Below are 144179 nucleotides of genomic sequence, written 5' to 3'. Positions count from 1 at the left end.
TTCAGAGAGCAAACCATTGCCAATGGTAGAGAGATGACGTTAGTAGGTTATTTTGGCGTTACTCCCAAATTTCTACCTTTGAACAACAAAATCTGCTCCATGCAGATTTGAAGGTGTCTGCCTGCAGTCTCCCTTTTCTCGGCTCTCTAGAAGGTCATTGTTTATTATTTAATATCCCCTCCCCCACCCAATTCCAGGGGACTTGTTTTCTTTCCAACCTTTACTAGCCTAAGGGGGCTGATAAAGACGGTATCTCAACCAGCAAAAAACTCAAAAACGAAAATCTTTTAAAGGAAGAGCACCTGCAATGGTGTAGCTATTAGAAAATCAAGGTTAAGCGACTTGTCCAGGATCACACAGCTAATACATTCTTGGATTTGCACTCAGATTTTTCTGACTCCATATTTAGTGCTCTATTCACTTAGACATCAGCTGCCTCTCTATTTGCCTTACTACAGCTTCAAACCCCACTAAAGAAGAAGGGAAAAATCCTACACCATTAGCATGTATATGTTGGGGGTTGGAGCTAAATGATGGAATAAAACTTGACCTGGTAAGATCAGTACTCTGCCTCTTTGCTGTAATCAAACCACATGCTTTTCTTTTCTTATCTACCTATATTTCTGTTTTAGTCTCAGTGTGTCTTGGACTTCATGTAACTCTCCATCTCTGTCTCCTTTTTCTTTTTGTTTCTCTCTTTTTGTCTCTCTGTTCATCTGTTTTCGTCTTTCTGTCTGTTACTCTTTCTCTATATCTGCAGTTCTGAATTGGAGTCTCCCCCACTTCCAAAGTCTTTTTGTTGTTGTTAGTGACCATTTGCAACTGCTTTAACTCTGGGGACCAGGATTCACTGACATTGCAAATGGAAAAGAACTACTGGACTGGAATGGAAGCTGGAAGGAAGACTTGTTCCCCTAACCTTGCACATTCTCCAAGAGAGAGTGGGTTATTCTTGTCCATAAGTGGAGCTCCTCAGCCCCACCATAGTTTTCTGAAGAATGAAATTCAGGTAGATAGATTCGCAGGCAGAGCATCCTATCCACTTTCTGCCTTATTGCTCATCTCTTACTTTCATTCTTGTAGATCAAGTCCATGGAAGCCATGTCCCTAGCCACAGAGAAGTGGGACAACAACCAGATGCCATTTGGGGTGTTAACATCCATCAGTGAAACTTGGAGTGAGATTTAGAAGGATTAAAGAAGTAAGGGAGGTTGGGGGAACCTTAAACTACCTACCCCAACCTGGGAATTGCTTAATCTGAGTTTTGGATATGCCCTATGGGCATTTGGTGAATGGGTGGACATTGGAATTGAATAGAATAAAATAGGATAGAATAGATTCTTACTATACTATATTGTGTGGTGGCCAGTCCTGTCCTATCATTTGAATAATGTTCTATCACATCACATAATATCATGTCCTATGACGTTAAATCATGTCACATTATGTCATGTCATAACAGTTTAGCATAACACATATTCCCCTGCACAAACAAACAAAATTCTTTGCACTCACGACCTCAATTCTATGCATCTTCAGAAGTATGTTCACACAGAAATTCACAATATCATAAAGAAGGGATCAAGAAGGGATCTTGGAAAAAAAGAGTGCTGTCACTGGAAGGTGATTTACAAACAATCCAGCTCAATCCCTAAATTTTATAGGGGGGGAAAGAGAGGCTCGGGTCACATATCGGGAAAAGCCAATGTTCTATTGGGACTAGAGCTCAGGTTTCCCAACTCTCAATTCTGGTTTATTTTCTCTGCATTTTGCAACCTTTTCATAATAAAAGGCAATGAATATGTGAGTTCTGTTGCAGTGGAATCTCACACCTCACCTCCCTCCCTCCATCCCAGATAGATGGAAATTTCTTTGTGACTTTAAGAGTGGTGATGGTTCAGAGAGACAGTGATTTGCCATGGGTCACACAGTCAATCCATGGGCCACACATCAATAAATGACAAAGGTCAGATTTGAACTCGAAGTTTTCAAAGTTCTGAGTTCAGCCCTGATATCCAATATACTAACCAAAGTTCTTTTGCCCAATACTCTGTAGACCAAATATAATTATTTTAAAGTGTGCCTCTTAGAGAATTTTGGATTTAATTACTGTAAAGATTTGTAGGTCTTCCCCTGGCGTACCCTCACATTTGCAATAACCCCATTTAAGTCACTGGCTCACTAGTCACAAGCATGCATCCATCGTTCTTGCAGTGAAACTCTAATCTCAGTCCTTTTTGAGTACTGTTTGGGAATCTGACCTGGGGATCAGTGAAGGGAAGATTTTGGGGATTTGGAGCTCCAAATGAGATGATCACTTCCTCTATCCATGACTACTGCTGCTGGAGTGGAGAGGTTTAGATGGCTGAAAACATTGGGTAAGAGTGTGAACATTCCCAGGTTCTGTCTAAGATTTTACATCTTGACTATTTGCAGAAAAAGATTGGTTTAGCATTTCAGATGGCAGTGAAAAAATTAATTTACTTTGAGGCACTATTTTTTAAAAAAAGCATAGCTTCCAAGAACATGGAGGTGAACATCTTGATGTTCTGTCTTATTTTAACCACAAATGGAGTCTTGTACTAAATTCTGTGTACCCCAAGTTCAGGGAGCACAATGAAGTTGGAATATAGTGAATACTTGGAAATTGCTTATTGTTAAGTTTTGTTTGATTCTTGATGACTCCCCTGTGGGGTTTTCTTGGCAAATACTAAAGTGACTTGCCATTTGCTTCTCCAGCTCATTTTACAGATGACAAAACTGTGGCAAGGTGCAATGACTTGCTTCATATAGCTAGTAAATGCTTGAGTTCAAATTTGAATTCAGATCTTCTTGACCCAAAGTGGCAAGTGCTGCCTCAAAGCTAGAGAGCTCTCTCTCTTATGAGGTCTTTTGGAAGAGTTTGGATGGCCACTGACCTATTTTCTAACTGAATTTCTGTGATGTTGTAAGTTTCTAGTCTGCCCAGCAGTAAAAGAGCAGATTTGATTCCCCTTTTCCCAGGGGAGATCCAGGGAGGAGGTCAATCTTGTATGTACTGAAGTTTGGAGGGATGGGCAGAGAAACCGGCACTGCTTCTCCACACCCACCCTTAAACACAAACACTCGCAAACACTCCAGAAAAGCAAAATTTCCTGCCCTCCTCCAGATTCGAAGGAATGTTTGTCCACACGGGAACTCCCCTGCACAAACAAACAGAATTCTTTGCACTCACGACTTGAATTCTGTGCATCTGGAGAAGTACGTTCACACAGAAATCTCTTGCTCATGCACATAACCCTAATTATTTATACGCATGCATAGAAAGACTTCCATGCATACATTTGTCCACACGGGATCATTCACACACAGAAGCACGATAATTTGCCCCCATGCAGATTCATTTGCACAAATATACCAAAGGAATTGTATCGGGCAGAGGGGTCACTTCTACACTCAGAGAAACAAAATGATTTACACCCCTTTGCATCTCTGAATAAAATCCTTTGAGAAATATACATGAGTATTTGTACACATAAGCAGAATTTATTGCACATATACACAAAATCACTTGCCCATACACATACGCGGAAGCATATGCTCACTTACAGATCTCTCTCTCTCTCTCTCTCTCTCTCTCTCTCTCTCTCTCTCTCTCTCTCTCTCTCTCTCTTTCTCTCTCTCTCTCACACACACACACAATTTATTTACGTGCCTATTTTCTCATCTGCACAGAAAAAATTGTACACAGAATTATTTACAACAATATACAGGAACACTTTGAAGAGCATTTGTTCATATACGGGCTCACTCGCACTCAGGCAAAGAACTACGCTGAGATCCAGAATCCCTTGCATACAGAAATATTTGCGGGCACACGGAATTCTCCAAGTAACCTCACATCCTCTCCCCGTGTCCACCCCCTTCCCAGGGAAGCACTCTCCATTCTCCAGGGAAAAGGGGGTAGGGAGGCAATGTTCTGATGGTTTGGTTTGTGGTTTTTTTTCCTACCCCAACGCTAAAACCCCCAACTGTTAGCAATTAAGGAAATGGACTCCGCAGCGCGAGCTGTGGCGCTCACGTGTTATTGGACGCAAGTCCCTCAGCCGCCGAGAGGTCCGGAATGCTGGAAATCGAACCCGCTCCAGCTTCGGCCTCCCCGGTCTGCTGTTTCAATGCCCTGGCATCTCTGCCCCCAAAGCCAAAGGCCCAAGGAAAATAAACGTGAGCCTGACGGAGAACCCCAGTAAATAAAGCTGGGCAGCCGACAGGGTGAGGAAAAAAGGGGGTTCTCTTTGAATCAATCACCCGCCGTGCCGTTCCACCATGGAATTGAGCCCACTAAGTCTCCAAAATGAAGACAACCGGGAGACCCCGGATAGAGGAAGCTCTCAAGTTTCTCGAATCAAGTTGGCCAAAGAAATGGGTAAAGTATTGCCGTGTCTATAAAGGGCAGTACTTCCCGATGGTCCAGGGCCTTTCCTGGAGTCAATCGGGAAAGTCCCAGATTCGAGTTTTACCTCTAAAATTCACTAGTAGTCTATCCACGATGCCCTGCACTTGCCCAATCATTCACTCAATGTTTCGGGGTGCCAGGCAAGTCAATAATACTTTAAGTTACGGGCGAGTTCCGAGATAGAATCCGTAAATCCTACATGGAGTGAGGTCCCTTTAGATAAACTATAAAGATTCACACGTCTATGGGGTTCTGATGTTTACACTGCGTTTTCTTTCCTCACAAAAAGCCTTCGAGGGAGGTGAAGGGGTATTAATAGGCCCATTTCTCACACGAGCCACCTGAGGCTGAGAAAGGTTTAGGTGAGCCGGTTGGTGACTCACGGGGAGCCGGAGCCAGAATTCGAATTTCTGACTCAAACTTTGCTTTGTCCGCTGGGACCCAGAGCGCTATTGACTGGAAGGTTTGCTCCGGCTACTTGGCGATCAGGTGATTCCCGAACTGTCCCAAGAGCTGAAGGCAGGAGCGGGCGGTCCTCAGGGGTTGGGGACCCGGAATGCAAACTGGCGGCTGCTTACGTAGGCTAACCCAGCCGCTGGCTCCGACTCTGGACACTTTAGGCCTTAATGAGGTCCGGCTCCGCCGCCCTCCCCACCCCTTCTTCCCCCAGCTTGGGCCCCAGCTCCGGAGGCCCCCAGGTCCGGGAGGTGTCAGCTGTGATCGATGCCCGGCGCCGAGAAAACTGCAAACCCGCGGAAGAGGGGGAAAGCAGCCAGGCCTTGGCCCCCGGGGTCCCTCCCTGGGTCCTTGATTCCTCCTAATCGAAAACCCGGCACTCGGCTTTCCAGTCTCTCCCCTTCTTTCCCCCTCACCCACTCCATAAACCAGAAACCCTATCAATGCTCATTCTCCTGCTCTCCTCTCCGGTCCTTCCAGACCCAGGCTAGCAGCATCCGGAGTACCCATCCCCCTTTACCCCTTCAGGAAGGTCGGCAGAGATGGAGGAAGGGGAGAGAAAGAGAGAGAGACAGAGAGACAGAGACAGAGAGAGACAGAGACAGAGAGACAGAGACAGAAACAGACACACAGAGACAGACAGAGAGAGACAAGTAGGAAGAAAAGGAGGAGGAGGAGAGCAGAGACAGAGAGAGATGGGGAAAGAGAGACAGAGAGACAGAGACAGAGAGAGGGAGGGAAGGAAGGAGGGAAGGAGAGAGGGAGGGGAAGAGAAAGACAGAGAGAGACAGAGACAGAGGCAGAAATTGGCCTTTTCAGTGCTGGCTCCTGCCCCTCACCCCCTTCCTGAGGCTGCCTACTTGGCCTCAGGTCCAGAGCCAGCTCTGGCTTCCCCTTTTGCCTCTTGCTCTAATTGGCTTTTAATTGAAAATGCCTTTATACAGAAAGTAAGAAATACAAGGCTTGCTAAGAGGTTAACACAGACATACTACAATAGAAAACACAGGGGAGAGATTCATATTAATTTGTTTTAAGAGGGGGGGCAGAGAAAGGGAGTTTAAAAGTCCAGTTTCCCTTCACTTCTCTCCTCTCTTCCCTTTGCCTCTCCTTCCCTCTGTCCTTTCTTCCAATGTTTATTTAAAAAAAATTTTCTTTCACCTCTCCTTTCTCTTATATTTTTTTCTTTCCCTCTCAAGAATTTCTCCATTTCCTAATCTAGATGAATCCATATTTATTTATATAATGTCAAACAAAAAGCAAACCCATTATATTTAGAATTTATAACAAACAAATGTAGCCTTTCAGTCGACCCAACCTTTAACAGTAACATAAAGGATTACTGTGTTGATCAAAGAAGAACAAAGACTTCTCTAAGTCAGTAGAATGTAGGCTTCTTGAGGACAGGATTATTCCCCCTCCCCCTATTTATCTTTGTATCACCAAATTTCTGGCATGGTTTATGTTTTGACTGGAATGATAGGCTGTTGTTTAGTCATGTCGGATTCTTCCTGAATCTATTGGGATTTTCTTGGCAGAGATACTGGAGTGCTTTGCCATTTCCTTCAGATCATTTTACAGATGAGGAATTGAAGCAAATGGGGTTAAGTGATTAGTCTAGAGTTACACAGTAAGAAATGTCTGAGGCTAGATTTGAACTCAGGAAGAGACTTCAGACTTGGCATTCTACATTGGTGACAATGGTAGGCAGGTACTTGAAAATGCTTTTGAAATTGAGTGAATTCTGGGAAACGAATGTGAACTATTTACATTTTTGTTTTTCTTCCCGAGTTATTTTTACCTTCTGAACCCAATTTTCCCTGTGCAACAAGAGAACTGTTCGGTTCTGCAAACATATATTGTATCTAGGATATACTGCAACATATCTAACATATATAGGACTGCTTGCCATCTGGGGAGGTGGTGGAGGGAGGGAGGGGAAAAATTGGAACAGAAACGAGTGCAAGGGATAATGTTGTAAAAAAAAATCACCCTGGCATGGATTCTGTCAATATAAAGTTATTATAAAATAAAATATTAAAAAAAAAAAGAAATTGAGTGAATTCTGTGGATGTGGATGTGTGGGGACAAAAAGCCTCCCACATTGATATCATTTTCATCACATTACAGGGTGTGTGTATGTACAAGGGTGAGAAGGACAGTATTCAGCCTAGATTAGGCAGGCAAGTGATTATATGAATAGAGATAACTGGAGAAAATATGGAAGATGAACTAGAAACCAAGAGGAAAAACCTCCAACAAAACCTTGAGTTCAACGCCTGCTCAAGATGCTAATTGTGTGACTGTAGAAAAACACTTTATATTTCCGTGCCTCAAATTACTCACCTGTAAAATGTGTGTAGCTCATACTAGAATTGATAAATGATATGTAAACATTAATTCCTTTCTCTATGTGAATTTGCCTACCATTAGTAAGAGTCTGAAATTCATCAGCTCTCCTCCCCCACCCAAACTCTTTTCCTAAAAGACAGATCTCTCTTTTGACTACTGCTTCCTTCTTGGAACAGGTGTCATGTCTTTGTTCTATTTATTAGGTAAAAATAAAACCCATAAATATACTCAAGTGAAAAGATCTATGCATTGTAATGTGCCATGTCATATCCTCCAACATTTATCTTCCAATAACTGGGCTTCTCTTAATCTTTGGTGATTTCCGCAGGCTTGCTCGATTTCCAATGTGATGAGAACATTAAGATCAAGCCACCTCACATTAGGAGAACAGAGCCAAATGAATGGGCACAAGCCTCTTGCCAAAGCTTTCTTATTAATGAGTGAGCTTGCTCATAAACTTTAACTTCAGCCTGGACTACTTGATCAAAGATCTGAATGAGAATGGAGCCAGCATCAGTACTACAGTTTGTTTGAGGATTCTCACTGCAAATTTTAGGATGGACTACTCTAATCAGTACTGTTTTGCTTGATCTTGTAAATTGCCTTGAATTGTCTAAGTGAGAAGCAATGGCATATTAGTTTATGTTAGACCTTGACAGCAGAACTAGACCTAGATCTTAGTCCTGATGATTGTAGGAGAGAATCCTATGGTCTCATTAGCAGAATGGCCTTTTAAGAAATTCAGATAAGTTCCCTCAGGCAGAGTTCTATCCATTGAACAGAACTCTAGAAATGCAAAAATGCTCAAGGAATGATTGGTTCTTCTTCCCTCTCTCTGTTTTCTCATTTTCTCTCCCCTTCTTCTTTTTTTTTTTTTTATCTTTTTCTTTCTTATCTTTATCCTTTTGTTATCTTTCCTTTTCAATCTGTTCATTCTTCTTATCATCTCATCACTATAATAATTATCAGATTTATCTAGTGTATTGTTTTGAAAAACAATTTCTGCACAATTTCATGAGTTAAATGTTCAAACTGTCAATATTATTGTCACCATAACCATTATCCTCTCATTACCATTATCTTTGTCACAGCTGGAACCACTCTCACCATCGGACTTACCATTACCTATCAACATGTCTCATGTGATCTTGTCACCACTGGTATCATCCAAAACATCACTATAACGAGAGTCACTAATATCAATCACAAACAGCATCACTACCATTACCCACCAATAACATCTCACCATCACTGATAACAGCATCATAAACCTAAAGCACCACCATTGCCAATATCAAAATTGTCTACTATCATCTACCCATTGACACCAATATCACCACAATTATTATCTACCTACCAATAGTACCTTCATCACTACCACCCATCGACGTCACCAATATCATTTCCACTACCATCATCCATTAACAGCTTTCACATCCTTATCCCTCTCATTAATATCATCATTGCCATCAATATGGTCACCAGCATCTCACATTCATCATTATTTTAATCACTCTCATTATTATCATTGCCATTGATAGTTAATGAGCCCTTTTTTATCCTGATTCTCTACTTGCCTCTTCACCAACATCACCTCAACACCTTTACTATCATCACGCCTCTACTATCATCATGAATATGATTCAGGAGAAGAAAGCATGAATGAAAAGAGACCAAAGAGTTCAGCCAAATTACAGAGAACATTCATATGAAAACAATTTGGGAAAGATTATTAACATAAACATGTCACTGAAAGGTGGACTTGAAGGAATAGACTTTTAAAAGTGAAGAAACATTAGATATCACACTAGATTTTTCAGAAGAAGCTGCCAATTGTTTCCAGATTAATTTTAAATAGCATCAAAGACAAGCACCACTAAGCATGACTTGAGATCTGTTATGACCATCAAAGTGAGTCGAAGCTGATCTTTATGATCACTGAAAGATGAAAGCTTGTGATTATTGAATTTTCTGAAAAATTCACACTTGGGCCCTTATCTTGATTTCTGTGCCAAGATTCATCCCTTAGCTTTTCATATTATGTGTGCCTATGTATATGTCATATCAGATGAAGACCCAATAAAATGATGTATATGACATTCTTGGTAAATCTTAAAGTGTTTTATTAGAGTCTACTTTGATCTCCTTAATTACATAGAAAACCACATATAATATTTATTTTAAAATAACATATATGTGACATAAATTCAATATTAAATTGAAATTATATTGTATTCCTTTACCTCTCCTTCTGGAAGATTTCACTTCATTTATCATCTCATCATCATTACATAATTATTATACCTCAAATTTGGCTGGCTTGTTAAGGTTTGCAATCTGATTTTCTCACAATCCCAAGAGTTATGTAATCATTCACTATCAATATCATTGTCATTGGAATCATCATCTCATGATATTAACATTCATCTGGAATTTAAACAATATTGAGAGACTTGAGTCAAGAATCATTTTACTTTTGTCTTGGATCCCCAATTGCTAGCACAGTGCTCAGCTGCTAATAACTACTCAACCAATTGAGTTAAACGCATCTTTGAATACCAGAGAGAACCATCCCATCACCATTTTTAGCTACATCCAACTTTTTTAAAAAGGGGGGGAAATGGAACCCAATTTTTCTAGTCTTGGCTTCTTCCCAAAGAAGAAAATTCTGGGGGAAATTTGATGAAAATAGACTGGTCTCTTCTTGTGTTAGTACTGTGGCGAAATATACTTTACATGTTGATTTAGTTGGGGTTTCTACTTCAATAACTGAGGCAAACGCCTGACCCCAGAAATTGGCAACTTGGAGTGTGGGTAGACCTCAATGAGGAAGGAAGTTTGCACTAAGATTGGAAATGTTTGTGGTTATGTTAGGAAGCCTGGTAGCAGTAACAAATTAGGGAGGCTGTGCAAACTATAAAATTGCAACTGGCTTTGAAAATACATTCTTCAGGACACAAATTTGCTATTTATTCTATATGTGTTTGAGAAATATTGACTTAATTGCCTGCAAATTTAATATAAGTGTGGAATTTGGAATGCTCTCTCTTCTCTTTTTTTATTTAGAGGAAAATGTGGTTGAATGGTTGGGTAATGAAGTGGCCTAGGATTCTTAGATTCAAATTCTGATTCTACCATGCTGTGTGAGTTTGAATCAAGTAGCCCAACCATCTCTGTGGCTCAATGATTACTATTATTTTTATTATTTGTTGTTCATATGAATGAATATCTCTATCTCTTCTTATCTCATACCTTGATTTCCATCACATTTTACTATTTACAAAGAGAGTTGGCTTCAGAGACAATAATAATTGGGGTTAAGACCCACATCTGATCCCTATTGGATGTGTACCCCTAAGAAAATCAAGTAACTTCTTGGTTCTCAAGGCAGCTCTTTCACTTCCTACACTGATAGAAATTTCCTTAGGTAGGAGTTCCCTATGCTAATGAAGTCTTATGTTGGTTCCTTATCCTTTGCACACCTTTGGTAGGTAGTGCCAGCTTTATTATCTCTTTGAAAATGAATAAAATTATGCTCACCAAGTTAAGTGATTTACCCAATATCACCGAGCTAGTATGGCTTTCTGACTCTAAAGATCTCTTTCTGCTATGTGGGGTAGTTCTCATAAAAACAGAATAAAAATGTCTTCTTCTTGAAAAAGAAAAGCATCAATATGATCATGTTTGTATCAATGGCAAAATTTGAACCTAAATCTTCCTGCATCCAAATCTGGCATAGCTAGCATTATCCATCAGGGAAAAATTGTTGTTTTCTGCCCTTCGTCAACTGTTTAAAGATTCCTAAGAAATCAAATGTATTAAAGCAAAATAGGAGAAAGTCAAGGCAACAAAATAGTCAAGGGTAAAATTCTCCCAGCAAAATGAAGTTCTCCATTTAATGTATTCAAAGTTTGAAGACTTTCAAGCAATGCAATGGTAGGTATGTCTACTTGTCTTATGACTTCATATGCATAGCCTCAAAGGACTGCCTTTACAGCACAGGTGTTGAAACAAATGCTCCTTTAATACCTCAGGATGTCATGCATGGTTTGAACAAAGATTGGAGACCATCAAGAAATTCATTGATCTGCTCCCATATTGCAGCCGATATCGTAGACCACATTAAAATTCAAGAATTCTAAAAAATCAGACTTCCAACATATCTTCCTCATTCTACATCTGAGAAAACTAATCTCACTAACCAGCTAAATGATTTATACTCAACATTAACCAATTCTAGAAGAGAAAAATGAAGTGGAGAATTAAATAGTCTATGTTTAGACTACAAATGCAAAGCTTTCTTTTGGAATTGTTCAGATAAATAAGAAAAAGTGATGTAGAAGAGATGGTATGAAGGATAACTTGAATTGTTTGGATAAATGGATAACTGGATAATGGTAAAGTGGTTGTTCATTCTCATCATTTCACTGAGACAGCATGGTATAGTGTACAGAGCACTCATTCTCTGGTCAGAGCCTTGATTTAAATCCTGAGATTGAAAGATAGTCCATCGATTTGTTGCTCATGCATTGTAGATGATGGTAAATACTATTACCATGGAAGAAGTTCCTGTGGTAAATATCATAGGTAAATATTTACCATTTATGTGACCATGAATAGGTCCCTGAGAATAAGTCTCAGTTTCTTTTTTTCATTTCATAGTATTTTACTTTTTAAAATTATGTGTAAAGTTAGTTTTCAGTATTCAATTTTATAAGATTTTGAGTTCCAATTTTTTCTCCCTCTTTCCTTCACTTCCCCTCCTCCCCAAGACAGCAAGCAATCCAATATAGGTTATACACATGTAATCATTTTAAACATATTTCTATATTGGTCATGTTGTGAAAGAAAAATCAAAACAAAAGGGAAAAGCCACAAGAAAGAATTTTTTATGAGTCAAGATAGTATGTTTCAATCTGCATTCAGTCTTCATAGTTCTTTCTCTGAATGAAGATGGCGTTTTCCATTCAAAATCTATTGAATTGTCTTGGATCACTGTCTTGCTGAGAGGACATAAATCTGTCATAGTTGATCATCATGCAATCTTGCTGTTCTGTGTACAATGTTCTCTTGGTTCTGCTCTCTTAAGTCATCATCAGTTCATGTAAGTCTTTTTCAGATTTTCTGAAATCAGCCTCCTCATAATTTCTCATAGAACCTAATATTTCATTACATTCAAATACCCCAACTTGTAAAACCATTTCCCAATTGATGGGCATCCATTTAATTTCCAATTCTTTGGCATGATAAAAAGAGCTGCTACAAATATTTTTGCACATGTAGGTCCTTTTCTCCGTATTATGATATTTTTTGTGATACAGATCTAGTAGAGACACTGCTGGATCAAAAAGCATATCCCTTTGGGCATAGTTCTAAATCGCTCTACATAATGGCTGGATCAGCTCACAACTTTACCTACAGTGCATTAATGTTCCAGTTTTCCAACATACCCTCCAACATTTGTCATCTTTTCCTATCAGCTTAGCCAATCTGATAGATGGGAAATACCTCTGAGGTACTTCCGAATTATCTGAATTTGCATTTATCTAATCAATAATGATTTACAGTACTTTTTAATGTGACCATGAAGAAGCCTCGGTTTATATGCAAATTGAGCAGCCTTAGAGATCCCTTCCAATTCTAAGATTTGTGATTCCATGACTGTTCCTCTCACTCTTTATATTGTGGGTGATGATGTAGACTGGTCATATTTTTTATTCTTCTCCCTGATTTGCTTCAAACTCTAAATTTCTTCACCAACCCTTTTACCCTTCCCCATCCTGCTCACATTACTGCTTTGTCTTCCTCATTTGAATGTAAACTGAGGGCCAGGATTGTTTCTTGTTTGTACAATTATCCCTTCCACATTGTGAAGTTGGGTGTGGGGAATTAGGGACATGCTCCCCCTTCATATGGAAAATCTATGTAAAATTTTTTGTACTATAGAAGAAGTCTGATTTGTTTTTCTTTTATGAGAGCTATCCCATTAGAATACAAGCTCCTTGAGGACAGGGTCTATCAGTTCTTTTTCTTTGTATCCCTAGAACCTGATATAGTGATTGGCACATAGTAAACACTTAATTAAGTATTAATTGGTCATAGTTGTGTAGATTTAGAATTGAAAGGAATCTTATAAGGAAGGTTAATGACTTCCATCTTGTCTTCACCTTACAAGTAAAAAATTGAGGCCCAGAGCAACTATGTGATTTGTGCAAATATACACAAGTATTTAGGGTGGAAGTAGAATTCAAACTCAGGTTCTCTGACTCTTGATCCAAACATCTCTCCTCTGTTCCAGGCTGGATCTTCTCCAATAATGTTGAGCTAAGTGGGAGCTCCTGGTGCTCTTGGGAAGAAAGGCATTCTGCAAACTTATGATGTTTTGATTTATTAGACCTTACTGGCTAATGCAAAATAACACTTTGAGGCCATGCTAATTGGTGAGAAGTACAAGGAATCCATGGTGTACCTGGCATACTCTGACATATTAGAAAAAAAATCTTGGGTTTGGAGCCAAAAGACCCAGATTTGAATCCTGGCTCTCTATGATATTAAGCAAATTACTTCTCTTTTCTGAGTACCAATTTAGGCTGAAGAAGAGAACTTACTGTTTTCAAGTATTTGAAAAATAATCAATTGAAAGTGGGATTAGACATATATTAGTTTACAACCTTTGCTATTGGAAAAAGTATGTTAATTAACTGCCCAATGGTTCTCTTTACAATCTCTGTGATTTACCAGACCAAAATTCCTTTTTCTAACCCCCACTTCCCCTACATCTGTTGTTTCCTCTCATTAGAATGCAAGCTCTCTGAGGACAGGTACTACATTACTTTTATATTTGTATCCCCAGTGCTAATCATATTAGGCTTCAGCAGGTTTTCATTCATTCACAGGCAAAAGAGGACAGACCAAGGGCAGCTAAATGGTGCAGTGAATAGAGCACCCATCCCAGAATCAGGAGGACCTAAATCCAAATCCACCCTCAGACACTTAACACTTACTAGCTGTATGATCCTGAGCAAGTCATTTAACCCCAATTCCCTTTTAAAAATATCAACAAACAAATGAAAGCGGACAGACTGAAGATCATTGGATTAAAAAATCTGGAAAAGCAAATGTAGGCTAGATATTAGAGAAAGCTTGTTAATAATTAGAGGGATTATTGATACATGAAGATCATAAATCAATAAATGGGTGGTATTTCAGAGGTTCTTTTTCACAGATAAAGGAACTGAGACCCAGAGAGCTTAAGTGACTCACCAACTGTCATATATGTAGTGAATTTCATAGGTGAGAGACAGGCATCTCACAAAAATGACATGTTTCAGGAGACAGTGAGTGTCTTTTATTTAGAGTCTTCAAATAATGGTTGGATGACTACATATTTAGTACCTTGTAGAGTAATTATTTATTCAGGCATAGACTTGGAACTTTGAAGTCCCTTGTAATTTTCAAAGTCTATGATTCGTGATCTAACAAAACATTTTCCTCACAACCACTCTTTGAGAAAGATAAGCTACATATTATCATGTCCTTTTCACAGATGAGAAAACTGAGATTTGGAAAAGTCACATGATTTGCCCATCGTCCCAAATTTAGTAAATGGAAGAATTGAAATTCAAACCAAAGTTGTTGTTATTATTGAGTTGTATCAGTCATGTCTGCCTCTCCATGGCCCCATTTGTTGTTGTTTTTTGACAAAGATACTGAAGTGCCATTTGCCATTTCCTTCTTTCCTCATTTTACAGATGAGGGAACTGAAGCAAAGAGAGTTAAGTGACTTGCCCAAAATCACACAGCCAGTAAGTCTGAAAACAGATTTGAACTTGAGAAAGTGAGTCTTCTTGACTCCAGGTCCAATCCTCTATCTACTGTGCCATCTAGCATAGGAAAGGGATTTCTTTAAACAGTTTCCAACTAAATTCAACCTTTTTAGTGCCCAAAGCAGCTGGCTGTTAACAAGCCTTCATTTGGCTTCATCACAAGATGGAAGCTGGAATAGGGACTGTTTTTTTGCCTCCTGAGTACAGATCCCTCTGATGTCATTTGGAGTTTGGCCACAGAGTAAATGGCAGTATGTGGCCATTTTAATTTGTAATAAAGTCCAGAAACTCAGGGCGAAAAACTGCTGAAAGAAGTTGGCTGAAGCTAATGACAATAAAACAATCTGATAAATTCCTTGGAGGAGGGGGAAAGAAAGCATATTTAACTAGGAGCCCCAAAATCTCTCTTTGAGCCAAGCCTTAATGATGTAATTACGTTTACATTTCCAAACTGTGGAAATGAGGGGAGGAAACCAAGGAAGGTATATACAATTAAGCAATGATCTAATTATCATATAAAGAGAACAATAATTGCCAGTTAGATGACATCAGACCCTAATTGAATCTGGCTTCCTGGTAATGGTGTAAATCACATACATACCAAAAAAAAAAAAAAAAAAAAGGAATTCAGGACTGAGAAGACCAATAAGTACAGAATTAGAAAGTTTTTCAGTGGCCTTTGCTGAAACCTGAGATCAAATAACAAGGATTTTTTTAAATCCCTACTATGTGCTTTAGGGAAAATTGAAAAATAGAAAGTACTGGGAAAACAAAGAGAAAAATAAAATAGTTCTTTTCCTCAAGGATCTTATATTCTAAAGAGGATAATACCATGTATATCTCTAAGTTTGTATATAATACATACCCATAAACACACACACACATATGGATTATAAGATAAGTTTTGGGAGAGGGTTCATTAAAAACTGGGAAAATGGGTTGCTATAGAAGGTACTACTTAAGTTAAGTTTTCAAGGGAACCAGGTATTCCAAGAGATCAAGGCAATGAAAAGATTCAAAGGATAGAAGACAGCCAGTGTAAAAGACAGAAAAAAGACATTCATTCATTCCATATATATATGTTTATATATACACACATATATGTTTATGTACACATATGTATATATGTATATGTGTGAGGAGCAACACCAATCCAGTATGGCTGTTCTGTAGAAGGCAAGAATAATGTGTAAGAAAACTGTAAAAGTAGGAAGAATAAAGCTTTAAAAACCAAACAGATGCCTGTATATTTAATCCTAAAAGTAATAGGGAGCCACTGGAATTTGAGTGAGGGAAGGGTTGACATTAACTTTTTGTGATTCTGTAACCAAAAGAGCAGCACACAACTTGCTTTCTTTTTTGGAATCCTACAATCTTATAAGAACCAGACATGAGGAAAGATCTGTTCTTCAGTTGTTTCAATTACATTCAACTCTTTGTGACCCCATTTAATATTTTCTTGAGAAAGATACTGGAGAGGTTTTCCATTTCCTTGTCCAGCTCATTTTACAGATGAGGAAACTGAGGGAAACAGCTTTAAGTGACTTGTCCAGCTAGTAAATGTCTGCGGTCATATTTGAACTGGGTTCCCAGCTTAGTACTCTCTATTCACTTTATCATCTAATTTACCCTATGTGGTGATGCCAGCTTGAAGTCAGGAAAACTCATCTTCCTTAGTTCAAATCCAGCCTCAGACACTTACTGTGTGACTCTGGGTAAAACACTTGATTCTCTTTGTCTCAGTTTCCTAATATGTAAAGTGGATAAGGAAATGCAAACCATTCCAGTCTCTACGGCCAAGATAACCTCAAATGGGATCAAGAAAAGTCAGACATGATTGAAAAATGACTAAACAAAAAGGCTTGATTGACTTCTTAACAATTTTGGATAAATTCTAGTTCTCCAAAAATCATAGTTTCATGAATTTTGAGCAGAAGAGGACCCTGGAGTAATCTAATGTAACTCATCATGCTCATTTTGTATATAAATAAAGACCAGAAAATTGAATTTACTTACCTAATTTACTACTACAGGTGGTAGAGCAGGGATAATTTGCCCTCTGGCTCCACATCCTTCTCTCTTTCCTATTATATCATGCAAATGTGTTCTCTTCATCTAATTAGAAGAAGAAATCACAAATACCTTATTAGAAGCATAGTTATGGAATCAGGAAATAGAAAAGATGAAAGAGTTATGTATGAGATGGAAGGAACCTCAGGAGTCATATTTTATTTTACAGATGCGGAAATTGAGACCCAGAGAAGTTAAATGATTTGCCTATGGTCTCTAAATAGATATTAAATAGTAGAACAATTGGTACTCAGACAAGAATTTTGTCTTCAACATCCCTTGGTGATTCAGCTCCTTATTTTTTTCCAAATCTTCACCACCTCTCTGGTAGCTCATTTCATTTTTTGACTGATCTAATTGTTACCAAGTCTTTTTCTTACAATTACAGCTAAATTCTTCTTAAAGAAGATCCTAGGATCTGAGGGACTTTATCATGTATATGGAAATGCTTTTTACCCAATAAGATACTCTATGGTTATAATGCTGCATTATCAGGGAGGGAAAGAACCAGCAGTAAGCACCTGCTATTTGCCAGGTACTCTGCTTAACAAATATTGTCTAATTTGATCCTCACAATGACCTTGTGGTGATTGTTCTTTTAGCCATATAAATAGTAATTAAGGAGAATGAATTATTTCTTTCATTCAATTTAATTCAATAAATATTTCATTAAGCATCTACTAAGTCTAAGGCTCTGTATTTAGTGCTGGAGATACAGAAACAAAAGGGATATAGCTCCTAACTTCAAGTTTACATTCTATAGGATGGCTACTACATGTAAAGAAGTACACATAATTAATTTTAAGAGGAAACCAACACAAATCATAGGGAGGATCTGAAAACACTTCAAGGAAGTTCATAAATTGACAGCTAGAAGGTATGTTAGGCAGCAACTGGATCTAACTCAATTTTACAGATTAGTGAACTGAGGCTAAGAAAGGTTAGGTGATTTGTTCAAGACCATGCAAGTAGTAAGAGACAGAGTCAGAACTTGACCCCCAGACCTTTGAATCCAAATCTAGTCTTCTTTCTCCACTATGATACAATGAGTTGAGCTTTGGAGAAAGGCAGAAATTGCTATCATCAAAATATCAGTTCACAAAGCCCACTTACTCAAGCGTTAGGTCTATTTGCACCCAGATCCCTTGGGATTGTTTCCATTATTGAAATAACTAGCCCTCCTGTTTTCTTTCTATTTTTTTTAATATTGCTGTATAGTTGTGTTACTATGGTGACTACTTTGTTGCTTTCCTCCAGAAGAGTGTATTTAGAGAATGAAAGGCACAGGGAAGTAAAAGTCCTAAGCTCTCCTCATTTACTTCCATATCTCTGTTACCTTATGATGGCAGTACTCTCTGCAAATATGCAAATCACAAGCCATTTTTGTTATTCATCCTTTGGAACCATTGCCCGTGTCCTCCCATAAATTTGCCACAAATGCACTAAGAAATTTTCCTTGATATCTCTTGACATTTTGATAACATCAATAAGAGAATCCATCTGGCTCTCACTGGGACCAGTCCATCTTGATTTTTGTTCCTACACATCTTTGATGACATTATTTTTAAAAATTTAATTAAATTTAATTTTTTATTAAAGCTTTTTATTTACAAAACATATGCAAGAGTAATTTTTCAACATTGACCCTTGCAAAGCTTTCTGTTCCAAATTATCCCCTCCTTCCACCGACCCTCTCCTCTAGATGTTAGGTAGTCCAATACATGTTAAATATGTTACAATATATGTTAAATCCAATATACGTATATATATTTATACAGTTATCTTGCTGCACAAGAAAAATCAGATCAAGAAGGAAAAAAAAAACTGGGAAAGAAAACAAAATGCCAGCAAACAACAACAGAAAGAGTGAGAATGCTTTTGTGGTCTACACTCAGCTCCCATGGTCCTCTCTCTGGGTATAGATAACGCTCTTCATCACTGAACAATTATAATTGGTTTGAATCATCTCATTGTTGAAGAGAAACACAATAACATTCTTTACTCTCTGTCTTCTCCCCTATAATCACCATTCTCCTCTTATTGTCCTCTGGATAATCTTCAATTTCAATTCTTCTGAGCCTCACGGTCAAATAATCAGTCCATTGACTTCCCTGTTCCTGTTGCCTTATGTGAGGGAATTGGTTCAGATAGCTTCCGAGAGCCTTTTGATATCGATCTTTATGAGATCCCCTCTGGTAATCTCTGAGTGCCTGAGCTAGTCCTGAAAGTTGCTGAGCATTTTCTAGGCCTGTTGTTCATGAACACCCACCTAATAAGGGTGATTGAGGCTGTGAAACATATGAAATTGGGAACAGTAATGTTAAAGCTGATTAGTTATCCATACTAAATTCAGTATGAATGTGCTGAATTCTGTGGGCAGGGGCTGGGATTTGAACCCAGGACTCTCCAAGGCTCTTTCCATTATACCATGTTGCCTAATAGAAAGGATTACTTAGTCCTGCCCATAGGCATAGATTGTCAATACTGAAAAAGCTTCAGGGATATGGAAGCAGCCCAATTATGATCTAGAAACACAGGAATAGTTTTTAGTATACATAGCAAGATATTGCAATCTTTGGGGTTTTGCCTTCCAATAATCAAAGATCCAATCCATTCATATATTCCTGGGGAAAAGAAAAGAGACTCATAAGATCCTGTTGGCATGGAGGTACTGCTATGTGGTCATCATGGCATTCCCTATTTTCCAAGTGGACTTCAAAGTCCTTGGTTATGGGATCTCACAAAGTTGTCCTATACCAAGAACAGGAAATTGTGATGCTTGGCTCCAGAAGTCGATTCCAAAGGATAAATAGGAGCCAGAATGTTGGCCCAAACCCCTGTTCAGCTGATATTAAAAGGCTCCTCTAATAAAGGATTTCCATTTGGATAGAATTTCAGATCCCACCCATTGTACCTTCTCTACTGATTTCTCTTAAATTATATCTGGTAAAGGAGAGCATAAATGACATGTTTTGAAAAGTCCAGAGCACTATAAAACACAAAATTTTCATATTATGAATAATAAGCAAAGAAAAGGAAGAGAAGAAAGAGGATGGAAAGGAGATAAAGAAGAGGAAAAGGAGAAGGGGATTAAAAGGAGAAGGAAAGAAGGAGAAAGAAGAGAAAGAAGAGGGGGGGAGAGATGAGAGGAAGAGGAGATGATAAAGAAGAAAAAGAAGAAAAGAAGGAGGAAGAAAAAGAGTAGAAGGAAATAATATAGGAAAACATTATTGAGAAAAGTAAAAGTATTTTAACCTAATAAAATATTAGACCATGGGGTCATACTATAAAAGATGATTGCTATTTCACTTAGCCACTCCACCCCAATTAATGTAGTTACAGGTCTAGACATTTCTGTTAAAACAATCAAAAAATTAAAAGTATAAACAAACCCTAGGTGCCTCTATCTAATCAATCTATCAAAAGTGTGAGTGAAGTATGAATAAGTGCATGAATAACAGAAGAGCTTTGGGATGTGGAAGGAATCTAGTTGGGATTCAGAGACACTTCTTAAATCAGCTACTGCCACATGGGAAACATGAGGATTGGTTGAAAGAATCAGATATACTTCTGGATCTATGCATATTACAGCGAGCCAGTTTGTAATTGAAATTCCAGCAGGAACATTCCAACCACAGTGGTTGTTCAGGGACTACCCCAGGTGGGAAGGATGCAGTTCTCTCTCTCTTCTCCCCCTACCATTGACCAAAGGATAACCTTATAAACTTCAGAAGATTCGAAGATTTGGATTTTGAATATGTGTCAGCAGCTGTATCCCTAGAGCATCAGTGGCTAATGTATCTACTTCAGGATGTGAGAAACAATGAGAACAAAGACACAGGCAGCTTCAGGATTCTACAAGAGCGCTGACCCTTGGAGTCGAGCAGAAACCCACATAAAAGGGAAACTTCTTGAGGACTTTACTAAAGGAGAAAGGAACTTCCAATAACTAGGAATTGTGATTTAAGATTTTGCCCCCTTTGTAAGATCAAGTCAGGTTTCCTTCTAGATCTGCAATTATGAGAGTCTGTCGAGACTTTGGGGAAAGTAGTTTTGCATCACCTGTCCCTGGTATCCCTGATTAGTAAATCTCTTTCTAATTGCCCTGATTAATAAGTAATATAAAGGACTACATGTACATAGAAAATATATGAAATTTCTAATAGGAAATTCCCTAAACTGATGAATAAAATGTATGATAGGAAAAGACATATGATATATTACATGGTGTGGTATGGTATAATAATTAACAGTTAGAATAGTACCTTCACATAAAAGGTCACTTAAATGTTTGCTCAATTCAATTCAGGGAACTTGCTTAGGAATCCTGTACCAGCTGAGAAAAAAAAAATGCTTTTTCCCGCCTCTCCTTTCCCCATCTTATCCACTTGAGTGGGGAAGGACTCTGGAAGAATTAGGTATTTTATTGGATTCAAAGCTCAATGTGAGTCAACAGACTGATTCGAAAAGCTTAAGTTGATCTGAGGCTGCAGTTTTAAGGAATGAGGAGGTGAGCCATCCTTTCATTCCAGACTATGGGGATGACATTTGCATATGTGATCAACTGAAGATAACCTATTGGTTGGTTGTTAGCTTTATTGAAATGTATTTGTCCCCTTTTCCTTTTTCTTTGTTTCAAGATGTGACTCTGGGGAGAGGAGAGAATAGATCACATTTAGAAATGAAGATAAAATTGAAAAATCAGCAAGGTATGAGAAATTGATAGTCAAGTGAAGTCTGTCCAATTCAGAACACATCTCGGTCACTGTAGTTAATTCTAAGCACCTCAATTTAGGAAATGAGCGGGAAGGGAGCAAGCATTTATTAATTGTTGGTCACTATGTTACGCTCTTTACAAATATCCTGTCTTTTGATAAATAAAAAACACTGAGAAACTGGAAGGCATAGAGAGAAGGATATCCAATGTGGTAAAGGACTTTTAGTATAGGCTACAAGAAAATAAATGGAAGGGCATGAGAATGTTTAGCCTGGTGAAGAGAAGCATTGTCCTGGGGAAGGGAAAAGAAGGGAAGGAAAAAGGAGGGAAAGGAAGAGGAGAAAGAAAGAAATATACATTTATTAAATGCCTACTATGTGCCAGACACTTGCTAAGAGCTTTGTAAATATCAGGGAAGAGTGGCTAGACTCTTTCTCCTTGACCCCAGGATCAGGAGCAATGAATACAAAATTCAAATGTCAGTTTAGTCTTCATAAACAAAGTGTCTAGTATTAGATCTAAATTCCAAACCCATTCTACCTTGGTAGAGCCTTCCAGAACTTGTATGGTATTGAGAAGGCTTTTGAGAGTCAAGGATTAGCTCTACACCAAATTGATGCTGGAGTAGGATGTTCATAAAAGGATTAAGAGACAACATGTGGAAAGATTTCTGGCATTGGAATCAGAAAAACAGTAAATCAAATCCCATCTCTGACATTTATTAACTCTGTGCCCTGAGAGAAGTCATATAATCTCTGCTTGTCTAAATTTCTTCATCTGTAAAATGGGTGAAATAATATCCCTCTTAGAATTGTTATAAGGATGAAATGGCATTATATATGCAAAATACTTTCGGAAAATAATAAATGTAAAGTCGGAGGAACTTGGTCAGAATTTATGCTTGCCATGTGACCTTAAAGGAAATAATTTGAACTCTCTAGGTCTCAGTTTATTTATGAAGTGAAAGAAGTGATACTCAGTCTGGCCAGTGGAATATAAGCTGGTATTGGTATGGGAAGGGTGAAAGAACAGAATCCTGAATTTGTTTCATTCTAAGATCACCATCATTATCAGCACAAATGACTATTCTTTAAGCTAATTGGTCTCGGGAGGAGATGGTCTCTGAAGTCCTTTACAGCACCAAACAATTTTTTTTTTTCCCTTTATCAACACATACATTAAGAGCTTACCATGTGCCAGACACTCAGCTAGACTAAAGGAACAAAATGAAACAATGGATGAAACAAATGTCTACTTACAAAGGGTTTATGCTCTAATACATTCTAGGATTCATATGAAATGTTTGTTGAATGGACAGATGAAGATTTTAAACCTGAAAAGGAACAATGAGAATTTCTGGTCCATTTTACATATAAGGAAACTGAGGCTCAGAGTGCTGATGCGATTTGCCCAACAACAATGCATAGAGAGCCAGGTTTCAAATCTTTATTCTCTGACTTCAAATCAAGCATCCTTTCCATTTTATCACCGGGCTTGTGGAGACTATCCTTCTATCAGTTTTGCGAAGGATTTCACTCCATTGCAGAAACAAAGTGTTTGGGACCACCAGCCCATTGTTCTGAGCAGATGGCAGGACTTCCCTAATGGACTCAGGTGAGATATATAGGCAGAGATGAATGGTTTCATTTCAGATTCTCCAGCCCTTAAGCCAACATTCTTTGAATTTACTCCAGATAATTCAGTGGGAGAGGAACTAGGATTTGGCTCTGGGCAAGACCATCCCTCATTAAACACTCAATAAATTCCCAAGGGTCTCCTACTATATTGACACTCTTGATAATTAGTTTCCTTCATAGATTTGGGGAAGGGGAAATGATGCTTCTAACCCACAAATAAATAGAGCTTTTTAATCCTGATGATTGGGAAATGGTTGAATGAAATCAGAAAACTGCTTAGAATTATTTAAGACTTTCCATTAGGGAGAAAGAAATACCATCAGTTGGTCAAACCAGAGAAGTGACAACAGACTAAATTGGGAGATAGGAAATGAGGCTTGATCATACCAGAGATGCATTAAATACTTTCCATTTGACATAAATCATCTGTATCATTGGCCAATATGTATCAGACTCTTTAAATCAGGGATTTGGAGTGGAAGGAGTGTAATTAATAATCCAGATCTTATATGCTCTCTAGAGTCCCTTAAAATTTCATTTTATAACTATTTTAACATTGTTCTCACTTGCCAACGACCTCCCCCACCTAAGAAAAAATAGTAATAGAAATACACTTTCTTATACATTACATTAAGTGTTATTATATCACATAATACATTTCATTATGTTTTACACAATGCATATTTTATACTGTACTATATAAATATATGGCACTATATAATATATACATTATATATATACTTGCACAGTACAATTTAATACCTGCATTATATATCTTGTATAAGACTATAAATATATATGAATTCTTGCATTCTTGATAATTATTACACTAAATATGCATTCTTGATATTATTACACTATTATAAGTCATGTGGGGGCAGCAGGTGATATTGTGGTCAATACACTGGTTGTATCTGAAAATAAAGTATGCTTCATTCTGTACCTAAGGCTTCCATATATGGAATATTTGTGTCTGACTTGTGATAGAGCCTTCTGAGGTCCGATTTTCTGATCAACCACAGTTGAACATACTGTATCTTGGTCCCAACATAGTATTCCCAACATAGTGGTACCATAGTGGTATCAACATAGAAGGTACCAACCACCTGACTGTCTGCTCAGATGTGGAAGAAGTGTCCAATGGGCAATCCTCTGAAGTCAATAGAAATCACTGCATTAATCTAATTTCTGGTATTATAAGATGGTGTTTTCTTTTGTGTTATAGCAATCATTGTTTTTGTTGATTTTACTTACTTCATTTTGCATCAGTGTGTACAAGTTTTCCTAGTTTCTCTGAATTCTTCTAGTTTGCAAATTACTAAAAGTCTTATAAACTCATGCCCATAGATATTTGTGGGGCTTATGAATATATTCAAGTGCCTATATACTGCCCAAAATTTCATATGACACATGTATTAAATAGAGGCAATCTGACAGAGTAGAAAAAGCATTTAATTAGGTCTGAATCCTGATTCTCCAACCTAGCTGATTAATCTACTCCTCCGGTAAAAGGATGGAAGGACGGATAGTTTTAGCATCAAGTCAAAAGACTTCAGGAACTAAGGCTTACCCAACCCAAGTACTTTACTGGCTCCCTCTGCTTATTCCTAAATCTTGTCATACACAGATTCATTTATCAGGAAAGGTAGACTCTGGCCTGAAACATTCAAGATATTGCTTCTCTTGATCCTGATCCGACTGGGATTTTACCCTATCTTAATAGGATTCTATGATTTCAAGACATGGACATCTAACTTCTCTAATCTATTAGTCTCTGAAATAAAGTACAAAAACTTCATCCCTTTAGCAGAAGAATCTTGTGAGGTGTGGGGGATTTATGAAATATTGTAAAGAGTATATTATGGAAAGAACCCTAGCTTTGGAGCAAGATGACCAGAATTCAAATCCTTCATCTGAAGAACACTGGGTGTTTGACTTTGAGCCAGTCATCATACTCAAACCTCAGTCTCCTCATCTGAAAAATCATGGGGTTGAACTAGATGTTGGTCTGAAGTCTGTTTTGTTTCTAGATCTACAATCCAATTACTTTGCTAATCTGCTTTTTTTTTCTCTTTTGTTTAAAATCTTCATTATAAGGAATAGCTTGCTGGGTAGGGGAGAGGCATAATATACAGAAATGAATGAGGTGTTAAAACAAAAAAACCCATCAGTTTTATAAGTGTTTTAAATAAAATGCTGAGGTGACATTTTCCCCTGCTGGAATTGTCAAACTTTTCCTTAAACCAATGAGGAAACTGGGAAATGGTCAAGAATCTTCTTTGTCTACCAGCAAGTTCTGAGTCAGGACTTGGACAAAATACAATATCCAAGGTATTTCCAGTCACTGAGGACTTGTAGACAAAAAGCCAGGGTCAAGTTTAATCAACAAACTGTATGTGGTAACTCTAGTAACCACTGGGAATACTAAGACAGGCAAAGTCCTTGCCCTCAAAGAGCTCATAATCTAAGAAGGAGACAATGCAAACAGCTTTGTATTAATCAACAGACAAAAGAATAAAGGAAAGGTCTTTTGTAGAAGCAAGGTTCTTATCTGATACTTCAAGGAAGCTTAGAATTAGGGATGACATGATGGAAAGAAGATTGAACTGAATTGAACTGAACTGAATTGGACTGAATGGAAACTGTTGGTACCCCTATCACCACATCCAGACAAGAGATTCTGTAGCTATATATATCAAAGAAGTTAGACTGAAATTAGCCTGAAAAAACACATTTTTATTTTAATATAATTTATTTCCTTTGTAAACCTATAGGTTAGCTAAGGATTCAGGGTCACTAAAAGGAGAGGATTCTGGTCACAGCTTTCTTAGAAAGGGAAGATCTAAACAAGAACAATGACAAATAATTATTCACTAGTCATGCTAGAGCTGCTTATGTCTTTATTCCTTATCTGTTCTAAACAAAAGTGACTTTGTTGCTATTCAATCATTTTCAATACTTCATTAATCCGTTTGGACTTTTCTTGGCAGAAATATTGGAATGATTTATCATTTCTTTCTCTAGTTCATTTTACAGGTGAGGAAATTGAGGAAGTAAACTGGGTTAAGTGATTTGCCCAGGATCACACAGGTAGTAAGTATCTGAGTCCAGATCAAAAGTGGAATTCAGTGCTTTTGACTCCAAGTCCAGCACTCTATCCACCAAGCTATCTAACTGCCTCAAACAAAAGTGATAGCTATCTTTAACCCTCTAAATAAAAAACATTGTGACCCACTAGATAGAGTGCTGGCTTTCAGTGAGAAAGACCTATTTTTGATACATTTTGACATTGTGACTCCATGATCCTGTTCAAATCACTTAATCTTTATGAATCCCACTTTCCTGATATAAAATGGGGTTTATAATATCTGTAATACTTATTTCAGTGAACAGTGTGGCATAAAGATACCTATGGAGGCAGATTCAGATAGAGAGCCTGTCTTCGATTAAAAAAAAAAAAAGATTTTGGCCAAACCCTGCATCTATGATCCTGGATAAGTCATCTAACCTTTCAGTTAATCAGACAATTCCTTAAAGGCCACAAATGGTAGAGCAGGTTCTGATCTGCATTGGTAAAGAGAATTTCTTCACTGGGAATTCTTCATACCCTTAAAATTGCCAGTCTGGTTCCTTTCTCTCCCCAGCAAAACAAACAAATAAAAACTCAAAGAAAAATTCTCTTATTTCACTGGACTATAAGAATCAAATAAGAGAATGCCTGGGAAAATCCCTTTGTCAACCTTAAAATTACTATGTAAATGTTAGTTGCTAATATTATGTTCTAAAATATTTTTAGTCTCTGGCATTTTGTTATATGAAAAAAAGTAAGACAGTCACTAGCCTTAATAACTCAAAGACCCTCCTCTCCAAATCCCAATTTGTGAGCTACAAGGCTAGAAACTTTGAGAAGTCTCTAAATTAAATATAAGTCATGGGTTTTTAACCTAGGATAGAGTTTCTAGGAGGTCTGGAAATTAGACTGAAAAAACCACATTTTTATTTTAATATAATTTATTTCCTTTGTAAGCCTATACAGTTTATTTTACAATTTTTTAAATTGATTTTTGCATTTAAAATTTATGAAAAACAAGAATCTGAGAAACAGTCCAACTATTTAATTAAATTGCCAAAGGAGTCTAGGACACACATACACACACACACACAATTAAGAATATTGGTTCTAGAGGCAAGTTTCTTTTTTTCTTCTTTTTCATTTTTCGTCTTTCCAAATAGTCTTGAAAGAACATTCAAATCAATGTGCACCCTCCTTAGTGGGCTATCGAGGGTGCTCTTCTGATTTTGGATTTGAATCTTATATATTGGGGAAATAAGATTGCCATTCTCTTACAGAAGAAGGTAGAAAGGAGAGGATATAGCATGGATATAGAAGAAATTGCCTTGACAAAGATTAGCTCTGATTCAAATGAATCCACTTCTGGAGAAGAATTCCTTTTGGAGGAGCCCCATTTGGAATGTATGCTACAAATCTCATTTCTCAGTTCTTCAACTCTCCATTGCTGAGAAAGTATCCTTTCTTTCCCTCAAGTTGATCTGGGAGTTGTTAGAAATGTATAGGATCCCAGCTGCCAAGATCAGATTAGAAGTCAGGTCTGAGGCTTGGCAAAATCTTGGTTAGATCTCTTGCTTCTTCTACCAGAGTCTGGGGCCATTCCTTGCATGCATAAATTCTATATTTTAATTAGTATTATTAGAGCCTAGGGCCTGAGATCATAAATGGATTTAAGAGGCTTACAGAGTATAAGGTTTACTGTGGTTGACATCATTAAATATCACAGGAGAGCAACATTTCTCATTACCTTCCCCCCTCCAGCCCCCAGTACAACATTTCTCCAATACTCCTGTTTCATTCTTCCAATAGGATCCTTTCTAGCCTAGGATTCTTTTCTTCATACTCATGGGAAAGGAAAGGAAAAGAATAGGGATGGGGATGGGAATGACACTTAGTAGTTCTTTGTGGGGTTTTCTTTCAAGAAAGACCACCCCTTCTAAGGAAAGAGAAGGGGACATGGATATTATGACCAGTTATGGACTCTTCAGGGATGAAAGTAAACCTCTAGATAAGTGAATTTTATCAGTCTATAAAAAATACCACCTTCCCTTATTTGCAAACTTCTTCCCTGCCAAACTACCCTCTTTCAAGTCCTTGGGAAGAGAAGGGAAGAGTTGATAGGAGAGAGAGCTAAAAAGGGAAGGAAATTGAAGTCTCAGGGAAGGAAGGGGAAAGGAAGGGGAACTATAAGATCCTGAGCTCTTCAAAGCTAGAAGACCTCTGCAAAGGGGATAGGAGGCAATCTTGATTAACTATTACTTTGTGTGTGTGTGTGTGTGTGTGTGTGTGTGTGTGTGATATTAGTGACTCTTTATGAAGGTCTACTTTATAATTTACTGTGTGTACTAGGGGAGACAGAAATATGCATATACACCACTGCTACCACCAGTAAATATGAGAATATGAACCTGTTAGTGAATAGCAGAGTATTAGGAGATAAGAGATGTTGCTTCTTGTCCCTTCTCTGTTGCCAAATCTATGCATAATTTTGGGCAAGTCACTTATCTTACACTTCTCAGTTCCCCATCTGTAAAATATACTAGAGGGTCTCTAAAGTCCCACCCAGTTCTGATATTTCATGTTCTGTAGTCCCCCTCCCCAGTCCTGATATTCTATATCCTAATGTCTTTCCCAGTTCTGACATCTAGTTTCTAAAGTCCCTCTTAACTTCCCCATTCTTCCCATTCCCATTTTCCATTCCGCATAAGATGGTTGGATCAAATCTACTACTTTGGAAGATATTGGAGAACTTTATAAAACTATTCTTCTAAGAATCCTCAGGCTTATCCCTGTTGTGAAAAGACATCAGCCAAAGGCCCCAATTACTACAGTGCAATGGACCATCATTTCTATCTGCCATAAGTCCAAGGGGACAGAAGCCTGACAAATATCGTCTTTAAAGCCCAGCCACACAGGCAGGGCCCTTCTGCTACCTATCACCGTCCAACTGGCTGAGACTATTGAAAAATCCTTCTCATCATGCTTACAGTGGGTTTCCAAGTCCATTATATGAATTTCAGGGTATCAAAGTGATCTCCATTCATGACTCAATTGTATTTACTCCCACCTCAGCAGGGAATTTGGTTAAAAGGAGGTGTTCCTTCTGGGCCATTATTTTTTTCTTTAAAATTGTGCTGGTGTATTTTTGTTTTACGATACCATACTTTGAATATTCTGAATACCTTACTCTGAATATATTTGTCCCCTTTCTCATCAAAAGAATATCCACTGTAACAAAGAAGAAAGAAAGAAAGGGGTAAGGAGGGAGCCATTTAACAAAAGTAATCAGTACATGAGCTGAATCTTTAATAAAATGTAATATTCCATACCCACAACTTGCCACCTCTGCAAGGATGGAAAGGCATTGCATTCCTTTGGCCTTTCTAAGGATCAAAATTAAGTAATTATAATTTTGCAGTGTTTAAATTTGGGTTTTTGTCTTTTCCACTTCTACTTTTTAATCAAATTGTATATTGATTAGATCATTCTGCTTGCTTTCATTTAAAAACACTTCATCTGAGTTAACCAATAAGTATTTATTCAGCAACTATTAAGTGTCAGGCAGTTTGCTAGGTGATGGGGATGAGTACCAAAATAAAAGCCAAACAGTCCTTGTATTCAAGAACCTTACTATTATGGAGGAGGCACATGCGTAAATAATGAATTACAATGTAGGTACAAAGTAATCATGGTAGGGGAGTAGTATTGGTATCCAGAAGTACCACCAACCTTTGAATTCTTCTTACTCATCATTGCATAAGGCTTACTAATTAATTAGATTCTTGTTTACAATTCATAACAATTTATGTAATGTTCATATTCCCCAACTGATAGACTTTTAAAATTTGTTTTTTTCTCCCATAAAAATTGCTTTCTCTTCTCTCTCTCTCTCTCTCTCTCTCTCTCTCTCTCTCTCTCTCTCTATATATATATATATATATATATGTGTGTGTGTGTGTGTGTATACATATATATACACACACACACACTCACACACACATATGTGTATGTGTATGCATGTATATATGTTTACCAAGTAAAAGGGACATGGATAGATGGATGAGAGGTAGATAAATATAGGATATTTATTTTTCTGACCTCTTTGGGGTACATGTCCAGCAATGGGATCTCTGGTTCAAAAGGCTTGAACATGTTTAGTCACTTTTTGATAAGGCCTATGAGGAGAGTGGAGGGAGAAAGGAGAGAAGAGGAAAAGGGATGGGAAGGGAGAGGGAGGGAGAGAGGGAGAGAAAAAGGGAAGGAGGGGAAGAGGGGGAGGGGAGGATAGAGGAGAGCAGAGGAGAGGATTAGAAGTGAGGGGGGAGAGAGAGAGAGAGAGAGAGAGAAGAGAGAGAGAGAGAGAGAGAGAGAGAGAGAGAGAGAGAGAGATCCTGCTACTCTTGGGTCTGGCTCGGGAATCTGAGAGCCTGATACCTATCAGGGCTCCGGGACCGTGAGCGGGATTACAAACCCACCCCTTCTTTCTGCGGCGGTAGCGGTGGCGGCTTCTGCATTGTTTCTTCCACTGCCAGAACCCTCTGCCCAGCTCAGGGCCCTTGGTGGATGCAAACTATTTTCAGGTAGGAGACCCCCAGCGTCTGTTCGCTTGGTTCTCTGTTCTTTGCCGCCTGAAGTTTGCCGGGAAAATCCGTGTCCCGGTCCGTTTGGGGACGAACCGTCTTGGGCTATGGCCGCTGGATCTGTCCCCCGAGAAAGCCGGCAGGGAGCGCTCCCTTCTCTCGGACAGCGCCGGCCTTCTCATGCGAAGTATGGGGGGATGAGGATGGGAGGGGGGTGTACCAGACAAGACTCCTAAATGGTTCGGGAGCAGAGGCAGAAGTCGGCGCGTGCTGTGAAAGTGAAGGGAGAGTTACCGCCCTCTAGCCCCGAGCAGCAGCCTTCCCTTCTCGGCCTGGAAACCCTGGGCTTTTTCTGAGTTTCCCGAAACACTTCCCCTGTGAGGGAGGCCTGAGGGAGTCAGCTAGCAGCCCCTCTTACGCTCACTGCGCTTTATACGCGCAGAAGGGAAACAGGCAGACGGGAAAGGAGAGGAGTTCGAAATCTACTTTCTGGTTCGGATCTAGGGTCTGCAAAGCACAATTTAACATTTTTTTTTTCCCGAAGAGAAAATAAGGACAAATTTTGTGGGGATTTCTCTTCTTAAGTGTGTAAGTGTGATTTGTGTACAGGATGTTTCCTGACGGGAGAGATACACGTGGTGTTTTATGTGTGCATGTGTGGGCTGCGTACTGTGGGATAGTAGAGCATTCGCTGTGTGTTTCTCTGGTCGTGCGTGACTGTGTTTCTGGACATTCCCGCGCCTCTTATGTCAATTTCTGGATGGATGGATGTGTTCCCGAGGCTGGGAAGTGAATATGTGCTTTGAGCGTATGGTGTGTCTAAACTGTGTGTTCTCCGGCTAGAGGGGATGGAGTAGTGGAGTCTTTCCGAGAAACTTGAGTGAATGTGGAGATTGTGTGTCCGTTTTTCGTGTTTGTGAGTGTGTGTTTAGTGTGTCTACATTTCTGTATCGGGGTCTCTTCATGGGATGTGTTTGGGGTTTTTTGCATATGTACATATAACGCCTGTGTTTCTGTCCGGTTGTATGGAGTGGATGTATTTCATTTATGTGTTGGGAGGGATGTCTATTTCTTTCATTCGACTATAGTTTGTGCCTATATTTTCACGTGGGAAGATAATCTGTTTCTCTTTGCGTATGAATAGTGTGTATGGAGTATGTTCATATTTCTTAGTGCATGTTCCTGAAGTGCATTTGTTTTCCCTGTGGGCTGGATGCACATAGTGTGTGAATGTGTATTTGTGTTTGTGATGTAGCTTTCCCATGTGTGTGTCCAAGATCACGAGTTGCAGATAAATTTAATACATATGAATAAATGTGAATCTTTCTGTGTATATATATTAATTCTCTCTGTGTGTGCATCTGTCTCTGTGTTTCTGTCTCTGTTTCTCTTTGTCTCTCTCTGTCTCTGTCTCTGTCTCTATGTGTATCTCTCTCTCTCTTTTATTCTCTCTCCCTCTCCCCCCTTTCACAGAGGGATCAGAGAATTGGATTTTCCCCCTTGAGACCAACTGTAGGTCTGGGTGCCCTCAGGGAATATGGCACTGGCCAAGGAGTTTCCAGATCTGGGTACCTAAGGTGGTGCTGCCCAGGGCTGAGTCTCCAAATATGGGCTTTCGGCCTCCCTTCGGGTTCCCAGGCCGCTAGGCTTCCTTTCCCCACCGGGAGCCCCAGCTCCCGGGTAGGCCGGGCCCCAGAACTGTTTGTAAAAATAATAATAATAAAAGTAGCTAATAAAGAAATGCGAGAGCCCAGTTGGGTTATGAGCCGGCCACGTTTTTATGATCCCAGAGAGACTTTTGGGTGGTGGAAGGGAAGAATCCCCACCCTCCCCCCTCTATACAGGGCACTCACCTCCAAGTTTGCATTCCCTGGCAGCCTGAACCTGAGTCAAGGATTTTGGAGGCACAGCCTAGAAAGGGGAGGCTCCCTCCTTCCACCTCCCTTCCCAATTATAAGTCTGGGTGCTGAAAGAATTGGGTTCAAATCTCTTCTCAGACATTTATTTGCTGTGTGACCTTGCAAACTGAATCAACTATCTGCGCTTTCTTTTGGATTGAATTGAATGTTGATTTTCCCCAAAACTCCTTTATCTTTCCATCTCTCATCCCAACTCAAATAATTTCCCATGGACAGTATCTTGGTGGGCACTAGAGAAAATCACAAGACAATTGTGCTTCCTGGCATCAAAGCATCCCAGCATCCCAGCACCTGAATAAAAGGTATCTCTGCATCAGAGAATCTGTATCAGGAAATGGTGCATTTATTTGACAAATCCTTGTTGTTTTTCAGTTCCTGTTATTTATTTTTTCCTTTCCTTTTTAAGGAGTGACCTTCTGAAAACTACTATAATGGACATATGTTGTGTCATCTGACCATAGATAGGAACCTAATCCTAAAAACATTAGTAGGAGGTATTTCATATTTGTTAATGTGCTAAGCTGAAAGCCAAGAAGCCAAGAAAATAAAATTATATCTCTTTAGTCAATGATACCCTCTGACTTCCAGATTCCATGTAGAACAACAACAACAAAGTTTACATTTACATATCACACCGTGTTTCAAATAAAAAAAAAGTACACTATTGTATACATATCGCTATCTTCTCCACTTTGTGGGCCTGCAATTCTGTGGTCAGAGCATCAGCCTAAGTTGGGAAGGCCCCCTCCCAAGTCAGTCCTAAGGAAAATGAAATTTTTGATCACTGCACTTCTGCTTTCTAACATAGTTTTAGGTCTGACACAACTAGGCCACTTGATCACTGCACTTCTGGAAAGACTGCCTGAGTTGAATTTTGAGTTGTATAAACCTTGCAAATAATGGACTTTCCTTACAGCCACCTCCTGATATGGGGAAAGCAAAAATCACAATTTCAAAACTGAAGATGAAAATCATCTAGTCCAATTCCTTCATAATAAAAGGGAGAAAAATGTGTCCCAGGGAGAGGAAATTACTTGCTCAAGATCAAGGTAGCAAATGGTAGAGCTAGGTTGTGAGTACTGCTTTTCTGACTCCAAATCCAGGACTCTTCCCAGGATATTATGTCTTTTCTTCATCTCCCCTTCCTCCCAATTACACAGGAGGAAACAAAACCAGAGAGGTTTGACTAGTTGCTGTGTGTCACCCAGTGTGTCTCCCCTCATTCAAACATTCTTCCTCTCCTGTAACAATTACAGTCAATCTTTCTTTTTCCAGATTTTCACCTCAAATTCAACTCGATTTATATCTTGGAGGTCAAGAAAATTCCTTCCAAACTTAAAAAAAAAAAAAAATAGAAAGCCCTGAAAATTAGGAACTAAAAAGAGAGGAAGTGTAATACCGGTTAGTGTGGGTCCCTTTTTCTTGTTATCTGAAAGAGATGGTTGGGTCCAGACCTTCTTTGGAGCTTGTGTAACTGGCCTTGGAACCCTGGCAGCTCATGGAGAATTTCCTTAGGTGCGAAGAAAGAGTTCTAGAAAGGCTTCTCTCCGAAATGTTGACGCTGCTCCGGTTCTGAAGGAATACCCTTCCTCCATTCCCACACGGAAGCTGGGAAGCTGGAAACTCATAGCATATTCCCCGAGGAGAGAAGTTTGGGAGGCAACCAGAAGGGCAACGGGACACAGACTGGCAAAGGGGAAGTGTCGGAAGAGGACGAAGTAAAGAAAGCTCGGGCCAAGAGGAGACAGACCGGCGAAAAGACACAGGCTGAGGCAGACAGAAATAGATAGAGACAGAAGGAGATAGACATAAGAGACAGAAAGAAAGATAGATTAAGAGACAGAGAGAGAGGAGAGAGAGAAAAAAGGCGAGAGGAGGGATCGAAGCGAAAAGAAGAGAAAGTAGAATAAGGAGACAGAAGGAGAGGGGAAATAACGGGGAGTACAAAGGAAAAGAGAATGAAGAAAGAAAAGACAAAGAAGAGTAGAGAAGTAAGGAAGAGAAGAGACAGGGAGCGAAAAGGAGAGGAGATCATAAGAAAGGGAAAAAGAAGGGAATGAGAAAAAGAAAGGAGAGGGAAGGGAGAAGGAAATAAGAATACAAATCGGGAATGGAGAAAGGGGAGAGAAAAGACTGGAAAGAGGCAAACGGAAAGTGGAAAAGAGAGAGGAAAGTTGAAAGAGAGAGGACGTGGAGGAGAAACTGCAGGGAACTCCGAGAAAGGAGTTCAGAGAAGAGAAAACAGGGGAAGGTCAAGGAGAAGAGAGACCACGGGTTGCCTTTAGCTTCCGCGGCTACCTCGGTGTCTGGGCCAGAGTTAAGGGCGATTTTCTCACCCCTCGGGACTGTGGAAAAGCGAAATGAATGGTTTCCAATTCTTTCGTACACACAGCGGGTTCTTCTGAGACAGGGGGACTGGAGAGTTCCGAGACCAATTTCTAGGAAGGCAAGCAGGCAGACAAGATCCATGCTCCTCTTGGCCTAAAAAATGGGCCTGAAAGGAGGAAGGAGCTGGGTAAAAGGCAGACTTCCCCACCCCCACCCTTATCTCCTTACTTCCCAGGACTCTGATTTCCTCAAAGGAGAAAATCTGAAGGGCAAAATGAGCTTAGAGACTCAAGTATCAGGAGGATGAGGGTGGAGTGAAGCAAAAGTTGGAGCTCCAGGAGAGAATGGCAAAGCCCTGCAAATCCAGAGAACACGTTTCTATAGACTCCCCTCCCCAAATCTCTGCATGGTTTACCTTGCTTTCTAGTGAGAAAGCCTGGAGTTTGAACCTGGATTTGGACTCTAGTGTACAGGTTATGGGATCACAGTCAATCCGATGACCATCTCTGTGTTTGTTACCCACCCTATCCCTTTCTAAGAAAGATATAGAAAGAGAACCTAAAAATTAGCTTGTCCATTTATTTCATTGTGCATAGGGGGAAACTGAAGTCATGTCATATAGACACTAAATTGCATAGTCTGGGATTGGAATTCAGTTCCTTAGACTTAATTTTGACTTTTTCCACCAAATCAAACCTCCCAAGAAGAATGACCTTGAGATTGGGAATCCTTGCTAGAGAGGTTGAGGTGCCCCCTTTTCTTTGATTTCTGTTTCTCTCTTTTTTCAGAATCAGTCTCAGATGTTTCCAGTAGGTCTCTTTATTTTTCTTTATTCCTCTGTCCCTTTGTTTCTGCCCACATATCCTCAGCAGTTTGATATTTGAGAGAAATAGGGAGTGGGAATCAAAATGGGAAATACTGGAAATGGAATAAGAAAAGATATCACCATTCTAACTACTTCCTTGTTCTTAAAAAAGAAAAAGGAAAAGTAGGGACTTCGATACACTCACACACACCTTTGTCTTTTGCCTTCCCCTATGATTATTTCTTATTTTCTTTGGAGAGACAGAGAAAGAGAGAAGAGAGAAGATAGAGAGACAGAGACACAGAGAAAGAAAGAAAGAAAGAAGAGAGACAGAAAGAAGAAAATCAGAAAGAGAGGGAGGAAGAGGGAGCTGTCCCATTTGGATTTTATCTTTTATTTTGAATAGCAATTATTGTAAATAATTATGAACAAATTTATTTGAATTGGGACAGGTGAGGAATTAAATAGCTAAGCATTTGGATCAATGATGTAAAGTAGATTATTTAGCTCCCTTCCCCACTCCCAAAATGAGTTCCCCCTCCCACTTCATTCCTATGCCAATTAACAGGATTTAAGGCCTGACTCCTGTGTATAACTCTTAAAGTTGCAGGTATTGATTCAGTCATTACCTTTCCTTGGATTTAAGGGCAAATTAGAAGTGAAGATAAGATGTGTGGAATCAGCCCAGTCCAGTCACCAGCCCTTCATTTGGCATGGCAAATGAAGTAAGGCTGGGGGACAACAGAAAAATGCATCGACAGTAGACATCCTCTGATACAAGGCACACACATTGTCTCCTTCCATCTGTCCGTCTGTGCCTCCCAACCTCCCCTCTTCCCCCCCAAGGAGTCTCAAAGAGAAGAGAGGAAGTGCTTTGCCCAAGGTCACTTATCTGGTTGTTAATGAGAACCTCACACCAAACTTTGTGCTTTAGCCGTTGGCAAGTCACTGATCCTTGCTCCTCTGGCTACCTTAGCCTCTCAGGCCAGGGTGTAATCTAAATGTTTAAAGTGGAGAGAAATTGGTTCTTCTAGCACCCTAGGTCTCCTTCAGAGTCTAGAGTTGTGGGTTAAATTTTTGAGAGTGTTAAAGCCAAGTTAGAAATAGGAAAATCAGCCCCATCCTATCTTGTCCTTGATTTCACAACTTCAAGGACTTCATATTCCATTGCCTCAGTACATTATGTCAATTGTATTTCATCACATAGCCTGTTAAGTAAGGCAAGAATGGGATGTTTGATAAACAAGGAAACTGAGACCCAAAGGGAGAATTTGATCTATCTAAAATAACAATTAAAAAAAAATAGATGCCATCAAATTCAGAGTTATTTATACTACACCATTTGTTATTGCTGTTGTTGTCTCTCTGAAAAGGAAAGAAATGACATAGCCAGAAATACTGGCCAACGTCTTTTCCTAAAGACCGCTGCCAGCAACAATAAGATGTTTTTGTTTTTTTTTTTTTTTCCTTCTGAGATCTACAAGCCATGTAGACACATAATAACAATGATGTCTTCTACATAGTGTCCCCCCCTCCCTCCTAAGGCAATGCTGTTTATAATAGTGTACTCTTCTATGGGTATGGTGTCTCCCAAAGTAATACTCTTTTCTATAGTAATATTGTATTTCCTAAATAATTTTGCTTTCCACAATAACTTCTATTGCAATCTTGCTCTCTATTGCAATATTGTCTCTCAAAATAAGGCTCTTCAGTTCAATGATTTATTTATTCATTTAGCAAGTACTTATTAAATATCTATTATGTACAAGCACTTAGGTGCTATGCAGCAAACATAAAACAATCTCTGTCCTTCATATCTTAATAATAATAATAATATTGTTTTAGTAATAATAGCTGATATCTATATAGTTCTTTTAACTCACTGCATAGTTTTACATTAATCACTCAAAAATTATTTATTAAGCATTATTCTCCAGGTGGTCTGCTGACTATTGGGTATACAAAGACAAAAATGAAACAATCCCTGTCCTCAGAGAGTTTATATTTTATAGGAGTATATCAAATCTTTAAGCAAGCACATACAAAGTCAAGCACAAAGTAATTTAGAGGAATATAGCAGCTGGGAATTCAGAAAAGAACCTTGGGAAACAAAAACTATAGCCTTATTAATCCTATTTAATAGAGAAGGAACATGAGACTCAGAAAGCTCCTGGTCTAAGATCACACAGCCAATAAGTACCAGAAGCAGTATTCTTTTGATTATAATGGCACTGTTTTATCCTCTGGGTTAGGTTGCCTGCCTAGGACTACCTTTCAAAATAATTCTATCTTAAATGATTACACTGTTTTCCATGCTAAAGCTATAATCCTATGTGCCTTCATGATAAAACTTCCATAGTAATACTCTTATGGTTTCATTCTTCTTCATAGTATTCCCATAAAAATAATACTTTCCACATTCATACTGCTTCCTCTCTCTCCATCCCTCACTTATTTCTGCCTGGGAGACAGGCGTCCTTCACAGATTGTGGCTCATATTTACTTTATTTAGGAGAAGGATCTTGGGACTGGGGTTTCAAGACTATGATAGTGCCAGAGAAGGGCAGACCTACTAAAGAGAGCCAAAAGCTTGAGCGTGTTGAGGGGTGGGGAGGGAGGGGATTTACTCCAGACTTTTTGGGTCACTGCAACTGAAGTGGAGGGTGGGAAGTGAAAATTGAGACTAGTAGATGTTAGGAAATATCCAGAATACTGTACTTTTGCAATGGGATTGCTGTGACCTGGGTACCAATCTCCTTGTTCCTGATTCTGTGAAAGTTAGATACTGCCAGTGCTGATAGATATTTCAACTCCATATGGATTTCTGGGCAAATCATTTTTCCACCTTGAGTCTAAAGGTAAAAGAGGGCTGATGATATTTTCCCTCTGTAAGTCGAAGGCTTTTTGTGAAGGTAGGAAAGACTTTTCAAATTGTAAAGCAAAGATGTGAGCTGTTGTCATAATCATTTTAAATATTATCATCATCTGTACATGAGAGCGATAATTTCTGCTGATGTTAAGATCAAATGAAATCCAAGAAAGACCTTTGTAAAAAGTACAAAGCGCTACAAGATGAAAAGGATTATTTATTATTGATATCAATACTATCCTCATACCCACCCACACACACTCATTATCACTATTTGGATTGATACCATTGCAACCTTTGTTACTAATGTTGCATCTTTCCTATTAAGGCTGCAAGGAATTCTAAATTACTCCTTGCTGAATCTTTGGGAGTTACCCTTTGTCCAAAAAGGGACAGTTCAGTTTTTTAAAAATCTTGCTTTCTAAGGAAGCAATAGCACAGCCAACCAACTTGGTAAAAATATTCTCAGGCATTTGTCTAGGGAACTTCAACTGTGAGGACATGGAATAACAACTTTGTCTACTACAGTTACACCATTTTCCATAATAATAATGCCTTCTATAGCAATACATTCAATAGTTGTGGGACGTTGGATTGATTTGGGTTAGTTTGAATTTAATTTTTGAACCCCAATTTCACCATGTGTGGTAATGAGAAAAATAATTCTGACCCCAGTGGAATACTGACAAAATAAAATGGTGTATGTGGAAGCGTTGACTGGGCAAATGAAATGTATTATTTTTATTACTCCAGACCTAATTTGTTTAAGGAGTATCCTTTCCTGTTTCAAGTCTGGAACAACGGTAGCATCCTCATCAGGAACGTTATTATTTGTATTATTATCTTCTCACCTTTTTTCTTTGGCGTTCATAGAGCCAAGATTCTGGAAAAAGTTAATATTCGAGAATTTTTCTACTAATAATGTATTCCGAATAAATAAGCTACGTTATTTCACTGGGTCAGAAAACTTTTGTTAAGGAGACTTCCTTCGCCCACAGAAGCAACTCTTGGGTCTTAGAGACTTGCTTCGGGAGATCAAAAGGCCATACACCCCATGGTCTTACAACTAAGAAATCAGAAACAGGACTTGAAACCGGATTGTCCCGATTTTAAGATCTACACCCTATCTTACTTCTCTTCATTTATTTAAAAAAAATAACCGACTTGGAGGCTATCCAACTTTTATAGATTCTCTGGTTTCTGTGCCTTCGTGGGTGTGTATAATAAAGAGTTTGACTACTTTTAAAATTATTACAACCGTAAAGCCTTTCTATTCTTACAAGAGAAATAAAGCTACGACTGCAAAGTGTGATTTTAAGAGCTCTGGATTTGAGGTCTAGGGTCCTGAATTCGAATCTTTATGTTCTGACCCTTTTGTTCAAATCTTTTTTACTTCCCTGGACCTCGATTTCCTCAAATGTAAAATGAGGTGATTCGTCTGCGGGGCCTCTAAGGTTTCAACTTAAAAGCCCTTTAATGTTCGATCCTAGAAACAGTAGTAATCCCAAAGTTTTAGGAGGTTTCGGAGTAGGTCACAAGAGATCTGGAGAGAAGAAAGGGTCCATCCACCTCTCACCCTCACCTCTCAGGGCTGTTTGAGTGTCTTCCGTATTCGGAAGTGAGAAGCAGAAAGGGGTTAGTTAACCTCCTGTCGTTTGAGACTGTTTAGCTCTACCTGATTGCTCCGGGCCGTCCGAAATAACTGCTGGCCAGTCTGGGGACCGACTGGGAACCCGAGACACCTCAAAGCAGTTGGTTGGAGGAGAGCAAGTCGGAGAAAAATTAGAGGTCCCGACCGCTCAATTGTTTCGCTGACTGATGCTTTCAGGATGCGGGCTGCCGGGCTCCCCCTTGCTCTCCTCCGTCCTCCTTCAAGGGCCTTAGCAGAGTTTTGCTGACGGGTCGGGGCTAGGGTGAGACTGCCTCCCGGTCTCCTCCTGCATTCGTAACCCTCCCTTTTTCTCCTAGTCGAGGCCGGACGCTCCCTTATCTCTTTCCCCTCCTGTTCTCCCCACGGAAGGACTGATGCCCGGAGATAGTGCTGGCCAACGCACCGACAGGCTGACGCTCAGTCTCGGCGGTTTCAGATTAGGGCTCGGGGGGACCTCAAAGGTCAGTCCAACCCATTCCTTTTAACTCTGAAGAAACTGAGACCCGAGGAGTTGAAGTGAAATGACTAGCCTAATGTCACAGATCGTAGAATTAAATTGGAAGGCTTTTCAGAGAGCATCCAGTACCGGGGACGGATTCGAAGGCTCGGGGAACTTGAATAGGGACAAGGGGGGAGTTACTTTTTAATTTTTTTCCGAAATTCGAAGGGAAATTTAGCATTTTCTTCGATTACGTAAAAGCATGATACTGAGGAGGGTTTGTGGGTTGCCTGAGAGACTCAAGATATTAAAAAAAAAAAAGGGGGGGGGTTAAGAATCCAGGTCTAGTTCCATCCCCTCGTTTCATAGAAGTGGAAACCTAAGTAAATCAACGAGAGGACTTTTTTTTTTTTCCACTAGAGGTAGGAAGTAAACTTCTAAGCCAGGGATCCGAAGTCGCGTGTACCCGATTGCAAATTTAATGTTCTAACTTTTCATTGGTAAGCTGTGGAAGCTCGTGGGTGCCTGGGGCCGTGTGTCCTGCCTGTTAGGGGCCGACGCTCGGGAGCCGCCAAGACTCCTTCTTTGGCCCCAAAGTCCAGGTCAAGCTGAGAGACTTTGGTAGGAGGCGAATCATTCCCATATATCTACTCTCCTCTTTTCACTTTGTGCTGCGAGAATTTGGGGAGGGAAAGGTGAGCGGAGGGGAAATCTAACAAAACATCAGGTTTAGCTTGTGATGTAAATTTTAATTTACATCCTTGTTTAGGTCCCTGGATCCTGTCTGGGGTCTGGGTCCTTGGGGTGAACACAGGGTAAGGCGAGATGGGGACGGGGGCTTGAAGGATGGGCTGGATACAATTCCCGCTGACCACTCATCCCACTATAGGTGTGTGCTTGATTGTGGGATGTGGGACGCAGCACTAGAGGAAAGGCAAAAGAGACTCAGAGGGGATGAAAGGATTTGTCAGGGGTCACACAACTACTAAGTAGACTGGAAACCTCCGAATTCGAAATCTAGGGATCTTCCCACTAAAACACGTTTTCTAGTCTTTTTCAATTGGGCGAGGAGAAAGTAGGACACATCGAGGGGATGGGTCCCAGTGGTCCATCGAACTAAGAGGAAAGCGGCTGCTGAATCCGAGGGTCTTCTAATACTGGCAGCTCAATATTACTGGGAGTGGGTGGGAGCAGAAGGAGGAACCTTTGGTCCAGGTTGCGGACTCTCTGGGCTTCTGCTCCCTTTCGATCTCAAGACTCCGAGCCCGGGTCTCCATTCCGATCCAATTCTCCGCCTTCGCTAGCCACTTTTAGAGCCGAAACCGAGCCCCCGGCGACTTAGATCGCAGGCCTTGGCTGCCTTCTGTGCGGCCTTTGGGCTTCTCGGTGTGATTATTAGCGACATATCTCGATGGATCTCGGCGGGCTCAGCCCGGCATCTTTGGGTGGACTATTCAGAGGCCTCACGCTTAGAAGCTCCACTAACCCACCCATTACACTACAAGCTTCCTTGTCAGTGGGTGCTCAGGCCTTCCTCTTCCAGGGACGTGTTAGTCTGGTCCTTGACATTCGCATATTACCCTTTTCACTCCTATCTGCCTTTCCCCCTATATAGCGGTTCAACTCGGTTGATAAAGTGGTTGATTTCCTCTTTGCCGCCTTAGAGCATTACTTCTTAATTTCCTTCTAACAATTCAAGGAAAAGCTCTATCAGAGATTTAGAGAGAGTCCTTTGTAACCAGGAACTATCCTCTCCTTTTCATCTTTATCGTTTAAATCAAGGCCTACCTTCTGGCCCGGAAAAAAAGAAAATAAAAGTTAAGTGAATTCTCAAGTACCAAAAGGCTAGACTAAGAGGAGGGTGTCACTAGGGAAGGGACGGGGAGGAGGACACGGAAGGAGAATCTGGCGCAGGGTTTCACACTAGAACCCCAAGGATGCCGGGATAGAAAAGTGAATCGGTGGTCCGGCACAGAAAAGTGAGTTGGTGGACAGGGAAAGAAAAGTGAGTAGGTAGAAGTTTAATTGTTTTATTTGATCAACAACAAGCTAAAAAAAATAGGAGTGGAGCGAGACCCGGGAAAGAGACTTCTCGAGCATAAAAAAAATCTTAGTCGTTGGAAGACGGAGAAAGAGAAAGATAGAAAAAATGAAAGAGGAAAAAATGACGAAAGAACACACAAAAAAGACAGAAAATAAAAAAAAAGGTGGTCTAAAGAGAAGAAAGAGAAAGAAAGCAAAAGCACGAAGGAAGAAAAGGGAAGGAAAAAGGGAAAGATTAAGATAGGGAAAGAAAGCAAGGAGAGAGGGAGAAAAGGAATATAAAAAAAAATAGGAGAAAAAGGAGAAATGAAGGGAAAGAAAGGAAGTAGAGGCAAAAGAGAGCCAGAGAGGAAGAAAGGTAAAGAGGTAGGAAGAAAGGTTAAAAAAGAGAGAAAAATGAAAGGAAAAGAAAGAAGAAAAAGAACGCAAGACGGAGAGAGACAAAGAAGAACGGGAATCCGAGTCGAAGAAATCAGAGAATTCTTGAAAGACTTTCTTGGAAAAGGCGAATAAAGAGTAAGTCTTGGGGCCGGCCTTTTCCGGAAGCGGCCAGGACAATTTCTCTGAATGTTTCTGCTTAGCTTCCCCACCCACCCCACCCCCAGTAGTCGATCTCAGTCAGGCAGAACTTTGCTTTTCCAAAGCTGGAGCGAGGCTCGAGACCTAATTTTCTGGGACTGGGAAAGAAGCGTACCCCGGTGCGTCCTTGACTTGGGGCCGAGCGGGGGAGAAATTGGAGGCCGGAATTTCCTTAGCCTTGTAGCTGAAAGGTCATAATTTGCCCATTTCTAATACTCTTTGAAAAGTGCCGAGGTGGAAGGTGGGGCAGGGGGGTAGGGGCAGCGTCTGACACCCTGCTGACCTCGGCGGCCTTTGGGCTCTTTCAGGATGAGGCTCCGGGATACTGAGGACTTTCTTAGGGAGATCCGATGGAAAGGCCGACCGGTGCCCTGGGCGGAGAGGATTTCCTTTCCCCAGGCTGGGGCTGCAGAGTTTAGAGAAAGAGCAAGAAAATGCCTCCCCACGGAATGGATTAGCCCTGCTTTGCTCTCTGATGAAGCTGTTGGCTTCCCATCCTATTTCTTGACTATCCCGACTTCTCACAGTTTTCCTACCAATCAGAACCTGTGCTCCCTTGGAAAAAAAATCTAAGGGCCATTCCTACCCAGTGAACTGAGCTGTCAAATAAACCAGGTAGGACCCCCATCTTCTCCGGATAATGGGCCGCAGTAAAGCCCCCTGATCCAATGCTGTTAGTGGGAAGAAAGAATGTTGATTTGGGGGACAGCTTGGAAAAAGTAAAAGTCCAGGGCAGTTGAGGAAAGAGGAATGAATACACTAAAGGCTGCAGTATTGCAGCTTCCTATGTTCCTGGAATTGGGAGAAAATCCAGATCGAGTCTGCCTCCGGAACTCTCTCACTTGGGCCCATTGAAACTTGGGGCTGGAGCAGATTAATCTGCTTTAAGAACTTCTCAGCAGTTAGAGTGAGCTCTTGCCCAGAATTCAGGCCCCACTGGATTCCACTACTGGGGAATAGGCTCAGGGTAAGCTATCCAAACTGACTTCGACCCAAATGGACCGAACCGTCTGGGTTGAAGATTCTCCAGGCTCTGCTGCCTTTCCCTTTGCCTCTTCTGCAGCTGCTTCTTTGAGGGGTAGAGGATAGGAGATAGATAAAGCGTCCCTACATTTGAGGAAATCTACTTGTCAGAAGTCAGTTTCTACAGACTCCCACGCTCTCTGTCCCAAAGAACTCACCCTTTTTGGAGGTCCCCCATCTGCTCTCTCCCCGGGGTTTCTCCTCCCTCCGACAGGCTTCAGGGGGGACTCCCCCTCCCGGATCAGTTTCCTATCTTTCCTCCTCTGCTTGCGTGGAAAGGCCTTTACAGCCACCGAGCTAGGAACCAGTGAAAAAAGAGAGAGCATTATGGGCATGGTTAATACTCCTAATAACAGCCGGGATCATAAACCCCACAGCTCAGTCGTCAGTACTATAGGCGCACCCCGCTGGAAATTGTCATCGGTGCCAGACACCCCCTTCCTACTTCCCACCCTCCTCCATACTCTGGGCTCCTGCATTTTCAGCCCCTTTTTGAGGTAGAGAGATAAGTAAAGGAAAACTCTGAGGTTCAGTTTGTCTTGGCAAGAAGTAATCTGGTGACTTTGTTCTTCGTCTCCCTTTCCATCTCTGTCTCCTCTGCCTCTTCTCCCCCCCCCTTGCCTTTGTCTCTTTCTTTCTCCATACATCTCTCCATTTCTGTCTCTCCTTTTTGTCCCTTCTCTGTCTCTGTCTCTCTTTGTCTCTGTGTCTCTCTGTCTCCACTCTCCCTCAGTTCTCAGGCAGACTGAGATCCTTGCCAGCTCTCAAGTTATCATTTACTATATATAGCTGAAGAGAGGTGTCTCAACATTCATTTGACAAGTTTTCCTGCTTGTAATAATAACTACCAAAAATAAAATCTCCCTTACCCTACCATTGGGCTACCAGAAACTCCTTCCCACACCACGGACTTAATACTCTCTTCAGTTAGGAGCTGAGCTGTGCTGCAGATTCCCCCCCTCCCCCCCCCCCCAGGCACCTCCCTCTCTCCCTCTCTCCTTCCCTTCCAGGACACATACCCAGTTTCTGCATGGCGGGAGTGTTTGCCACCCCATCTTGGCAGAGAGCTATATGCATATATATTCCTTGAAATCTATTTTTGAAAACATTTTTCGCTCTTTCTGGCTTGGTTTGGAAGAGGGGAGCCCCCATCCCTGACTGATAGGAGAAGACAAATAAGAAATTGACCTTCCATTGCAGCGCCAGTCAACCATGACAGCGGGACCAGTTGCGTGACTGGTGACGTCTCTGAGTCCTATAGGTGCAGGGGCTGGTGAGATAGTAGGTATAGCCTTGTTCTCTCTTTATTTTATTGGGGTATGGCTGGTAATAAACAGTAATATTTAATTTGTCCGAGACCCCAAATCGACTTCTAGCTGGGAGGCTGTTTGCCTTGAGAGACCCCTGTTCCAAAGTGCACTTTTGATTCCTTTCCAATCTGTTCCCTGACTGAAGGAAATACTCGGAACTGGCTGACATCCCTCACTTCTCCTGAAGGCCCTGGAAGGAGGAGAGTTGGGAATTTCTGAGGTGAGTGTTGTCTTTCCCCTGGAAGTCTCTAATGAGAAGGAGCTTCTCTTTTCAAATAGCCCTCAGCCAAAGCACGGGATTACAGAATCTTTGCTCCCTTCGCCTTTCTGTATTATCATTCAGTGGGACTTCTTTCTCTTCCAAATTATAATCAGTTTCCCGGTGTTTGTGTTCTGAGATGATAGGCTGCGCGAAAGAATTTTTTTTTCCAAATTGTTTTTCGATTTTGAGGACCTGAATTGCGTTTGTGAATTTCATGTCTACACTTGCCTTGTTCTCTGCCCTTAGTTCTCGGCCTCTAGAATACAAAGATTTAGTCCAAGTGGAAGAACGACGAGGACGCTTCATTTTTTTTCTTCCTCCAAAGAGTACTCTTAGAATATTTCGAGTCCCCCAAACTCTTCCGCGTAAAGTGCTTAGAAGGATTGGGGCTATTTCTCGATTTTTTTTCCCGTCCCGCGTAAACACGCGGCTTACACACACACACACACACACACACACACACACACACACACACACACCCCACAGGGCTTTATTTTACCATTGCTTGGTTTTTGTTTTTATTTATTTATTTTTGCTTTTCTATATGGCACCGAAGTGTGCGATCATCGATTTCGTCTCTGGAAAATTAAGGGATCCTTAAAAGCAAACAACTTGACTTTGTACCTTTTCTTGAAGTCTCCTTAATAATTATCGGAGCAAACCCAAATCATTCCCGAGCCACAGCAAAACCCCTGATAAACTTTCCTTCCCGCCTCGGCGATCTGGTGACCGAGGATCTCCAAGTTCTAAGGCCTCCGCGGCCTTGGAATGGGAAGGGGGACGGCTTGCCGCCTGGGCTGCGGGTCACCGGCAGATTGCGCCCCAACATCTCCAGTGGACCTAGCGCGATCGCCCAGCGCCGGCTTTCCGGGCTTCTAAGTCGGCCCAGGAACTTTGGCTGATGGGACCAGGTCCGGGCGCTGTCCCGGGCCCAGTCAAAAGACCCCAGTTAAGAGAAAAAAGAAAAATCCAGGGCTAGAGGGCGAGGCCTCTGACATTTATTCCGAGTCTTATCAAAAATACGTCCTCCAATCTGTTTCTCTTCAGACGGGAGAATGCGACAGACCGTCTGTTTACCCTTCTCTTGACCTATTCAACTTTACCCTCAAAATAATACATTTTAAAAGAGAAGGGGGGGGGGGCAGGGAGAGGAGCGAAATCGAGATGAAAACAAACTCCAGCCTACGATGACGGTTTGATTATTTTAATATAACCGGGCGCTGAGTTTTGTATACACTGTATCTCTGAGTGAAGTCCTCTGGGCGTCCGTGCGGCCGGGATTGCGGGGAAGGGAGGGCTGGATGAATCAATTTTTTGCCCCTTTGATCTCTAAGGATCCAGGGTTTCTACATAGCTCTCTGAAATATGGAGGTGGGGGGGTGGGATGGAGGCGATGGAGCCGGGATGTCATTTCGGCCCAGCTTTGGGCATCCCTTTTATCCTGGCTGCCCCTGGGGTCAGGGCTAGCTTGCCGAGGTCACAATTGAAAATATTCTGGAGACTGAGAAAGCAAGTGGTGTGTGTGTGTGTGTGTGTGTGTGTGTGTGTGTGTGTGTGTATGCCCGCGTGTGTAGTGTCCGTAGAAGACTCTATTCTGCGTGTGATCTTAATGTTCTCGATGGTTTCCAGGCAAAGGAAAATGGGGTTTGTAAAGCTTTCGGGATTTAACCCCTGCGTCTCCGAGCTAGGCGAGAGGAATGTTGTAGAAGGTGCAAGGGAGAAGTTGGGGGCTGGGCTTTTTGCTGCTGGTTTGCGTTCAGATGGAAAGACAGATGGGAAGGGAGAGAGAAAGGGGAGAGGGAGACAAGAAACAGAGAGAGACAGAAGAGGGATCACCCTTGCTTGGACTGGCGATCACATCATTACAGAGGAATTGAGACGACCCCACGTCACTCCCCAGCCTCCATCGGCTTCGGTTTTCTTCAGCTCACACCGCTCTCTGGAGGCAGAGAAAGAGGGAGAGGAGGGAGATCCATCCACACACACATTGTATTCCAGGATCTGAAATCTACTCTGGGCGCCCACTTCTTTGAAACTGGAGTTACTCCCTGTGGGATTTCTCATTTTAGCCGTGTCCTGTCCCCCCCCACCTCCACCCCTCATCTTCAACTTCTTGCTGAGAATGAGGACAGCTGAAATCTAGCTCATTGGAGACCCGGTGGGAGGGAAGTGGACGGGGGCTGCTGCTCTTCTCCTATTCTCGGCTCCTTGGAAGCCTGGAAGTATTTCGAAGTATTTGGAGTTTGGAGGAGGAGGAAGGGAGACAGGGAGAGAGAAAGGGAGAGGGAAAGGGAGAAAGAAAGGGAGAGGGAAAGGAGAGAGAGAGAGAGAGAGAAGAGAGAGAGAGAGAGAGAGAGAGAGAGAGAAGGGGGTGGGGACGCTGTTGTGGTTAGATTCGTGGGTGTAGCTTTTCTGGCCGAGTTTACGGCTAGCCTGATATAGCAAATCTACACGTAAATAAACAGCGGGCCATGCCTGAGCCCCCGCCTCATCGGCGATCTCTCTGCTAAGAGGAGGAGAGGTGCTAAATGCACCGACTTCAACAAACAAGGTAATTACTGGGCCTTTCCCGCGGACCCTTTCCCTCCACCCCTTAACCCCCCGTCCGCCTGTCTGTGGGTCTGCCCGGGTTAGCGAGCCAGCTGGCTGGGGTCAGGCTGGGTGGGGTGAGAGCAAAGGAATTTCCCTGGTTTCTTTTCGTGCCGGGTTGGGGGTGGGGGGCTCAGGGCTGATCCAGCAACCGAAGGGTGGGGAATCCCAGTGAGATTGGGCCCGGCGAGCCTGCCTCATCTCCCGGCTTGGGAAGCCAGGACCAAGACCCCCGCCGCCTTGTTCGTCTCCCCAACCCCCCCAGTCCCCCGCAAACCTCTCATCTCTGTCCCCCGCGGATCCAGATCACGGATCGAGGAAGCGGTTGCTCTGAGTGTGCTAGCCCGCACCAGATGCCGGCTCGCCTCCCCGCCAGACCTCGGCCTGGTTCTGTCAAGCCGCATATCCTTCGTCCCTTCCTGCACTGAGCTCCGGAGCAAATGGGGCTTGAGCTGATGTCTGCCCCTCCCGCCAGCTCGCCCTCCTGCTGCTCTCGCCGCCGCCGCCGCAGCAGCGTTGGGATAGGGCTTGCCGAGGCCGAAGGGTGCGTGTGTTTGTTTGTGTTGGTGAAGCCGCCTAAGCGCTCAGCCCCAAGCCGCGGTGGGGTCTCCCTCTCCGGGTTAGCTTGTCTGTCTCCCGCTGGGCTCCCCTGTCTCTCTTCTGGCCTTCCCTGTCTCCCTTCTGGCCTCTCCTTTCCTCGCTTATCTCTCCCTCTCCAGCCTGTTCCTTTCTCTGCCTAGCTGCTCTCTCTCTCCAGGCTGACATCTCCCCTCCGCTGATCTCTCCCTCCCCATAGTTCTCGGTTGTCTCCCCGCAGACCTCTCTCCTTTCCCTCTCATTTTAGGACTGATTTCTCTCTCTCTCTCGATAGCTTTCTCCCCACTGATCTCTCCTTCTCTCTGCTAATCTCCAGGCTGATCTGTCGGCCTCTCTCCGATGATCTCTCTCTACGGTTCCTCACTAGCTTCTTTCTCTCCAGAGTAAGCTTCATTTCTTTTGTTCCGATCGCTTTCCAGGCTTTCTGCGCCCTTCCTCCCCTTACCCATCAGCCTTTCCTCCTGTGCCCCGACCGTTCTCTGCACCCCAATCTGCCGTCTCCCGGGCTTTCTCAGGGAACAGCCAGGGCCCCTTGCTGAACCTAAGGATAATTATTAGTCCCTGCGTTAGAGAACCCCTGGGTTCAATGTCTTCAGAGACAGAAGTTATAGGTGGTGGGGATAGCGGGATGCGGCCCAGCTCGGCTGTCTTGGTTTCTGCACATCTCGAAAATCCCCTGGATTTGGGTTAAGCTAGCCTTGGGATTTGGACCTGGCTTCCCTGGCTCCCCACTCGGGTCTCCTTTATCTCCCATTGATTTTGGAAAAAAAAAAAGATGAAGGATAATAGGAGGCTTAGGAAACGCCGGCAGCCCGCAGGGTCCCTTCCAGCGCGTTTTGGGAGCCGCGGTTATCTTGGTCAAAATCATCGCCGAATCCATCATCTCCTTCTTATCTGTTTTGATGGAGGTCAGAAAGAAACAGTCTTAGGACAAGTGACTCGTCCGTTATTATTCTTTGATTTTGGAATACTCTCTCAATCGTTTTATGGGTGGGTAAGATGATTGCTTTCTGGTCACAATAAAATGTAGTTATTGTCGCATTGATATTTGAGAATGAATAAGAATGACATTTTATTCTCATCTTTTAAATTCGATGGAGTTTGGAATTTAATTATCATTGTTAATAAGAGTGACACGATTATTATTCCTTAGACTGATAGTGAATTCGTTTTCATTCTTCACGATACTATAACGGTTAGAATGATCTTGCCAAATGGGCAGAGTAGGAATATCAGATCTTTCTTCACGGTGTTGTTTGGAGTGGGGTGTGTGTGTGTGTGTGTGTGTGTGTGTCGACTATACAGATGTTTTTGCGTAGAAATTGTTCGTGCAGAGGACTACACTCATCTCAGATCAGGGACCGAGGGCACCGCTGGCTCTTAGGTTCTTCAGGCCGGGAGGCCCTAAATTCATTTCGCCTTTCTGCGGTCTTCCGTCGACCGCGTTTGGAACCCGCTCGTTCTAGAGCTGGCGAAATCGTGCACTGGACCCTATTTATTTGTATCCTAGGTAGACGTTTAGGATTCGGCTAATCATGGCCGTTGATCTCTTGGTTGGCAAGCCCCAGGCCTCTAACCCTGCGTTCTCTTAGGGGGTCCCTTGAGAGGCCTCGGGTTTGAATGTGACGGTTACACTCGTTTGTGAACTCGAGAATATTAATAGATCTCTAGCCATTCGTCTAAATCGGAGATGTATTCGGTTGACCGTGTGTGACCCTGGCCTCGTGGTCCTCCTCTGAAAAATGAGAGATTTGAAAGAAAAGATCACCGGGGTCCCTTCAGAACTTAAGCCCCTAGTCCTGTGACCCCACGATCCGAGGGAGCCACTGCACCGAGAGTCTGTATAACCTCATTTCCCACCAAAAGCCTCCTTGCTCCGAAGGCCACCTCTGGTGGGCACCGAGGGGGGAAAATATATATATTTTATTTGCACCTGATTTGCACAATTCGGGACAGTCTTTCGAACTCAAGGCAGGCGCGGCCTGGCCAAGGATGTTTTTTAGCTCACTTTTTGCAAGAGACGGGTTATAGGAGAGCGTCGTTTTCGGGGGGGGGGCGGAAAGGGGGGGGATGAGGTCCAAGGAGTCAGACGGAGAGGTTCGGAAGGAGGAGTCAAAGGCAGTCTCCGCCAATCTTGTTTAAAAAAAAAAAAAGGAGCGCTGGATTTTTTTGGGTCCTACCCAAGCGCTTCCCAAAATACCGAACTCTTATCTTTATTGGCCTTTCCAGAAGTCCAGACAAATTTGACGAGCAGCTTGCTTATCGCCGCGCAGATAGGTCGCTTGCCGGCTCCTTCTGTCTGACGCGCAGCATTTCACAAGATATTGTGCCCAGTAATAATAATTATAATTACAATAAACCAAAGACACTCTGGTTTGGAGCAGAGGCGAGTAGGTGCTGGAGAGCCAGGCCACGCAGACCTCCCTGGGGCCGACCCTCTCCGTCAAGTCTTCCCTGAATCTGCTCCTTTCAAGCCATCTGAGCATTTTCCATTTTTCCCTTTTCCCTTTTCCCTTCCCTCCTTCCACCCGCCCTTCCCTCCTGGGCTGCGGCTGCAGCGGAGGACCCAACGAGGGCAACGCGGACCATGGCGGACGCCGACGAAGCCTTTGGCCTCCCCCACACGCCCCTGGAGGCCGAATCTAAGGAGCTGCCTCCCGAGGCCAAGCAGGAGAACCCTCTGGGGAGTAGCAGCAAAGCTCCCGCGTCTCCTCAGGCGGCTTTCACCCAGCAGGTAAGCTTGCTCCGGGGACTCCCGTGGAGCCCCCACGCTGGGAACATCAGCTCAGGCCAAAGATCCGAGGCTGCATTTCTCCCTGAATCCCATCAACCCCACGGGGGGAACTCTAGACAGCTTTCCGTGGCTTCTGGGTTGGACTTGGTTCGTTCGTTTATTTATTTGTTTATTTTTAGAGCTTCCTCCGCCCAAGAAAGCACAATGATCAGAACGAGAAAATAATTAGGCAATCGAGGCCCCCAAATTTCCTTTTGAAACAGCCCATCTGGTAGGAAACCAAGCCGACGTCTCTGGTTAATGCTCTGCTTCCCTTTGCGGGTGTAGACGCGGCTCTGAAAAGCTCATTAAATCGGGAGGTCAGCGTTCACTCCTAGACACACTTTGAGAAATGGTTTTGACCCTTCCTCAGATCTTCAGAGCGGTTGCTCTTGGAGGCTCTCGCTTCTCCACCCCTCCTGCTTTTTATTCTCTTTCATTCTTACTCTTCTCATTCTCTCTCCTCCCTTCCTCCTTCCCTCCCCCCATCTCTCTGTATCTCTGTCTCTTTTTCTGTTGTACGTGTCTGTCTCTGTCCTCGATTCTCGTCTCTCCTCTTATTTATTTATTTTTTTAATCACTGGAGAGATGTGCTTTTGGAATCATTTACCGTGAATTTGGAGAAAGAAATTGACCTGAGACTCGCTCACGCTGCAACAGGGATCTTCTTCCAGGTCTTTTACCTTCAGACCGGCGAGGACCTGTCTTAATCTGGCTCCGCTTGAACCTAAGCCTTTAAAAGGAAAGTAGGCCAGAATGCCTGGGGTAAATACAAGAAAACATATTGTTCTGTCTTTTTAAACTAGAGAGAAACGGACAGGGTTTTAGAGGTCTCTGTAGCTCTCTCTCTCTCTCTCTCTCTCTCTCTCTCTCTCTCTCTCTCTCTCTCTCTCTCTCTCTCTCTCTCTCTCTCTCCTGCTCTCCATATCTTTCCTTCCCTTTTTCTTTTTTAAGGGCCTCATATGCTGAATGTGAAACGAATTCTGCTAATGTGAGCCTTGGATTTATACAACCTTTTTATTAATGTGAATTTTATTTCCTTGAAAGGTTCTCTTTGTGTATCTCTATAAATACACACATACTCGTTACAAAGTCTGCTTCAGCTTTTGCATACAGTGAGGGAAGATGATAGTGCCTCATATTTGGATGCTGAATTTGTTTATTTAAAAATAATTTTAACCATCTTTTATAATAATTTTATAGTTGCAAAACTCAAATAGATTTCGTTTCACAATGTGGAAGTTTTAAAATTAAGATCTAAAACTGTAGTCGGGCTCCATTGTAGAAAACTTCACATGAATATGTATATGCATAGATAAATATAAGCATATTTATCTATGTATATTCTCACATGTATGTGAATTGCCTTATTTTCTTGCCTATTTAGAGACTGACTTTTCTTTGCTGAAGCAAAGAGGCAAAGAGGTTTCGATAGATGGGGGTAGGTGGGTCTGCCAGAGTAGGCCCCTATATTTCATGCATGGTAGCAATTCTCCCAGTGCATAAAAATGACCTGAGAACCCCTGGGCCTTTCTAATCACTGATTATTGCTGTGAATCTTACTCATAATTTCATCTAAGAGCAGGTAAGGTTTCTAAGGAGTAAAAGTAATTTCTTTTTTTCCCTTTCCTTCCTTCCTTCCTTTTTTCTCTTTTCCTTTCCTTCCTTCTTTTCTTTTTTCTCGTTCCTTCTCTTTCTTTTTTCTCGTTCCTTCTCTTTCTTTTTTCCTTTTTTCTCGTTCTTTCTTTCTCTTTCTTTCTTTCTTTCTTTCTTTCTTTCTTTCTTTCTTTCTTTCTTTCTTTCTTTCTTTCTTTCTTTCTTTCCTTTCTCTCTTTCTTTCTTTCTATCTTTTTTTCATGGATACAGTTTACCTAGAATGCCTGAGTTACTAGATAGCATTTTCTTAACCCTTCATTCCCTCATTCCAATCTCCTTCCCATCAGCCTTGTGATTGTATCCAAGGTTCCTGTAAGGTGAACTTGGAAACAGTTCCCCCTTTTGAAATAAATAATTTAAAAGAGGTATTTAAATAAAGTTTAGTTAGTTGTTCTCTCCGTGAATGTGTGCATACTTTTGTATTTATGTGTACATATATTACATGTATATGTGTGAGGATGTTGTTCAGGGAGAAATTTTATCAATTCAGTCCTACCCCATTCAACTTGATGACCGTTTGGAGAAGAGATCTTTGTCAGAAAGGGGCCACTTCTAATTTTCTTAAAAGGATGGGGGGGGGGGAATTCAATTGATCACAAACCTCCTTTAACTCTCCTTATATACATGTGTCTGCGTGCATGTACTTTTAAATACGTCTGTTTCCATTAGAAAGTAACTTAAGTTTCTTCTATTTTCTTTCTTTCTTTCTTTCTTTTTTTTTTGAAATGGGGGCTTCAATTGGCTATATTTCCGTTTCTTGTCTCACCCTCTGACTAGTTTATTCTAGCACTCACTGACTGGCACTCCCTTTCTCATACCTCGGGCACAGTCAACATATTCCACAGACACCAACCTAAAAACGGAGGGTTCTTCACCCTGCTGCCACCTCCAGGATGCCTACCTGGTCTCTTCCTTTGATTTGCCCAGAGAATACAAGAAGGGGATGAAGGAGGGAGGGACTACTTTCTGCTCTACCTTCCTGGGGCATCTATCTCGGGCTTCTGAGAAGCCTGGATCTTCATTCCACACTGTAGGCAGGGGACCAGCTCGGATAAGGAGGCCTGCAGAAAACTGAGACTTGGGTGTAAGAGTAAGAAAGAGTAGTGGTTGGGGGGGGGGTAAGTTTATCATTTCCCTTTGGGACTCCAGGACTGAGGTGAAGAGCCAATGGGGATTTCGATGGCTTTCTGTGGTCTTATTCTTCTTCTTGTCTTGCAGGGCATGGAGGGGATCAAAGTGTTTTTACACGAGCGAGAACTGTGGCTAAAATTTCATGAAGTGGGGACCGAAATGATCATCACTAAAGCAGGAAGGTAAGACATTGATTGTCTTGGTCTTAAAGAGAAAGTCGAATGTGAAGAGTATGAGGAGAGAGAAAGAAAAGGGAAGGGGGAGGGGGAGCCTATTTTTATAAAAGGCAAAAAAAGAGATAAATTTTCACTAGTTACTTTTTTTTTTAACCTTGTGAAAATTCATCCATTGATCTCAGACAAACTGGAGGAGAGTCGGGGGGAGGGAAAGTCAACTCTTCAGCTCCGGAAATTTGGCTCCTCTTCCACCTCGTATATAGACAGAAGAAAGGGCTCCAGAGAGCATGATATCTTAAGGGATTAGTAATGAGAGAAAGAGAGAAAAGAGAGAGAGGGAGGTGGGGTGGGGGAAAGAGAAATCGAGAGAGGTGAGATTGAGAGAACGAGATGCGGATAGGCAGTCTGAGGGACAGAAGGAAAGGGAAGAAAGTGGGGGGCTGGAGGGAGGTGAGAAACGAGAGCGATTGAGAGAGAAAAGAGGAGACAGTGAGATCAACATAAATGAAAAAAAATAGGAAGAGATGGGATTGGGGGAGAGTGGGAAGTATTGAAGGAAAGATCGAAAGAAACAGGGTGAGGCAAGACAGAGGGAGAAGAAAGAGATTAAGGCAGAGGACAGAAACTTGGAAAGATGAAAAGAGGGAGAAATGAGGGATGGAGAAGAGAGAGAATGAAAGAAAGAAAAGAATCAGAAGTTTGAGAGATGGGGGAAACAAATGGGAGATGAAGAGAGAATGGGGAGACAGTGGGAGACAGAGGAGAGAAAGAGACAGAAAGAAAGAGACAGGGAAGGAAGGGGAGAGAGAGAGAGAGAGAGAGAGAGAGAGAGAGAGAGAGAGAGAGAGAGAGAGAGAGAGAGAGATTCCATTTAATGAAGCACGAGTCCAAATTTTTTTCGCTCCTCTTCCCCCTCCTTGCCCCCAAGCTTGGCATCTTTCCAGGGTCCCACCCGTTTGCCAAATCCCGAATGTTGAATGTATTCGCTACCTCTCTCATTGTTTATAGGAAGCAGCCGAAGCCTTTGAAACGTAGACGAGGCTCTGCTGAGCTCTTTATACAGACACAGATAAACACGGCAGCTCTCACAAATAGACACTCACCCCGGAGTCGCTGTTAAAAGCCCTTCAGGGCTGAGCGAGAAGGTTAGCCCGCCTGGCGGAGGAGGCTCGCCTAGTGTTGCTTGCCCCGAATTCTCCTCGCCTGGCTGATTTAAGGAAACCCACCCCCAGCCAATCCGTGCCCTCACCTCGGACTCTGACCGGTGATTCCCCACTCCCTTCCTCCGGCCCCGGGTGCTGAATGGACTGGGGACCGTCTTCAAACGGATCTGACTTGCCTAAGGCCTGAAGGCAGACAGGCTCTGGCTCAGAGGGGAAGGATCCCTTCACCCCTCCTCCCCCCCTTACACACCCAAGGCCTGTTCCGCAGTAAACTGGGAGAAATTTGACATTTATTATTATTTGGAATTAAACAATGTCTCTGTCCCCGCCACGCCGAAGGGCCCGAGTGATATATTACCGGTCTGTTTACAGTAAAAAAGAAAGGGGAAAAAAAGGCAGACTTTCCTCCTATTCCGTTTTGGAAGCTGAGGCCATGGGCCCAGCATAGTCTCCAGGAAAGATTTCACTATAAAAGGATTGCAAACTACCCTTCCAAGCTCAAACCGTGGTGCATAAACATAGGGAGACTCTGGTTACCTTCCGAAGAGAATGGAGGGAAGCAGGAGGGGGCGGACGCCCCCTCCCCAGTTTGGCTTCAAATGCTCTTCCCCCCACCCCCCTCACCTCCATCCTGCCTGCCTGCCTGCCTTTGGGAGGCAACACCAACCGGGCTCCTTTCCCAGGCAACTGGAACCCGTTGTCCCAAGGAGACTGTCGTCGACCCCCATGCAGAACTCACAGGCAGAAGCCTGATCTAGCCAGAGAGCTAAGAGCTATTTGTATCTTTTCCAAAAGGGATAACGTTTTCGGTTTGCTCCCTCCCTCCCCTTGATGGGGTCCAAGCAGGTTAGAGACCATTGGAGTGAGTGCAGAGTTAGGGTGGAAGAGAAGGGGATAAAAAAGGAGGGGAAAAAGAGGATAATGAAAAAAGAAAGAGGAGAGGCGAGATACAGAGACACACAGAGACAGAGTGAGATACAGAGACAGAGACACCCACACACAGAGACAGAGAGACACAGACACAATGTAAGGAGGAGAATGGGGGAAGGAAGAAAAGGAGAGAGGGAAAAAAAGGGAAAGGGGAGAAAGCAAGGAGGAAAAGAGGCAAATGGGGGAATCAGTTTCAAAATTACAAGCGATGAAATAATAATATTTGGAAAGCGCTTGGCACAAAATAAGAGCTTAATATACGCATATGTTCCCCTTCTTTCTCCCCTTTCCCCAGCAAACGGGTCTAGGAAGAGCATTGCACTGATCGGGAGAAGGCCTACTGCCTACTGTCTCTGTGTGTGGATGTGGATAGTGCGGGTGGGGTCAGAATGAGACATCTGTAAATTCCCTTGGGCGGTGGGCATGTGTGTGTCATTTGGGGGTCTCCCCGGGATCCTGCGTGCACGTGTGTTTCCGGGGTCTCCACGGGAGCCCGTGTGCACGTGTGCACTCCCAGACCGTTATCGCCACCAGCAGTAACAACTCAAAGAGGAGAGGTTACTATGGAGCGAGCTTCCTCCTTCACTTTCCTGAAAGACTTGCGTCCGGGAACTAAATTTAGCAGGAGCTAAGAAGTTGAAATGGATGTGTGTGTGTGTGTGTGTGTGTGTGTGTGTGTGTGTGTGTGTGTGTGTGTACGCGCGCGCGCGCGAGCAGGGAAACGGTTGTAGTGGTGGTGAACTTTCTGTATTCCAAACGAATCAACAAAAAGAGGCAGCCTTCTTGGCTTTTCCTTCTTCGAGATCGCGCCGTAGTTCTCCCCCACTACACCTCCTCTGTTCCTTGGCCCCCGCCTCCATCCCTGTTCTCAAAATAAGCAGGAAAACCTGGGCTGGATCAGTACTGGCGTGGATTTGGAAATCGGGCTTTACCCGGGATCAATCCCTTCTGCTGCACCGTGTGATGCGACAGCTCTGATCTTTATATTAGTATTAATCAGTTATTCTGTCTTCTCCCCATCTCTTTTTCCTCCTCCTTTTCTCCCTTCAAACCTCCTGTTCTCTCTTTTTTGTCTCCATGCAAATCTCCTCTTCCTTATTTTTTTTGTCTTTTATTACTGTTTTTCTCTCCTTCTTTCCACCCTCCTTTTCTTCCCCCTCCTCCTCTTCCCTTTGTCTTTCTTCTCTCTATATCTCTCCTCTGTCTCTGCTTCTATCTCTCTATTGCCCTATCTCCTCTTTCTGTTTTCTGTGTCTGCCTGACTTCCTTCACTTCCCTCCTTCTCTTCCCTTTTCCCTTGGGTCCCTCTTTCTTTTCCCCATCTCTTTTGCCTTTCTGCCTTCCCTCTCTTTAGGCGTATGTTCCCCAGTTACAAAGTCAAGGTCACTGGACTGAATCCCAAAACGAAGTACATCCTGCTCATGGATATTGTACCAGCTGACGACCACAGATACAAATTTGCAGATAATAAATGGTAGGCATCTGGGGGAGGGGAGAAGATATGTAGACAGAATTCCAGTCCCACCCCCATTATTTCCAGATACATGGCCCTACTTACAGAGCATATTTCTAGGTGAAAGAGGTGTTTCTTAACATAAAATCTGCACAAGGCTATTTATTTTTTTTAATGAGTTACCTGCTTTGAACATGACTTTTATTAAACCACAGACTTGGTATTTAAGTGAGCTAAAGGGCTAGGGGAAGCCGGAGATGGCAGAAGGGACCTAAGGGCCTTTTTCTTGGAATGAGAGAAGTCTTGAGAGCACTTGAAAATCCCTAGAAGGGATTTCTGGCTCCTGTTTCAAATCTTTGGTGATTTGATTGAGGTGGCATTGTGACCCAGGTGAATTTAAGGGTGCCAGAAATGAAAGAAAGATAAAAATGGGAGGCAAGGAAAAATGAAGCCCTGAGTATGCAAAATGGGGCTTGCCCTAGGAGATGGTGAGTTCCTGGCAGAGCATCATAAGAGTTGCAGGGGAGGGATTATATTAGATCCACAGTAGCTTGAAGGAAACAAGAAGAAAAAAAAAAACATTCTGGATGAGAAACAGAAGGCCAACTTTCTGTAGTGTAAAACGGCCTTTTGATATGAGCTAGTGGCTGGCCAGGTTCACTTGGTGGGCTGGACTAAGCTGGGCCATTAGCCTCCTTGGTGCTTGGACTCAGTGGACTGGAATTTCCTTTGGGGCTAGGTCTGTGACTGGGAAAGCAGAGCCTGCCATGCCTGGACGGCTGTATGTGCACCCCGATTCTCCAGCCACAGGTGCCCACTGGATGCGGCAGCTGGTCTCTTTTCAGAAACTGAAGCTCACCAATAATCATCTGGACCCATTTGGACATGTGAGTAACAGGCATCTGGTGTTGCTAGCTCTTCTTCTTGTCTTTCTCTAGTCTCATTCCTGTCTGTTATTCCTCTCATTCCTTTCTTGATTCTTCTTTTCCTTTATCCTGCTACATTCTTCCTTCCTTGTAGTCCTCTTCTTTTCTATTCTTTATCCCTTTCTTCTTTTTCTCTTTCTAATTTTCCTCTTTTAAAAATCGATCCCTTCTTTTCTTCCCTTCTTTTTTCTTTCTTATCTTTCCCCTTTTTTGTTCCCTTTCTATCTTTCCTCTGTATTCTTTCCCTTTCTCTCTCCACCAACTCATCTTCCTTCCTTGTCTCCTATGACAATTTCTGTCCTGGTTTTGCAAATCCAAGTTTTAAACTGCCCAGTAGAGCTCAGCCTGGGCACTCTTATCCAAGACAACATTGCATCCATATTCCATCTAGCATCCCCCAGATTGGTCCCTCTGTGGGTAATAGGAGTCTAGAGAACTGAGACTGGGATTTGTTGACTTGGGCAGCAATGCTCTTTCCCAGTCCAGTCCCAAACACAGATCCCTATCAGCTTATGAATTGTATACTTGGCTTGGGTCATAAGGACCTTGGGGAGAAAGGGAGGGAGCTGCCAGATTTTTGGTATACTGATTCATCAGTCACTGGGGACAAGCTGGACCTTTAACCATAATTGTCATAGAATCCAAAAGACAGGTACAAGACCTTGAGTCACTGTTAGAATGTCATTTCCTTGAAGACAAGAATTATGCCTTTTTTCTATTTCCTGAGGCAAACAGGAGGCCTAAGTAGTCAATGAATATTTATTAAGCACTTATTATTTGCAGAACCCTATACTGGTTGCTTGGTGGGGGGTGATAGGGAAGATACTAAGTTTATGAAAAACCCAGACTTTCTCTTAGTCCTCCATTTGACTAGTGAGTAAGACATCAGAGTTATAATATATGATAACAAGTACTTTAGGTAGGATGGAAGCAAGTCCCAAATAAGGTATAAGGATCCTGATCTACCATGAAGATGATGATAATAATGTTAACAATAAAGGCAGAAATTATATACAGCAAAGCATAGTGTGCAGTCAGGAAAACCTGGATTCAAATACTACTTCTAATTTATACTTGCTGTATGATCTTGGTCAAGTTATTTAATTCCTAGTGATTCCTACTGCCCCTAAGCACCTCTCTCTAGGGCTCCCTGACACCTTTCAGGAATCTTTGAGATCAAAGCTAGTCATAATAATATTACAACATTTTAATTTCCAACATGGTAGCTATCAGTTGATATGACCACATAAAAGCTTCTTGGTGGGAGGGGGTTCCTCAATAATGATAATTCTAAGGGGTCCTGAGGCCCAAACATCCTCACAATTAGCTGATCTGTATGTATAGAGGAAGTATTCTCTAAGGCACTTTTCCACACCAATGAATTACAGACCCAGACTGTCCTGGCAATGGTGTCCTGGAATTGACATTTACGTAGCAGCACTTCTGTATGTCAAAGACTTTTATATAAAGTATTTACTGGATAAAAAGCTGAATTGGGAACAGGAAGACCCAGGTTCAATCCTTGCCTAAATTGCTTACTAGTTGTGTGCCAGTGGAAAAATCACTTAACATATCTGTAGCTCAGTTTACTAGTGTAAAGTGAAGGGCAATAAGGTGATAAAGTGGATAGATTGTCTTACCTCTTGTCATGAAGACCTGAATTCAAAACTCATTTTTCTGACATTTACTAGCTGTGTAACCCTATCAAGTCATTTTACCTATTTGCCTCAGTTTTCCCATCAGTAAAATGAGGGTGATAATGGCTTCTAATTCCCAGGGTTGTTGAGAGGATCAAATAAGTTCATGACTGTAAAGGTCTTAGCAAAATGCCTGGCACATAATAAGTGCTATATCAATGTTAACTATTATTCTTATTAACAATTATTCTTTATGGCCTCTAAGGTCCTTTCCAGATCTAAATCTAATAGAGCAGAAGTAAAGTAACAAGAGAGGAAGACACTAACAGCTGGTAGCACCAGGAAAGACTTTTATGCAGAAGGAGTGTTGGAAACAAGCCCTGAACAGCCTTCCTATTTCATTTCTCTAGACCAACCACCTTCCAAATTGAAGCAAAGTGAATTAAATAGATCTACTATGTGATAAAAATGGTCCAGAAGTCCTTGAATCTCTGTAAAATTCAGGGAGGTATGTGTAGGTCACAACCTCCACCTGAGGAAGGGTGTGGGAAAGGGCTAATTCTGGGACTCCATCAGGTTTAAGATTATTTGAACTCTTAAAAAAGTCCTGTGAACTGTTATTCGTGTCCGGGGAGGAGACTAATGTTGTTAGGGCCTGAAGGCCTGAACCAAATTCACTGGGGCCTAGGCAGGAAGGAGAGAGTTTAATGGGACTTGGGTGAGGTGTCTCACTTAAAATCTTGACCTTCCAAATGGAGTCCCACAGCCTTGTTCATTTGTGCTCCCAGGAGAGTGAACATGATGCATTTTGGGATGTGGGGCCCTCTGAGAAGCAAAAAGGCCATATTGGGACAATGAAAAATACAAGGGAATTGGGAAGGAAGCCCAGGAGAAGGAGAATAGACCCCACCCCATCCCCACCCCCATTCCCTCTCAAGGTCCATGGGGCAGGAATATGGTAAAGAACCCAGGACTGAAGTAAAGGGGTTAAATCCCGACTGCTGTTTAGTGCTTGTGTATGATTTTAGTAAGTCATTTCTCTACCCTTCAGTTTTTTTTTTTCCATCTGTAAATGGGGATAGGGTAGGTGTTCAATGATCACCTCTGAGGCTTCTTTTGAGCTTTAGATTCTATAAAAAGAATAATGGCTATTAGATAGTGCTTATTATGTTCCAGGCACCGTGTTAAGTACTTCACAATTATGATCTTATTTGATCTCCACAACCTTGGGACATAGATGCAGTTATTTCTCTCTGTCTGTCTCTCTCCATTCTCTCTCTCTCTCTCTCTCTCTCTCTCTCTCTCTCTCTCTCTCTCTCTCTCTCTCTCTAATTTTTCCAAAGATATGCAAAGATACTTTTTAACTTTCGGTAGGTGCAGTTATTATCTCCATTTTTCAGGTGAGGAAACAGAGAGGAAGTGCCATGGTGGGGTCACACAGCCAGTAAGTGTCAGAGGCCAGATTTAGACTCCTAGCTCTAGACAGAGCACTCTATGACACTGTAGCTTTTTTTTCCCCCCTCAGGAGGGACACTTTGGCCTAAATATGTGTACATATGTTATATAATACATGTACATGATCTAATACATAGACACATTTGCATGCATGTAGGTCACTGGACTGATTGCTTGAGTCTGGGCTTGTACCAGCAATTGTTTTTCTGCACTTCGAGCCTGGGAGTCCCAGTGTCTCCCCCCCCACCATGTTTCCGTGGAAGCAAAATATTTACAGGGTGAGGAGGGAGCATCTCTCAACAATTCCCCCACCCCTATCTGCTTTTCTGAAGCAGTTTATACTCAGCCTGGGCTCCTGTGACATCCTCCAGGCCACTCCAAATAGGGTTCCCGGGTTAGCAGCAAGCTCCTGTAAAGTGCTCAGAAATGATCTCTTCTTCTAAAACTATGGTTTACTCCCCCATACGGGGTCTCACAACCGAATGTGGGGGTCATGGAATTATGTTTATTATCAGTAAATATTTTTATATACCTATATATTAGGGTCATGTAAAAATTTCTCGAGTAAAAAGAGGTCTCTAGTGGAAAAGTTTCAGAAGCCCCGATCTAGTCCATCTAACCCCCCACTTCGCTCCCTGCCTTCGTGTTCTTCCCCCATTTTGTGAGCTCAGAGAGGGGATTAAATTGTTAAATATCAGTCAGGGAGAACAGAGGGGCATCGAGCTCAGGTTTGGGGGCTGGTAGTAAGTTATACCTTTCCTTCCAATCCCTAGAATTGGGGTCCAAGGGCCCCAGAATCCCGCATCTCTTGGACGTTTCCCTCTTTTAAGGTTTGCTCCCCGGGCATCTCGGCTGCATGGGATTTTCTCAGATGCACTCGTGGATTGTCCGCAGTGATGGCCTTCAGGCCTCCCTTTTCCAATTGGTGGAAACTCAGAAACTGCCCCCGTCCTCCGCTGACTCCCAGAGCCCCAGCTGGGGCTTGGGCCCCCGGTGGGGGGCCGCCCTAATGAAATTAAAGGCCATTAGATCGTTCCCCCGTTGATGGCCAGCGACTGCCCCTGGATGTCAAAGCAATTTGGTTAAGCCGGGGCGATGGCAGCGCCGGCCTGGGGGCTCCGGCGGGCCTAGTGCGCCCAGCTGCGTCTCTCGGTCGGTCGCCAGGGCGCCCGGCTCCGCGTCGCCATCGGGCCGGGAAGGGAGGGAGGGAGGCGGGCAGCCCGGCGGCCGCTTCCCGAGATTAGAACGGAGCTCGGAGTCCGGGGCATCTGCGGCATCCCAGGGCACGGCTGGCCCCTCCTCACCTTTCACCGGGCCCACTCCTATCCCCAAAGGAAGGCTGGGAGAAGAGCTTTACCGCCTTTGTCTTCCTCTTCCTTTAATCCCCCCTCCCCATCTTTCTCTTCCTCTCCTCTTCTTCCTACTATTACTCCTCATCCAGACAGTCTATTTTAATAACCGTTCTCTTAGAAAGGGAACTGGAATTTCTTTATTCCTACTTTAGAAATAGAGACATGAATATTGACACCCACAAGTTCATCTGTAAGGCTGAGAATCATAATACCAGGAAAGACTAGTTGCAAACAAAATTTGTTTTGTTGCCCTCCTAATAGATAATAAATACTATAGGTAAACTGTTTTGCAAATCTTAGTGCACCATTAAAGAAAGATCTGTCGCTATTGCTTTGATAGCAGCTGTGTAGAAAACACAGCCTGCCCTCAAAAAGCTTATTCTCTGTTAGGAAGTCAGAATTCTGGAGGAGCATTCGGTAATGTGGGTCTGTTTCCCTTTTTCCAGGACTTTTTGGATCCAAGAGCAGCTTTCTAGCCACCACATTGTTATTATTATTGTCATTGTTAATAAAGTGATCGTTTGGTAATTAAAAAAATGACCTCAGCATGAAAAATACATTCATTGGTGTTTTAATGAATTTTTTTTTTAAATTAGGGATGCTAAAAATAAGTTTGCATTTATGAAATTATTCATTTCTTATTTACTTACCTGCCCTCTTCTCATCAATCACTGGCTTTAGAAGGAGAAGCCCAGGAAATGAAATGAAATGGGTTATTTTTTATATACTGACCTGCCCTCTTCCCATCAGTCACTGACTTTAAAAGGGAGAAGCCCAGGAAATGAAGTGAAATGGGGGATAATAATGAGACAGTGAAGTTAACAGAATCTCCTCCCCTGTTACATGCCACTTCAAAACCCAGTCTAAATAAAGAGATGGTGATGGAGGGAGAAAACATAATCATTCTAAATTGAAAAGGCAGACAATTTGGTGCCTACGAGTATCCTAGATGTGCTTAGGAAATTGCGTAAAAAAAACTGAGAAAATTAGGTGTTGCAATGGTCAATTAAAATCCCATTGGGAGGATTTGAACAGGGATCTTAGTGATTTCAAATCTACTACCAAAGAAGTCAAATCAGCCCCCTGGGCTTTATGAGATTATCTATGGCAGAACCAGATCAAAATGTAAATGAGAATAATTGAACAAAATAAATGAAAATCTATTGCAATATTAAAACAAAAAGATCTTCTGGGTGAAATCTAAAAATCAACCCCACAGATTTATTTTCTAGACGACATCACTCTAGAGTTCAAATCTGTAGGGGGAAATTTGTTTTGTTGCCCTCCTAATCAACTCTACTTGACTTTTCCATTTCCCTGCTTTTTTCTGACTTTCTGTACCCCGGAACAATAGGCTTCATCTCATATAATGGGGACTCAAGGAAATCCATTCCCAACCCCCACCAGGTAGCCAGGAGACCAAGCTGTGAATAGTACCTCAAAAGTCTCAAGTCCCCTTCGCCAGGCCCCAGCTAGACTTCTCTCTTTCCCTTTCCTCCCTTGTTCAGTTCCCAGGTTGTCATCCCAGTTTCCTCCCAAAAGGAATCATGGGAGCTGACTATCATAGTAGTTATTTAAGGTTCTCTGAGCAGGGAGTTAATTTATTGAGCAGCATTTATTAAGTATCCTGATTTACTGTTGTGTGTACCTTTGGGGATACTCCCTCAACATTGTCCAGGATATTTCTGGTGAAAAATGCCATTTGGAAAGAAAAAGAAATCTTTTCCACTCAACTATTTGCCTTTTTCTCTGTTAAAAAGGACCCCAAACAACCAAACATACAACGTATATAATGTTGTTATTGTTATTATTTTGCAAAAGGTTGTCTTTAGTAATTTCTAACGATGCTTTCTGATGCAGCCTGGATTTTTGATTCTTTTTCTTTTTTTGAATTTGTTTTTAGATTATACTGAATTCCATGCATAAATACCAGCCTAGACTGCACATCGTGAAAGCAGACGAAAATAATGGATTTGGCTCGAAAAACACAGCCTTCTGCACCCATGTCTTCCCAGAGACGGCTTTTATCGCTGTGACCTCCTACCAGAATCACAAAGTAAGGAGATCCGTTTGTTAAAACAGCCCCCTGTATACTGTACACACCGCTCTAGCTCGAACCCAGGACCGTGCTTCTCGAGGAAACACCTGTACCGCTTCCTATGGCATTTAGAAAGCTAAAGAACAGAAATGCAGACCGTGATCCTCTCCGTCCCCTCCTGCCCTCTCTGTCTGCCTCTGTCTCTCTCTGTGTGTCTGAATCTGCTCTTTGTCTGTTTCTCTCCCATACCCTTCTCTCTCGGTCTCTCTCCCCCTCCTCTTTGTGTCTCTGCGTTTCTGTCTCTGTCTCTCTTCCCTCCTCTTTGTCGGTCTCTCTCCCCCTTTTTCTTCGTCTCTCTCTCCCCTCCTCTCTATCTCTCTATTTCTGTGTCTGTCTATCTTTCTCCCTCCTCCCTCCATCATTGGGTGAATCCCCTGCCTATTCCATGTACGCTCCCTAAGTATTTATACTCCGCAGGGGGTGCTGCTCTCGAACTCCCATCATAGGCGTGTAATCTCAAGGCAATCTGTAGTTTGTAACTGTCTGTTTTTCCAGTTACACGCAGACCCCTACAAAGAACAACAGTTTGTACCTACCCCAAGGGGAGCTTCAGAGGCAGTTAAGTTTACTAGAGGAAATACCGGCCAGGAAAATTCTCGCAGGACACGCTCTGTTCCAGCACCTAGTCTCTTCCCGGCCCTGTCAGCCGGGGCCATTCCCCCAAATAGCTGACAGGGAACGAGGTTACAGTTACCCCTTTGCCGGGGATCTTTGATTCCCTTCTTTTCAGGAGGAAATAACACATTCCTTTACAAACGTTCAAAAACAACCGCAACTGTTTTTTTTTTAAATTTTTTAATTTTTATTTTTTCTTTGCTTTGCGGGTTATAGTAAGATCATGGATTCAGAACTGGAAGAGAACTCAGAAATCATTCAATCTAACTCTCTCATTTGGCAAATGGCGAAACTGAGGCCCAGAATTTAAGTAATATAACTAAGGATCACATAGCTAGTAAGAAATAAAATGTCATATACCTGCCAGATATAGTTATTATCCTTGGTATTCTCATATTAGTCCTACTATATATTATCTACTACTACTACTACTACTACTACTACTACTACTACTACTACTACTACTACCTACCTACTACTACGACCACCACCACCACCACCACCACCACCATCATCACTACCCTACTAGAGACTACTACACCACTCGTTTCCCTGTCCCTATAAATTCCCTATAAACTCTTAGACTGGGGTTGAAGCTCCTTTCCTTTATAACAAAGAATTGCTAACCCATACAACTGAAGAACTGGTCAGACCCATATGAAACAATTCACATTTATTGTCCCGTCTTCCACCCCCTTCCCCCTCTTCCCCCAGAAGTAGGATAGAACATTTCTAATTAGTACAAAGAAAAGTGTTTCAGGGACTACATAGACTGGGATGGGGGTGGGGGAGCAGTGGAGAGGGAATAGTAAATTAACACCTTACAGCCTTCAGCCCATCTCGTGATGGACCGACCAGGACTATGCCGGACACAGCATTAAACATATGATCCATAAGTAGTATAAGACATGGAGAGAGACCGGGCGGCCAGTAGAGCTGGCTTCTAACCCAGCCTTTGCCACGTACTAGTGGTTTTGAGAAAGTGCTGAGTTGGGTTCTAGAAGGAGTTGTCTGCACAGTGAAAGGAGAGGCGCCGTCCTTGTCTCTCTCTCTCTCCCCACCCCCCTCCCCACGCTTAGGTAACAAGTATCCAGCCTTCCGGGACCCCTGCAGTGATTTTATCCCCACGCTTCGCCATGTCAATTTCTGTAGTTTCACTTTTCTCTGCTTGTATGCACTCGGTATATGTTTTGGGGGAATGTTTCTCATAAAGAGGATTTGCAAAGCCAGGGATTGAAAACACGAGAGCTAGCTAAATCTCCTTAGCTGGGGGAAAGGGTGGAGCCCCATCTTTTATTTCCCGGAGGAGGAAGATCCTCTTTTCCTCTATATCTGACCTTCAAAAGTTGAATCACATTAAATACGACTTCCCTTACCTCTAGCAGAGAAGCGTCAGCCCAGGTGTTAAATGCTATGGAGCAAAGCGGAGTCTCCCGGGGTGGCTTTGGGGGTGGGAGAGAGCGTTTGAGATTCCTCCTTTTATCGTTCTTGATTATCGAGGAAAGGTGAGAAAGTTGGGGCCGCGCCAGGGAAGGAGCAGGGCTGCAGGTAGCAGAGGAGGGAGCGTACGCCCTTGCCCGAGGCTCCTTTTCCCGACGCCCCGACGTGAGGCTGTCAGGAACGGCCCTGCCTATCTCACCGCAGCCCGGAGCTCCCCCCCCACTCCCCACCCCCCTCCACTCTCAGGGAACTAGTCCGGCAGAGACCCCAGAGGTGCGGGCAGCGTCAGATAGAAGGGACCCCTTTTCCTTGTCTCATCCCAACCTCCTCCCCCCCCCCACCCCCGGTAAAGGAAGCTCTCCGGTTGGGTGGTGCAGACCCGCGGAGGGGCAGGAAGGGGGTGATTATGAAATGATGTGGTTAGACTCCAGCTGGGGACTGTCAGTGCCTCCGCGGCGCACATGACCGATGGATTTCCCCAAACGCGATGGCCAGCTTCTTGGCGCTCAGCTCCGTCGGGGACATTAAATAGGCGGGCCAACAGCAGCTGCCCGCAGAGATCTGCTTGTCGTAGGGAAGGCACTCCAGGGGCCACGGAATGAGACAGAGGGAAACTAGATCCCCAGGAGATTCCAAAGATGGTTTGGAATTCAGCCCCGGTATTCTATCCACTCACTGCACCATCCATGATACAGAATATAAGAGGAGATACATTTGCAAAATTATCATGTGTGTAAATGCATATGAAAATAGGCAGTATTTGACAATTTGACAATTATATGACAATTTCAGAAATAACTACTCAAGTATGAAGATTAGGCCGTAGAAACTTGTATTTAGAAAGATGTGCACCCTGATATAGGATAATTGGGGACATATATGGGACATATATTCTATGAACTATATATTCTATATGTTTGAACATTCTTAATATATAGGATAGTTGGGGACATACATGGGACATATATTCTATGAACTATATATTCTATATGTCTGACCATTCTTACCCTTTGAATGTGTATACACATTGGGCCATACACAATGGTATACATGTGACTTCATGGATTGTTTTTCAGCATAACCATCATTGTCTGTGTAATAGATCTGGGAAACTTTTACACGAGTCTGTCTAGTGAGGTGTGAATGTGTGTATGTTTTCATCAAACCTTCCCTGACCTTCTCTAATCAAACAAGATCTATGATATATCCCTACTGATATCTATATCATCTATCTTTATCTCTGTCTACAGATGGGGTGTGGAGTGTAAAACTATTGAAATCCCAAAGGAAAAATATTCAGGGAATAGTAAGACACAATTGGGAAAAGACGGTATCCCCCTCCCCCCCTCCATTTCCTCACAAAACAAAGCAGCATCTGTCTGACTTTGGAAAGTTAGTCTGAGGCCATACGTGATAAAGGCTGAAAAAAGTGTTTTTTCCTCCAATATTAAGGTTTGGGAAGAATATTAAGATTATGCTTTTAATGTGCCGTGTGCAAAAGGTCCTTTCCCTTTCTCCCTCACCTCCACCCCTTTTTCAATCTAATCACATATGGCACATTCTTATCCTCAGTCTGTCCATATGTAAACACAGATCATGTATGCTTGAGGTAGTACTAAATGTTCTCAAGCTCGGGTTCCTTAACTACACCTGGAAAACAGGCTTTTTAATTTCTAGCTCTCCTCTGCTTCCTGCTGCTCCCACCCCCAGCTCTGTGTCCAGGAAGACAATGGGTTAAACCATGTGGCCTGGTCAGTTACTAACCAACTAATTAGTACCAAGTCCCAAACTCATCAGATTGATGGTGGGTTATATTCCTCCAAATTCTCCTTTAGACACAAGACAACATTCATTGCTTGTAAGTCAATTGCAAGATGTTTGCAGTTAAAATCACATCATCGTGGTTGAAAAAAATCAATTTTCCCCTGACCCCCCCAAAAGAACCTACCCACAATTTAATTTAATTACCGGAGGCAGTATTGTATGCAGTAGAAAGCTGAGTGCATCTAGTTTTATGGGGCATGAATTTAAATTTTGATTTGCTAGTAGTTGGATGATGTTGCGCAGGTTTCATTCCCAACTTGGGCACATCATCATCTTTTGTAAAATCAGGGTGTCCCCAACCAAATGGCCTCCAAGGTCCCTTTGTAGCTTGAGGTCTAAGATCCTACAGTAGGAAATTCATTTGTGACTCTTATTGCTTAATGGTCTTGCCTGTGGTCACTGAACTGGGATGAGAGGTTTTGACTGTCTCTAAGACTGGCCCTCTCTCAGTGGGCCACTTTAGCACTTAAATAATAATAGTAACAATAATTAACATTTAAACAAAAATGGAAAGATTTCAAAGCATTCTTGATAATTTTTTTGTATCTCTTTAGTATTTATTTTTCTATGCATACATAATTTGCCTTTGATGGAATGTAATCTTCTTGAGGGTAGTGATTGTGAAAGTTTTGTGTCTGTCACTCTAGAGTTTCCAAAAAGGCTTAATTTAATTGACTTGAATTTAATTTGACATATATCATTTATTGACATACAAAATATCATTCATGTCTCACAAATGCTTGAATTTGGCCAAACAGTGGGTGAATTCAATACAAATGTTGAGAGCTTAAAGTCTAGCATTTGGCCAAATTTAAGTCCACAAGGGAGAAGTCTAAAAGTTTATTGACTGAATCATCTAAGTTGTTTTTTTTTTTTTTTTTTTTTTTTGCATTTTAAAAAAAAATCAATTAGATTGGCTATATTAATGATGGAGCCTATTAAAAATTCAGATCTGAGTCCATATGCCTGTTCTGGTCTAGTAAAGAGGAAAATAGTTTGATTTGAAGACAGAAACTCTGGGTTCAAATCCTAACTGTGTTATTGCCCAGTTGTGTGACTCTGAGTAAATTATTTTGCCTTTCCTTCTCTGGAAAGTGATTAGGCAAGACAATATTCAGAATCTTTCCCCTATTCCTACTACCATGACTTCTTAACGTAGGGTCTGTGAATATTTTTCAAAAATATTATGGTAACAATATTTTGATATAATTTGTTTCCTTTGTAATATTATGTATTTTATTTTATGCCTTTTAAAATCCTGTTCTGAGAAGGGGAGTCCATAAGCTTTACTAGGTTACCCAAGGGGTCCCTGACCCACAAAAAATAAACTTTCTTCTGAGTCAACCAACCAATCAAAATTTTTTATTAAGGGACTACTGTGTGCCAGATACAGCGCTAGACACAGGGAATAAACTATTCAGTTTCTTCTTCCTCTACTTGAAGGCACAGCTGGAGTAGAGATATAACTTATTTCCCCAGATGCTTTATAGTCTAAAAAGATATTTTAAAATTTGAATCTTCCCCTAGCGAGACTGACCCTGAAGCCGGCTTTTGGAAAGTTTTCCCTAAGTTGTCAGAAGCTCTAGGCCTGAACCCAAGAAATATTTAGGTGTTAAAAAAGGTCACGTGGATGTTTCATTTCCTCACTAGTCCAACAATGACTGTGTATGCTGAGCAGGTTTATCACCCCTTATATTAACTTCCTTTGCAGTTGGCCAAGGCTTGGTCGCTGCCTAAGTCATTGGGTAACTGACTCATATTTATTAGGTTTTAGTTTTCTGGTGGGGATCAGGAAACTACCCCCTCCTCCCCATATAGAGAAATAATTAAGATTTTTTGCCCTCCTGAGAATTCTTTTCAAAAGCAAGAATTTGAAACAATTATTCTCATTAATTTTTACAACCTCTGCCTTGCCGGTTGGACTTAGTATTTATATTTGCCCCCCCTTTCCACTCCCCAACCTGAATTCTCTCCCTGGGATATCTGGTTTAAGGCTCATTTGGGGGGAGTTGTTTAGTATTGTGGGCAGGAAGGGCCTGTTACAATGGTATACTTGGCATGGATATGGACATCTGTGCTGTTTAGATACATAAGAACGAGTGCTTATATGCAGAAGATGGAATACCTCCATTTAGCTAATCCATTAAGATTTGCAAAGTTCTCTACAAACTGAGGTCATCAAATTCTCACAAAAACCCAATGAGGGGTGATATTGTTAGCCTAATTTTGCTGATTAGGAAACTGAGTCTTGGAGACATGGGGTTAAACTTGATTTGAAATGAAAATGAAATTAGTGACTGAGACAAGATTCCAAACCAGGTTTTTCTACCTCTAGGTATAATTCTACTCTTTACTGAGTTTCATTGTCTCTGAAAAGTCAGCAAGCATGGAGGGAAGAGGGAGCCGGTATAAGATGGAACTTCTGGCATATGTGAAAATTGCTGGCAAAAGAAATATGTACATTTCATTTTGTCTCTGTGTAATTGACGTCTATCTATATGCGGAGACTATATAGATATTAATATATACACGTGTGTATGCACACATTGTACAATATACACACACATATATATCTTTATGTGTATATGTATATGTATTTGTGTGTATATATGAGTATATGTATATATATGTATATGCATACATATACATATATATAATCTATTTAATAAAGTAAAAGGGTTTGTTGATCCACACACATATGTCAATCACTCAACCAATCTGGGTTTATTATGCACTATTATGCACCAAGTACCCATGCTGAGTGCTGGGGATATAAATATAGATAATGAAATAATCCATCCTTTCAAAGAAATTGCCTATATATGTGATTAAACAGATTCATATTCTACTGAAAAGATAGAAAAAATAGGCAAAAAAAAAAAAAAAAAAAAGCTAGGGAAGCATATCAGTTATGTGGCCACAGGTAAAGCTACTTAAGTCTATTAAGCTTGTTTCCTTATCCATAAAATGGGTATAGTAATAAAGTCATTTCCCTCCTCACAGGGATATTGGGAAACTCATTTGAGACAATGCATTCTAAAGGTTTTGTAGACCTCAGAGTGTAGAAATTTCAGTTGTTATTGTGAGAAGTGCCATGGTATAATGGATGACGGAGTAGAGATATCCCCTTTTTGATATTTACTAGCCGTATAAATTTGGACAAGTTACTAATCTCCCTGGATCTCAGTTTCCTCATCTATAAAATGAGGTTGTGGACTTCATGATTCCTAAGCACTTTTCTAGCTTTAGAACTACAATCCTGTGGTTGCTAATATGGAATTCTTGGTCCCCTGACTTTGTCACTTGTTTTCTGTGTGACTTTGGGCAAATCAATTAGCTTCTCTAAAATTGTTTTATTCTGTTTTCTTCTGTGTAAAATAGTAGTGATAGTGGTATGTGGAAGAACTATATGAGTTTTAAGATCCCCTCCATTTCTAAAGTCAGTGACACTTCTGTTAGTTTTAAGTGGAGGGTTTGTTGCACTAACAAGAGCCTTGCCTGAAAAATGAATCTTTGGGTTATAAACCACATATCATAGGGTCACAGTTCTGGAGACAGAAGACATCTCAGTGACTATCTAGCCAGGCAAGATAGATACCATTATGTGACTTGTCAAATGTCAGACAGTATTCTGATTTCTTTAGGTGTCAGCTGGGGAAGGGGAAGAAGTTTTAGTGCTCTTTTGTACATTTCACAGTTGAAAACTTCGTTTCCAATGTCCTGCTTCAGTGATTTTGCAGTTCTTTGGGAATTTTCCAATGTCCTGCTTCAGTGATTTTGCAATTTTTTGGGAATTCTTAATCTCTCAACTTCCTTCTTTTTCCTCCCCAATCCTCTTCTCCTTAAAAATGATGTAACTTTCTGAGTTTCTCCCTACCTTTCGATAATTTATGATTAATTAGTTTGAATTTCATTATGATAAAAACTTCAGTGGGGAAGACAGTTTCTACTTGTTTTGTGGACTTTTGACTTCCTTAAAATAGCCCTTTGGGCAGGTAGGTTGTTTAGTGGAGAGAGTGCTGGGCTAGGAGTAAAACATATCTGAAATCAAATCTGACTGCAGATATTAGCTGTTTATCCCTGAACAAGTTATTTAACCCTATTTGCCTGCTTAAATTCTGCCTCTTATCTTTAGTAACAGCCTGAGGGGTGGCTAGTGAGCTTCTGAACTTCTCACTTATGAAAGGGGATAAGATTGAGGTCTCACAGGGTTGTTATGAGAAGCAAACAAAACAAACAGTGTGAAGTACTTTACTGTCAATGTCAGCTGATAGGGTTATCTTTATTTTAATGGATGTATGACTTATCATAGATGGGTATGCATGTCATGTATATCTTATCGAGCATTTTGTATATATGTATATGTATCTTTATATATGTGCACATATATGCATACACACATGAGTATGTATGCATTTGCTTTGTATCCCCAGACCTTAGCATCATGTCAGGCACAGATGACTGATTGGTACCACATTATGCTATCTCTCAAGCACAGGATAGATTTATGCATCTATATACATATATGTATACATACATGTGTATATATACACATTGAAACAAAGACAGACAGAAATAAGTATATACATGCCTGTATATACATGTGTGTAAAATCAATCCTATACCTGATATGAGAGCATGATGCCGTATCTATCAGTGCATCATCAAGTATTTATTAAGTGCTAACTATGTGCAGGGGCACTGCAGATAACAAGCAAAACAAGTACATTGTCCTGATCCTCAAAGAACTCATATTATAATGAAAAAGGCCACATGCAAATAGCTATGATAATTATTATAGATAAGGTAAGTGGAAGGTCTTTCCGAGGGAAGGAAGTACTGGTCTGGGGAGGCAGAGATAGAGAGACCTCCTACACAGTGGGAAATTTGAGTTGAGTCTTCAAAAAAGCTCCATTGAAGTTTTGGTTTTGATATTTTTTGCGTATGAATTTGGACTATTCACTTTATTTTGAAGTGATCAAGGGAACTCATTATGATGATCAGTCATGTCATAAACAAAAAATATTAGATCTGGGAATAGTAGCTTTGGTTTTTAGTTCGATGTCTGCCACTGAATGTGGGCAAGTCACCCAACTTCTGAGCCTCAGTTTCCTTGTCTGTAAGATAAAGCTGTTGGGTTAGATGGTCTCTAAAGTCCCTTCCAACCCTAGATCCATGGTTCTATGATTCTGTATAAAATATATTTGAGAAAGTGTCAATCTAGACTATGGGAACTATATGCTCGATGTTTTTCTAGGATTCTCAAAGCAGCTTTGGAAGAGACCATTTGCTTTCCTTGAAACTTAGCTCAGTCTTTTATTATCCTTTGTTGTAGTGAAGATTGCCACACTGCTGGATGGGGAGTGAACATGTCAACGAGTTAGATTAAAAAAATATCAAGTGTGAGGGCCTTGATTGTGTCTGAAATACTTGATGTCAGCGGCCCATGCTGGAAGGATGCAAGGATATGCATTCAATTAACAGAAAACAAATCCAGGCTCCCCCTTGCCCCTCCTCTTTTAAATGAAGTCTGATCATGGACATTTTTCAAAGCATCCATGACAATAAAGCGGAAGGCCCCGTTGACGTTATTGGCTTAATTTGGTTTGCCACTGCCAGCACTTGAATTTCCATGGTGCCTGTTAGTTCATGCTATGTGCTAGCTTTGCAGCAATCTACTGCAGACTCACTCTGTTCCCCTCTTCTAGATCACCCAATTAAAGATCGAGAACAATCCTTTTGCCAAAGGATTCCGGGGAAGTGATGATATGGAGCTTCACAGAATGTCAAGAATGCAAAGGTAAAAAAAGAATAATAATAATAAAGATTTTAATTCTTTTTCCTAACTCTGAACCAAATCTGAAACAGAAACAGAAATTAGTACTATCTAATTGCCCTTGCTGGAAACCAGGCCATTGTTTCCTATTCTAAGAGATAAGTAGGCAGAGGCTATTTTAATTCTGCATTCTGATAATTGGGGTCCTCCGGTTTCTAGATGAGAATCCAGCAGGTAAGTTGAAGCATCTCCCATCCCACTTTGGAGGCCTCTTCCATCTGCTCTTCGAGCTGTCCCGGCACCTTGTTCAATCTGGAGCTCGGTAGAGGCCTTGTGGTCTGCCTTTCTATAAGTTACAGCTGATGAACAGTTCTCCTTTTGGCACCAGCTCTAGCAAATGAAAGGAAAGTTAATGACTTGATTTCCTGGGGGTGAAGTACAGACAAAGTGGACGCCATATGGTGTCCAGGGCTCAGGGGAATTGGGAGCTGGTGCTAAAAATTGCTTGGTATTCTTACATATCCTGTGGTCACAGTTGCTGATATGATGGATAGAAGGGACTGTACCAAATATATATGGTGGGAATTTGGTCTGGTAGAAAAGGCCAAGCAAACAGTGCCAATTTTGCTGAATGTTTTTCTGCCTCGATTTCATTACAGAAGAACTTGCCAGATGGCAGAGGGATTATAAATACATCTTTTGCCTTTTTACAAAGGAATTACACTTTCCTCCTCCCCTTTTGGGGGAGGATTTGCTCTTTCAAAATCAAGAAAAGATAGATGAGATTGAATTCTATGCATCTTTTGGGGAAAAGAGAAAAATAATGGTGTGTCTGTTTTCTCTAGTGAAGGAGACATGGAAAGAGACAAAAAGAGGGTGAGAGAAAGATGTGAAAAGAGAGAGGGTGAGATGGATAGGAATAGAGGAAGTAGAGGGAGAGAGAAGAGAGACAGAGGTAAAGGGATACACAGAAAGAAACAGACACACACCCAGAGAGACCTAGAGGAGGAGGGGAGAGCAAGAGCCTAGATGTTCATTTCTACTAATGTTGTTGAGGGGATTTACATTTGTGTACTAGTTGTATTTGTTGACTCCTGTTGATGACCCTTCTTCCTTTGAGATCTTGTGATTTGGTGAAGCTCACTTTGGAATGTGTTGGTTTTCTAGAGAGCTATTGTTATCGGAGAGAGGTATTTTTAGAGAGGTAGAATGGAGTCATGAATAGAAAACTGTTCTTAATTTTTTTCTTTTAAAAATGTTTTTTTTTTCCTTTTCTGGAATCAGTTGGGATTAAGTGACTTGCCCAGAGTCACAGTGTCTGAAATGGGATTTGAATTTGGGTCTTGTTGATTCCAGGGCTGGTGCTGAATGCACAATGCCACTTTGATTAACTCTAAAGCCAGAAAAACCCAGCTTGAATCCCCACTTCAGTGACTCTGTGATTGGTCACTTAACCACCAAGGGTTTCAGGCCACTCTAACTATAAATTACAGAGGAGATGTCCACCTGCATTAGTGCAGGATTTTCCTATTTGGAATTTTCCTTTATCAGTGAAATCACAGGAGTAGTTTTTGTCCTGTTGTTTATCATTATCAGTTTAAAACTGAGCCTTGGGCGGCTGGTGGGGGAAGGTCCCATCCTCCTGCCTGTGGGACTGAACTATCACCTCAACTTGAAGGAGAGATGATCAATTGTGTGCTTCCCAAGGCTCAGAAGACCTGGTGGTTCCCGTTAGGCCGAGTGAAATTCCATTCTATTCATCAGTTATTTTTACAGTCCTGGTCACCATAGTGAGTAAGCCTTTACCAAACAAAATCCTGTTCCTAGCTTGGGATGGAGGGAAGTGTGTTCTGCAAGGGTTCCTCTTGCCATGGCTGGGGATGGTGTGGAAGCAGATCACATTAACCCCCCTCCTCATCACCCATCTCACTTCCCCACTAATGTGGAAATGCTCCATGGTGAGGAGGGGTCACTGGGAGCAGGTCCAGGGAGAGATAAAAATGGGTGAGGAGGAGTGGAGAGAGGCAATGGAAGGATGATAAGGTAGAAACTGGGAGTAACTTGAGTTTTATTCCTAGAACTGTACTTCATCCCTATGTGCCCTTTCACCTCACCCAATGACATAAAAACCCTTTGAGGACAGGGCACACACACACATACACACACACACACACACACACAGATAAATAGATACAGACTGATAGATAGAGATAGATACAGATATGGATAAAGATAAATAGATGGACACACAGAGAGAGGTAGGTATAGATACAGACAGGTAGGTAAATAGAGGATATAGATATGATAGATAGCTATAGATATAGAAATAGATAGATATAATATAGATACATACAGATTGATAATTAGAGACCGATATAGATATGGATAAAGAGATGGAACAGAGAGATATAAATACAAATAGGTAGATAGAAAGATATAGACAGATAGATGATAGAGAAATAGATAAATATAACTATAAATACATACAGATTGATAAATAGTTATAGAAAAGATAAAGATAGATGGACAGAGAGAGGAAAATAGAAATACAGATAGGTAGGTAGATAGAGGTAAATAAATGGTAAATAAATATAGATATAAATATAGATACATACAGATTGATAAATAGATATGGCTAAAGATAGATAGTTGAATACACAGAGAGGTGGATATAGACACAGATAGGTAGGTAGGTAGATACAGATATAGATACATAAAGGTAGAATGATACAGCATGCAAGTTCTTAGATCTGGGAGTCAGAAAAATGGGGTTCAAATTTTCTCCCTGATGTTTACTACCTGTGTGCCTATGGGGATATCACTTAACCAATCTGTGCCTCAGTTTCCCTATCTGTAAAATGAGAAGTTTAGACTGAGATGGCGTCTGAGGTCCCCTCCAGCTACAGATCACATGACTGTTTTCATTCTTTTCTTTGTATTCCAAATATAGTGCTAGTAAATCTTAAGTCATGAATGACCTTATACAAGTCATTTCATGCAATCAAAAAAAAATCTTAGCGTTGGAAAAAAACATCCAGTCTAGCCCATGTCTGAAAATGAAGCATTTCTACAAACAATTGATACTTCCCCTCTCTCAGCCTTAGTTTCTTTACCTGCAAAAGAAGACATCAGACTAGATTGTCTTGAAAGTTTCAGATTTGGATCAACTTAGGTAAGATAACTACTGTTACCTAAATTTCTTGGATTTGACCTCATAGGACATAACCTTCTTGAGGGCAGGAACTGTTTGAATTTTTTTAAGGAAAAAAATAAACAAGAAAGGTTTTGTCTTTGTAACTTCAATATGTACCCAACACATCATAGTTTGTGTTGAACAGATTCTGTTTTTAAATGACTTTTAGGATAGCTGATTTGGGTTCAGATCTCATCTATGACTCTTATTTACAGTATGATCTTGGACAAGTTTCTTCCCTTTTCTGAACCTCAGTTTTCTAATCTGTAAAATGAATGGAAAATTGAATTAGATAGCTATTAACATCACTTTCAAATCTACATCTATAATTGGTAAAATTGGCTTGGATATCCTGACCATCTCAAACTCATAAAATATATGGACTTGGCTTTGATCCCATCTGGGGTTAAGACCCAGTGGTGGGGGAAGGAGAAAGGAGAACAGGAGGCCCTAGTTGAAAGAATCCAAGCTTTTGATTTTATATTGTCCATGTTAAGAAATATATGAGAATCACAAGACTGGATCTATTGTTGGATTCCCGTATTGACCCTTCCTTCTACTTTTATGTTCTCACTCTCTGGGTCCTCCCAACTATAAGCCCCATCCATTTCTGGTTTTAGTGTCTCTACAGATGGCTTATGGCTGAGAGCTTGGCTGGAAATAGAAACACAGAAACAATAAGACAGAAGCCATTATTTTGGAACTTGCCTCTCAAAAGCTCCATGGCTTGTGAGAAACTCTCACACAGTCCATTCACAAGACTAGAGCTGAAATGAATCCAGTCTAAGCCTCATTTTACAGATGAGGAAACTGAGGCCCAGAGAGGTTAAATGAGTTGCCCAAGATCACCCAGCTAGTGTCAGAAAAGAGATTTGTCTCTAGGTCCTTCCTCTTAGGTCTGGAGTCAGTGCTTAGCACAATGCTTGGTGTGTAGTAAGAGCCTAATCAATGTTTACTGACTGACGCCTGTAGAATGTGTTTGAGGTAGAATTTGAACTCAACTCCTCTTGAGTGTCCTATCAGGGACATCATATTGTCTCTGTAATTGTTTTAGGCCTTGGATCCTAAAGGCACCCCCTAGTGTCACCTCAGCTTGGAATTCCCCTCAGAAATTTTAGTTTCTTAAATGAGGGAGATTAAATGGAAGAGGCAGGTATAGACATGGCTTTGAGGAGCCTTGCAGTGAGAATGGCCAGGGGTCCAAAGATGAATATGTTGCTAATACGAGACTGTGTTTTCCCCTCTATATAGATTAAAGGTCAGTTGAAAATAGCAGAGAACTCAGGTCCTCCCCTCTTTCTATCATAACTTGCTACCTCCCATCCTTTGCCCAGGAGAAGAGAGCCTGGGAGAAGAACCCAAAGCCAGTTCTGCATTTGTCCATATGGATTATTTGCGGATTATGATTTTTCCATAGCAGTTTTTTTCCCCCACCGTTACCCAGCATACTTCTAGGGATTCCTTCCCCACAAACACAGACACATCTGGTGTGTGCTTATGGGAAACAGATTGGTTTTCCTATTATACCAAGCCAGACACACTTAGGAAGGTAAAACCTCCTGGTACTTCCTGCTACTCCAACCCCATATATTAGGAGTTTTTGAAGCATCCTTTAATTAGGCTTATCCGTGCTTCTTCATCCCCCTTTCTTTCATTTCTCCTTTAGTGCAGATTAGCAAGACTTGGGGATTTACTAGGGACTTTCAGAATTCACAGCTTCTTTCAAGGTTCAGCTCAGGTGGCACCTCTTACAGGAAGCCTGTTCTGATTCCCTCTTTTTTCACTTTTTTTTCCTTTTTTTTTCCTCTTCCTCTTCCTTCTTTTTCTCCTTTCTCTTTCTCCCTCTGCTCCTCCTCCTCCTCCTTATCTTCCTCTCATGTATTTATTCATCTGTTTGAATATCACACATTGCTTCTTTCAAAAAAAGGTAGCTCCATTAGGGCATTGCCTGTTCGGCCTTTCTGTTTTGTATCTCCATCTAGTATAGGACAGAGGTGTTGAATACATACTCGTTGGTCAATTGGTTGAAAACAAGCAGTTGCGCCTTTATTGTTAATGTTGAATTCATACATTCTTAGTACTTGGTAAAGTAGGTCATTTGGGTAAAGCCATCTTTTCCATCGAATATTCCGTTAATATATAATATCTAATATTTACACATATATAATCCCCTCCTTCTAGTTTCTTCCTTCTTCCTTCTCTACTCTTCTCCTTTTGCCTTCCCTGCCCTTTTATTCCCCTTCATCATCTTCCCCTTCCTCCTCTCTTCTCTTCCTTTCTTCATCTCCACTTCCCCTCTTTTTCTTTTTCTCTACTTCTTTTTGTTCTCTTTCCCTCTTTCTACTGACTTTTTCTTTCCTCCCTTCCCCTTTACTTTGCTCCCTTCTCTTTGTTCTCCTCCTCCAAGCATCTCTTGATTGAGTGTTGGGCAGGGCACTGAGTTTGAGGCTATCAGGAAACTTTGTTAGCATCCTTCTTCTGCCAATAACTGGCTTGGTCTGCTCCTTCTGTTCCCTGAGCCTCAGCTACCTCACCTACTGGAGGTCACAGTGTTTTTTCACCTTACCTCTTTAGGCTTGAGTAAGATGATTAATGTATGTCAGATACTTGGGAATCCTTTGGGTACCATATAATGCTAGCCACTAATGATACTAATAGTTATTCATAAGTGTAGTATTTAGAGCTGGCAGAGACATTCTTATTCAATCCCCTCATTTTACAGAAAAGGAAACTGAGACCCAGAGTAGGAAAATGACTTGTCCGAAGTCACATTAGTAGTGAGAGAAACAGAGAACCTAGTAAGAAACAGTGTAATTCCCCTACATCAGGCGATCTCATGTCTTCTGTTAAAAAAAGTGAAGAAGAAAAAAGTCATGTTGTCATTTATAATTCTCTCTTCACCTCCAGAGGAATTCTAGATAAAAAATGAGCTGGCCTTTCATCATAAAAAATATTTATTGAATATCTAGCTTGCTAGCAAGCAGAGTCTGTATTAAAACAGAGAGAGCAACCAGGATTTTATATATTCACACATACACACACATAGTCTGGAGTCAGTGATGCTTGGAGGAGGAGAACAAAGAGAAGGGAGCAAAGTAAAGGGGAAGAGAGGAAAGAAAAAGTAAGTAGAAAGAGGGAAAGAGAACAAAGAGAAGTAGAGAAAAAGAGAAAGAGGGGAAGTGGAGATGAAGAAGGGAAGAGAAGGGAGGAGGAAGGGGAAGATGATGAAGGGGAATAGAAGGGCAGGGAAGGCAAAAGGAGAAGAGTAGAGAAGGAAGAAAGAAGAAACTAGAAGGAGGGGATTATATATGTGTAATGTAATATATATGTAATATATATGTGTAATGTATATATATAAATTTATGTTAATCTATTATATCATATATAATAGATTAACATAAATACATGCATATCCCTTTATAGATGAAAAATATTTTTATAATATGCACACACATTTATAATTATTTACACACATGTAGATATACAACAGTACACTGACCTGTATTCATATACCTATTCATAAATATATTTACATACATGTACACACAATACATAGACATGCATGCATATATTTAATCTATAAATATATTTGCATATATGTTTATATATACACACATACAACACATGGGCATGTATATATACATTTATCCATAAATATATTTACACATGTAAACACACATGCACATGCACATGCACACACCATATATTGACATGCATACCTGTATTTACCTACAAATATATTTACACAAGTATACACACATGTACCTACCATACATTGACATACATGCATATATTTATCCAGGCATAATACATAGGTACAACTCACTTATAGATACACCACACACATGTGCATATGCACATACATAGACATGCACACATGTATCTATATTTACACATATGTATATCTGCACACATGCACAATACATAAGCACCATACATTCATATATAAATCCATTTACTTATATGGATACACACATGCACCATACATTGACATCTATGCATATACATTTGTCCACAAACATATTTACACACATGTATATATAGGTACATGCATCATATATAGGCACATACACAGTTCATCTAGAAATATTTACCTACATGTGCACATACACATCAATAGGCACACAATTATCTATAAATATATTTGCATGCATGTATAGCTGCACACATGCACAATACATAAGCATTCATATATGCATTCAGCTATAAATCTATTTACATATATGGATATACACATTCATGCACCACACATTGACATGTATGCATACATTTAGTCATAGATATATGTACACACATGTATATACACATAGTTCATCTATAAAATTTATCTTTACATACATATGCACACACACAGGCATGCATGCACACATTTATCTAGAAATAGATTTACATGCATGCATATATACCCATACATGCACAATGCATTGGTATGTATACATTTATCTACAAATATATTTATACACAAATATGTGTGTGTGTGTGTGTGTATACACATGTATGCACAATAAAATTTCAGAGCTGGGGGGTGCTTAGAACGGGATTTCAGATCTGGGAGAGACCTTGGAAACCAACAACCTCATTTTTCAGAGTAGGGGACAAGGACAAGAGCAAAGAGGAGACTTCCAAAGTCAGTAGCCAATATTTGCATATATATATATATGTGTGTGTGTGTGTGTGTGTGTGTGTATTCATATATGTATATCCGTGTGTGTATTATACACACACACACACATACACACAAGCCACACAGATACAAACCCTTTGTAAAATATATCACTCCTTGCCCTTACTAAAATCCTCTGATGGAACATTGAAGTACAATGAAGCCATGCGATTCTCCACGTTGAACTTGTCTGACAGTGTATACCACCTATCTGTCTCATAAGTGTTGGGAAACCCAGAGTTCAAAGTAAGTTGGTTCTCTGGTTGATTCCTCTTGTAGAACTCGGGGCCCACAATTAAGAGACCTGTTCTTTCTTTCTTCTCCCACCCTCCTCACTGTTGTTTAGGGAGTTAAAGCTGTCATTAGAGCGAGTTGATTTGTAGAGCTGCAGCACCTGCCCTGGCTAGTGGCAAGTCTGAGGCACCGAGGAGATATGATGGTTCAGAACCCCATTTCTTCCCAGCCCAACTGGGGCAAGCTCAGTCACTTAGGCCCAGGTAACTTGAGCTGACATTATGTACCCATTCATCTTTACTGCAGAGACTAGACTCATGAGTAAGGCTGCGGTTTTAGGTGGAGTCTTAAAGTTAATTTACACCTTGAGTAGATAGACATATTTTTCACGGGGGTGGCTCTAAGATTACAACTACAATAGAAATAATCAAGACTCATGTTTCTGTGTACCTCAGCCTAGCATCTATCATTGCTGACACGGATCTCATTTAGTAGAGTGGGGGCTTATACAAATGTACTTAACAAGTGTCAAGCACATAAACTATACCCTTTGGAAGTCTCTTTGCTCTTGTCCATGTACCCTACTCTGAAAAATGAGGATTATTTCCAAGATCTCTCCCAACTCTGACATTCCCTGTTCTAAGCCTCCTCCCAGCCCTGACATACCCCTGTTCTAAGATTCTGCCCTGTTCTAAGATTTCCTTGCATCTCAATATTCTGTATTATAAGATTCCTCCCAGCTCAGATAATGCATGCTCTAAGATTTGCTTACAATCTGCTATTCTGGATTACAATATTTCTCTAAATTCTGATATTCCTTGCTTTAAAATTCTCCTTAGCTCTAAAATCTGACTTCCTTAGAGCTGACATTCTATCTCCTAAGGTTCTTCCAATCTCTTGACATTATTAGCCCCTTCTGGCTCAAACATTTGCAGATGCTCTCCAGCCCTGTTCTATAATTCTATCTTATAGAAGTGACACATTCTAAGAATTCCCAGACAGCGAGTGATAGGATTGCCTATTAGCAGTTGGGGTGATATTTGGGGGGGGGGTGGTCCCTGTGACGGGATATAGCTGAGATACCCTTCGGATCATATCCTGTGCGAGGTTACCCTTATGTAGGCTCAGCTCTAGCTCTTGATTCTAATTTGGGGACTTGCTGTGTGACTCTGGGAAATTAACTTAACCTTTCTATATACTTCTGTTCCTTTAAAGTGGAGCAGACAAATCTCAATGACTGTTAATCCATCTCCCCAGGTTATTGGTGAAGATTGAGTAGTAAAAATCAATTGTAAATCACTTTGTAAAAATAAAAGCCTGTGTGATTATTTATTATTTACATGGGACCAAATCCCTGACTTGGGATTCCCTTTGCCAGTCCCAGCTGCTGGGTATACATGCTGGATGAGAATAGCCTTCCTTAATGTATTTGAAAGTTAATAATGTGGGTAGGATCATTAGGAGCTTTAGAGGCAGCTTCCCCCTTCCCTTAAAAGAATCAAAAATGCACTAAATAAATGGCTAGTGAGAGGACTTATTTGATTGACTCCTACAGGGGTTTTATGGTCTCTTGGTTCACCCCAACTGGCTTCTCTATTAGTTTGGAAAAAACCTGCCAAGCACCGGGTAAGGTAATTGCCAGGGGGAGGCTGGCCAGGACCCTGCCACCTGCCGCCATGAATGGCCAATTCAGGCACTGTGGTCTAAACAGTGAACCCGGGGCCTTCGTTAGCAGGCGGGCCAGGCAGGCGGTTGTACTGGGGGGTTTCAATATTCCCTTGTAAGGTTTTACAACTTCGAACCCTAGCAACAATGGCGGCATTCACTGGTCTCACTCATGCAAGACAGAATTCGGAAAGAGGGCCAAGTCCACAAGCCCTGCTCAAGGTGAGCAGAGGGCATCTTATGGGCTTGAGACTGGGCCAGGAGTTAGATTCTTGGCCCCTGGTACGAGCTGAATCTCTGCATTGTGTGAAGTCAGTGCAATGGAGGGCCCAACTGGCATGTGGAAATAGTAGCCAAAGTAATTATTGGCCTTGGTATTGACAGGGGATCTCCTAGCAGTCAATTTTCACTTTTATTGGTAGAACTTCATTTATTCATCAATAACAACTGACATTTTGATAGTACTTGTATATATTATATATGTCAATAAAAGACATTTCATCTCTTCTAAGTCTTTTCTTAGGTTGTACCCCTTGCTTGGAACATACTTCCTCATAGCCTCTGTGTCTTCAGAATCCTAGCTTCTTTTGATGTTCAGCTCTTGCAGAAAATCTTTGCTTATCTTCCCATCTTTACTCTTAACAATGGTGTATTTACTTTGCATTGCTGATAGGGTATTCTCTTTTTTGACAGAATATGAGTTTCTTGAGAACTGAATCTCCTTTTTGCCTCATTTGTGCTAGTGCACAATGTCTTGACACATAGTAGGTGCTTAATATGGGCAGGTAAGTGGTGTAATAGAGTACTGAGCTTGGAGTGTCAGGAAGATTCATCTTTCTGAGTTCAAATCTGGCCTCAGACACTTAGTAGCTGGCTTGTGAGCCTGGGCAAGTCATTTTATTCTATTTGTCTCAGTTTCCTTATCTGTAAAGTGAGCTGGAAAAGAATGATAAACCATTCCAGTGAATTTATCAAGAAAACTTCAAATGGGATTATGAAGAGTAGGACATGACTGAAATGATTGAATGGCAACAACAACAAAAAGTGCTTAATAAATGCTGGTTGGTTGAGTCCCAGTTCATCCCTAGTGGGCAGGTGATAACAGACAATAGCCTTATGTTACAGATGAAGAAATTGAATATTAGGGATTTTAAGTTATTTGAATCCATGTCTTTCTTGACAGCAAGCCCAACATGCTCATTCCATGTTCCTTCTCTGCCAAGTTTGTTGAAATTATGTCTGTAGGAGAACAGCCAGGATGGTGAATGCCCTATCCTCAAGTCACAAGGAAGTGGGAGACTTTTAACGTGGAGAAGAGATGACTTTGGAGTATGGGAGAACTCTTTTCAATTTTCTGAAAGACTGTGATGTCCAAAAGGAGGGGCTAGATTTGTCTTGTTTGTCCTCAGGGAGTAAAACCAAGAACAAAGGGCAGAATTTACAAAGGGGAAGATTTAGCCTTAATGTCACAAGCAAACCAGCATTATGACAACATCAAAACAAACCCAATTTCCTACCAAGTGGCTGCCCCCAAAATGGGATGAGCTAACTCCAGAGCTTGACAAACAGAGGTTTGACAATCACCTTTGCAGATACGTTATAGTGGAGATTCCTCTTGTACATGAATGAGCACTTGTAATTTCCATCAGGGTGGGGAGTGTGGGCCTTTTCTCCTCCTTGCCATGACTGTATTCATGAGTAACTGCAAAGTTTTGGGATACAAATGTTTGGTCCTTGTTACCAAAAATGATGTCCACCAATGGTCAGCAATAATCATTGTGGTCCAATCATGTCTGATTCTATGTGATCCCATTTGAAGCTTTCTTTGCAAAGATACTGAAATGGCTTGCCATGTCTTTTTCCTGCTCATCTTATAGGAAACTGAAGCAAACAGGCAAGTGACTTGCTCAAGGTCATTTAGCCAGTAACTGTCTGAGGACAAATTTGAACTCTGTATGTGTTTAGTATGTACCTATCTATTTACAAATTTCATCCCTTCTCCCATTTAAATGTGAGCTCCTTGAGAAGAAAGGAGTTCACTATGGCTCAGGCACTCTTATGTACTGTGCTATCTAGTTGCCAAGAGAAATGGTATCAGACACAAATAGAAATGAATCTCTGGTAATCACATGTTGATTTAGAAAACCACAACTTAACATTATCTAGATTGTAGTATATTCTTATTTATTTTGTTAAACTTTCCCAATTACATTTTAATTTAGTTTGGGACCCACTCTGGAGTAGTGTGATGATAACCTTTGCCCTATCCTTTGCATAAACAAAACAAATCAAAACCTAGCCTGTTCTGTTCTTTAAAAATAATCTATTTTCATCCCATTTTGTTGCTTTTGTTGCTATCTTCATACATCCTCTGCTCCCATTTTGACACATAAATTTGAGCCTCCAATATGCTCAGATAAGGGCCCCCAAGAATTAACCAACAAACATTTATCAGATACCCATTATATTCTAGGCACTATGCTAAGCTTTGGTGTTATAAAGGAAGGCAAAAAAGTCCTTCTTCTCAAGGAGCTCACATTCAAATGGGATAGGGAGGAAACTTGTAAATAGATATATACATCCTAGACACATACTGAATTGTTGGAATAGAGAAGACCATTCTAGTAGCTGGGGGTGCCGGTGTAGTTGGATCACTGAGGGTATAGAAGGGAGTAAAGATAAGAATCCTGGAGAAATAAGAAGGGTCCAGGTTGTGAAAAGCTTAATGACTGAGGTGGTATGGAGAAGGGAGCCCCTTGCAAAGAAGTATTGTATGAGGATGAGTGGTTATTTTACCACCATCACCATTATGCTTAGGGGAACGTTGATAATCAGAAACAGGATTTGGTCTTTGCAGAACATAATTTTGGAGCTTGGCAATGTTGACTTACACTTTGAGAATTCCATGAAGCCTGCTGATGTACTCCCTTGTAAAATCTTGGGGCCAACATTTTCAGGCCATTTTCCCTTAATTAAAAAAAAACAAACATCTCAAGATTAAAAAAGAAAAGACATCCTCCCCCCCCCCATCAGTTCTAATGGAATGGCAACAGTTGGTACTCTGTGGCTGAGTAGGATGAATACAATTGCCATGGAGGTTCATCAGCTTCTAAGAGTGTGTGTGTGTGTGTGTGTGTGTGTGCGCGCGCATTTGTGTGTGTTTGTAGTTCAAGCTGTGTAATGGAAAAAAATACAAAGTAGGAGTTAGAGGCACATCTGACTGAGCCCATTAAACAAAATTCATTACATTAAGCCTTCTAGCCCTAGAGGGTGATTCTTTTGGATTGGTTGTTGGTTATGTTTAAATCACAGAGTGTTAGAATGTATAGTTTTCATAAGAGAAAGGCTAATCTAGTAGGGAATATGGAAGGGACATTAGAACAGGGGGTGTCAGGGCTGAGAGAGACCTTAGAACAGGGGATGTCAGGGTTGGAAGGGATGTCTAAGCTGGGAGAGACCCTAGAACAGGATGTCAGAACTTAGAGGGGCCTTAGAATGGGGATGTCAGAGCTAGAAGGGTGTTTAGGTAATACCTAATCCAGTTCTCTTATTTGATTGAAGAAGAGACCATTTTAGGAAAAGTAAATGATTCACTTAAGATAATTCAGTGTATCAGCAGCAATTGGAGTAATAGAATTTGAGGCTTCTGATTCCTAGTCCTCCTAGATAGTGGCGGCTGTCTTCGTGGAAGGGGATCCAGTACTTAGCTGATGGATATCCTGGCCAGATGTAGATGAGAAAGAGTGTACAGCTTCCAGGAGAGCTATTCTCCTTCAGAGATAGCTACCAAAGGCACCCTTGTTGTGGGCCTTTTAGGTCAGAGTAAATTGTTTGCTCTCCCCTCCCCCCAGATTCCCTTCTTCCTCCTTAGAACCAGGGAACCCCAAGGGACACATCTCCTCTGGATGCTGCAGGGAGCCTCAGCAGGACCTCATAGGAGTAAAACCTGTAAATGTTAGTGGGGCACAGGTAGGGGCAATATGTTTTTTCCCCTTACAGGGGTCCTCAAACTTTTTAAATAGGGGGGCAGTTCACTGTCCCTCAGACTATTGGAGGACTGGACTATAGTAAAAACAAAAACTGTTTTGTGGGCCTTTAAATAAAGAAACTTCATAGCCCTGGGGGAGGGGGATAAATGTCCTCAGCTGCTGCATCTGGCCCAAGGGCCGTAGTTTGGGGACCCCTGATCTAAAGTCTGGGCCTCAGTATCTCCATCTGTAGAATGATGACATCAGTTATTAGAGCTGAGAGAGACCTTAAGATTATGATTTGTGGATGAAGGTATGGAATTGCTTAGTTCGAGAAGTGGTGGGAAATGATAATTACTCAAAGGCCAGGGCAAGTCGCCGAGTGGACAAACATTGAAGAGGCTGCTAAATATCAGGGACTGTAGGAGGTCCTGATGATAAAAAGGAAAGAAACAAACAAACAAACAAGCTGCTCATGCTCTTCAGGAGCTCACACAGCATGCAAACAACTATGGACAAACAAGATAATTATAATGGTGAGAATTTAGAGAGGTTTTCAAAGGCTCTTTACATGTGTAATCTCATTTGAGCCTTATAACAGCCCGGGAAAGTAGATCATGTTTTTTTTTTTCCCCAATTTTGGTTGTTAAGTTATGTCTCACTCCTTAGGATCCCATTTGGGGTTTTCTTGGCAAAAATACTGGAGCGACAGACCATTTCCTTTTCTAGCACATTTTACAGGTGAGGAAACTGAGGCAAACAGGATTAAATGATTTCTCCAAGGTTATATAGCTAGTAAAAGTCTGAGGCAGATTTGAATTCAGGGCTTCTTGTGCCTGGTAGAAGATTGAATCTAGTTTAGCCTGCCTGCTGAGATGTCTTCCCTAGGGTGTGGCTATTGTGTGCATGTTGCAACTTCTTAAAACCACAGCTGAGAGTTGGGTGAAGGTGGACCCTAAAGGTGGATGAGCAGCCCAGATCAACTCAAGTACATGAAGACTTCCTCTGGTATATTAGGAGGATGCAAACAATGTGTTCCAAAGCCCAGGAAGGCGGCAGAAGGAGGTGCTGTGCAATGCTTAGAGCTTGGCCAGTGTCATCCACTCCATCCTGGGCCATCACCAGTCATCTTGGCTTTTGTCCTTTCATTAAACTTGCATGACTAGGGAAGAGAGATCAAGGCTGAGGATTTTGTGCAATTCTGCCACACTTTAATCCAATTCACACAATGATTCAAGACATCACCACAAAGGCCAAACAGCAACACATCCAGCATCCTTCTCCATGCTACATTATGCATACCGTTGTTCAGTTGGGAAGAAAAGGGGGGGGGGGAGGTTAAACTTTGAAATTGACAATGTCTGGGTCACGTTTATTTTTTTCATATTTTCAGTATTTGTACTTTGTATCTATAGTCTATCCATCTATCCATCTATCTACCTATCATCTATCTATCTGTCTGTCTATCTATCTGCCAATTCTATCTACCTATTCATCTATACATCTTTCTCTCTATTCTTTCTTTCTATCTATCTAACTGTCCATCTGGGTCTATCCATCTATCTACCTACCTACTACCCATCCATCTATCTATCTATCTGCATTTTTTTTCTGTTCTAAAGAGCAAAATCAATTTTTAAAGTGAATCAAGTCATTTAAAAATACATCTGTGTTTTCCAGTAAAGAGTACCCAGTGGTTCCCAGGAGTACAGTGAGACAGAAAGTCACTGCCAATCATAGCCCCTTTAGTGGGGAGGCCCGAGTTCTTGCAACCTCTTCCAACTTGGGATCCCAGTACCAGTGCGAGAATGGCGTCTCCAGTACCTCCCAGGATCTGCTACCCCCTCCCAACCCATACCCGCTGTCCCAAGAGCATGGCCAGATTTACCATTGCACCAAGAGAAAAGGTAAGCCTTCTTTCCCCACCATCCTTTCTCCCCATCACCTTTCCCCTCTCTTTTCTCTCTTTCTCCTCCCATCTTATCCCACGATGCCCCATATCCTTCCCAGGTTCCAGGTTTCTTTCCTCAATCATGTTGGAGGACTGCCAAAAGTTAGATGAGAATTTTGGCAATCAGCAAGCATTCATTAAACACCTACTGTGTGCAAGGACTGTGCTGAGAAAAAAGAAAGAAATATGAAGGCACTTGATTACTAAAGCACTATCTAGAAAACATATTTGAGAAAGATCATTAAGTCTATTTTCCAAGAGAGGAAACTGAGGCCCAAGGATGAGAAAATGTTTATCTGAGATCAGAAAAAAGCTGAACTAGAAACTAGCTCAAAGCCATATCCTTTGCCTCCTCTCCTATTCCAGAGTTATTCCTGTTAAACTACATTGTCTAAGAAAAGCTGCAACAGTTGTGCCCTGATTGAAATACATTTAGTTGACGTGGCTTTTTTATGTGGCATAGAATTCTGGGCTTCGTCTAGAGAGCCCTAGTAACAATTGTGACATTTATTAGCTGTGTGAACATGGGTATATCACTTAATCTCTCTGAGGGTCCCCAGTCAAGTTTTTAATAACACCTATAGGACCACAGGATTGTTGTGTGGATCAAATGAATAATAGAACTTTTCAGACATCAAAGTACTACATAAATGCAGCTTGTTACTGCTGTTGTTAATATCATTATGGACCATGAGGATATTAAATTTCATCTAGGAAGTCAGTCCCAGGAACAAGGAGCTGGACAATTGTTTCTCTCCACTGGTAGAGTGGACAAGACTACATCGGGATTGGTAGCAAGAGGAGCTAGATTAAAATTCTCCTTCAGATTCTATCTGTGTGATTGTGGGAAAGTCACTCAAAATATCAATTAACAAGCATTTATTAATTAGTTGGAGGACTAGATAAATGATATCCAATCAGCAGTGTGCGCTGGAACCAGCTCAAGCTGACTGGAGAGCTGCTTGTTAAATTTTCAGTGAGAGCATTCACACTACAGAATTTGGCAAATGCTACATGTCAAGGCTTGATGTGTTGTTTTATTGCTTGTCAGATCAAATGTTAAAATGCGGTTTCAGCTTTACAGTGTATCATGCATACATTTTTTTCCCAGGAGAGCTGGTTGTTAAACATTTACCAGCACATTCCTGCTTCTAATCCAATCCAACCCAATTCAATTGCCTACTGTGTATTCAGTGCTGGGAACAGAAACAATCTAATAATGATAGCTGTCCTCAAATAGCTTACATTCTAGTGCCAGATAGTAGTTAATGTTGTTCAGTCATTTAGCTGTGTCCAATTCTTTGTTGGGCCCTTAAACCATAATGTAAGTGGGGTTTTCTTGGCAAAGATAATGGAGTGGCTTGGCATTTCCTTCTGTAATATAATAAGACAAACAGAGGTTTGAGAGTCAGAGACTGGATTTGAATTCAGGTGTTTCTGAAATCAGGCCTAGAACTCCATTGATAGAGTCATTTAACTACTTATGATAGGTAACAGAACAATTGAACTTGGATCCCCTGACTGCAGATGCAGAATACTTCTCAGTCTTCTTTATCTTGACTTTTTCTTTAGCCAAAATGAGTCGTTCCTCCATCCATGTGAGAAAGCCATCTGTTTCCCAAATCCCCGCTGGTTGTTTTCATGTTTTTTTTGTTTTTGTTTTTCAACTCCCAAACAAGTGACTTTGCTTAAAGAGTGACTTTTCTCTTGGAATCCAGATTCTAGAGGAAACCATGTGTCTCCTCTCACCCCCCTACCCTCACCTTGGAAAGCCACATTTGTTTCAAGATTGGAGTGGGGCTCCCCTCAGATCAAGGCTTTGTTCCCAGAGTTTCCCAGCTTACCTGATGCACATTTGAATGATCCAAGCTTCAAAGCCTGAACAATATCACTTGAAAGGGCTCCCTGGCAATGTGCCCAGCATATCTGCTCCTGACACATGTACACAAACATTTCTGAAACTCCTCTTTGAGTGATTGGTCGGGGTTGTTCTACAGAGCAGAGAGGCAAGGGCTTTCTCCCAGCAGATGAACCCGATAAAGTGGGCCTTCCAAGACCCCAGCAGGGGATCCATTTTAAATGCACCCTCTTTTCTATCTTCTGCTTATCTTCCGTGGAGCCCTCGGTCTAGAGTTCCACTCTATTGTGGCCCATCCAGACTCGAGATAGGGGTCTCTGGGGGCCCCAACAAAGAGTCACAAGGTTTGAATTATAAAACACTGTCGATTAAATTAATACCAGACCCAAAGAAGGGGGAAGAAGAATTTAAGAAAGAAATCCATGCCTTTTATAGATTAAATATTTACAGTAATGTGCATGTAAATAAATTCTTTTAAATGTAGTTGGAAATCTTGGAATACCTAATGGATGAATGCAGATTTAGTGTTATGAAGTTACTGTCTTGATTAAGCTGGGGTACGATTTCCCAAGATCCAGTTTAAGAGCCTGTGGCCTTTCACAGACCTCAAGCTGGAAGATACATTTGAGGTCTCTTAGTTAAACTTCTCATTTTTACCAGAAGGAATCTGAAGTTTAGAGAGTATAAATGATTTGCTCAGAGTCACACAGTTAAATAATTACAAACCAAGCCGGGAATAAAATTTAAGTCTTCAATCCTGAAATGTTTCTGCAATCCTGAAGTGTTTCTGCTGTATTGTGATTTTGCCTAGTGATGGGAGAGGCAGGTAGTAGAAAACTTGTTGGCTTTAGAGTTGGGAGTCAGTTAACTTAAATGTCTTCCAATTGGAGGTGAATTGGAGTCAACTCAGACTAGCTTGAGAGAGCCGGTTGTTAAATTTCACCATGAGCATTTACCCTTTGAAAATTGCCAAATGTTACAAATCAGAGTCTTGGAACCAATTCAGACTCAAGAGAGCCAGTTGTTAAATTTCAAATCACAGTCTTGGCTCTGCTTCCTTACTGCCTGTGAGACTTTGGGTAAGTTATTTAACCTCTTTGCCTCAGTTTCCTTACCCATTTAAAAGAGGAAATTGGACTAGATAACCTCTAAAATCTCTTTCAGCTCTTGAACTATGACACTGTGACCTTGGGCAAGTGATTTTGCGCCTCAGTGCCTCAGTTTTCCCCACATGTAAAAGTAAGGATCCCAATGGTTCTTTCCCATTCTGTGTCTAAGATCTTATGATAGAGGGGAGAGGACAAAGGCCTTTTGATGAAGCCTCTGTAGAGGCTGGACAACCCCGTGGAAGTGCTTCACAGACTCCATGCCTGTCCAGCTGCCTGAACCTTTATAGAAATCTCTGCCCTTCTCACCCTGCTGACTGGCCTGTCCCAGAAAAGTGACAGGCAGCATTCCAGCCCATCTCCCACTGCTCTGCATCCAGACAACTATAGACCATTCATCATGGGCGTCTACATTGTAAGGTGATAAGAAATCGGCAGAAATTTCCTTTCAGTTTGGAACCCCCATTAAGTGATGTCTCCCTGGGTGGTTTCCCCACCCCCAGTCATGTCCATTATCTCATTTCCCCTCATTGTCACTGGGGAGACAACTATCTCTTTGCCAGTGAGCTCCTGAGCTGGGGCCCCTGTGATGGGAAAGGGCCAGAGCTGGCCAGAGGGATACATGGAGCCCTTGTGTTTCAACTCTCCTGTCTCCTGCCTATCTCTCTCCCAGTGGACTGGGCCAGCTGGGGAAAGGGCTTTTATCAAGCAGGGGAGTGGGGCTGGGGCCTGGGAGAGACCCCCATTGGACTCCTCCACTGGCCTCCGCTGGGAGTGAGAGCAGCTCCATTCTTGTTTTGATTTCTCTCCCACCATCACCCACACCTAAGGAATCAATGACAGTCCATAGACAGGTTTTCACTCAAAGCATCAAAGTGAGTGAGGAGCCCATCACTGAGTTTGCTTTTAAAAGGAGAGCCAGGGATGATGGAGGCTGAGGGGCTTGAAATTCAGTCTCCCATTTGTCTGGTGCCTCTCAGCGTGGTGATACGTCAGAGGACTCTGGGCAAGCCACTTCACCCTGTCTGCCTCAGTTTCCTTATCTGTAAAATTAGCTGAAGAAAGTGGCAAATCACTCCAGTATCTCTGCCAAGACAACCTCAAATGAAGTCATGAAGACCCCACAACTGAAAAATCACTGAACAACAATAGATATGCCTGACAGTGTGCTAGGGATACAATGAAAAGCAGATGACAATCTGCTCATAAGGAGTTCATATTCTAAACTTCCCAGGATTGTTGGGACTTGTGTGAAGTGTTCTGCAAATCTGAAATAACTCTAGATATACGAGCTCTCCTTATTGTTCTATCCTTAGGCCCCTTTAAGTTTAGACACTCAGTTCTAAGATCTTCCTTCATTTTTGACATTTAATGCTCCAAGTTCCAAGTTCTCTTTCTACTCTGATATTCCAGGTTCTATGACTCTGATATTCTATGTTCTTTAACCACTCTTGAGTTCTGATATGCCATGTTCTATAGGCTCTCTGAATTCTGATATTCCATGTTCTACAACTCTTCTGAACTCTGATATTCCATGTTCTACAGCCCTTCTAAATTCAGATATTACAGATACTACACTTTTTCTGAGCTCTGATATTCCATGTTTAAGGTATTGTTAGCTTTGATTTTTTGTATTCTAAGTTTCTGCCCAGCTCTAATAATCCTTTGATCTAGAAATCTTAACTTTGATATTTTCTGTTTTAAGGACTCTTCTGGTTCAAATGTTCTAGAATTTAAACTCCATCCCAACATGTTCTGTATTTTAGAATTTCTATTTATCTAGAATCCAAAGAATCAGATCCATTTTTTTTTCAATATGTAAAATGAAAATGGGTCTTTATAAAGATGAGTCTGAGTTTCTTTGGGGTCCTGAAGTGACTTCTGATTCAACTCCCACTTCATATTGGTTTCATTAGGAATCCATTTTTTTGATATTCTTTGAAAAATAGTATCCTAATTACTCTCAGATAACCAAAAGATAAACAGACCTACCCTATTCCCTCTAGTTTCCCAACCTCTCTGGAGGAAAAAAGGGAACTTATCTGAACAATTTTGATAGTATGTTAAATTATTTTTTGCAAAGTAAGTGCTCCATATGCACAATGACATTCAATCTTGTGACTACCTTGTGAGGAAGATTTTTTTATTTATTTCCTCTTTATAAACAAGGAAGTTGAGGCACAGAAAGAGATGAAATGACTTCCCTATGTTTTCATAAACAGTAAGTGGTAGAGAAGGGATTGAGTGTGGATTCCTCCAGGCAGCAATAAGTCTAGTATTCTTCCCATAATGTCCATAATAAACCAATAATGAAAATATATCTCTATAAAATGTACCCTCATTTTTTCCCCCATGGATCTGATTCTGAGCTAGAGAGGATATGAGATGGTCAATGGCTAGTTTGAATGAGGCAGCTGCCATTTCATTCTGCTAAGGTTCAGAATCAGATGTCTGGGAAATTAAAAGAGAGGAACTGATAATTTTACAATTTTCCTAAAATGTGTGCTAGCACCTCTCTTATTTTTCTTTCTTTTACTTTTAGCAGATTTGGAAGGGGATCAGAAACTTTTGAGTAGTATTCCTCTCCTTCCCTCTCCAAAGTGTACTCTGCAACTGTATTCTCTATTATCAAGAAGGGGAAATGCCTGTTTAAATGGAAAATTTTGATGGTTGTAACTTAAACAACAATGGAAAAATTCAGAGCTATGGGTTTTTATCATTTCTCCTCCCTTCTCCACTCTTCTCCTTTTCCCTCCTCTCCTCTCTTCTCCTCTTGCCTCCTCTCATCTCCTGTTCTCGATTTTTTTTTCTCTCCTCTCTCCTGACTGTCAGAATTTTTCATTTTTTTTCCTAGATGCTTTGTATCCTGGGTCCCCCCTAAGTGTACTGAAAAGGGAATAACCAATAGCTGGCTGTTCAGCCTGATCTCACCCAGGTCTTTGGCTCTAAGTTAAATTTGGTTGAATAAGCTTCCATTTTATGAGCATCAAGCTGAACTACTATCATTTGTGGATGGGGCAGTTTCCCAAACCGTGGTGGAGCCAAAGGCCCCCATTACATGGGTGCCTTTTTCTGATCTCTGAACCCCTAGCTTTAAGATATCCAGTTGAAGTACCTCCTTGAATCAAAAGGTTCTTGATGCTTCCAGCTGCTGATACACCTTCTTCTCAAAGATTACATAATATCTACTATATGCGCTTCTTTATATGTTATTATTCACTTGTGTCCAGTTCCTTGTGACTTCTTTGGGGTTTTCTAGGCAAAGATACTGGAGTGGTTTGCCATTTCCTTCCTTTCTAGCTCATTTTACAGATGAGGAAACTGAGCTACCTCAGGTAAAATGACTCCCACTTTTCTTGAGTGTCAAGGCCAATTTGAGCTCCAGGTCCAGTGCTCTGATTCACTGCCCTACCTACATTCCCTTTTCTTGTACATACCAAATTATATATACAGTTTCCCCATTAAGATATAAAGTTTTTGAGGGCAGCAATAGCATTTTTATATTTCTTTGTATCCTCAAAGTTTAGTATAGTATTTGGCACACAGGAACAACCCAATACTTATTGATTTTTCATTGTTATATTGGTTAATTGGTTGATCTAGACCTATCCGCCCTTATTTTATAAATGAGGAAACTTAAGGACCAAAGAGATTTAGTGATTTGCCCATAGTTATACAAATAGTGAGTAGTAACATCAGCATTTGAACCCAGATTCTCTCATTTTTCCTGCTACCTCGGCCTGCCCTCCAATACTCACGCTTGAAAGGATACTCTCTGAACCAATCTGCAAAATCCCAAGTTTGCAAAGGCATGGGTGTGGAAGGCTTTATTTTTTACCCAGAGGTCATGTTACTCTTGTTGAGGTGAAGATCTGAATTCAATTAGCCAACCAACAAACATTGATTAAGCTCTTATTGTGACTGGGCATTGTGCTAAACATTGGGGATACAAAGAAAGGCAAAAGTCTGGCCCCTACCCTATCTTACATTCATCCATGTAAGTTTATTTAAGAGAAATGCAAAAATTGCAAGATAGGTAACTACAGCTCACAATGAATTTTCACCTCTGATACCTACCCATTGGGGTATAAGAGGGATGTTTAGGGGAAGTGAGGACAGATCGGAACACAGTGTATTGGCTTGACTGATGGAGCTGGAGGAGCTGTCTTAATTCATTTTTGTTGACGACCTTTCTAGTGCTTGGGATTCTAAGAATCAATATAATTCAATAACTGTGCTGGACGTAATTGAATGATAACATATACAGATGCAAATAGAGTAGGTATTGGGTAATCTTTCAGAAGAAGGTATCAACATCTGGAAGCGCCAAGAACCTTTTGATTCAAGGTGGTACTTGAACTGGGAATCTTGAAAGCCAGGAGTTCAGAGATCAGATAAAGCCATTGAATGCAACTCAAAATCATGGGAATGAAAGATGGAACAGTGGATGAAGGTCATAAGTTAGGCTGAGAAGGCTGAACTCTAAAGTCTGTGGATGGGGTTATTATTGTATACCTATTACTTAGCTCAGGACTTGGGATAACTTGGGTGCCTATTGATGCATCTATAATTTCCAAGTCCTATGTGGTAAAATGGGGGGAAAAAAACCAATCAGAAAACAAAATATTCAACTGGTTTGGGACATTTGGATTTTAAGCCACTTTTGTTGCTAATTTATGATGTGACCTCAGCTTTGTGTTTTAGCTAATTCTGTACCTTTAAGGTCCCTTCCAGTTCTAAATCTCTAGCTTTAGGTCTTGAGTAATCTGTCAATTGGACTACATGGCCTCTAAGCTTCTCTTCCAGATCTAAATCATGTGATCTTAATAGTTTATGTTTTTAGGGTCTCTGTTTCCATAACTGCAAAATGAGGGCTAGCTAATTTAAGGAATGACCTTTTCCCAAGTAACAGGTTAACACAATAGAAATAGCCACTGTGACAACAGAAGCAGATTCAAACCCAAATTTCCTAACAAACCAATGGCCTTTTGCTATAATCATGGCTTTTCAGCCTGTGGGTCCTTGGGCATTAAATCACTTAACCTTTCTAGGGCTCATCCTCATGCCCTAGTAAGCGATTTAGAATGGATGATCCCTGAGCTACATAAGTGATACAAGTGATTATTGTGACCCTGTGATTACTGTTTATCCCTTAGCCAGGCCATACTGAGGTTGTTATTGCTATCTCTTACCATCCTTTTTTCAGTTCATTGGGCATCAGTATATTCAATTTCTTATCTTTTATCAGATGAGGAATGTTCCACCACTGATCATCCCTACAAAAAGCCCTACATGGAGACGTCCCCCACCGAAGAGGATCCCTTCTATCGGTCCAGTTACTCCCAGCAGCAGGGGCTGAATCCCTCCTACAGGACTGAGTCTGCCCAACGCCAAGCCTGCATGTATGCCAGCTCTGCTCCCCCCACAGACTCCGTGCCCAGCCTGGAAGACATTAGCTGTAATACGTGGCCCGCCATGCCTTCGTACAGCAGCTGTACAGTGACCGCCATGCAGTCTGTGGATAGACTCCCCTACCAGCATTTCTCAGCCCACTTCACTTCGGGGCCCTTGGTGCCCCGTTTGGCTGGGGTGGCCAATCACAGCTCCCCCCAGCTCGGGGAGAGCATGTTTCAGCACCAGACATCCGTCTCCCATCAGCCCGTGGTACGGCAGTGTGGGCCGCAGACCAGCCTCCAGTCTCCTGGCAGCATACAGCCTGCCGAGTTCCTGTACTCTCACGGGGTACCGCGAACCCTCTCTCCTCATCAGTACCACTCTGTCCATGGGGTGGGCATGGTGCCAGAGTGGAGTGAGAACAGCTAAGACTGAGCAAGGGACTTTGATGGCAGACATGAAAGACAAGGGAGAATGAGAGACAGAAACCTTATTTGGCAAGATTTCCTCAAAGCGGGCCCTCGCGCCAATTGGACGCTGATTTGAAACCACAATTCAAAAAATGTGACTTCTTTGTTTTGTTTCAAAAACTAAAAAAAAAAAAAACAAAAAAAAACAACCCCACTGAAAAAACAAATCTGCTCCGTGGTTCCCTCTCCTCTCACCTTCCAACCCACCTTCTGTGTCTACCCTGAGGCCTGAGCTGCGTTTCTGCATCTCAACACCAGAGCTGTAACTAGGGTAGGCCAACCAGAGCTTGGTCCCCAGGTGCCCTGGTTTAGAGGGCATAGCCAGCTCTTGCAGTCAATCAATCAACACATCAAGTCAACAAACATTCAGTAAGTGCTAATTAACACTGTGTTAATTGCTGAGGATACAAAGAAAGGTGAAAACAACCCAGTGACCTCAAGAAACTCACATTCTAATGGGGGAGACATATTAAAGTGCCTACTATGTACCAGGCACTGTGTTAGGAGCCGAGGATATCGATACAGATAATAAAGTATTCCCGATCTGAGACTTCCATGAGCTCCTTCCCCTTTTTTCTTTGTCCCCTGGTGACCATCATCCTCCCAGCAGTAGCCTCACCAAAGGCAATGTTTCAGGGTCCTTGTCTCCCCCTTTCTTCCCAACTCTTGGTAACTGATATCAACCTTTCTTGCCACTTGCCCCAAGCACTGTTTTGTGTGCTTGTTCTCCTGTTGCGACTCTGCTCAAAACAAATTCAACAAATCAAGCTAAGAATCATTTACAAAGTGCCTATTATGTACAAGGCACTGTGCTAGGTGCTGGTGATACAGAGACAAATTTAAAAAAAGGAAAGAAAAGGAAAAAAAGGAAAGAAAAGTAGTTCCTGTCCTCAGAGAGCTTACATTCTAGTGTCTTCCTTCTGGTCTTCGGACATTCTTCCATCTCCTGTTGACTCTCTTATCACAGAGTTCAACATCCCGATGCCTTGGATGTTCATTTCCTGGCCCGGATCCCTTGGTGTTAATGTTAACATTGTTATATAATAAATGATAATATATTTTTTCTCTCTCTTCTCTTAAAGGGACCTGGTCTCTTTTGGGTGGGAGACCCAGACAGGATGTGTTCCAACATGTACTTGTTTATGGATTAGCTTTTTTCCCCAATCATCTCTTGCTTCTTCCTCTTCTTATCCCCAAAAGATCCATATTCCCCTTGATTAAGAAAGTGTAGGTATCTACCTCTGACATAAGATATTTCTGCAAATGTCGAATGCAACCTAGCTCCTCTTTGTGTTTGATCTTTATAATAAAAACATGACACTCTCTTTTTGACCTGCCAATGGGACTAAGAAAGCTACTCCTGTCTCAGTCTGGTGAGGTTTCTTTCCAAAGACCTTTCCTGTTCCCTCTTCATAGTCAATGTGGGCTGAAGGCAAATGTGTTGCTTTTGGGGGAAAAAAGTGGAAAGTGATTGGTTTCGACTTGGGAAGAACTTTGATCATAAGAGGACCACCAACTCAGGAGTTGATGGAAGAGACAAAAAAGCCAAAATAAATGCATCCGTTGACCAAAAAGTAAATCAGTTGCGACTCCGGCCTCTATCCCCTGCCCTTCAACCCACTGACCCTGCCTGCAGAAATGGAAGAAGACTTTACAAGACACACTCTTATTTTCAAATTCTCTCTTTCCAAAGAAACCACAGCAATGCCAAAAGGAAACAAACTGTATTGGATGGTGGGGGGCGGGGGGGTGTGGTGGTGTGTGTGTGTGTGGGGATTTTTTAAAAAGAGCATAAAATGGTAAAAAAAAGTTTGTAAGTAAAACTATTGCAGGGTTCTTCAGATGTAATATTTTACTGGTACTATTTATTTATAAATAGGAATTCTAATTAAGTAATAACAGGTAATAAAACCAGTGTATCTGCTGGTTGAGAGCTTTTTATTTTATTGATACTCAAATCTAAGTTTGTTGTTTCCCCCCCTTTTCACATTGCTTTTTTTTTTTTTTGTATTTTTAAAAAAATCGACCCTAATGAAAAGAACAGGGTAAAATGTCTGAGTGTGGGAAAGTGTAAGTAAGCATGTGTATGGCTGTGAGTGTGCTCTTGCTATGTCTACATCTATGTTGCTAAGGAAAAAAAATATCCCCAAGTACTCTTTCCATATTCTTGTGTGTCAATTTATGCCTAATAAATGCCAAGTGCTTCAAAAGCACCCAGTGCCCAGATACTTGCCTTGCTAATTATTCTACTTTCAATCAATAAATCAACATTTATTAAGCACTTACTATGTGCCAGTAAAAACAACCTCTGTGAGCAGTAATAACTGGCCAACAGAGCTTTCTTTTTCTTTTTTCTCTTTCTCTTTCTCTCTTTTTTCTCTTTCTTTCTCTTTTTCTCTTTTCTCTTTCTTTTATTTTCTTTTTTTCTTTCTCTTTCTTTTTCTCTTTTTTCTCTTTCTCTTTCTTTCTCATTCTCTTTTTCTCTTTCTTTCTCTCTTTTTCTCTTGCTCTTTTTTCTCTCTTTTTCTCTTTCTCTCATTCTCTTTCTTTCCTTTCTCTTTCTCTCTTTTTTCTCTCTTTCTTTTTCTCTTTCTCTTCTCTCTTTATTTTTCTCTTTCTCTCTTTTTCTTTCTCTCTTTTTTCTCTCTCTCTTTCTCTCTTTTTCTTTCTCTTTTTTCTCTCTTTCTTTTTCTCTTTCTCTTTCTCTCTCTCTTTTCTCTTTCTCTCTTTTCTTTCTTTTTCTTTTTCTTTTTCTTTTCTTTCCTTTTTCTTTTCTTTCTCTTTCTGTCTTTTCTTTCTTAATTTCTTTCTCTTTTCTTTCTTTTTCTTTTTGTCTCTTTTCTCTTTTTCTTGCTCTTCTTTCTTTCACTTTCTCTTTCTTTCCTTCTTTCTTTCCTTTATTTTTCCATTCCTTTTCTTTCTCTTCCTTCTTTCTTTCCTCTTTACTTTCTTTCCTTTTTTCCTTTCCTTCTTTCCTTTCTTCTTTCCTTTTTTCCTTCTTTTTCCTTTCCTTTCTTCTTTCTTTCCTTCTTTCTCTTTTCCCTTTCTTTCCTTCTTTCTTTCTCTTCCTTCTTTCCTTTCTTTCCTTCTTTCTTTCCTTTCATTCTTTCATTTCCTTCTTTCTTTCTCTTCCTTCTTTCCTTTCTTTGCTTCTTTCCTTCTTTCCTTTTTTCTTCTTTCCTTCTTTCCTTCTTTCTTTCCTTTTTTCCTTTCCTTCTTTCTGTCCTTTCCTTTCTTTCCTTCTTCTTTCCTTATTTCTTTCTTTCCTTCCTTCTCTCCTTTTTTCTTTCTCTTTCCTCCCTCCCTTTTCTCCTTTTCTCTCTCCTTTTCTTCCCTCCCTCCCTTTCTCTCTCCCTCATTCCCTCCCCTTCCCTCCCCCCTCCTCCTCTCTCTCTCTCCTTAGACATTTTGATTTGAAACCTCCAAAGATGTTCCTCTGCCAGATTTTTTTTTTCACTAGGTAAAAGAAGCCATTCTCTACCTCATTTTTTTAAAACTAACTTTTTTTTTTATTATACCTTTTTATTTACAAGTCATATGCATGGGTAATTTTTTAGCATTGACAATTGTGAAACCTTTTGTTCCAACTTTTCCCCTCCTTCCCTCTACCCCTCGCCCCAGATGGCAGGTTGACCAATACATGTTAAATATGTTAAAGTATAAGTTACTTTATGCAATATATGTATACATGTCCATACAGTTATTTTGCTGTACAAAAAGAATCAGACTTTGAAATAGTGTACAATTAGCCTGTGAAAGAAATCAAAAATGCAGGCGGACAAAAATAGAGGGATTGGGAATTCTATGTAGTGGTTCATAGTCAACTCCCAGAGTTCTTTCCCTGGGTGTAGCTGGTTCAGTTCATTACTGCTCTATTGGAACTGATTTGGTTCATCTCATTGTTGAAGAGGGCCACGTTCATCAGAATTGATCATCGTATAGTATTGTTGTTGAAGTATATAATGATCTCCTGGTCCTGCTCATTTCACTCAGCATCAGTTCATATAAGTATCTCCAGGCCTTTCGGAAATCATCCTGTTGGTCATTTCTTACAGAACAATAATATTCCATAATTTTCATATACCGTAACTTATTTAACCATTCTCCAACTGATGGGCATCCACTCAATTTCCAGTTTCTGGCCACTACAAAGAGAGCTGCCACAAACATTCTTGCACATACAGGACCCTTTCCCTTCTTTGAAATCTATTTGGGATATAAGCCCAATAACACGGCTGGCTTGCTCTCCAGAATGGCTGGATGGATTCACAATTCCACCAACAATGTATCAGTGTCCCAGTTTTCCCACATCCCCTCCAACATTCTGCATTATCTTTCCCTGTCATTCTAGCCAATCTGACAGGTGTGTAGTGGTATCTCAGAGTTGTTTTAATTTGCATTTCTGATTAATAATGACCTGGAGCATCTCTTCATATGGCTAGAAATAGTTTCAATTTCTTCGTCTGAGAATTGTCTGTTCAGATCCTTTGACCATTTATCAATTGGAGAATGGTTTGATTTCTTATAAATAGAGTCAATTCTCTATATATTTTGGAAATGAGGCCTTTATCAGAACCTTTGACTGTTTTTTTACCTAACCTTAATCACTAATTGGGCATTGCCTCAGTCAAACTGAAACTTGTTAAAGATGTTACTTAAAAAGGCTAAGGCCTGTGTCAGTTCTGAAATCAGGAGGACCTGAGTTCAAATCTGACCTCAGAACTTGACATTTCATAGCTATGTGACCCTGAGTAAGTCACTTAACCCCAATTCCTTAGCAAAAAAACAAAAAGGGCTCTGATCTTTATCTTGCCCCTGGACCCAGAGGACTCTGGAGGAGAAAGTGAATCTCCTCCTCTCACTTATATCCAGTTCACTTGTATGTCAGGACACCTTCCTGAAGTCATGGTCATCTTTGAGAATAAAGGACAAACAACAGTAGATTGAAGGCAAGATGTAATAGTAAAGATAATGTTGGTATGAAGTTAGTAAGTTTTCATTAATACTTCCTCAGTGCCAGTCACTGTACTGGGTGTACAGAAGTTCTTAATAGAATGGGGTTGGCAACATGCAAACAACTCTGTATATACAAGTTGTATGTTGGAGGAGAAAGGCTGGGTTAGGGTTAGCTGCTCCATCAGTTCATTTTGCTCGGCCCCAACTCTTTTTTTTTTTTTTTTTTAATAATTTTTTATTGATAGAACGCACGCCAGGGTAATTTTTTACAGCATTATCCCTTGCATTCATTTCTGTTCCGATTTTTCCCCTCCCTCCCTCCACCCCTTCCCCCAGATGGCAAGAGTCCTTTACATGTTGAATGGGTTGCAGTATATCCTAGATACAATATATGTGTGCAGAACTGAACAGTTTTCTTGTTGCACAGGGAGAATTGAATTCAGAAGGTATAAATAACCTGGGAGGAAAAACATAAATGCAAGCAGTTTATATTCATTTCCAGTGTTCTTTCTCTGGGTGTAGCTGCTTCTGTCCATCTTTGATCAATTAAGGCTCTCTTTATCAAAGAGGTCCATTTCCATCAGAATACATCCTCAAACAGTATCATTGTTGAGGTATATAATGATCTCCTGATTCTGCTCATTTCACTCAGCATCAGTTCATGTAAGTCTCGCCAGTCCTCTCTGTATTCATCCTGCTGGTCGTTCCTTACAGAATAACAATATTCCATAACGTTCATATACCACAATTTACTCAACCATTCTCCAATTGATGGACATCCTTTCATTTTCCAGCTTCTAGCCACTACAAACAGGGCTGCCACAAACATTTTGTCGGCCCCAACTCTTGTTATCTGTGAGTAAGCCACTTCATCTTTCTGAGCTTCAGTTTCCTCATCTGTAAGATGAGATGGTTGAACTAGATTACCTTTAAAGTCCCTTCCTGATTCTATGAAGCAATGAAGTGTCTGAAGGACCCTTAAGTGGAAGAGGTAGATCACTTCCTTGGCTGAAGAGGGTGAAACCTGAAATATTCCATAGGAAGTTAGAGAGCCATGTTTAGTTTTAATATAAAGAAAATACAGAAAAACAAACTGTCCGATTATAGAATGGGCTGTCTTGGGGCATAGCTCACCAAGGAAGCGCCACTATTTGTGAAAAAGTGTTATAGAGAGTGTTTTAGTAGAAACACAAGTTCTAGGTTTGAAATCTGCCTCGGTTCCTGGTAAATCAAACTTGTCTGACCTTTGATTTCCTTATCTTTAAACTGAGAGGGGGCTGGTCTAGATTTTCCTAAAAAGGACAGTGAGAAAAACACTTCATCTGAAGTCAGAACACCCAGATTTAAATTCCATATCTGATACTTTTTATGTGCCCTAGATAAGTTATTTAGTCTTTTTGGAAGGGGTTTGCATAAGAGATTTCTGGGGACCCTTCCAGTTTTAGGTCTGGATTCCTCTGTTTTCTTTGAACTCAAAAATCTATGATTTCTAAAAAATCTTGTTCATGAGTAGATTAGACCATATGGTCTCTTCCAGAAATTCAGTGATAGTTTTTTTTTTTTTACATCCAAACATTTTTTTTCTTTTTTTTTTTTCCCTCATCAGAGATCATTCTTAGCTATGCTTTTAGAAATTCCATTAGGTACTCTATAAGTGTAGCTTGAATTGCTTTAGGTATTTGGAAGAGAGCAAATTTCTTAATAGTTAAGTGTTTTCTTGAATTTAGAATAGCTTTCTCTATTATAAGTTTGGCTTAAGAAATACCTATTTTATAAGATTTGATTCTAATGTAAAAAAATCAGACTTTTTTTTCCATTTAGAACATATTGCATGAAACATGCTGAAATTAATTTTTTTTTAATTAAAGCTTTTTATTCCCAAAACATGCATGGATAATTTTTCAATATTGACCCTTGCAAAACCTTGCAAAACCAAATTTTCCCCCTTTCCCATCACCCCCTCCCCTATATGGCAAGTAATCCAATATATGTTAAATATATTTTGTTAAAATATATGTTAAATCCAATATATGTAAGCATATTTATACAATTATTTTTCTGCACAAGAAAAATAAGATCAAAAATGAAAAAAAAGAAAACAAAACGCAAGTGAACAACAAAAAATGAAAATGCTGTGTGGTGAACTGAAATCCATTTTCAAGACAAATTCTTATGGAATGAATGAAGCAGAAATAGATTCGAGTGACATGGCCCTTGTTAATAAGTGGGTAGAATTATCTTTTTAATCTAGTGGTTTCCTATTTGAACTACCTGTAAATGTCTTTACCTCCGTGGACCTCAGTTTCCTCTCTTGTAGAAAAAACAGATTGGATTCTTTGGCCCTTGAGGTCCCTTACAACTACAGATGATATAGTATAATATCTTATTAGTTTTGTTGAAAAGGAATTGAAGTCAATTGTTTCTGCATCTGTTGGATGGCCGGTACTAGTGATGATCTAAAAATGTTGGTGCCCTATCAAGACCCCAGCAGGCTCATCCCGATTATTGCTTTAAAAAATAACAGGGGAGGAGGCAGGGCAGACTGAGGGAGGTGGTGGTTAGAAATAAAACACTGGTTAGGAGGGACAGGGAGAAAGGAAAGTAAAAAAGGTTAAATGGGGAGAAATAGGATGTAGGAAATATACAGTTAGTAGTTATAACTCTGAATGTGAATGTGATGAATTCTTCCATAAAATGGAAACAGGTAGCAAAATGGATTAAAAACTAGAATCCTTCAATATATTTACAAGAAGCACATTTAAAACAGAGAGATACACATAGAAGATAGGTAAAAAGCTGGAGCAGAATATATCATGTTTTAGCTGAGGTAAAAAAGCAGTTGGATCAATCTTGATCCCAGGCAAAACAAAAGTAAAAGATGAAAATAGATAAAATTAAAAGATATAGGAAAGGAAACTATATCTTTCTAGAATGTACCAGAGACAATGAAATAATATCAATACTAACCATCTATGCACCAAGTGCATACCACCCAGATTCTTAGAGGAGAAGTTAAGAAATAGACAGCAAAACTCTATTAGTGGAGGACCTCAATTTCTCCCTCTACAATTAGATAAATATAACTGCAAAATAAATAAAAAAGAAGGAAATTAATATGTTTTAGAAAAGTTAGATATAATAGACCCTTGGAGAAACTGGATTGGGGTACAAAGGAATATATCTTTCATCAACAGTATATGGCATCGACACAAAAATTGTTCAACTATTAGAGCATATAAACCTCACAATAAAATTCAGAAAGGCAGAAATATTAAATGTATCCTTTTCAACCACGATACAATGGAAAAATAGGTTAAAAATAAATTGGAAACTAAGTAATCTAATCCTAAAGAATGAGTGGGTCAAACAAGAAATTATAGAAACAATAATTTTATCAAATTGGAAGACAATAATGAAACAAAACACCAAAATTTATGGGATGCAACCAAAACAATTCTTAGGGGACATTTTATATCTGTAAATGCTTATATGAATGAAACAGAGAAAGAACAGATCAATGAATTGGGCATGAAACTTAAAAAAAGCTAGAAAAGAACAATTAAAAGCTCCCAATTACATACCAAATTATAAATTCTGAAAACCAAAGGAGAGGTTAATAAAATTGAAAGCAGAAACTAATGAATTAATAATTAAAACTAAAAGTTGATTTTATGAAAACACAACAAAATAATAAACCTTTGGTTAATTTTTTTTTAAAAGAGGAAAACCAAATTACCATCATCAAAAATGAAAATAATGAATTCACCACCAATTAAAAGTAAATTAAAAATATAATTAGGAGCTATTTTGTTCAATCATATGCCAATAAATCTGACAATCTAAGTAAAGTGAATGAACAGTTACAAAAATACAAATTGCCCAGATTAACAAGAGAGGAAATAAAAGTACTTAAACACTCCCATTTTGGAGAAAAGAAATTGAAGTCATCAATGAATTTCCTAAGAAAAAAAAATTTCCAGGGACAGATGGTTTTAAAAGTGAATTCTACTAAACATTTAAATAATTCCAATACTGTAGTGTTCTTCTTTTTAAAAAATATATGATGGTTCTCTGTGGGCAGATTTCTTGAGAGAGGTTTTCTGGAGACAGCCTTAGTATCAGTTCAGAACAATAATCACCTCAAATGTAGCCAGCTATTAAAATCCAAATGTTTATTTTCTCCTTCCAAGTCTTGTCTCTTTCCTTGGGCCTGGTTAGCTTTCTTAGAGGCCTATCTCCCTCCTTGGTTCCAAGAGCTCTTACAGCTTGTCTTTTGGCTCTTCCAGCTTCTGCCTCTAGCTCAACTCTGACTCATGGCTTCTCAATCTCCAAATGACACTCCCCTCTCAATATTTTCAACTGAACTTTCCTGACTGAGCTCAGCTATTTTTATGCTCTTTTAGAGGTGTAAACTCAAAGGTTGACTCCTCCTCTGAGAGTGGAATTATGGGAAGTGTGAATTTGGATATCTCATGCTGAACCCTGAAATCTCCCAAATGTGTGAACTAATGTGTGAGCTAATGTGTGAACTCTCAAAGGTGTTAACTTAAGCATTGTTTCTATCAATACTAGTGACTTAACACCTTGTAAGGAATTGCTCTAATGTGTGAACCAATAAGCATTGTATCAATTCCATTGAGTTAACACTAGGATTCTAACCCAATGCTATGTATTATTATATAAAAAAAAATAAGCAAAGAAGGAGTCCTACCAAATTCCTTTTATGACTCAGATAAGGTATTGATACCTAAGTCAGGAAGAACTGAGAGAGAAAAAAATATATAGACCAATTTCCTTAATAAATATTAATGCAAAAATCTTAAATAAAATATTGACAAAGAGATCACAGCATGAGGATAATACATGAAAACCAAGTGGAATTTATATCAGGAATGCAAGACTGTATAATTGACCCTATCAATAACAAAACTAGCAAATCATATGATTATCTCAATAGTTACAGAAAAAGCATTTGACAAACTACAAGACACATTCCTAATAAAAACATTAGATAGCATAGGAGTAAATGGAGTTTTTCTTAAAAAGACAAGTAGCATCTATCTAAAACCTTCAGCAAGCATCATGTGTAATGGGCATAAGTTTGAAGCTTTCCCAGTAAGATCAAAGGTGAAACAAAGATGTCCAATATCATCAATTACTAGTCAATGTTGTAGTAGACTCTCAGGAATTAGAATAGGCAATGAGAAAACAAAATTATCACTATTTACAGATGATATGATGGTATACTTTAGAGAAACTTGGAATCAACTAAAACCTATATGAAATAATAACTTTTGCAAAATTGTGGGATATAAAATAAACCCACATTAATGAACAGCATTTTTATATACTGCCAGCAAAATCTAGTGGCAAGAGATAGAGAAATTACATTTTAAAAACCAATAGATGTATAAAATATTTGGAAATCTACCTGCTAAGACAAACTATGTGAATATAATTACACAAATTTTCATACAAATAAACAAATATAAAGAGTTGGAAAAATATCAGTTGTTCATGGATAATCCAAGCTAATATAATAAAAAGACAATTCTATGTAAATTAATTTCCTTAACCAGTGTCACACCAATCAGATTACCAAATATTATTTTATAGGTTTAGGAAAATCATAATAAAATGTCAACAATATTAAGGGAATTAAATGGGAAAAATGTAATGGAAGGTGGCCTAGCTGTACCAGATCTAAAACTATTATAAGACTGCAATCGCCATAATTGTTTGATATTGGCTAAGAAATAGAGTGGTGCACTGGTGGAATAGATTAGGTACACAAAGCACAATAGTAAAATAACTATAGTAATCTACTGTTTGATAAACCTAAAGACTCCAGCTTGAGGAACTCACTATTTGACAAAGTGCAGGAAAAACTGGAAAAACTATGGCAGAAACTAGGCTTATATCAACATCTCATAGTATATACTAAGATATAATCAAAATGGGTACATGGTTTAGACATAACGGGGAAAAAATACCTGGAAAGACTTATATGACCTGATGCTGAGTGAAGTAAGAAGAAACAGAAGAATATTGTACATAATAACAACAACTTTGTGTTATGATCAACTTTGAATGATTTAACTCTTCTCAGCAATGATCCAAGGTGATTCCAAAAACTTATGATGGAAAGTGCTATCCATATCTAGAGAGAAAACCTCAGAGTCTGGATGCAGGTCAAAGAATACTATTTTTACTATTTTTTCTTTCTTGTGATTTTTCACTTTTTAAAAATTCTTTTTCTGGGGCACAATATGACTAATGTGGAAATGTGTTTAAAATATTTGTACATTTATAACCTTTATCAGATTGCTTGCTGTCTTGGGGAAGAAGGGAGAAGCAAAATTTGAAATGAAAAATCTTATAAAGATTGATGTTGAAAATTTTTAAAAATACCTAATTGAGAAATATTTACAAAATAAATATATTGTTATATGTGACCTTGCCTAACAAAGATGGTTGGATTTGTTTCCATTGAATTAAGGTGGTAGCCTAGGGGCTGTGGATAAAGAACTACAAGCTGACATGACCCAAGAAATCTATTCTATTGTACCATTTACAAGGAAATGAAGAGAAAAACTAAAAAAAAAAAAAAGAAAAAAAAAAAAAAAAAAGAAAAAAAAAGAAAAAAAAAGGAAAAAAAGAAAAAAAAAGAAAAGAAAAGAAAGAAAAACATAATAGAATTTACACACCTAAGTGAAATAAAATTGCCTTTTCAGAGGCAATTAATGAATCTCAAGATTATTTTCTCTCCTTTATGGTTGTCTTTTATTAAAAATATTATAAAAGTGTTTGTTTTCATATTAAATATTTTCAGATTACTTCAGTCCTTGAGAGTTCTCGTCAAACAAAGTAAAATTCTTTAATCAAAGCCAGGACTCCCCTAGATTGCTTAATTACCTAATTCACCAAGTCATATTCCAAAAGATTCTTAGCTGTTTCCAAAAATCAAATTTGCCACCATTGAGGAGTGCTGAAGACGATCAGGCTCTGAAGGTGAATTGGAAATATGAAAAGATTGTTGGATACAGAGTTATAGGCCTTGGAATAAATCATTTTACCTCCTTGGACCTCATTTTCCTTATTTATAAAGTGAGGAAGAAGAATTTGATAGCCTCTAAGGTGCCTTCTAGCTATAGATTTATGATCTGGTGACTATTTGGCCGCTAAGGTCCAGTTCCGCTCTTAATTTGTGATTCTATGAGCTCTAATAGAGGCTAATGGAGGCTTTTGCTCATGCTTTAGCAATGGGTGCATCTTTGGAATATGTGTGTAACCTTCCAAAGAAGAGTTATTTTTATTTTGGCATAGAAGTTATGGCAAAGCATTTGGTAAATTTGCTGGTAATTTGCTTAACTTCATCACTTAGAAGAAAGCTTCCAGAGACAGGAAATCATTGATACAAGTCACAGAAACATCTTTTGATGTCAAAGGTTAGTGGTTATATTGAGAGGGACAAAAAAGGATATAGGGAGCAAAAACCCCACAAAGCTAAGCTCAGATTAACCTAGTAATACACAGACGCTTCTTATTTATCTTTTTGCCAACCCAACTGATTTAGGTGATGGAATTAACCCACTTTCCTGGGTAATGAAGTTGAAGACTGGGTAGAGATAATCTAAGAAATTTATCTAGTAACAATGATTGATATTTCTAAAAGATGACACAATGCATTATTCACAACATTATATATCTGGTAGCAAAAGTGATTATCCCCATCTTATAGATGGAGAAACTGAGGTTTTGAGAGATGGAGTGCAGCTTAATATTTTAGAGAGCTCCCTGGGGCACTAAGTGGTAAAGTGACTTGTTCATACATGTTGCATCCTATCAAAAGGTTTTTTTTTTTCTGTATCTATTGGATATTTGTTGTTCCTATGATTAAGATGGTCAATTATCTTGAAAGTTTTCCTGATACTGAACCTTTTTCATTCCTTGTATAAATCCAGCTTGGCCATAGTATATTACATTTGTGATGTTGCTACAGTCTCTTTGCTAATATTTTATTTTTTTTGCATTAATATTCATTAGGGTTATTAGCCTTTACTTTTTTGTTTGTTTGTTTTGTTCTAAGTCTCCCAGACTTATATCACAGAAGAAATTTGGTAGGATCCTTCTTTATTCTATTTTAATTTTTTATCTTATTTTAAAGAACAATTTAAATAATATTGGAATTGATTGTTCTACAGATGTTTGATAGAATTTGTTTGTAAATCTATCTAACCCTGAAGTTTTTTTTTTTTTCTTTTGAGAATGCATTTTTGGGTTGTTTGATTTATTTTTCTAACACTGTGTTGTATAAGAGTTCTGTTTTTGCTTGTTAATCTGTTCTATTTATATTTTTTTAAATATTTAAACATTTAATTGATTTCATCAGTTTTCTTGGCATATTATTGGGTGGAAAAGTCCTTGCAATCTTTTTTTATTTCATTTTCATTGTTTTGAATTCACCTTTTTTGATAATAGTGATTTGGTTACTTTTCATTTTAAAAATCAGTCAATTAATGATTTATCTAGTAAAAAGCCAATTTTATTTACTGATTCAATGATTTTTGATTTTCTTAATTTTCTTCTTTGATTTTCAGAATTTCTGCTCTAATGTTTAACTCATGGACTGTAACATGTTTGTTTTTTAATTGCATGCCCAATTGATTGACCTGTTCTTTTTCTCTTTATTTAGAGTTATATTTTTCCTTATGAACTTTTAAAACTATATTCCCCAAATTTAATTGTCTTGTTGGTATGATCTTTAGTGAAAGTATTACTTGTTCCTATGATTTATTCCTTGATTCAATCATTCTTTAGAATTAGATTATTTAGTTTTAATTAATTTTAATCTTTGTTTTAAAAGCTTTTTATTGAATGTAATTTCTATTATCATATGGTTGGTAAAAGATGCAAAATTTCTGCTTTTCTGAATTTGTGTGTTTTTTAATGTCCTAGTACATGATTTTTTTTGTTTCCCCTCTCATGTGTAGCTGAGAACTGGATATAATCCTTTCTATTTCCTTTCAATATTCTAAAGGGGCCAATCATATCTATTTTTTATAAAATTTCATTCAGGTCATTAACTTTGCTCTTGTTTATTTTGGGGGGTTAGATTTATTTAGGTCTGAAGGGATGATAAATAAAATTCCCCCATTATTATAGTTTACTATTTATTTCTCTTGATAATTTATCTAACTTTTCCTTTAAGTATTTAGATGCTATGATACTTGGTTATATTTTTAATATGTTTAACATTAATATGTTTAATATTGATGTTAGTTCATCATCTAAGTTACTTTTCATCAAATTGTAGTTTCCTGATTTATGCCTTTTAATTAAGTTTTTTTTTTCCTATTGTTAAATGGCTACTAATCCTATATGATCTTGACTATGGTTCCTTTGTATTTGAACTCTTCCTTTCTAATTACTTGCAATATATTTCTTTTTCTTTACCTGGAAGCTCTGGGTTTTTGAAATAATGTTCCTGGGAGTTTTCATTCTGAGGTTTCTTTCAGAAGATGACTAGTGTGTTTTTTCGATTTTTACTTTGCTTTCTGGTTTTAAAAGATCTGGACAGCTTTATGAGTTCTTGAAATATGATATCTAAGCTCTTAATTTTTTTTTTTTAGTCATGGCATATAGATAGACATGTGATTCTTAAATATTCTCTCCTCAATTTCTTTTCCAGGTCTGTTCTTTTTGCTGTGAAAATTTTACTATTTTCTTAGTCTTTTCACTTTCTTTATATTTCTTATTGTCCTATGAAGGCATTAGCTTTTATTTGATTTTCTAATTTTCAGAGATTTTTTCCTTGAATAAGATTTTATACCTCTTATTCAAAGCTATTAATTCTCTTGCATACATTTTTTCCATAGCTTATTTCTATTTCTACTTTCCCCCTAGCATGCTCATTTGATTTTAAAAATTCATTTTATTTTTATTTAAAAGAAACTCTTATCTTATCTTCCAGGAATTCTAGTTGAATTTGTGCCCAAGTTGTCCTTTCCTTTGGTGTTTTGCTTATAAATGTTTTGGAATCATTCTTTTTTTTCTTAGTTTGTATTTTGAACATCCATCATCATGGTAACTCTTTTCATTTTGCATTTACTCATTCTTCCAGCCTACTTTCTGACTTTGGACTGTATATTAAAGTCATAATTTTGTATACTCCTGGGAAAATGTCTGGGTTGAAGTTTTGTATTTCTGGGTTCTGCTGACACTTTCTTGGGAGTACTTGGGAGTACTGAGTGTTGTATCATTTCAGGATCTAAAGAACAGATCAGTCTAGTGACCTGCAAGCTTCAAGTGCTCCTAAAGTGGTTTGATCCAGCATTAAGTTTGTTCCTTATGCTCTTGGTTTAAGCTCTACAAGTTCCTGACCTGGCTTTGGGTCTGAAGTGAATAGCCATCTTGAGAGATGAGAAAGAAAAATTGTCCCTGAAGGTCAAAATTCCATTAGACTATACTGGTAAGAAACTCTTCAGAATATATCTGTTTTCTAAAGCAGAATAACCTTTGCCTGGGAGTTGGAAACATGTTTCTAGTCTTTTTTCCCCCCATATATTCCCTGTGTAATGCTGGGGGCTTGCTGTGGATAAAAGTTATGCTACATTTCCACTAGACTCATTCACTATTAGCCAGTTGAAAAATTCTATAGACTGAGAATGATAGAGCTTAGGTTCTCCTTTGGTCTGAGAGTCTTGCCCTAGTTATTGTGTTTCAACTTGAGACAGAGCCAAAGGCTGGAACTGTGCCTCCATTCCATTCCTGAGGTCAGAGCAACATGGATATTCTTTGCTTTTCTGACCTTGCTTAGTATACTGATTCAGTCAATAAAGGGACTTCTTCTCATTCCAAAACATTGCTCTCAGGGACAGACTGTCTACAATCTGCCATGGGGAGCTGTGATTTGTAATTGGGTGAGTAGCAAACAGCAGAGTTACCAGTTGATAACTCTTCCTATGGTATAAACAAGATCAAGGGTTTATGGGTCAGAGACCTCTTCTTGCCATGGTGCACAGCCTTGATATCCTTTTAATTCTTGTGAGCTGGAATGTTTCACATGGTGCACACTTAGGTGGACCAAGTTCCCAGATTTTTCAGATCTCTCTATCTCCCTATTCTGATCTTGGCTAGAAATGTGACTTTTTTCTTGGATTTCATGATCAAGGGTTGGGTTGGTATATTTTCGAGATCTTTTTGGAAGAGTTGTATTGGAGAACATGGTTATAGTTCTTCCTATCACTAAGGGCTGCATTGGTAGATAGTTAACAAGTGGCTCTCTGAAAAAAAAAAGTACATGTGACACTTCTTTAATGACATTTTCTCTCTTAAGTCTAGATATCAAATTTTAAAATGATACTCTAATTTGTAGTATCTGCCACTTTTTGAGGTATGAACACTCATATTGAAAATTTAACAATATATTCTCTTATATATTAGCTAGCTCCAGCACATTTCTGATGCTATTCCATTATCTGTTTTCTGCCTGTAGTTAGAAGTTCAGAGCTCAAAATAAAGAAAAGCTTCTAAAGACTCAGCATATTATGGGATGGGTTGCCTCAAATGATAGGGAGCTCTCTACCACTGGAAGTATTTATGCAGAAACTGGGTAATCACTTATGTATGATTTCCTGGGATGCCCGTCAATTAGTAGAAGGAACTCTTTATTTAAATGTTTGGGGAGGTGAGGGAATTGAGCTAGATGATATTGGGCGAGCTAATTCTGACATATGGATCTATGGCCTCCATTTTACAAATGAGAAAACTGAATCTAAGAAGAGAGAATGACATGGCCAACATTACACAAGAAAGATATGAAAAAAACCAAGACTAGAAACATAGTCCCAACTCCCAGACAATGGCTCTTCTTCTTTAGAAAAGAGATATACTCTAAGGGTTTTCTTACACTGCAGTCTAATGCCATCTTGCTCTTTGGGGATCATTTTTCTTTCTTCTCTCTTAAGATAGCCATTCTATATGCTGAATATACCCCTTGTGAAGCTAGCAAATCACACACAGTATGGACTTTTCATGTGACTACAAATAGTTTCAATTTCTTCATCTAAAAATTGTTCATATCCTTTGATCATTTATCAATTGGAGAATGGCTTGAATTTTGAGTCCATTTTCTATATATTTAGAAATGAGGCCTTTATCAGATTCGTTGGATGTAAAAAATGTTTTCCCAGTTTATTGCTTCCCTTTTAATCTTGTCTGCATTAGTTTTGTTTGTACAAAAACTTTTTAACTTAATATAATCAAAATTATATATTTTGTGATCAATAATGATCTCTAATTCTTCTTTGGTCACAAATTCCTTCCTCCTCCACAAATCTGAGAGGTAAACTATCCTAGGTTCTTCTAATTTGTTTATAATATCATTCTTTATGTCTGGATCATGAACCCATTTCCACCTGGTCTTGGTATATGGTGTTAGGTATGGATCTATGCCTATTTTCTGCCCTACTAGTTTCCAATTTTCCCAGCAGTTTTTGTCAAATAGTGAATTCTTATCCCCAAAGCTGGGATCTTTGGATTTGTCGAATACTAGATTGCTATTGTCATTGACTATTTTGTTCTGTGAACCTTACCTATTCCATTGATCAACTTCTCTATTTTTTAGCCAGTACCAAATGGTTTTGATGACCGTTGCTTTATAATATAGTTTTAGATCTAGTACAGCTAGGCCACCTTCATTTGCTTTTCTCTTCATTAATTCCTTTGAAATTCCTGACCTTTTGTTCTTCCAGATGAATTTTGTGTGTTATTTTTTCTAAGTCAGTAAAATACTTTCTTGGGAGTTTGATTGGTATAGCCCTAAAGAAATATATTAGTTTAGGTAGTATTGTCATCTTTATTATATTTGCTCGATCTATCCAAGAGCACTTGATATTTTTCCAGTTGCTTAGATCTGACTTTATTTGTGTGGAAAGTGTTTTGTAGTTTTACTTATATAGTTCCTGACTTTTCCTTGGCAGATAGATTCTAGATGGGACTTTTCTCTGTCATCTTGGACAAATTATCTCTCTGAATCTCAGGTATATTTAATATAAAATGATGGTGGAAGTAGATGGGTTTTTCAGTCTTTCTGAGTCTCATTTAATGAGAGCTGCAGTATAATAAATTTAATGCTGGAGCACATGAATTCAAATGCTAACTCTACTATTTATTTATTCTTTACATAAGATTGGGCAAATATTTTCCTCTATATTTCTGGTTCCTCATTTGAAAAAAAATGAGAGGGTTAGTTATCTCTAAATATCTCTAAAATTCTTATTTCAAACCTATATATGTATGTATGTGTGACCCTAATATTGAATTTGCTACTTAGAATCTGTGTGACATATGACTAACTTTCATCATTAGTAAAATGAGGGGATTTCAATCAGTGATCAGAGATGTTCATGTCTCTTCCAGCTTCATGAATCTCTCATTTTGTCCTTGATCAACCAAAACCACTCATAGTAGGTAGAAGAAACTTTCAAGGTCATCTGGTTTAATACTCTTGATTTTTCTATTAAAAAAATGAGGATATAGAGGGTCAACAATGACCCAACATCCCAGAGAAAATTATTGGTTGGGCTAAGCTCAAAAGACAAAACTGGGAAGAAGCAATTGGAGTTCTGTCCTAGGGCATCCATTTTAGACAATCTCTTTTTTTGTGTCTGACAGCACTTGCTTTCGTTTAGCAGCATAGAAAAGACACAAGAGCTTAATACTAAATTAGCAAGAATAATTAGTTAAAACAAGAAGCTACTGCTTTAGACGGCTGGGGAGCTTGGCCCCACCAACTTGTATTGCATAACCCTCCTCTGAGACTTAGTCAATGCATGACCCTTGCAAGTCACTTGACCTAGGTCTCATTTTCCTTCCCTGTTAAATGAGGGGGTTGGACTCTCTGACTGCTAAGTCCCATGGAACTCTGAATATGATCACATTTTACTAGTGGATTTACTCTTTTAGTCCTTTGAAGTAGTGGTTTAGACCTTTTCCTTAGGCTAGAAGACTGACCCCAGACCTTATAAAAATTGCCTGTTTTTAAGGTCAAGAATTTGTCCTCCCTAGCTCATTGGCTCAATGACTAATGACAACTTAATGGAAGAGATGGCAAGGACTTTTGTATTGTTTTCAGATTTGCTCCCCTCCCCAGAGCTGACCTAGGATTATTCTTATAAAGGGCTTATGGCTCAGTAGGGGAGCTGAGCCAACTCTTCCCCATTGGCAAACAGCCCTTCATGGTAAAGGCAAGACTCCACAGGAGCCTGCCATTCTCATTATACTCCAGAGTTCCCAGGGATACTAGAGAGAAAGCTTCTGTCCCAGGCTGGAATTAGGAAGAACAACGTCTGACAATATTATCCAGTAACTCTTAATGAGCCTCGATCTTTCCAACCAATTGCTGTCCCTCAGTTATTCATCCCAAACTGCTGCTGAGCTCATAATGGAATAAAGCAAAAATAATTATTTCTTGGTTTTCAAATGGATTCTATGACTTTTTGAGGGGTGGGACAGATACTACTGTGCATTTGTCTTCCTAATTAGATTTAACTTGTGATAGAATTATAATTAATTTTCATTTCCTGGGTTGTCTGGGTTTTAGCCGGCAGCAGGAGACATCATTTCATGGGTCACTTGGTTGTCTCCTATTGCAGTACTCGTGGTGAGCATTTGTAAACAGACCACCATGAAGATAGCTACAATTCACATCCCAACATTGGTTGAAGAAATTGACCTAATGAAAGTCTAGAAAATACTTGATAAGATCTTTCAAATAAACTCAGGATGTATGTGAATCCTCGGTGGCTTTGATGGAAAGGTGGGCATTGGGAATGACTAGGAACATATTGGAAAAGATAACTTAGAAGTGATGTTATGGCTTGGTAGATAGAAAGTTAGCCCAAAAGTCAAACAAGTGTTGAGTTCAAGTTTCACGTCAAACATATTGGTTGGGTGACCTTGGACAACTGACACCCTCCCAGTGACCCAACCAGCCTCTAAAACTATCAGTTGCAGAGCAGTCTCTTTAATGAGTCTTCTGTCTATCAATGATATCATAGCTCAAAACCAAATACGTGCAATGTGAAAATATTGTTTAGGAGTAAGAAATGAGAAAAAACAAAGACTTGGTTTATACATTTATACATTTAGACATTTGCCATGAATATGTATGCATATATAGTTGTTTGTTTTCCTTCATTTTTGAAAAAAAGAACAAAATGCCATCACTATATATATAAATATGGAGATCTATACTTATATGTCTATACATTTTCTTTTGCCCTAAAATATTTTGTTTTTATTGATATCATTTTTATTTGTTTTTTCCCCTGGGGCAATTGAGGTTAAATGATATGCCCAAGTGTTGGAATCTTTACAAATTGTTAAGTCATTAGAGTCAATAGAGACAATAATTATCTAATTTAGCATGGTTCAGTATCATTGATCTAATCCTACAAGGAGAAATTTTGGGCTAGAACCTGAAACAAGGTACTAAGTAGAACTAATTGATACAATGCTCAGTACTCATTGGAGTTCACAAGTATGGGAGATTCACAAAGTAAACTTTGTCACTTTGTAAATTCATACCTCCCTTAGGTGTGCCTCCAGAAGGAGGAGTCAATCTTTGGGAAATTATATATAAAGAGGCTCTTAGCTTTGGTTTAGTTAGTTACTTTGGGTGAGAGTTCAGCTGAATTAGATTGGAGAGGAGCATGCTGGGACAGACGCAGAACTCTCTGGGAGATTGAGAGCCAGAATCCGTCTCTCTGAGGCAAGAGAGATCCATTCCATTTTCCATTTGGCTGGCTGGGCTGAAGGACAAACCTTTGGATTTGGAGACAATTGGAGGGAGCTCTTGGAACCAAGCAGAGAGGTAGGCCTCTAAGCTAACCAGTCTATATTGGAGACTTAAAAGATCTGAACTTTTATCACCTGGCTGTATTTGGGGTAATTATTGATCTGAACTGACACTAAGGCTGCCTCCAGAAAACCTCCCCGAGAAACCTGCTTTCTCCCAGAGAGAACCATTATTATATTATATATTAAAGAAGAAAAACACCACACCCAAGGTCACACAGATAGGAAAGATTAAGTGACTGAGGCTAGATTTGAACTCAAGTCCTGTGCTCTATCCATTGTACCGTCTAGATGCCCCAATACCATTTGTTTTTATATTACTTTAATTTCTGGATACATCCTGCTTAATTTCCCTGTCCAATAAATATTCCTTGTAACAAAAAATATATATAAAAAAGGGGAAAAGTTAGCAAAATAAGCCAATATATTAACTGTGTCTGGCAGCATATGTAATAATGAATATTTCCCTTCACACACCTCTAATAGAATTAGGAGGTATATTTTGTGATATCCCCACAAGAGGAGAGACATAGAGACTGGAGCTATAAATTCTTTTTTTAAAAATTAAAGTTATTTATAAAACATATGTATGAATAATTTTTCTTTTTTTTTAATTTAATTTTATTTAATAATAACTTTGTATTGACAGAATCCATGCCAGGATAATTTTTACACAGCATTATCCCTTGCAATCACTTATGTTTCGTTTTTTCCCTTCCCTCTCTCCTCCCCCCCCCAAGATGGCAAGCAGTCCTATATATGTTAAATATGTTGCAGTATATCCTAGATACAATACATATTTGCAGAACCGAACAGTTCTCCCACTGCACAGGGAGAATTGGATTCAGAAGGTAAAAATAACTCGGGAAGAAAATCAAAAATCAAATAGTTCACATTCATTTCCCAGTATTCCTTCTTTGGGTGTAGCTGTTTCTGTCCATCATTTATCCAATGAAACTCAGTTAAGTCTCTTTGTCAGAGAAATCCACTTCCATCAGAATACATCCTCATACAATATCGTTGTCGAAGTGTATAATGATCTCCTGGTTCTGCTCATCTCACTTAGCATCAGTCCGTGTAGGTCTCTCCAAGCCTCTCTGTATTCATCCTGCTGGTCATTCCTTACAGAGCAATAATATTCCATAACATTCATATACTACAATTTACCCAGCCATTCTCCAATTGATGGGCATCCATTCATTTTCCAGTATGAATAATTTTTCAACATTGACCCTTGCAAAACCTTTTGTTCCAAATTTTCCCCTCCTTCCCCTACCCCCTCTCCTAGCTGGCAAGTAGTCTAATACATCTTAAATATGTTAAAATGTTTGCTAAATTCAATATATGTATGTGTGTGTATTATATATATATACATATATATGCATACACACACACACACATGATTATCTTGCTGCACAATCAAATCAGAAGGAAGAAGAAAAAATTGAGAAAGAAAACAAAATGCAAGCAAACATCAATAGAAAGAGTGAAGATGCTATGCTGTGGTCCATGCTCAGTTCCCATGGTCCTCTCCCTGGGTGTAGAAGGCTCTCTTCATCACTGAACAACTGGAACTGGTTTGAATCATCTCATTGATGAAGAGAGTCATGTCTATCAAAATTAATCTGGATTTGTAAATTCATTGGTTTGGGAACTCCCAGGTGATGGAAGTCCCTCTACTGATTCAAGTCAGCATCTTCTTTGTAGTTCATCATCTCAGAGAGCTGTTTAGTCAATAAGATTAAGTCACTTGCCCAAGGTTATAGTCAGTTCATGTCAGTGGTGGGATATGGATGGACCAATGACTTTCTGACTTCAAGGCATGCTCTCTGTAAATTCTGCTTCTGACACAAAATAACCTCCCTCTCCCCCCCCCCCCGCCTCATAAAGCACATACACACACACACACACACACACACACACACACACTCCAATTACTATTTCACCAGACAAGAAATGTCCAGTTACTGGAATGGAGATCAGTTTTACATAGCCATTCTCACAGTTTTTATCTTAAAATTATGATGAAAATTATAAAGTTAGATGGCACATTCCTTAGACAGCTTCAATCTATTCAATCTATTATTGACACTGAAAAATGGAAGATGAATGGGGGAAATGGACATGGACACAGACTATCACCATTTCCTGTGGAGTTTAACAGATGTAAATCCAGCACCGCAATGATTGAAGAGTCTAGAAACCACCTTATCCAGCAAATGCTTGACTTCCTTGCCAAGAGGAAGGCTATGGCAGCCAAGGGCAACACTAGTTTCAAATATAAACTCATTTGTGAAATCTTATGTAGGAGGGTGATGGAGATCATGAACAGTGTTGCCTCATAAAATAGCAAGGAGCAGGAGGGAGAAAAACTAGTTTATGGAAAGCTTGGCAAGAGACCCAAATAAGCCAGATTATCCCCAGGGAACTTACAGTTGAAGCAGAAAGAATGATGAATGAATGAAATGCAAAAAAAAATGTCTGTAAATATTTCAATAACAAAATCTTTTCTTCTTCGATGCTATTGTAGTTACTACATTTGAGCTCTAAAATCACCGCTCTGGATGTGCTTCATGAGAATGGAGAAATATATTGCTTTTGAAGTCACATGTCCTGGGTTCAAATTTCACTTCTGATTTTTACTTATCCCACTGACTTTAGGTAAGTAAGTTTAAGTCTCTAGGCAGCAGTTTGCAGTTGAGAATGAAGTATTTTACCCCCAAGATCCCATTCAATTATAAATCTATAAATGGCACTAAGGAACACATAGATAATAGTTGGAGGTGATACAGTTTGGAGGGCATGGAAGGATTGATTCTCAAAATATTTAAAAGAGAGGAGAAATAGCATGAATAATGGGGAAAATACTAGATTTAAAGTCAGGAAGAGATGGATTTGAATTTTGCCTCAGATATATAATAGCTGGGTAACTAGGAAATGTTTATGAAAAGAAGAAACCTAGGAAGACTTATATGAAGTGATGGCAAGTGATGTGAGCAGAAAGAATTTGGAGAATAATTTGTGCTATAATAACAACCTTATAAAAATAGCTTGGAAAGACTTAAGAACTTTGATAATAATCAGTCATGATATGTAAGGCTGAGAGTTAGGGGCAGCTAGGTGGTGCAGTGGATAGAACACAACCTCTAGAGTCTGGAGAACTTTTGAGTCCAAATCTGGCCTCAGACACTTACTAACTTTGATACCGGGCAGGTTATTTAATTCTGTCTCAAAAAAAGAAAGAAAGTAAGTAAAGGAAGGAAGAAAGAAAAAAGAAAGGAAGAAAGAAAAAGCAAAGAAAAAAAAAGACTTGGTGAAACAAGTAACTTACTTCCTGAGAGATAGAGAGCTGATGATTTTAAGATGAAATAGGCATTTTTAAACATGGTCAATGCAGTAGTTTGTTTTTCTTGACTATGTATAATTGTTCATTTTTGTTGTTTATTTGGTTCTTTGTGTTTTTTTTTTTCTGTTGCCTATTTTCTTGGATGAGGGGTGAGGAAAAGTTAGAGTAAAAGATAAAAAAATGCATGTTAATTAAAAAAAAAAAAGAAAATATAGCTATTTTGTATTGACCCCAGAAAAATCACTTATTTTCTCTGGACTTCAGTATCCTTATCTGTAAAATGAAGGGTTTGGATTTAATGTATCCTACAATTCCTTTTTGCTTTAAATCAATGATCCTCTCTTTTCAAAAAAATTTGGCAAAAACTGGCAATCATATCATTCATAACCAAAAAGAAAATTGGGAGTAGCAGTATCAATAATTATCCACTTACATAATAATAACCAGCATTTATATAGTGCCTACTGTGCATCAGGTTCTTTGCTAAGCACTTTACAAATATTATCTTAATTGATCCTTATGACTCTGGAAGGTAGGTGCTATTATCGTCCCATTTTAGAACGAAAGAAATTGAGCCAAAAAGGGGTTAAGTATCTTTCCCGATGCTACACAGATAGTATCTGAGTTCAAGTTTGTCTCTAGTCTTTTTGTTAAATTATTTTTTGTGTGAGGCAATTTGGGTTAATTGACTTGTCCAGTGTCACACAACTAGAAAGTTCTAAGTCTACATCTGGATTTGAATTCAAATCCTCATTACTTTAAGGTAATTGCTTTATCCACTGCACCATCTAGCTTCCCCCTGAGCTCAGATTTGAAGTCTGGTCTCTATTCTGGCTCACTTCTCTACTTACTATATCATTTAGCACCTACTTACCACTCTCAATAAAAACTTTATTACAATAACTGGCATATGCATTAAAGCCATGTTGAAATTATGAGAAAGGAATCATTAGGCCTTTGAAAAGAATATTCTACAATAGATCCCATCTTTACCATAACACTGAATTGACGAATGATACAGAGAGGGGAGATTGGTCAGTGAGGGCTCAATCTCTGAAGCATAAGCAGACCTACTTGGCCTCCTTTCCATGAACACAGAGAATTTTGAAAGTTAGTTTCAGCCTTGATGACATAAGCATTTGTGGATAAAAATATTTCTAAACGGCACTAGATCCAGAAATATTGGTGACTCCAGAGACAAGGAGCAAGGACTGAGTTTTAATAGGAAAAAAAATGGTTACCAATCTCTCAGCTTTATTGGGGGCAATAAGTGAGTCTTTGAGCTTCTGGGTGGAGCTAGGGAGGAAAGGCAGCAGCTTCCTGCTCTCCTACTCACCACCATGTGTTTGTGAACACAATTTGGCTCTATTTTTTTTTTTTTTGCTTTTATTCCTTCCTGATAAATGGGTGAATGGGTATTCTGAAAGAGTTTCCAGGTGATAGATAAGACTAGAAGATCTATCAAAGAGATCCTAAGGACAACTAGGGCCAAGAGAAGCAGTTCCCCAATACAGCAAGGAAACAGCTGAGCAATTAAGCTACCTTCTTGAACCAGACTAGCAGTGGATTTATGTCAGCCAAGTCACTGTGTCCAACAAAGAGCTAACTAAATATGGGAAAATCTAAGCTGTAGCCACTATATTATGAGAAATGAACTTTGTTGCAAATCTAAGAAGGGATAAAAGGATTCTTAGTCACAGGAATAATAAAGTACCTTCCAGCCCCACATGCTCCTTATATATTATTCTCACTACCTTGGTTCTTAAAGTGGGAGCCTCCTTAGATAATGCATGTATACAAAGCATAGAGTGTACCTTTTAGTTTTGGAGGATTGTTTGGTAAGTAGTGTTTTGTTATGTTATTATAATTCAAAGTAAAAAGAAAGGGAAAAAAAAAGATGTTTAATAAAACCAGTTAATACATCGGTCATATCTAATGATATATACAATGATGAATATTGTTTTTCTTGAAAACAATCAAGAGGTATTAGACATGGGCACAACATAGGATAGACATAGGTATTATGTCTTTCTTATAAATACTTTTCTTATAAAAGTCACTTAATACCAACTGGCAGATTGATAATGAAGAACACAGCATGTGGGGCTTATGAACAACAGTAATGGAAATTCTAATCTCTCAAGGTTATCCTCAGAAGCAGTCAGTCGCCATTTGATGTTATAACTTTCTAGAGCAAGTAGGGATTGGGTGAGTGAAATCAGAGAGGATGATATGCTTTATTTTTGTATCCTTTCTCTTCTTTTTTTTTTTTAATTAATTAATTAATTTCATATTTTATCCCAGTTACATTCAAAACAATTTTTAAAATATTTGTTTATAAGATTTTTGAGTTCTAGATTCCCTTGCTTATCCCTACCCATAATTAAAAAACCACATGTGAAGTTATACGAACATTTTTATAAAAGTAAAGTTGTGGAAAAAAAAACAGATCTCTCACCCTAATGAAAATAAAAATCCCCAAGAAAAATTATATTAAATAGAAAGAGGAAAAAAAGAGAATTCTCCGATTTATATTCAGATACAATCAATTCCTTCTCTGGGTATAGATAGGATTTTTCATCATAAGTCTTTCACAGAAATTGTGGATGATTGTACTACTGAGAATAACAAAGTCATTTATAGCTAGTCATCCCAGAACATTGCTATTACTTTGTATATAGTGTATTTCACTTTATTCATAGAGGACTTTCCCTGTTTGTTTTTTTTTTCCTCTGAGAGCAGAGATATGACACTTTTTAAAGTTAATGCTTTTTATTTTCAAAACACATGCATGGATAATTTTTCAACATTATCCCTTGCAAAACCTAGTGTTCCAATCCCCACTTTCCCCACCCTATCCCCTAGATGGCAAATAATCCAATATATGTTAAACATGGTATAAATTTATGTTAAATCCAATCTATGCATACATATTTATACAATTATCTTGCTGCACAAGAAAAATAAAATCAAACAGGAAAATAAATGAAAAAGAAAATGAAATAAGCAAACAACAACAAAAAGAGTGAAAATGTTATCTTGTGAATCGCACTCAGTGACCACAGTCCTCTTTCTGGGTGTGGATGGCTCTCTTCATCACAAAATCATTAGAACTGGTCTGAATCATCTCATTGTTGAAGAAAGCCACAACCATCAGAATTGATCATGGTATAATCTTGTGGTTGCTGTGTATAGTGATCTCCTGGTTCTGCTAATTTCACTTAGCAAGGATGATATGATTTAACAAAACATAATATAGAGAAGTAAGATTTTTCTGAGAGATGTAATAACAGGGCTAATTGTTTGACAGTTTTTTTCTGACTATCATCAGATGATACAGAGAACTGTTCTCTTCAAAGATATTCATCACCATCCACAAGTATATCCACTTCTGGATTTAAATGGAAGAGAGATTTCCTTCAGAGAGTAAGATTGTCTGAATGCTCCCAAATGTGTATCATTGGGACAAAAATTTCGAACTGTACCATAATTTTATATATTACCCTAATTTTGAAAAGACTGAGGTCCAAAATGACTTGTCAATGCCATACAGGTAAAAATGAGCAATAGAAATAAGATTTGAACCTGGCTTCCTAACATGTATTCAAGGCCTGAGACAAGGCAGAGGACTCCTAAATGAAATACTTCATCACTCAGAAGGATCTTGCTTTAACTACATATAAAATAATTTTTACTATTTACTGATTAATTTCCTTATCTGTTCTCCCATTCAGCTTTTGTCCTAAAGCTTCTCTTTTTTTTTTCCTTAAACCATCTACACCATTCCCAAATCTTGTTTTTTTTCTGTCTTTCCTCCATGCTTCATTGGGAAAAAAATTGAGGCTATTTACTCTAAGCTTTTACTTTTCTCTATCTCCATATTAAATGTCTTTAAGTTTTTCCCCTCACTGCTTTCCTTTGTTTCAATTCTAGAGGATGACTTATAATGTAGTGAAGTTGAATGAGCTTGTAGAAGCCGTCCGAGGGCATTCATCCAGAATTCTCCCAGAAATCTCTGGGGATTCCAAAGCTAAGGTGACTCATGGCTTGGAGCTTTGTGAATAACAAACTTTGGGGCTTCTCCTAGCCATGTAGCACTGAAAGGACTAGCTCTTAGTTCTGCACATTGCTGTTATTCCTAAACTGCTATGTTACCTTAGAACTTCCCTCTGAGTCTGGAGGCTCCTCACCCTGGAACACCACTCTAGTTCAGTTGTTTTGGTCTCCCGATGGTGAGCCTCCTGGGGCCTCGAGACTAACTATCTCCAGACTTTGCTGTCATGCTCCTTAACATTGTTGTCTCTCATTACTGTTGTTTAGTCATGGCTGACTCTTTGTGATTCTATTAGAGGTTTTCTTGGCAAGCAAAAAAAAAAAAAAAAAAAAAAAAAACTCCCCAAAACAAAACTGGAGTGGTTTACACTTTCTTCTCTAGGATATTTTACAGATAAGAAACTGAGGCAAACAAGGTTAAGGGACTGCCTAGAGTCATTTAATAAGCATCTAAGTCATATCTGAACCTAGAGTTTTCTGACTCCAGGTCCAGAGCTCTATCTATTGAGCCACTTTCCTGTCTGGTACCTTTCCTCATCCCTCTGCTTTTCAGCTCCCTTTTATGGGTTGTCTTTCCCCATTAGAATGTAAGTTGTTTTTATTTTTGTTTTTGTTTTGCAGTGAGGGACTGTTTTTTTTTTTTTTTGCTAGTATATGTATGTATGTATATATGGCTAGTATACTACAATGCCAACCAACTGGTAAATACTTCATACAATATTTGTGATCTGTCTATTTGATAGATCCTAAGTGATCCTTGAGTGGTCCTTTGGTTTTCCCCTGTCCCATGAGAGCCCAAAGGGAATGGAGTAGTGCATCTGATAAAAGAAGAGGCTTCTGGCTGGCATCTCTCCTTTGTATAGCCCTCTAGGTGACAAGATGTGATATCAGTAATGAGTGGAGTGGGACAGACCTTCTTCAAACTGGCATTATAGTGGATCATGGACTCAATCAGCTGGGTTTGTACAGGGGATGCCTAGCCATCTTGTCTCTTTCTTTGCTCTTCTGATTTGGGAGTCAGAAAGCCCAGAGTCATAGCTAACTAATGGTGGAGAAGAGGTCTGGTATAAGTGGCTCTAGCAGAGTCACCAGGGCAGGACAAGGATAACCCATTTACTCATGCCCTCGATTCTAGTAACCCCCATCTCCTTTGAGCGTTTGCCCCTTTGCTCATCCCCTCTCCATAATTTCTAATTTGTCCTTATTCATTAACTCTTTTCCTTTTATTAACAAACATGCCCAAATCTCCCTCAGCCTTAAAAAAACCCCCAAAACCTTCAATATGCCTATGCATCTATTCATGCTGTTGTCCTACATCTCTCCTTTTTTCATTAAAAAAAAAAACCTCCTCCCAAAAGCTGTCTACACTCAGCACTTCCACTTTCTCACTTCCCATTCATTTCTCAAACCCTTGTAATCTGGCTTCCTACATCATCACTCCACAGAGACCTCTCTCTTCAAACTTGCCAATGATCTCTTGATAACCTTTTATTGAATCTTCATCCTTTTTACCTCTCTGCAGCATTTGGTATTACTTGCTACCGTCTTCTCTTGGACACTCCTCTTCTTTGGGTTCTGTGACATTGCTATCTCCCAGTCTCCTCCTTTTGCCCCTCAGTCACCTTTCTCTGGATTACCATTCCTGTATTCCCCCTGTACCATTCCTGTATCCCACAGCACTTTTCTTAGACTCTCTTCTCTCTATCTGTTTCTTTCCTGGTAATCTCATCATCTTCTAGTAGTGCTATTATCATTTCTACTCAGATGAATCCCAGATTTTAATATATCCCTAGTAGTTCTGCAATACTAAATCACCAAATGTCTTTTTAAAAACCAACTCACATTTCAATATGCAGTCTTTAAGCGCCATCAGTCCAATAAGAACTCATTATTTTTCATCTCAAGTTCTCTCCTTTCCAAACTTCTTTGTATCTCTTGAGCTTACCACTATCCTTCTAGTTATTAAGAATCAAAACTTCAGAATAATCCTTGACATTTCCTTTTCTCTCACCCTCTATAGCCAATCAGACATACAAGGGAGTCCAACAGTTTCACAATATTCTACATTAAAAATATCCTGTCTCTCCTGTGAAAGGAAAGAGGTACATTTTCTTTGGCTCTAGACTTGATCACTATGATTAAATAGTATTTTCTTTTTCTTTTCTTTTTTATAACTTGCTGTAGCTCTTATTTTTTATTTTTTATTTTTCCAATGACATGTAAAGATTTGTTTTCAACATTGATTTTTGCAAGATTTTGAGTTCCAATTTTTTCCCTCCCTCTTTCCCTTACCTTTCCCTCCCCCAAACAGCAAATAATCTGATATAGATTATACATGTACTGTAATGGGCTGAAGCTCGAGTTGATGCACTGAGGTCCGTAGCACGTGAGGTTAAATAGTAATTGGACCATATTCTATTAATATAATACTTGGAGAAAGAATGGCCCCACCCACTCTCTGCAGGTTTTGATGTGTTGTATAGGAAATGACATAGAGACAACTTGGAGGAGGGTAGGTAGAAAGAGGCAGAGAGAGAGGCAAAGATACTGCTGTTCGGTTTTGTGTCACGGCTGCTCTCACTTCCAATTGCCATCCCCCTTCACCTCCACAAAGAATAAAGATTGAGGATTTTCCCTTAATCTGAATTCCTGACTCTGGCTAATTTTAAAATATGCAATGTATAATGTACAATCATTTAAACATATATTTCCATATTAGTTATTTTGTGAAATAAAAAATCAAAACCAAAAGGAGAAACTATGAGAAAAAAGCAAACAAAAAAAGGTGAAAATAATATGCTTTGATCTATATTCGTTCCCCATAGTTGTCTCTCTGGATGTGGGATGGCATTTTTCTATCCCAAGTCTATTGGAATTGCCTCGGATCATTGTATTGCTGGGAAGAGCTAAGTCTAACACTGTTGATCATCACATAATCTTGTTGTTACTGTGTACAATGCTTTCTTAGTTCTTCTCACTTCACACATAAACCATCAATTCATATAAATTTTTCCAGGCTTTTCTGAAATCAGTCTGCTCATCATTTCATATAAAACAATAATATTCTATTACATTCATATACTGTAATTTATTCTGTCATTTTGCAATCGTGGGCATCCTCTCAATTTCCCAATTCCTTCCTTGGACCATAAAAAGAGCTGCTACCAGTATTTTTGCACATGTGGGTCCTTTTCTCTCTTTCATGGTTTCTTTGAAACACAGACCCAGTAGAGGTACTGCTGGATCAAAGGGTAGGCACAGTTCAGTAGCCATTTGGTCAAAGTTCCAAATTGCTCTGAATAGCTGAATCAATTCACAACTCCAATACGCTACATTAGCAATTAATGAGTGTTTCACAAACAGCATTTTCTATCTTTTTTTCTTTTCCTTCTTGTCATTCTTGAAACTTCATTCCACATAACTAATAAATTACCACATCAGTAGCAATGGGTTCAAGAAGAACTCCATGGTGGAGGTGATAGTTGAGTGGAACATTGAGTTAAGTATGAATTCAGGAACTGAAGAAAGGGAGGGAGGACATTTCAGGGACAGAGACCAACTTCTGTCAAGATAGTAGGGAAAAAAAATCTCAGGGTATATATGTTTGAATAAATTTGATGTCAAGGACTTTGAATGCCAGATAAAGGATTGTGATCAAACTCCATAGGTTAAAAGAAGACACAGAAGACTTTTGAGCAGAAGAGCTATCTAATTAATGAATACAAGTGATTATGCAGGATTGTATAGTGAATGGAGAGCTGACTTGAGTTTTGAAAAGCTATGAGTTTAAGTTCTGTCTCACAGTGACTGGATGACTCTAAGCAGACTATCTAACTTCTCAATGCCCAGACAAGTTTGTATGCCCGGAAGTCATCAAGCCAACAATCATTTATTAAGCTCACACACTGTAGTAGGCACTGTGATAAGCTTTGAGAAAACAAAGAAAAGCAAAAACAGTCCCTGCTATCAAGGAGCTCACAGCTTATTAGGGAAGACAATATATAAAGAACCAAGTAGATACAAGACATGTGTTGAAAAGATGAAATGCAAAGTGATGGAGAAAGTTATTAGCATTTGGGGTATAGTAGGGTGCATTGGGAAAGTCCTCTTAGAGAAGATATGATCTAAGTTAAGTCTCACAGGAAGTCAGGAAAACTAAGAGATAGAGGTGATGAGCTAGATAATTCCAGGCATAGGTACAACAATTGCACAGACATAGAAAGGAGGTTTGGAGATTCTTTGAGAAAGTGCAAATCAGCTAGTCTGGCTGGATCACATTGAACATGACTGAACAGTGGGGGTGGGGTATAAAGAATATGAAATGACAAACAGAGGCATTTAGATTTGATTATGGAGGTGATGGAGTAAAATCGGAAGTTATTATTAGATCTAAGCTTCAGAGAAGTTACTGTTTTGTACTAGATAAGGGAAGAAGTGAGTAATAATAATAGTTAATAGATAATAGCTAATAATTAATAATATAAATGTATACAAATAAATAATGATTAATAATAGTTAACATTAATATTATGTTTGGACCAGCTAGATGGCTCCATAATGGATAAAGTGCTTTCAGGACTGAGGAAGACTCATCTTCTCTAACTGGCTTCAGACATTTACTAGCTGTGTGATCCTGGGCAAGTCACTGCCTCTGTTTACATCAGTTTCCTCATCTGCAAAGTGAGATCAAGAAAAAAATGGCCAACCATTGCATGATAGTTGCCAAGAAAATCCCAAATGAGGTCATGGAGAGTCAGGCATGACTAAAACAACTGAATACACACACACACACACACATACAGAGTACTATGTGCCAAATACTGTGCAAAACATTTTACAGTTATTATTTCACTTGATTCTCATGACAATCCTGGAAGGTAAGTGTTTTTATTACCCCCATTTTACACATAAAGAAACTGAGGCAGACAGTGGTTACTTATCTACTAGCTGACCTAAAATAAGACCTGCAATGAGATTGCTTTGAGGAGATTGTTCTAGGCACATGGAAATGAGCATGTGTGTTGGTGAAGATATTAGATATGTGGGAGAGGAAACTATTTTTGGAAAAAAAAAGACAAAAAGATAACTTGGAATGATGGTAGGAAGTATACCAGATGAGGAATCAATACTGGGACTAGAAGTCCCTCCATAACCTCTTTTGGAGGCTTTAAGAAAATCCTTCAGACTCACATTTTCCATCTCTCTGTAGAGAAGTAGTGGACTACAGGTATTGAAGGAGGCATACGTTTTCTGTGTCAATCTGTTTTGCTTGACTGCACTTCTTGTAACAAGAAATTCTTCCAGGAGTAACAATGATGTAAAAAAGAAAAGGCAACAGTTTAGATAAAACAATCACAAAAGAAACGAGAAGAATAATTCTCTCGATCAAGGCTTCTTAAACTTTTTGCACTCAATCCTTTTTAGCCTGAGAAATTTTTACCCCAAGTATATAGGTATACAAATAAGTATATAATATATACATATATAAAATAGGTATACAAATCAAACATTTACTGAAAATAAATCATAATTCCATATCCCCCACATTCAATTACAGTTAAAGAAACTTTGCCCTAGATTCTCTGAGGCAATAATAGAGTATACTTTCCCCTGATTTCAAATGAGAAAACTGAAGTCAGAGCGGTGGAATGGGAACTCACAGTCTGCTCTTTACTTTTCCACACTGTCTCTCAAGTCACAGGCCCGTTATTATTTTCCTCCTCACTATTATTATCTCGCTGGTGAGAAGCAATTTTTCGCACCTGAGGAATCCCATAGCCAGATACCATATTTGCTCATTCTGTGCCATGCTCTGATTCTGTGAGGACATGTCTTATCTCCCCCATGTAGAACTGAAGCTCCCTGAGGTCAGGAATCATGAATTGTTCATCTCTATGTCTACCTCAACACCTAATGGAGGGCCTCACAGATAGCAGACACTTATTGCACAAATATTTGCTGAGCTGAATGGAATTGCAGCTTCAAGTGGAAAAAAAGTTTCTGAAATGTACTCTTATTGGGAAAGAGGCAACTTCCTGGGCTATGTCTGGAAAACCTGTTTGCTCAGCTGCCTCTGGAGTTAAAGCCCCCTCTGTATGGCTTCCTGTTCCACCTGGAAGCTCTGAAGGGGGCATAGTCTGGGCCAACACAGGTCTCTTTGTGTGCTCCTACCAGACCCTTCTCAAGCACTCAAGGCCAAAGTCACAAACTTGGTTTCTCAGTGCAGAGCCTTCCTCATCCCCTCAGCAACTTGTTTCCCTTTCAAGTCCTTGGGCTAGAATTTTTAAGAAAGTATTTTAGAAATAACTTGAGCTCTTTGGGTACCAACCTTTAGAAGTCTTTTTATGCTCTTCAACTCATGTATTTTTCTTAATTAAATTTAAGGAAACTGAGGAACTAAAATAAGAACAATCTACCTTAGTAGTCTCATCTTTCGTTGCTCATTTGCATAGAGTCTCTGTTTTGGCCAGATTGGTCCAGTCACTGCCTCCAAAAATATATTTTATACTGTACTCAGGGTCAAACATTTGATTCTACCCTCTATTAACCCAGATTGCAATAACTTCTCTCTCAATTTTACACATTGTGAATCCAATCACCCTTCAAAGTTTTGATCAAGGTCATAGAACCAAGAACCGCAGACAGGGAAGGGCTCTTAAAAATAGAAAATATAGAATATCAGAGCAGGGAGGATCTTAAAATAGAGAAGGTTGGAGTTGGGAGTGGTCTCAGGACAGGTAATATTAGAGCTGGAAAAGTTCTTCGAATATGGAGTGTCAAAGGAAGAAGGACCCTTAGAACACAGAAAGTTAGCATTGAAAGTATTGCAGAAGTTTGTGATAGGAATAATCGCAGGTGTAGGTCAGCACAGACTTTTTTTTTTTTAAATCCCCTAAAAGAGAGAATCTGTCCCTGATGTTTGATTAGTCCAAAGAACTAAGGCTAGTATTCTTTCTGGGACTTCATGGCATCCTACCTAGATCACAAAAGACCACAAAGCTCATGAATGAGGCTGGATTTGACCTCGGTCTTCCTGACTCCAGATCTGTCCTTCTATCCAATAAACTCCTGCCCTGAGTCTCCTTTGCAACAACCCTAATCTCTGATATTCTTCCCCAAGTGAGCCTGTTGCCTCTTCCCCAAACTTGTAGTTGCCTCGAATGTACCTGAGACTCTGATTTATATGTCATACGCTAGTGTGGTTGACTTCTGCTATTGCTCACCAGGGAGATAAGCTCATGATTCTCACTACCAGAAACTGTGTCTGAGAGCTCAAGATATGAAGGTTTTCAATTATAAGAGCAAAATAGTGAGAATCAAAGGAGAATTACTTCATCCAACCCAAAACTTATCCTTGTTACTGTCTTAGATTCTCTGTTTTGAAAAAGGACTTCCTCATCCATTTTGGGAGGATGATGCTAGGGATTTCCATTCAGAATGATCATCCAACCTCTTCCTGAAGGCCTCCAGGCATGGGAAACTCCCCTTCTGTTTTTCTGAGACTGTGTCAATTATTAGGAAGTTTTTTCCTTACCTAAGATAGAAATATACTCTTTTTTTGGGGGGGGGAAATTTCTACCCATTGCTAACGGTTAAGCTCTTTTTGTCCAAGTATTGTCCAATCCATGTATTTCCTCTCACCTGCCTTCAAAGACTTAAAGGATCAAAGAGAATATTGAATTTAGAAGTGGAAGTGATCTCAGAGGTGATTGGATCCAAACATCATATTTTACAGGGGAGGAAACTGAGGCACTGGGGATTGAGAAACTTGCCCAGGGATACATGGCAGGATTCAAAGCCAGAACTTTCTGAATTGTAAACCTAATACTATGTCTACTGTGGCTCATTGGTATTCAAGACAATTATCTTGTCTGTTGTCAGTCTTCTCCAGCTTAGTCATCTGAGACTCATGCAGCATGATATCTGGCAGCTAGAGAGCACCGGAATGCACAAAGCCCTGGGCTTGGAGTCAAGAAAATCTGAGTTCAAATCCAACTCAGAAACTTTTTTTTTTTTAAGCTATGTGACTCTACTTTTGTCTGCTTGATGTGTAAAATGGGGATAATAATAGTCCCTATCTCCTATAGTTGTTGTGAGGATCAAAAGAGATAATTTAAAAAGTACTCAGTGCAGTTCTGGCACATAATAGATGCTTTAAACTTTCCCCCCTTTCTTTCCATTCTCTTCTCTTCCTTAAATCCTCTATGAGAATGGAGTGACAAAGAAGACTTGGGCAAGTAACTTTACTTATTCTGTTCTTAGTTTCACTATCTGTGAACCACATGTGAACAAAAGAAACTATTCTATCTTTTTCAAAAGAGGTGAAGAGTAAGCATCTTGAGCCTCAAAAAGAAGCACTTATTAAGCACCTACTATGTGCTAGGCTTTGTGCTGTCCTCAGGATACAAAGAGGCAAAAAAGAAAAAAAAAACTACCCTGTCCTCAAGGAGCTCAAATTCTAATGGGAGAAAATATGTAAATCCCTACATATAAATAAGATAGAGACAAAATAAATGGAAATTAAAATAACAGTCAATAAAAGGGAATTTCTAAAAATGCAATCTATTATGCAATTCTACTTCAATTTATTTTTAAAAGATGAAAAAGTAGCTTTTCCTAAGTTGGAGAATACACAAGTGACAACAGTGATGAAGAGTGTTAAAGACTTCCGAGAGATGAAGAAGGACAAGGATTGAGTAAGGTCATTTGGATTTGGCATTTGAGATACTGATAACTTTGGAGTGAGTAATTTCAGTGGAATTATGAAACCAGAATGCAGAATCTGGAAGGGAGGAATTGAAGAGGAGGGTAAGCAAGGATTATAGATGATGTCCCCAAAGAGTTTAGCTAAGAATGGGGTGAGATGACAAAATGGTAGCTATTGGGCATGGGCAGATCAAGTGAGAGGAGAAACATGATCATATTTTCAGGTAGCAGAGAAGCCTCCAGCAGGTAAGAACAAATTGAAATAAGAGAATGGGGAGATAATAATAGTGGTGACAATCTTCTGGAGAAGAGAGGCAGCAAAGGGTGGGATGGGATGAATGATATATAGAAATGAGGTGGCCCTTGGTGAAGGAAAAGACCATCTTTTTTTTTTTTTTTTCTAAGACTGGAACAAAGAAAGAGATGTGGGGATGATGTTGATGTTGAATATTCATATTCTGACTCCAAATTCAATGTGTTTCCTTCTCTACTGCAACACAGAAATCCTGTGATTGGAAAATTTGTAGTTTAGCTGCATGAAGGTTAAGCATATTTTATTCCTCACTTGCTTTGGTTCATATATACATATACATATATATACATATATATGTATGTATATTCACATATAGCATATGAATACATGCATTTGTGTATTTATAGTATAGTTACATGTTATGATATACTACATATTTATTATGCTATACATATAAGAATACTATTTAGAAATAGGTTTATATGCTATATAAATATATATTATATGTTATATAAAATATATTATATAATATATACTAATAACATATGAATAACTTATTTAGTATAAGTATTTCTATATTACACATAATATATATTATAATGCATCATATAATATAATATTGTTATATAATATATAAATGCATATAATATGCATACATTAACACACATGTATACAATATGTATTAGTGTATGTATTTATATGTTATAAATATGTAACATTATTAAAAATTATATATTTATTTATTATATAGCTAACATATCAAGTATTTATGAGTATATATCTTTATTAGCATATATCTATCAATACATATGTTTATGAGTATATATTTGTAAGCATATATTTATTCATGTGTATTAGTATATATTTATGAGCATGTATATATATATATTTATGAGCATATATCTTTATTAGTACATATGGGCATATATTGATTCATGCATACATCTATGAATATATATTTATTAATATATAATTATGGTCATATATCTGTGTCTCTATGCATTTATTAGCATATACTTATGATCGGTGCCCATTAACAGGCAGGAAGTTCCCTATCATTATTCTATTTAACGGTCTAAACTGCTGATGGGATTCACTTTGTGTTCTATAAAAGTACTCTCCATTCTTGAGGGAGGAGGAAGAGGAAAAAGTCTCCTAAGAGGAGAATATATAGTCAGAGAGAGAGTATAGAAAATGGGCACAAGGAAGCTGAGTTGCTGGGGATCAAGTGCAGAGGGGAGGCTGCCACCATTGGGCATTAGGGACAATAGAGCCACTAACAGAGACCTGACAGAGTAAGAAAAGCAGAGACCTTAAGACAAGGACTTTGGGTGATGCAGGCAGGAACCACAGGAATCTGCTACTAAGTGGCTGAAGCAGTTCCTGAAGCTGAGAACAGGACTGGGAATTCTTTACTTCCCTTACTTCACCGTCACTCCCCCACCCCCGGAGAGAAGAGAATTATCACTCCATTGTCTTTGTGGCTTTGCTTTCCATTTCACTTTTGTTTAAAAAGAAATTTGTTTTCCTAAAATTAAGTGATTAATGCTTGCGTTGCTGATGTGTGTATCTTTTTGCAAAGCACCTAACAGAGAGAAATTTTTATAAATGCTGTGGTGGTTTATAACTGAACAAAACAGAGAATTATTGATTATATATATATATATTTTTTAAATATCCCAGAACAGTGAGAAAAAGTTGTATTCTGATTCATTTCTAGACAAATGGGAAAAGAAACCTTTGTGGAGTGAGGGTAGAGCAAGGTTGTGAATGAATTGGGAGGTAGGGTTGAATTAGCTGCCTTGGGCACTTTCTATTGTCTTCCTCTGGTCTGGAAAAAAAAATCATCTTCTCAAGGGGGTGGAGCCAACATTACATGTTCTGAAGTGAATTTGCCCCTCACAATCTGTATTCTAAGACTCCCTCTCAGTTTGGATGCTTTACAATCCATGATATGCCTTCCATCTGTGCCTGACCATTAAAAATATTCATTTCATGGTTGGCAAAGTTATTAGGGGTACCAAAACCGGATTAGCTGCAAAGTAGGATTTAATTTATTAATTGCTGACAGGCACAATAAATAGAGAAAATAATTTTGAATTGCTTAAGTGAATGTTAACTCCAGATGACAGCCATCAGAACTGTTTTTTTGTTTTTTGTTTTTTGTTTTTTTTCTGTAACTTCTTCCTTATCCCAGGGAATAATTGACTTTGGAGCTGTTATGTATGAGGGGCCAGAGGAAATTTGACTTACACTTTAGCTTATCAAGGTGATGAGGGAAAAAAAAAACTGTCTTTGGTAGAATACAGTCTGAATTCTTGCTAGAGTACTTTTGGCTACTGTATACAAGAGACTGGAAAAGGGGTAAAAGCAGAAACCTTGTAGAGGTGGGAAAAGTCAACTTTTGAAAAGCTTCTGTTCAAAAAATTCAGTGGGGCTGCTATTTACTAGACTTACAGGTAGCTATTATGCAGTCATTTGATTAAGTAGAAAATTTATATAAGTGATTAGAAAGTCTATTATATTATTTGGTGACAAGTGCTGGAATGTAAACCTTTAGAGCTGGAGTGAATCAGAACATAGCATTTCAGAGCTGGGAGGATCTTAGGGGAGGGGTGTCAGAATTAGGAGGCACCTTAGAATAGGGAATGCCAGAGTTGGGAGGGGCCTTAGAACATATAGTGTCAGAACTGGGAAGGACCATAGGATCATAGTATTAGAGTTGAAAAACAGTTTTAAATCATCCAAGTCAATTTTTTAAAAATAATTGAGGAAGTTGGGGCAGAGATTAAGTGACTTGATTATATAGCTAGTAAATGCCTGGACAAAATTCAAACTCACATCTTCTTAATTCCAAGTCCAGCACTCTATTTACTTTGTCATCTAGTTGTTTAGGTCTTATGTAACACATAAGATGTCAGAGTTGGAAAGTCCCTTAGAACCCAAGTTCCCAGACATGAGAAAGACCCAAGTACTTTAATACTTTTATTTTATAGAAAAGGATGACACTGGTCTAGTCACAACCCTTTTTGCCTTGTTTTCTTCATCTGTAAAAGGAGTCTTATAAAGAAACAGCAAATCACTCTAGTGTTTTTGCCAAGAAGACCCCAAATGGGATCATGAAGAGCCAGACACAAATAAAAAATGACTGAATACAATTTTAATTAATTATTGTTGGGGGTCACTTGTTAAGTTCAGTTGATTCTATGCACTTTTTTTTGTTTTGTTTTTAGGAAAATGTTTTTAGCATTCTGTAGGGTCCTCAAAATTTTTCAGCATAGGGAGAAAATCCTCCTTGATCTGCCCTTGTTAATATGAGAAAGATTAAAGTGGAAGAGAGAAGGACCAGAAAAGCTGGTCCTTCAAATCACTTTTAGAATGGGTCCATCCTTAGGTTGTCCTATTAAAATGAATTAAAATAAATAGTATAATGGATTAAAATGAATGGCACAACATGTTATGTTATTTGTTTTACAAATATTATTTCATTTGATCCTCACAATAATCCTGGGAAGTAGGTGCTATTTTTATCTTCATTTTACAGATGAGTAAACTGAGGTAGAGAAAGGTTAAGTGACTTGCCCAGAGTCACAACATTAGTAAGGATCTGAGGCAGGTTCTCCAATTGATATTTGATCAAAGGATATGAACAGACAATTTTCCAGATGACAAATTTGAAACCATTTCTAATTATATGAAAACATGCTCTACATTACTATTGATCAGAGAAATGTAAATGAAGACAACTCTGAGATACCATTATGTATTTCCCAGATTGACTAAATTGGCAGGAAAAGATAACAACAAATGTTGGAGGGGACGTGGGAAAACTGAGATACTAATACATTATTGGTAGAATTGTGAACTGGTCCAACCATTCTGGAAAGCAATTTGGAATTATGCCCAAAAGGTTATCATACTGTGCATATCCTTTGATCCAGCAGTGTTTCTATAAGAAATGATCAGCAGGGTGATTTTAGAGAGGCCTGGAGAGATTTACATGAACTGATGCTAAGTGAAATGAGCAGAACCAGAAGATCATTGCCATATACAATATATGGCATGTATTGTATGCCATACATGATTATATCATGATCAATTCTGATGGACTTGGTTCTTTTCAACAAAAAGATGATTCAGGCTACTTCCAATGATCTTGTGGTGATGAGAGTCATCTACATCCAGGGAGAGGACTATGGGAACTGAGTGTGGATCATAACATAACATTTTCACTCTTTTTGTTGTGGTTTGCTAGAATTTTATTTTTTTTCTCATTTTTTGAACTTTTTGATCTGATTTTTCTTGTGCAGCAAGATAATTGTATAAATATGTATGCCTATATTGGGTTTAATATATATATATATGTATATATATTGCCATATTTTACATATATTAGATTACATGCCATCTAAGGGATAGGATGGGGGAAATTGGAATACAAGGTTTTTCTAGGGTCAATATTGAAAAATTATCCTTGCATATGTCTTGGAAATAATAAAAAAAAACTTCAATTAAAAAAATTGTCACCAAAAAAGAGAAAAAAAAGTATCTGAAGCAGGATTTGAACTCTGAACTTCCCTGATGTCAGGACCCAGCATTCTAGCCACTACCTTCCTTAATTGTTGGTATTTTAAATCAGGCTACCCCTTTATCCCCAGCCCCATCCCCACCCTCCACCCTTAACTTGAAATCTAGTGCCTTTTCTATAACCCAAGCTAGCAATTTGTTTCTGGATAATTAAGCTGACTCTTTAATACAAAGCACCAGATATAGTTGGAATGTCACTAAAGCAGACCTTGGAATAATGGAGACCTTTTCTCCCTAAACTTCGGCTTATTTTATACTTAATGAAGGAGAGAGAGATCCTCTTGACATCCCCCCCCCCTTTTCAAGAAGCTAACACATTTCTACTCCTCATCTGAGAAGAATAGAGTTTTTGGTTTTATGAAAAGTTGGAATCATATTTCTTTGTTCATCCTCTAACTCACATTGCAACGGCTTTTCAAATAATTGCAAGGTGTTTTCTTCATAACTACCCCATGAGAAAAGTAGTATGATTTATTATTTTTTACAGATGAGGAAACTGAGGCTATGAAAGATTAAATGATTTCTCCAAAGTCACAAAGATAATAAATGTCAGGCACCCAACCAGTGCTCTTCCTATTACAACACAAAAATCAAATCTTCTCATTCTGGAACATTTTTCTACTCTCATGGACCCCTGATTCCCATTGGTATGTTCTACCTGTGACTTCCATTTTGGAAAAGGTCACGTTTCTTTCTTGATTTGGGCAATTTCATCAGTATTCACTTACATATATGTACCCCTTTCCCTCTCAATTTTCCCCTCCTCTCTCTTCCTTTCTCTCTCTCCTTCCCACTCTTTTTCTAACCCTTCCCCCCATTTTTAAGCTTCCTTTAAAGTATTATTCTCTCCCAAATTCCTTGAGGGAAGGGATTGTCCTTTTTATTTGAATTCATATTTCCAGGGCTTAATACAGTAGCTAGCACATAGTAATTGCTCAATAAATAAAAACATTTTTATGCCTACTTGAATCCAGCCAGCACATAATAATGCAAAGTATTGAAAGTGGGATTGATAAAAGGAGCTCCTTTTTTGATCAGTCGGATAAGCATAGCTTTCTCCCTATGGTAGTGGTTCTCAAAGTGTGCTCTGCAGACCTCCAAGGTCCCAGGGACTCTTCTAATGGGTTCATGAGTTCAAAATGATTTTTACAATAATACTAAAGCAATATCTGCTTTTTTTCTCTCCTTCTCTCAGGGGCATACTATAGAATTCTGCAGAGGTAGCATGACTTTGGAATTAAAATTTCAGCTGCAAACATGAAGACTGAGTTAATATTGCATCTGCAAAATTGTACTTTTGCTTTACAAATGGATAAATCTATAGACATGACTGGATTTACTGTTTTGCTTGGATAAATCTGGTATCAGCATCACCTAACTATCAAAGAAGGTCTTCTTTTATGGGAATGCTTGGCAACAAACACACATGGTGCTGAAATATTTAAAGTGTTGAATAACTTTTTGGAATCTCATAGTTTATGCTGGAACAACTGTGTTGACATTTGTACTGATGGCGCAAAAGCAATGGTGGGTAAAACTACTAAAGCTTTTGCATGAATCAAGATAGCCATGCCAAGTTGGACAAGGAATCATTTTATTTATTCTTCATCATGGTACACTTGAAATAGAAAAAAAATCAGTTTCGTTTAAGAATTAAGCAATTAGCCAGGCAATAAAATTAATCAATTAAGCAATGAAATTGTTAATTTTATTAAATCTGGAGTCTTCAATACATTTTTAAAAAAATTATCCTGTGGCATGGGAAAGTGGGAAGTGTGCATAAAGCAATCTAGCTGCATGCTGAAATATGGTGGCTGCCTTTCAGAAAAGCACTTGTCCAAATGAATTGAGAACTACACTAGAAGCTTTTATCACGGAGCACTTTTTATTTTTATTTTTTGCTTGGATGAATGACTGACAAATAATAGTTATTTAGATGTGAATGTTTGGCAGATA

General features: G+C 39.6%; 1 protein-coding gene and 1 long non-coding RNA gene across 4 annotated transcripts; one reads left to right on the top strand and one right to left on the bottom strand.

Annotated features, from left to right (window-relative positions):
• Positions 1-41879: 41879 nt before the first annotated feature.
• Positions 41880-45424, bottom strand: LOC127543725 (uncharacterized). The gene is made up of 2 exons (XR_007949289.1): positions 44955-45424; positions 41880-44179 (listed from the first exon to the last, which is right to left on the bottom strand). It is a non-coding gene; the product is annotated as an uncharacterized LOC127543725 (long non-coding RNA).
• A 714-nt stretch (positions 45425-46138) lies between these two features.
• Positions 46139-102674, top strand: TBX5 (T-box transcription factor 5). Of its 3 annotated transcripts, none has more exons than XM_051972859.1 (9): positions 46139-46326; positions 52113-52288; positions 55202-55296; positions 58738-58857; positions 59576-59723; positions 66110-66262; positions 75892-75983; positions 91363-91589; positions 99846-102674. In XM_051972859.1, the coding sequence occupies exons 2-9, from the start codon at positions 52142-52144 to the stop codon at positions 100418-100420; spliced, it is 1557 nt and encodes a 518-aa protein (XP_051828819.1). In that variant the 5' UTR covers positions 46139-46326; positions 52113-52141; the 3' UTR covers positions 100421-102674. The 3 variants fall into 3 exon arrangements, with proteins under 3 accessions (XP_051828819.1, XP_051828821.1, XP_051828820.1); XM_051972861.1 differs by lacking the exon at positions 46139-46326 and adding an exon at positions 48763-48919; XM_051972860.1 differs by lacking the exon at positions 46139-46326 and having other exon boundaries at positions 51662-52288.
• The last annotated feature ends 41505 nt before the right edge of the window (positions 102675-144179 follow it).

The sequence above is a fragment of the Antechinus flavipes genome, chromosome 1 (genome assembly GCF_016432865.1).
Source record: "Antechinus flavipes isolate AdamAnt ecotype Samford, QLD, Australia chromosome 1, AdamAnt_v2, whole genome shotgun sequence".
NCBI classification, from domain to species: domain Eukaryota; kingdom Metazoa; phylum Chordata; class Mammalia; order Dasyuromorphia; family Dasyuridae; genus Antechinus; species Antechinus flavipes.
The sequence above is the reverse complement of the archived record's forward strand: the minus strand, read 5'-3'. Positions and strand labels throughout refer to the sequence as shown.

Excerpts from the sequence above, each read along its gene's own strand:
- TBX5 (XM_051972859.1), top strand. The coding sequence starts at position 52,142 with ATGGCGGACGCCGACGAAGCCTTTGGCCTCCCCCACACGCCCCTGGAG. Across the intron at positions 55,297-58,737 it reads ATCATCACTAAAGCAGGAAG|GCGTATGTTCCCCAGTTACA; the intron begins GTAAGACATTGA and ends CCCTCTCTTTAG. Across the intron at positions 91,590-99,845 it reads CCATTGCACCAAGAGAAAAG|ATGAGGAATGTTCCACCACT; the intron begins GTAAGCCTTCTT and ends ATCTTTTATCAG.